The sequence below is a fragment of the Macaca thibetana genome, chromosome 5 (genome assembly GCF_024542745.1).
Source record: "Macaca thibetana thibetana isolate TM-01 chromosome 5, ASM2454274v1, whole genome shotgun sequence".
Taxonomy (NCBI): domain Eukaryota; kingdom Metazoa; phylum Chordata; class Mammalia; order Primates; family Cercopithecidae; genus Macaca; species Macaca thibetana.
The window spans coordinates 120,388,106-120,527,113 of NC_065582.1; the positions used below are offsets into that span (position 1 = coordinate 120,388,106).

Genomic DNA, 139,008 nt, shown 5'->3' on the forward strand with positions numbered 1-139,008 from the left:
TCCATAATCCCACATTACACAAATAAGAAAGACATAATGTTTCATAACTGGAAAGTTGATTGATATCATAATTAAAATTATTAAAATAACTGATGCTTTAGTAGATAAAAGTTCAACAGGGGATAATCAATGTCAAGAGTGCTACCCTTCAAAGTTCTGCTCATAAATGCAAATTTACATGGGGAAGTTCCATGAGAAATTATTCTTTGAAGGAATTGAGATAATTAAAACCTGGTAAGAATAAAAAAGAATGCATAGGCCATTGACATGTGCTATCGAAAACAATGTGACTGGCCAGAGCAGTACTTTCCAACCATTTTTGTCAATATTGCTTCAGATCTGGAGGGGGTACATTTTTTTTTCTGCTTTCTCACTAATGTCTTCAATTAAGCATCATTCATCCTTAGTCATCTCTCTTCCTACTGTCATTTGATAAAATTTTGACCTCCACCGGAAAGACCAGGTCTTGTTTTGAAAGTTGTAATGTGCACAAAGACATTACTTGCAAATCTTTGCTAATGAACAAGTCTTACTGTCACTGTATCTGACCATTGGGAAATAGTTTTTCTTTAAAAAATAAAAGATGAGGCTGGGCACGGTGGCACATGCCCAGCTACTTGGGAGGTTGAGGCAGGAGAATCACTTGAACCTGGGAGACAGAGGTTACAATGAGCTGAGATCATGCCATTTTACTCTAACCGGGGCAACACAGTGAGACTCCAGCTCAGAAAAAAAAAAAAAAAAAAAGATGAAGTTTGAAAGAAAATCAACTAAGGTCTTCCTTGAGTCAGAAAGAACAATTTAAAGAACTATTTGAGAAGTCATGTAAGTCACAGCTAAAGTCACATAAGTGCTAAAGAGGGATAATGACAGAGTATGACTTTGGCACTTCAGTGAATAATAGCTGTGGGAGCTTCTATATTGAATGAAGACACACTTTTGAGTTTCCAGAGCCTTTTGATCTCTTCTTTCCTGTCTTTATTTTTCTTTCCTTTCCTCCCTTTTATTTCTTTTTTCTTTTTCTAACAGCTTTATGGAGATATAATTCACATATCATACTGGTCACCAATTTAAAGTGTGCAACTCAATGCTTTTCAGTATATTCATAAAGTGCGATCATCCTATTTTCTAACGTTCTGTCATCCCAAATAGAACTCTCAAAATGAACAAATCAAAGAATAAGTTTTGGTTGTTAAACACATTAGAGAGTGATTGCAGGTTGAGGTACAGTGGTGACAATGACTTAATTAAGTAGCAGGGATTTGTCACTGAAGAAAAGCTATTTGGGCTGAGAGGTGAATCACAAGGAAACAATTTCAAGATGTGGGGAGAGAGCAATGAGGTGGCAGCAAGTTCTAAGAACTGGAACAAGAGTGAACTTGTTGAGTCCCTGGAGGAACTGAGGCCTGGAGGAACTGAGGCATTGGATTGCGGTGAGTCCCAGAAGGGTGGAAAATGTTAGCCGGAGAGGCAGACAAGGATACATCATGGGGTCTCTGTAGGCCATGGTGAGGTGTCACTAAATCTAAGGGTTATAGGAATCCACTGGACAATTTTAAAAGTGTGAAAAACATGATATAATTTACTTTTTCTTCGTTGAGACAGTGTCTTGTTCTGTCACCCAGGCTGCAGTGCAGGGTCATGATCTCAGCTCACTGCAGCCTCAACCTCCCATGCTCAAGCCATCCTCCCACCTCAGCCTCTCCAGTAGCTGGGACTACCAGCCTGCACCACCACACCTGGCTAATTTTTGCAGTTTTTGTAGAAATGGAGTTTTGCCATGTTGCCCATGCTAGTCTGGAACTCCTGAGCTCAAGTGATCCACCTGCCTCGCCCTCCCAAAATGCTGGGATTACAGGTGGGAGCCACTGTGCTTGGCTGATACGATATACGTTTATTAAAAAAAAATAGCCTTCCATATATTGAGTCAATCTTACTTTTGCACTCTGAAGGTATAGTACTTCTCTTCACATGTGCTGTTCTGTTCCTTACATTCACTCACTCCTTTGTTTTGCTAATAACACCTCCTTTACCTAAAACATCCTCTCTATGTCCCTTTTCCCAGCCACTAGCATTTCCATTTCTGGAAATCTTTCAGTGTGCTGCTCCATACCTTTTCCCTCCTTTAAGGACAAGTTCCTTACACAGCTATCCTCCACTGAGTTAGCAGCTCTCTTGAAATTTCCTATCCAGTTTTGTTGCTAGCTACTTTATTGCACTGGCCATGTTCTATCTTCTGTTCTATCTCTTTGCACCAATAACCTTGCTCTTCTCCCTACTTTTGCTGCCCTCTCCCATAATTCATGCTCTATAGCTTGTCATTACCAATAGCTGCAGTTTCTTCGTAATCTAAATTTTGATATCCCAACTGTTTAACTGCTACCACCCGTTTTCCCAGCTCACTTCCTTGGTACCCTGACTTCCATCTCACTGGGCCCTATAACCTGCTGATCCTCCCACTTCCTCACTGACTCCCATCACCCTCAGCTTGCACTGCTCTCCTCACTTAGCCTACATCCCATGATCCCTCATCATATTCATTCGCTGGCATACACTTTCAGACCTATAACTCTACCTGACTTCGTCCTAATCATTTAGGAAAACTCAATCCCTGATTAAATACAACTTTTGGCCTATTTTATGTTACACAAATGTGGTTGGGAAAAAAATAAAATCATTTTAAATCCAGGACCACTATCCTGAAGTTTGCCCTCAGTGACTCCTGACCATCATACTATTTAGTTACTCTTTCTCCTAATGTGAGAAATAGTCAATTATTTTATATCTTCTCTTTTCAAAGCTGCAATGCCTTCTCTGTAATCATCATTCTCAGCCAATGACATTGATTTCATTGCATAGAGAAAATATAAATAACCAGAATAGAATACACACAAGCTCTCACTAACAAATCTGCTACAGTGCTATGCTTTACTTACATCTCATTTCTGGGCCAGTGTTCTCTCCGTTTCCTCTTATCACTACACTAATATTTAGCACAATGCTTGGCTCAAAGTGGGCAATACATTCTGTTTTCTCCAGAGACCATGCGATGTCAGTGGAGGGGATATGAGATAGGGAGTGAAAAGAGAGATAGGGACTGGGTTCTAGTTTTCTCCTCCTATCATTGGTCAGAATCACTTTGAAAAGGGGAAAACAAGAATTAAGCTAATTATCTAGATAATTAGTAGGAAAAACTCTCATGTTCTCTTAATATCCAAGATGGTTTTCTCGATATTCCACCGATCTGTACAATCTTGTCTGTATGTGACCTATCACATCTTTAGGTTACTGTTGGCTAATAAGCAAGAATGAGGCTGACAGTTATCTATTTACTAGTTTGCATCTTTTTTCCCTGAGTTTTATTAAGATATAATTGACAAATAAAAAAAAAATGTTGGCTAGTAGTGGTGGCTCATGCCTGTAATCATAAGGAGGATCTCTTGAGTCCAGGAGTTTGAGACCAGCTGGGCAACACAGGGAGACCCCATCTCACAAAAAAATAAAATAAAAATAAAAAAATAATTCCCAGTCTGCAGGAACACATTTACATTTTTTAAAAAATAGCCTTTCATATATTGAATCAAACTTACTTTTGCACTCTGAAGATATAGTACTTCTCTTCACATGTGCTGTTCTATTCCTTACATTCACCCACTCCTTTGTTTTGCTAATAACACCTCCTCTACCTAAAACATCCTCTCTACGTCCCTTTTCCCACCACTAGCATTTCCATTTCTGGAAATCTTTCCGTGTGCTGCTCCATACCTTTTCCCTCCTTTAAGAACCAGTTCCTTTCACAGCTATCCTCCACCGAGTTTTTCTGTGTGCCTGTGATTCTAGCTACTTGGGAAGCTGAGCTACATCCTTTGAGCCTGGAAGTTTGAGGCTGCAGTGGGCCACGATCACCCAACTTCACTCGAGCCTGGGTGGCAGAACAAGACCCTGACTCACAAAAAAATGTATATATTTAAGGTGTTTAACATGATAATTGATATATGTATGCATTGTGAAATTACTACTACAACTAAACTAACATATCTATCACTTAACATATTTACCATTTTTCTGTGTGTACGGTGAGAACGTTTAATAGCTACATTCTTAGCAAATTTCAAATATACAATAAAGTACTATTAACTATAGTTACCATGCTGTACATTAGATTTACTGGGTTGCAGGATAGGTGAGGTGGTCCACCCCTATAATGCTAGCACTTTGGGATGCTGAGGCGTGTGGATCACCTGAGGTCAGGAGTTCGAGACCAGCCTGGCCAACATGGTAAAACCCCAACTCTACTAAAATTACAAAAATTAGCTGGGCATGGTGGTGTGTGCCTGTAATCCCAACTACTCTGCAGGCTGAGGCAGGAGAATGACTTGAACCCAGGAGGCAGAAGTTGCAGTGAGCTGAGATTACGCCATTGCACTCTAGCCTGGGCAACAAGAGCAAAACTCTATCTCAAATAAATAAATGAATAAATAAATAAATAAAAATAATAGAAATAAAATATTTACTGGGTTGCATTTTCATGTGTACATTGAACACTACCATGAGTCAGGCATATAAGAAAGATGTTTGAAGACAATGCAGTGATATACTATTTTATGCATCAATAGGATTTGGGAACAAGAAATGCAGTTTTACATGTTATTTCACCTCTTCCAGCCAATTCTGCACATCTCACATTATTGAACAGAAAATAAACAATATTTCTCCCATATTTACCTTTTAAGGTTTGGTCACAGCACCCTCACCAACTCTCTGAATAGAGGTTGCATGTGAGGTAGAAAAAGCCTGGACTGTTTCAGACAGAATTCCTTGGCACTCACAAGTTATATGGCCTGGCATCACCTACTGGAGCCTGAGTTTATTAATCTGTAAAATAGAGATGATATCTACAGTGGTACTATGAGAAAGAAAAGTTTGGAAGTACTCATTCAATGTTAGCTCTTATCAAACTTGATTAAGGAAGTGGCTGTGAGTGATTGATCTGGCTGAACAAAACTACATGGTTTGGAAAGTGTAAGCAGTTGATAGCTGCTCTGACCAAAGCAGTTGAGCCACCACATAGAAGTCACGCTTATTGTGGAGGTTCCTGACAACACTGTAATGAAGGAATTTCTATCTAGATAGTTCTCATCTCCACTTTTCTTTTATTAATCCTCACATTTTAGTGACAAAATACCTGCCACAGGGTGACTTCAGCTAAATATATGTATAAAAATATAAATAGAATTTGCATATGTCTGATAAGCTGTCTTAATTGTTGGAGTTCTTTCTGCCTGTGTTTGATACCTGTGCATAGTGTAAGCAGTCTTAGGAGGGTGATGTTAGAAAGTTGTAGGGTCCCTGAAAATGTAGGGCATGGTCCTTCACTTATGGTTGCCCTACCTTATTCCAAACACATTTGGGAGAACAAAGTGTGAGGTATAAGGATGAAGTACATACCACTCTAATTATAATGGTTATAGTAACTTTTATATATCACTTTATAGTTACAAAGATCTTTAACATATCCTGTAACAGTTGATCGACCCAACATCTATATAAAGTGTATATGGTAAATATAATTATGCCCACTTTTCAACTGAGGCAACTGAGGTTAAAACAATTTACCCCAAAACATAAAAGTAGTAATTAGTTTTGCCCACCTAAGTTTCTTGTCTTCTATAAAATAACATTTTCCTCTGTACGGTCATTATAGGTTCTAATACAGAATTCACATCACAATGACCAATGTGGCATGTGAGAAAAATACAAGCTTGAAAACAGAGAGCAGAAAATACTAAGAAATAATTTTATTATTTTCATCCAAGATCCAGGAATCTGAAAGAGCCCCAAAACTCATAAAAGTAGTGTGTAGCAGTGCAAATAGGAACTTCTAGTACTATGGGGAATAGCCATGGAGAAACGCCGCTTGCAGTGGAGTCACCCAGCAGACCACAAGGGAGAGACATGCCTGAGTTACATGACACATGTCTCAAGATAGTGAGGCCACCAAGTACCTGGGCTGTGACTCAAGGTGCAGACCAGAAAATAATTATTCCTCTTGGAGACACCTAAAACTCTTTGGAGAAAATAATCATTTGCTTACAAATAGGAGACAATAAACTATTCTATTGGATCTGTTCTCTGTTACCTGAATAGAAATTCAAGGAAAAAAAAGGACAGTAAACTCCTAAAAAGTAAATGGGCCATTTGTTCCACAGGTGCCTCTCACACAAGGGTTATGATCAAACCCTACATTGATATATGAAACTCTCTTTTCAATGGCACCTCCATTGGGTCCAATAGCAATGAAAACCTTTTATTGTTTTTTAGTTCTCATTGTATTTAACCTGGGTACTCATACAGAGATAGAAACAGGTTCACAGAAGTCTTGGATCTGGTCTAATGACACATAGCTATTGACTAGAGAAGTTTTGATTTAAAATCAGGTGTTCTGACCCCACACTCAGTGTGTTCTTCCATATTGTCTGCTCAAAACTGCTATTTATTTCCTAATGGTAGCATTTCAATAATCAGCATTGTAATTTATTAGTTGTAATAAATCAGAATTCTAATTTGTTAGTTTATCATCAAATAGAGAACCTGAATTACAAGAATTATAGTGGATTTCATTTGTATAAACTGGAAAGGGTTAACAAATTCAGGCAGCTACTCTCAAAGTAGTATTTAACTGTAATAATTATAAAAACAACATGACTTAAAAATCAAGTCATTCATATGATTTTTTCTGCCTTATCTGTAATATATTTTTATGCCTGCTAAGACATATATCTTCTATAACAAATTTCTAAAATGAGTATTTGTTTTAAAATGAAAACCTTATAATTTGCATTTTTCTTGAGGATGTCAATCTGGTACAAAACAAAATAAACAAAACACCTGTTATATTAATGAAAGTGGGCCCCTGATTTTAGATGTTGTTAGTCTGATAACCCATCAAAAATTGCCCCGCTGTACTTCCCTACTTATGAGAAACATACCTTTAAGACTGCACCAAGTGCTATATTTGAAGTGCTCATTTTCTGTCCTGTTTAGAATTAATTTCTCTTTCCTATTTCTTCATTTACTTATTTTTAAATTGATAGATAACATTGTATGGTTTTTATTGTTTACACACATGATGCCTTCCTTTGCATATATAGCCAATAGTGGAATTGATGGATCATATGGTAGGTCTATTTTTAAAAATTTTTTTGAGAAATCTTCATACTCTTTTCCATAATGGCTGTAGATACTTACATTCCCACCTTGTGTATCAGTTCCCTTTTGGTCAACCCGCTTTAAAAGAAAAAAAAATCTTTTTGACCTATTGGTTGTTTAGGAATGGCTGAAAAACCAGAGAAAATGAGGAGAAAATTAGAGGAGATAAGAAGAATAAGTGTGATACAATAACAAAGGATAAAGAGTAATATAAAAATGTAGAATACACACTGAATTAAGCAATAGAGAATCATCGGTGATCATGATAGGAAAAGGAACAGAGTAATGGGGTCATAAATCATCTATCTGTGGGTTGGAGAAAATATTGGAAGTGAGTAAATGGGACAAGTGAGTTTCAACAATTGTTTCATGAGTTTATGGATGGGGAGAGAGACAAATCATCAAGGTTTATGGAGTTGATAGAGGATTTTTGTTTTCTTGTGGATGCAACAGTTTTCAGTATACTTAAAATGGTGTAACTAAGCAGTAGATTGTCTGAGGTTGGGAGGGGAATTGGACTCACATAATATTTGAATAATCGTGGATCCTAAACTATTAGGTTCACCCACATGAAATTACCTTCCACACAGGGTCAAAAGTTGTCATATACTGACATTTTCATATGGTTCAATATAACAGACTGGGAAACTTGGACACACTATAGGCATCCACTTGAGAACATGAATGGGTGCAGGTAGGTTCGTTGGTTCAATATCAGAAAGTTGAAGGAAATATCATCTAATTCATCAATCACATGATCTCTTTGAAGTAGTAGAAAGATGAGATGGCAGGTGATGAGAACTGAAAATTTGAGGAAGCTGAATAAACTGGGTCAATGTGGAAAATAGTTTAAGGGAATGTAGTAGAAAATGGTGGGCAGAATTGAGAATTTAGATGAAGAGGCCCCTCCTCAACATTTGTGTAGCATATGCTACACAATGCTACACACATGTTACATTTCTGTAGCATTTCTCAGTGGTCTGAGCAGAGGTTAGCCATTTTTCGGATAGTTATATCTTCCCTATGTTTTAGCCAGTATGAACAATAAAAGAGATACAGGGAGAGAGAATTTAGTGGAGTTCAAGTCATAGTTAAAATTTTTGTTTAAATCATTAACCTAAGGATTGCAAGAAAAGCAAAGACGAGTGTGTGTGTGTGTGCGTGTGTGCACACACTGACAGTGGCTGCTGATGGATATAAAGAATTCAAAGATTAGAAGAGTGAATTAGTAAAAAAATAAAAATAAAAAACCTTGATGCACTGTAAGTAACTAAGATTGCTACAAAGGAAAGTTAGAAATAGTGATGAAGTCCAAAGTTGTGATTCAGATAGAGTAATTCCAAATCATCACAAAGTCCAGGATGTGCACTGAAGAGTATAATTGGAAGAGAAAATTATAGAGATAAGAAGTTCAAGGAAATAAACAACTAAGATGTTGAACACTGACCACAAAAGCACTGATGCTATCTAGAGTAAGTGTAGAAGTAGAAAAGGAAATAGAGAAGCAAGTGTCAGAGTCTCCAATAAATGGAAAGCATAACTTTGGGGTCCATAAGCACAGCAATGAGTAAAGAAAGAGGGTGGATAGGAGAATTGTATGAACCTCAACAAAACAAGGCAGTTTTACAAGGGTGTGAAGAGTAATGGTCAAAGATGGCATGGAGGAGAAACACTAAGTCTTCAATTCTGAGGTATCTGGAAGTATGGGAGAATGAGAAACCCTTAATCCAATTATCCAGGGGTATAGAGAATAGTCAGTGAAAAAATAAATTTAGAATACAGTTTATTAACCAGGAATGACAATTCAAGAATGGTAAAAGTATTTGTGCCGAAAAGAATTTATCCTAAGGGATCAATTTTGAATGTGCACAGAAATTAGCCAGAGGAATGGCCATTATTACAGATAATAATGTTTGCAGAACATTCATAAGTGCAATACTGACTTTTATGTGTGTCAATTTTACCAAGACGCAAAAATTTAAAAATAACATGTTTAAAGATTATCATAACATTTTCCTGTAAAAATACTTAACATTAGATTAATACAGACCAGTTTATGTCTTGTTAAGTCTTATTCAATAATATATATGAAGAAAAAAGAAAATCTAAATTATATATGTGTATATATGTACGTACAAATATGTTCTGATAAAACTTTCATTGCATTTTTAAACTTGGAATTGTGCTACTTCAGAGATACTAATTATTCTTATTCAGTTTTGGGACCATCTGTTTTTTCTCTCCTTTTTTTTTTTTTTTTTTTTTTTGACATATAGTCCTAGTCCTACACTAACAGTGCTAAACTTCTAGAGTACAAAATACTATCACAGAAGATGAAGGTAGTCTCTCATTTAAATGACAAATCTGGTTGCTAAATTACAATCAATAGACTCTGTTTTCTACATTTACATGTTTTCAATTGGCATAGTTCTTTTATTCTCACTATCATGAAATCAAAACTTGACTTTAATAGTCAATGTGGGAAATAACCTAAAATTTACTGATAGATGTTACTACATGAAAAGGGACTCTAATGTATTTCTGTGTAAGGCAAAGAGAAATGTAAAATTACTCAGGACCCCATTGAAGAACTTAATCTGAGGAATCTATTCCATAATTACTCATTTGTAGAAAAAGGTAATGACTAAATACTATCTATTAACTGGAATATAAATAAGGACTAAAGATTAAACACTATAAATGTATTTACATATATATACATCACTATATTTAAATACAGAGTGACTTACCAGAAAAGTAAACAAAATATTTCTGTGTAAAAAAGAGTCTTTCAAGATGCTATTGAAATCCATTTGAGTCAAGTGGAGAAGACCCAAACAACCAGGAGCAGATAAGTTGTTGGTTGAAAATTAAATGATACCAAATAAATTTGAAGAACAATTAAATGCTTCAACTAATATATATGGGCCAAGCATTCTACTAAGTGCTGAAATGTACAACAAAGAATAAAATTGTCTTTTTCACATTACTTAGAGATGACAAAAACTAATAAATAAAGATGTTTGTGTATTCCAAATGAAGAAAACCTTCTGAGAGCGATTTACACTGAAGCATTGATTATCAATGGTAAGAGTAGAGATGGCTTTTCAACAAATGCTTCCTCCACCCATACCACCACTCTTACCCCTCACATTCCTCTGAGCCACAAAACCAAAGAAAACCAAACTCAGTGTTTCAAAAAAGATATAAAGTAGTCATACTGATTTATCTGAAAGGAGAACGGGAGTGTGGAGTTTTCAAAAAGATTTAGGACCAGGAGAAGATAACTTTAAAAATCTTGAAAGGTAACAGAAATGTAGAAGCTTAAATGGGTCCTTGGACTATTGACGAGCTGTAGATCTTTTGCTTTTCCCAGATTTTTATTTCACTCTACTTTTCCTGTCTCTATTTATGTAGTTTTCATTTGTTTCTTTACATTTCTGGTATGTCTCTTTTTCCTTTAACTAGCTATACTACAGAACTGATATTCACGTAACCCTCAAAGAACTGTACGCTTTTCACTCCTATGCTCCCCCACCCTGCCCATCACCACAGTGGCAAGAATGGTGCCTGGCACATAATTGAACTTGAATAAAGGCTTGCCTATTAAAGATATTAAAGAATTAAAAAGGACTAAATTATTTTATTGGTATGACATAATCAGCTTTTTCCTTACAGAGATCATTTTAAGTAAAAACAAAAATAATAATAAATAAATAAAAATAATTGCTCCTATTACTGTCCATTTTAAAAGTAAATCTTAATGTGTCACATGTGGAAAGTGTGTTTTTTGGTTATTTGTTTTTAATAACCTAAATCTTAATTTGTGGCTTTAAGATGAGCAGGTGAAAAGAGGAACATTTTTAATGATAGTACAGAGTTAAATCTGTTAGGAGGACTGTGATCTAGAGATCCATACATTTAATTGAATTTTATATGTAGAAATATTATTAACAATGGGAAAAAAAGTGCAACTCTGGTTAAACACCACTAGAAAAGGTATCGGTAATTCCCTCATTATCTTAAGCAGTTTGTATTAATTAACCTCATATTTTTAGATGAAAAATTAACATTCAATAATGTGTAATCCAAACACTTTGGAAAGTCGAGGCAGGAGGATCTCTTGAGTCCAAGAGTTCTGGGCAAAATAGGGAGATGCCTACCTCTACAAAAAATTTAAAACTTAGCCTGGTGTGGTGGCGCATGCCCATAGTCCCAGTTACTTGGAGGCTGAGGTGATAGCATTGCTGGAGCCTGGGAGGTCAAGGCTGCAGTGAGCCACGATCATGCCACTACACTTCAGTGCTGCACTCTGGGAAGAGAGCAAGACCGTGCCTCAAATAAGTAAATTCATAAATAAAAGATTTATTTTCTATAAACTTCCTTCCAAATCTATTAACATACAAAAAATATTAAGATCCTTTGTTTGCTTTTCACTCTTTATATTCTTATGTACTAATTATTCTTATATTGCTCTTATTTTTTTATTTTAAAGGCAAATAATTTCCCAGAGTATTAAAATTTATATTTTTTGAAGTTTTAGTTATATTTATCAATTGCAGAATGAGGGTTAAAATACAATACTTCCTATTCCTTGCTCCATTCTATTCCCATAATTGATACCAGTCACCTCAGGCTCTCTTTCCTCCCTCTCTTTGTGATCATCTCATCCTTACAATAAACTTTGCAACTAAAATCCAATATGTTACTTTTCAAATCCTATATATAAAAGTATTAGTCTGGTTTCTCAAAATAAAGAGTAACATAACTTTATGTTTTCCAACAAAAAGTAAAGAGGAAAAAAAAAAGATTAGATTCCCAATTTGAATAACTTCCAAATTGTATTGGGGAAGCCACAGATATGAAACAAATGTTTCAAATATGAAATAAAACTAAACTCACCAATTCATCATACAGTTTTGAGAACGCAAACTCTTCTACGTCGTGCTACTTCATGATGTATGGTCAAATGAATAGCATCTCCGGCATTCTTTCTGACTTGTAAGCTGACTAAAGTAAGAATGCTTAAGGATTTAAAAGAAACTAGTTTAACAGGTTAGGATAAATAACCTTTAAACAACATTGAGGTGAAGAATCACTTGATTAAGTCTTTGCTGCAGGAAGTAGAATTTCCTCGTTCTAGCTAATTAAAATTAAGTGAGAAACAATATCGAAGTTTCAAACCTAAGTAACACCCTAGGGTACTTTGAGAAATTTTGTATTTGTCTTTCAAGAGGTGGCGCTCTTCATTCTGAGTCAGTACAAGTCTGGAGTCTGGTCTCCGGCCCTGACATTCACCTCTTTCAGAGGCAAGCTTTTAACACACCAGAGGTTTTCATAAAACATTCTATGACCCTTGATTCACTTTTCTTCAGGCAATGATACTTGTGCTTATGCTCTCTGACCCAGCAATTCATTTGTGTCTATTCTTAAGACGAGCTGACTTTAAGGTAGAAAAATTAAAATATATTTTGAACCAACTACTTTTTCAAAGGGCTTCGCCAGCTGATCATCGTCTGTCTGTATGCTTACAGTGTATTCGCCATTTTAATAGTGAAAACTGCGATTACTTTTGAAACAACCTAATGTATACACTATCATTGCATTCTTTGACTTACCCGAGTTTTTTGTTGTTGTTGTTCTCAATCTAGGCTTTTTCACCCCCACAGAGACTTTGTCCCTTGTTCCTATAATGTTTTTTCCCTCCTCTGTATTACAATTTTCAATTTAAAATCCCCCTCACTACAAGGTTCAAGTCATTTAGTTAGAACCTGTCTACACAGGGTCCATGGACTCTGAAAGCCTACACTCAAAGGTTAATTCCTGCAGGATTATTTCCACTAATTTCCCCAGCTCCCACACTACCTGAACAATCCTTTACCCACACTTTCCCCTCACGTAGGCTTCTAGTTTTAGTTTTGCTTATTTTCGGATTTATAGACCCATTTCTCCTGTTTGGTATGAATGATTTGAGGTTCAAAACTGTGATGTCTTCATATGCACTTATCAGCACCTCTGCAAACACTGTGGCATTCAATATTCACTGAGGCTTTCTTTTCGTCAATGTGACAATTTTTGATATTCCATTTATTTTTCAGCCTCTCTTTGATTTTGAAAAAAAGTTTTTGGTAAAACAGAAACATATCTTAATTACAATTAATAAATGAGCATATAGAAAAATGTTCCAATGATTAAGTACATAATTCTAAACCTTTATCAATTTTCTTTACTATGTAACAAATTACCATAAACTTAACCACTTAAAAACAACTGCCTCTTATTTTCCATTTCTATTCTAGATCAGAAGTCCAGCCAAACTCAACTTTGTTCTCTGTTCAGGGTCAGAAATGATAAAAGTAAGATATGTGTCCAGCTACGCTTTAATCTGGAGGCTATGGTGAAGAATTTTACTTCCTAGCTCATTCAGGCTGTTGACAGAATTCAATTCCTTGCAAAATGGACTAAGGTCCCTTTTTGCTTGGTCACTGTGAGTCAGGACTGCTCTCAGCTTCTGGAGGCTGGCCACACTCTTTGACAAATGGCTCCTTCCATCTTCAAGTCAGCAATAGTGCATATTTTGAAACTCGGAATCTCTGACTTTTCTGCTACTAGGAAGAGAAAATTATCTACTTCTAATGGTTTTCATGCTAATGTATTAGATTAGGCTCATCTGGGTAATATTCTTTTTGATTAACTCAAGGTCAACTGATTAATAACTGCTGTAGTCTGATTGTTTGTCTTCCCCTGCTCCCAAATTCATGTTGGAAATCAAATAACAAAAGTGATGTTCCTGGGAGATGGGCTTTGGGAGCTGAATAGATCATGAGGGTGGAGCCCATCATAAAAGAGGCCTTAGAAATCTGTCTTACCACATCCACCATGTGCGGATACAGTAAGAAGGTGCTGACAATCCCATTACTGGGTATATACCTAGAGGAAGAGAAAGCATTCTACCATAAAGACACATGCACACGAATGTTCACTGCAGCACTGTTCACAATAACAAAGGCATAGAATTAACCTAAATTCCTATCGATGACAGACTGGATAAAGAAAATGTGTATAGGCACCATGGAATATTACACAGCCATAGAAAAGTGAGATCATGTTTTTTGTGGGAACATGGATGGAGCTAGAGGCCATTACCCTTAGCAAACTCATTCAGGAACAGATAACCAAATACCACATGTTCTCACTTATAAGTGGGAGGTAAATGACAAGAACTTATGAACACAAAGAAGGAAACAACAGACACTGTTGAAGACTACTTGAAGGGAGCAGGTGGGAGGAGGGAGAGGAGCAGAAAAGATAACTATGGGTACTGACCTTAATACATGGGTGATGTAATAGTGTGTACATCAAACCCCTGTGACACATGTTTATCTGCCGGGTCTGACCCGCAGACTCTGGCAGAGTGACGGATGATAAAATGTACACAGACACAGGTTTTTTGCCTGGGTCTGCAGCTAGGGAACCAGGCCACTCACAGACACCGAGGAGGGTTCTCGAGGAGGGTGCTGTAAAGAGTCACAGAAGGCCGGGCGCGGTGGCTCAAGCCTGTAATCCCAGCACTTTGGGAGGCTGAGACGGGCAGATCACGAGGTCAGGAGATCAAGACCATCCTGGCTAACACAGTGAAACCCCGTCTCTACTAAAAAATACAAAAAACTAGCCGGGCGAGGTGGCGGGCGCCTGTAGTCCCAGCTACTCAGGAGGCTGACGCAGGAGAACGGCGTAAATCCGGGAGGCGGAGCTTGCAGTGAGCCGAGATCCGGCCACTGCACTCCAGCCTGGGCGACAGAGCGAGACTCCGCCTCAAAAAAAAAAAAAAAAAAAAAAAAAAAAGAGTCACAGAAGCCGCAGCCCACAAGCCGGCGCTGCGGGCATGTATTTAGTACAGATTTAATGACAAAGGCTTTGAGTTAACACAACTTGTGGATAATTAACATGGTCGCCCCCCCACCCCCAACCCCGGAGAGAGCAGTCCTGCACACGGATTATTAAAGGCCAGGTTCCAAGGCCTAAGTAAACTAACTTATCTAGATCAATTCCTTACACTTTCTTGTTATCTACCCTGAGAGAATTCAGCTGCCTTTAGCCAAATCCTCTTTTGAAACTTTTGCAAAACCTCCCAACCTTCCAAGAAGGTTTGCATCTTCTTCCCATAATTTCTCCCCCCACCACCCTGACCACCTCACCACCATGACCATCCTATGTCTATCTATGTAATAAACCTTCACATGTACCTCCAAACCTAAAATAAAAAATTTTTTAAATGAGAGTGCTGCCTATGTCTATTCACCAGACATTGAATCTGTCTGGCATCTTGATCTTGAACTCTTCAGCCTCTAAAACTGTAAGAAATAAATGTTGTATATAAACTATCCAGTTTACGGTAGGTGTTTTTATTATAGCAGCCAGAACAGACTAAGACAGTGACTTTAATCACATCTACACAATCTCTTTTGCTATGGAACATAACATAATTGTGGGCATGGTATCTCATCATATTAGGACAGAAGACTTTGGGGGACCATTTCAGAATTCTGTCTACCATAATGTGAAACAAAATATTATTTTTTATGCTTTAAACTATACATTTAAAGCATGCACACATGCTTACACACACACACACACACACACACACACACCCCTATAATTGAAAGACACCGCAAATTTCTGTTAAAAGTTAATGGAAATAAAGATAAAATTTTTCTATCTAAATTTTGGGGCTCTAGATTAAGTAACTTTGCTTTAGGAGGTGAGAAAATGAAATGAATTTGAAAAGAGGTGCAAGAGAATGAACTAGAGTGGATCAACAATGCAAGAATGCAGAAGGAAGATCAATTTAATGTTCTTCCAACATGAGACGGTAGGAATCCGAACAGAGTACAAGCCAGCAGGAATAGAAAGAAAAGATTCAAATAGAAGATAATGACAGAAAATACTGATAGAGGTGAGAAATAGGACAGAATCAAAGCTAATTTCTAGGTTCTTAGTGCTGTGGGTCAAGGGCACAGGTTCTGAAAATGGTTAGTCCATCTTTCCTACATTCCTTCTTTTCTTACTTCTTTTTCTTTCTTGATAGAAGAATGTAGAAAATGTTTATAGCTTAACTGGAAGGAAACGACAGAAAGAGTGACAGAACAAGAGAGATGGAGACAGAGAAGGAGAGAGAGAGAGACATTTAAATACTAGAGAGAGGGTAAGTGATGAACCAACATCTGGGGCAGAACAGGAGGCAGTAATAACAGAACACAGTTTCTGGTCTTTCACTGAGAGGAAAACACTTTGGTAAGACAGAACAAAAGGAGGCAAACAATAATACAAACACTAGTGTGAAAGTGAGTTATTGAGTTGCAGAATTTTGGATAATCTCTTCTGTTCTTAGCATGGTTAGCACCAAAGTGAGTGGAGAGAGCGTGGGCTAAGTACCAGTGCTGGGGTGAGTGTTGTCTTGTTGGAACAACATGTCAGAAAAATGTTTTTAAAAGAAAAAGAATAGCCAGGCGCGGTGGCTCACACCTGTAATCCCAGCACTTTGGGAGGCCGAGGCGGGCAGATCACCTGAGGTCAGGAGTTCAAGACCAGCCTGACCAACATGATGAAACCCCATCTCTACTAAAAATACAAAAATTACCTGGGCGTGGTGGCACATGCCTGTAATGCCAGCTACTCAGGAGGCTGAGGCAGGAGAATTGCTTGAATCTGGGAGGTGGAGGTTGCCGTGAGCTGAGATTGCACCACTGCACTGCAGCCAGGGTGACAGAGCAAGAACCTATCTCAAAAAAAAAGGAAAAAAAAAAAAAAAGAAAAAGAGTTATTTGGTGTCATCAATAGTAAAACTGAAACGAGATAGCCCCAATTACTAATGGTGTTAATACATATGGTTGGATTAATTTTCTCTAACTTTGCTCATTTCCACCAGGCACAGAAGAAGAGCCACTGAATTTTAAGATTGACCTAGGGCTGACAGTTTGTTGGATTGGTAGCCTGCAAGCTAAGGACTAGGAAACTGACCATTATAGTGATAGAAAACTAGTTTATGACATCTAAAATGAAGTTCCACAGGCTTGTATGAAAGTGTGGTTTTTAAGAATTAGACATACTATGATACTACGGAGACTCTGAGACATTTAATAAATCAGAACATCAGATACCTAAAGTGAAAAAGAAGTTGAAGTCATTTGAATTTATGAGCTCAAAGAATTAAGGATAGGTGTGGGTCATCTGCCTGGATTTTGAAATTGACCACAAGGAAGAGATGAGTTGGGTGGAGAGGTTTGTGTTGAGTCAGGTGCCTAGTCCCTCAGTAAATGCGGGGAGTGAGCAAGAGGCTGACCGTAATTAGGAGTGGCAATGTGTGGTATAACTAGAGGCATGAATATCAGGGAAATACATTTTTATACTAGTGTGCAGCAAAAATTATTGGAAGACTACACAAGTATTTGAAAGCTTGTAGTTGGGAGTTGGAAGAATTCTGACTTAGTATTAAAGCCAGGGAGAAGAGACAATCACTTGAGATGGCTAAAACAAAGTGATGTTTTAGATAGTGACATCCAGACTTTAGTAAGATGATGTGGAAGCTTTCTGTGGAGAGGCTGAAGGTATAGGAGCATTTTAATGAAAGGGAGCAAGGAGGACTCAGGGAAACCAGCTGGGAAAGAGGGTGCTAAAGAGATGTTAAATCAGTGGAGGAGGGAGTGGTACAGGGTAAAGGGGGAAGAACCACACACATTATTGGCAAGGAACAAAACAGGGGAAATGACAAGTGGTCACAGGGTGTTTATTGGTGCATAGAGTGGGGAAGGGCAGGATGCCATACTTATGATTCCTGATCCTGGTATTAAATTTAACTGACAACAGACTAGCCTAATGCTCTGGGCTAGGTCTCTGTGGCTTAACTATTTGATGTATCATAGACATCAAAACTGATGATTTTATAAAAATATGGTCATAAAATATATAATTTAAGGTGGAGAAATACATAATTTTATAATGCTATTATGTCAATTTGTGAAATATATGCATTCATATATACAAGAATTAGAAAATAAAAAGTAAAAATAGTTAAGTTTGTACAATTGTATGCTCTCCCCCATCAGTATGTGTCATAATGTTCCTTTAATTTTTTTCAAAAGTGGTGAACAATCCATTTTTTCTTTACTTCTTAAAAAGTAACCTTTGTTCTGAATTCCAGTTATTTTTTCTTCTATGAACCTTTTCATCAAGTAGCTGTGGTTTAGTATTTGTCTTTCCAATAGTTTCTTCTTTATTCTTAGATTCTGTTTATTTTTCCTATCCACTTTCAAATTCTCCCTTTTCTCACAGTGAATTCTAGCCTGTTCGTTTAACCTTTGAATCCACTTTTCCTAAAGATTATCAATGTAGGACAAACACTAATGGGTTTAAAAATTATCCCAAGAATTTAGGAGTCACCACATGGATCTAAATAGAAAGACATTTTTGAGGTTCAGCAGAAGGTATTTGCTTTGAATACAGACCAAGGGTAGTAATTAAAACCACTAAGATGGCAATCTTATGTGTATATGAAATTTCTCCTTCTGGAAATAATTAAAAGAGGGGCATATGAGCATCTTTTGTGGAGAGTACCGAAGTTTGGGAGTCAAAAGAGAAGGCAGATCAAATAAGATGATCTCCTTATCTCCAACGCTACGTTTTAAAATAACAGATAGGGACATAGGTTCTGACAGAGGAAGAAAATATATAAAAATATAACTCCACAGGAATTATGTGACCTAAAGAAAGTTTAATAATTCAGAATACAGACTGCTATGGCTCAGATTTTTTATCCCCACCAAAACTCATGTGGAAATTTGATCCCCAATGAAGCAATGTTGGGAGATTGGTCCTAGTGGGAGATATTTGGGTCATGGAGGCTGATTCCTCAGGAGTGGCTTGGTGGTGTTCTCTCAGTAACGAAGGAGTTCTCACTCTCGAGAAACTAGATTAGCTCTTGCAGGAATGGACTAGTTCCCAGGAGAGCAGGTTGTTAGAATGTGAGGTTCCTCCTCCTGTCTGGTATCTCTCTGTACATGTCAGCTTCCCCTTTGACTATCTACCATGTTTTGACTGAGGACAAAAACCCTCACCAGAAGTGAAGCAGATGCTGAAGTCATGCCCTTAAACGTTTCAGCATACAGAATTGTGAGCTAAATAACCTATCTTCTTTGTAGATTACCCACTCTCAAGTATCCTGTTAAAGCAACATAAAATGGACTAGGATATAGACTAAAATATTACTTTGTAAAATGCTGACCCTAAGTAGCAATTTTTTTTTTTGTATTTTCCATTGTCAGCTACATAATAGCATTAAAAATGTTCCAAGTAGATTGATGTAGAGTTCTCAGGCATGCTATACTAAAATATTAGTTAAATAAAATAAAGTTGGATTATATCTATTCTTAAAGCTATCAAGTGAACAATAATTAATTTGATTCAGCTAGTTATTTCTTTTTCCAATAAATTAATATTAAATGCACAAGTTGTATGGTATGTTTCTCATCAGAAAATGCTAAATATAATTTAAAGGAACAGCAGTATTTGCCAAATAACAAAACAACACTATAGATAAAAATGTTAACATTATGTAAAAACTTCTTTACAATCTTAACAAATGTGTGGCATTGTCTGTGCTGAAATCAGTTTACAATAATATGCTTTATACATTTTTTTTTTTTTTTTTTGAGATGGAGTCTCGCTGTGTCACCCAGGCTGGAGTGTAGTGGCGCGATCTCAGCTCACTGCAACCTCCGCCTTCTGGGTTCAAGTGAGTCTCCTGCCTCAGTCTCCTGAGTAGCTGGGCCTACAGGTGCACACCACCATGCCTGGCTAATTTTTCTATTTTTGCAGAGACGGGGTTTTGCCCTGTTGGCCAGGCTGATCTCGAACTCCTGACCTCAAACGATACACCCACCTCAGCCTCCCAAAGTGCTAGGATTACAGGCCATCTTCCTCATTTCTCATTAGTCATAGTTAAAACATTAAGGCAAAGAATATATTGAAACCTGTAAAAGAATGTTAACTGTAAGCATTTACAAAAGTGACTTAATCAAAACTTGTTTATTTTTTGCATTTTAGTGGGCTTCTATAGCTTTTTTTTAATAGAACAGAATATTCTAAAAAAGTAAAGAGTAAAACAGATATGTGTTGTTTTAATAAGGCTTGAAATCTTTTGCTGCCTTATTTTAAAATATGGTATGGATATTTTATTTATATCATATTAAGGCTTTAAATTACTTCAAAATTTTAAAAATTATAACTGTGTGGAGAGTGAGAAAAGGATGGAATTAGGTATGAATTTGGGGGGAAACTTCTCACAAAGTATTACGATCTTCCTATTTAACTAGCTTAGTAGCTTTGCCTAATTCATCTTCTGTTTCCTTAGGTATGGTTGAATATAGTTGTAAGTGGCTTGTTGTCTTAATCATAAAACTGGTTTGGTCCAGCAATATACTTTGGAGAACACCATGTAAGTTTAGCTTACTTCACTTTTTTTTTGTGTCCAATTGATGTGAGATAAGATCTTGCAATTCTTATTATTGAATTACAGAAATTAAGTATAATTTACTTACTTAGGGCTTTGAGGATTCTTGGTCTGATTTAACCTAGGTTTCTAGTTTAATATTTAAAATATTGGTGAGATTGGCAGGAATAGGGCTGAAGTAATAATGAATGGTGGTAGGAGAGGATTTGTTTTATGTTTTAAAATTGCAATTTTAATGTTAGTTGTTAGGAACATCATTAGTGATGTAGAATAAATTAGATGTATATAAAAGTACAGGTTGAGAAGAGCTATGAAAGCCATGAATGTAGGTATAATGAGGCTATTATTTTTTGTTATTTCTTGAATGATAGCTCATTTGGGTAAAAATCCTGTTAGCAGGGGCAGTTCTCCTAGGGATAGTAGAGTAACAAGGATTATAGACGTTACTAATGGTCATTTATTTCACATATAGGATAGTGATAATGTTGTGTTACTTATATTTGCATTGAATAGTATAAATAGGTTACTGTTGATATTAGGTAAATTAGTAGAATTGAGAATGACGGTGGGGATGTAAGTTAAAATTGCGATTACTCAACCTATGTGGGTAACTGATGAATAGGCTAGAATTTTTTATTGTGTTTGAGTCCTCTTGAACCTCCTAGTAGAATGAATAGTACTGCGATTGCTAACAGTATATTTTGGTCTAGTAAGGAAAAGATTTAGAACATAATAGAAATTGCGGCTAGTTTTTGTCACATAAAAAGAATCATAGCTGATGTTGGGGAAATCCCTTGTGTTACTTCTGGAATTCAGAAGTGAAAGGGGGAATTCCCAGTTTCATTGCTAAAGTTACAATAATTATTGGAGATGCTGTTTGGTTTAGCATATTTATAACTACTAGGAGAAATTAGTTTGGCAGTAGTCATTTAACTTTAGTGACTTGTAGGTCTGCAATGATCCTGCCTACTGAACCTGCATAACTCAAGTTAGAATAGAGGAGAAAAGACTGGACTGGATACTAGAGCTCCTAGATTCTCTTCCTCCACTGTCTAAAATCCACTGTATAACCTTGCAGAAATTCTCTTGGCCTTGACTTCACATCAGTCAAAAGAGGAGGCTGATGTAGATAATCTCTTAGGTCTCTCCCAGCTCTAATAGCTATGATTCTAGCTTTCAAGTTTGTTTTTCATTTTCATGATTGCATGAAGAGATTCCTTGCATACCTCCTTTGTCTGTCAAATAAATACATTAACAAAGAAATAAGTTTATTCAGTGGAAAGAGTAGATTCCTATTAAAATATTTTTGTTCTCCATATTGTTGTTGAATCATATAGATTTCACTGAGAGATGGTTAGCTATTGGCAACAATTTTGGTCTAATATTGTTCTAGCATTATAAACTAACTAGAGTTCTCATGCCACCCAAAATTCCATCAGGACTGCATGGAGATTATGAGCTGCCTTATTTATTGTCAGCTTAATGAATCTGACCTGTATTTTAAAAAGAGTCAGACAAATTATAAGTTTTTTTCTATGAAAAGATATGAATATTACTATAGGATCACCACACAGGAGGCAAAGTCTGTTTTTCTTTATGTTTTAGGGTGTTTTTTTTTTTGACCACAAATATATTTTCAAAACTCACAGAGCATAAAAATGCCAATACTGTAGAAAAATCCAAACTTCTTTACAATCTTAATGGATTTTCAGCATCATCGGAAATGATATCAGTTTATAATGATATACTTTGCACGTTTGAGCAAGTTTTGAACATTCATAGAATTTTCAACTTTATTATTCATCTCAAAAGTCTCACAATGCCAGAAGGTAGACAGCTTAAGGTCCCATTTGGAAGATGGAAAACATGAGGTAAAAAACATTACATGATTTCTACAAAACCATTCAATAAGTCAGACACCTAACTAGAAATAGGGCATATAAATTCTGTTTAAAAAAATCCACTTTTCCATTCTTAGATTTTCTTATAACCTTGTGTATTTATTTCTCTCATTTGTGCTTAAATATCATTGAACTCGATTGAATCAAGCACAGAAATATTTAAATCAGTATACACAGTTTCACAGATACTTACACACAAAAAGGTATCACAGTCTTGTTAAATATAAATAAGATTACACAAAACACATATTCATTGTTATAGAAATTACACAGAGGAAAGTGATTTTTTGGTAGACAGATTTGCTGTCCCATATCTACTAAAGGAAGTGTTTAAATTTAATATAAAATATGTTCATCATCAATCAAGCCTATCTTTAATATGCTAAACATTCTTAAAAACTTCAAATGTTTCTGTGCTATATACAAACTGTAGAAGTTTAAGTGAAGGACGTGTAAGAATTTAAATTTTTACTCTGCTTTCTCTGGTGGTATTTAGTTACACCTAGTCATTGACTCAGAAATTCGATGACATTTCGTTTTTAAAGAGGAAATGTATATAATAATCTTTTTGTGTTCATATCTTATTGACATGTGAATAATAGCTGGGAGATATTTTAGTTGTATTTCTCTCATTTACATGTATTACATATAAACACATGTACATGTAAACTAACAAAATTTTCTAACACTAGGGAAATTAATAGTCTAGATTTTTCTCTAATAATTCAGGGCAACAAATCTAATCTCACATTTGAGGTCTATAGATGAATACAGATGCATCTCTGTAGTCAGAACCATGGTGACAAATGATTGTCACATCCTATGACTACTTGTCTATAAGCAGACATAGTTCAAAGTATATTAATGAGGCATAAAAGTGATTTTGAAAAAATTCTAGTAGTTCACCGAATTTGTTTTACAATGCAATTCAAAGTACTTTGAAATCAATTACATGGCTTTAAAGAAGCAGAGATCAATTTTTTAAAAGTATAGTAAGTTTTATTGAGGAGTCTAAAACACATTATTAACGATAAATAGAAGCTAATTCATATTGAGAGACTACTGTGTGCAGACACTATTGCAAGTGTTGTACTTGTTTTAATTCATTTAATTCTCAAAACAACTATATGAGGTAGTACTACTTTTATTCCCGTTGTAGAGGTGAAAGAGTCAATGAAGAGAGATATTAAGGAACTTGAGCAAGGACACACAGCTCCTATGAGGCAGAGACAATGTTTCAGCTTGAGGAGGCTGGTTCAAAGTCGGTGCTATCACTATTGCCATCCTTAGGATTTGGGCCGTATGTAACACTTACTTGAAAAATTGAGTTCATTTATCTTAAAGCTTGCCAAGGCATTCAATTCCATATAACAAAGATTTATTTAGTTCATAGTATATGCCAGGCACTGTCGAAGTGCTTTACACAAAGCTTTACACAAATCAGCTCTGATATTCTGATAGACATCTGACCTGATACTCTGATGGACATCTGACTTATCAGAGAGCTGAAGACTTACAAAAGTACCAGTTGCCATATACTGATATAAATATTTCTAAGTAAATAATTGGATAGCTCATTCCATCAAAAATTAGCGTGCTTGTCCTGTTACTAATTATTTGAAACCAACTCTCCTAGGCTTCATCTGCTTCTTTTTATCCTCTTGTGCTCATGGAAAAACAAGAGTCTTCGTTTTGTTTTGTTTTGTTTTTTCCTTTCTGGGCCAACTACAAGTAACATATAGATGGCAAGATGCTGTTAAAGAATAAATCAGAAATGCTTCTTAACAACGCAACATGCTTCCTGAAGCTAGTGCTTGAGTGTGTAACACTGTGTTAACAGCAAGTTCAGATACATTTAAAAACTTTTAAAATGTCAACTGTTGAGGTTAGTGATAGTGCTCTGTATTATTAGATATAAGCCCAGGTTAAGAGTTCAAGTCATATTGCAAATCCCGTGCTTCTCCGTTCTTGCACACTGAAGGTCCACTTATCAGTTCTAAAATGTTGAAGCCCTGAGTCTTCAGGGAAGACTGCTCTTTTTCACTAGAAGAATCTCAGGTGCTCCCGGTATTATATGAGGTAAGATTTTGGCATTACTGGCAGCTCTTCATATCTTGTGGAAAACGATGTTCCTGTCTTCAATTGAGGGAAACCACTTATTTATCTTATTAGGAAGTATCCCAAGCAGTTTCCCTTGTGAGTAAGGAATAGGTGCTATCTGTCATTTGCTGTGTCTTCTTCCCTCATGGTAGAGAAGTTTTGATCTTACGTACATAAAGACCACCTCACGATATTAGATTTGTCTGAGTCTGAAGGGTTTCTTGACATCTAGCAAAAGCACTAATCCAAACTACATTAATTTAAACAATAGAAAATATTCAGGAGTATCAGCTCCGTGTGCCATGTGTATAACTCACGGACAATCCACACTACATACCAGTCTTTGAGGCAATCCAATCTCGATACTTAGTTACTCTGGTGTAGACCCCAGGTTTTTTGGGAAGAGCACATGATTGTCCCCAACTTACTATACCTACAATGTACCAGATGTCATGATTATCATAAACCAGAGGTCCACCAGAATCACCCTGAAATAAAAACATATTTTAAGTTGTTAACTCTACTTTAATTCAGTGGGAAGGAATTGTAATCTGATGTTCACAGAAAAAAAAAGGACATTGGTACACAGACCATAGACTATGTAATGGGTCACTCAACTGAATAAAAATTTTTGCTAGACTTTAAACGGCATTGTTTTTCTTAGGAAGGCTAACACTCATTCACAGGAAATGGTTACATTATTTCTGTTTCAGTATCCTTAGATGTTTTTTTCTTTTTTTCCTAGTTTGACCAGACCTGTTTAGCATGGTTTAGTAACTACGTATATAAAATGTTAAATGTGAGATTAGCATTTGTAAGCCTAGGTATACAATTTCAAGGATCTCTTCCAAATGCTGTATTTTATGGACCTATTCTTGGTCTTGATTGTATTTTTTGGACTTATTCTTGGTCTCCTTTTCTTTAACTCATCTACTTCTAATTAGTTTTCTTGCTAAATTTTTATAAGCTCCTTTAAATCTCTTTTGAAAAACAAAAAGAAGAACAAAGAAGATTAAGTACATAAATAAATAAGTAAATAAATATGTGGTCGTTAAAAGTGTAGTCTCAGCAGCTGAACTGCCGGTTTCAGGTCCAGCTCTATTAATTACTGGCTGTATGACCCTAGGTAAGATACTTAAGCTTTCTGTGCCTCTTCTTCACTTATTTATTTATCTGTTTCTTTAATTAACTATTTATCGAGTTCCTACTCTATCTCTGAGGCAATCTGATGTCTATTAGGGATAAAATAATGACCAAAAATGACAGGCCCCTGTGCTCATAGAGTTTGAAGTTTAGGTTAAAAAATATATATATATAAAATAAGCCTAAAAACAAACACAAAATTACTATTATGATAATTACTATGGTAACATACAACAGGGAAATTTGACTGATAAGGAAAAACAGAAAAGTTTCCCCTGATGAGTATAATTGAGCTGATATCTGAAGGAAGAAGAGCTAACCACAAGGGAATTGGGGGTTGGGTGTGTTATAGGCAGAGGGAACAGTGTGGCAAATGCTCTGTGGCATGAAGGAGCCTGGCAAATGCAAGGGTCTAAAAAAGGAAGTGGGTGGAGAAAGGAGTGTAAGAGGGGCAAATAGTGTGTGATGAATCTGGAAGGTAAGGAAAGACAAGTCCTTGTAGAGCCTTGTAGGTCTTCTTTAGAAGTTTTTGTTTGTATCTTAAGACTAAAGGTAAGCCACTGAAGTGTTCTCAGAGAGAGAGCTGACGTGATTAGCATTTCTTTAGAAATGGTTCTGGCTCTTATGCGACTAACACTTGAGAGGAGCATAAGAGTAAAAATGAGGAAATTAGCAAGACAGCTAGTGTAGTTGTCTGGTCACGGGAGGAAGGAAAGGAGCATGAAAGACAGGCAAGGAAAGGCAATGGAGAAATGGTGATGCAGAAATATTTAAGAAGGTAAAACACACTATTAAGACCGAATCATGAAGAAGTGGAAAACCTGAAGAAATGGAAAACCTGAACAGACCAATAATAAGTAAGAATATGGAATCAGTAATTAAAAAGTCTCCCACCAAAGTCAAGTCTAGGACCAGATGGCTTCACAGTTCAATTCTACCAAACATCTAAAGAAGAACTAATACCAAGCCTTCTTAAACTCTTCCAAAAAACTTAAGATGGAATACTCCCAAATTCATTTGACAAGGTGAGGATTACCTCGATACTAAAGCCAGATAAGGACACTACAAGAAAAGAAAATTATGGGTCAATATTCCTGATAAACATAGGATGTAAAAATCCCCAACAAAATACTCCTGAACCAAATTCAACTAGATTAAAAGAATCATTCACTATTATCAAGTGGGATTTATCCCTCAGATGCATGAAAGGTTCAATATATTTGAATCAATAAGTGTGATTCATTACATTAACAAAATGAAGGCTAAAAACCGTGATCAATTCAACAGATGCAGGAAAACCTTTTGACAAAAGTCAACACACTTTTGTAAGAAAAGCTATCAACATAATAGGTATATGTCAAACACAATAAAAGCCACATATTGGCTTTTATTATTAAAACCATAGTAAAATGTTTAAAGTGTTTCCTGTAAGACCAGGGACATCAAAAGGATGTCTACTTTGATTTCTTTTCAACGCAGTTCTGGAAGTTGTCACTAGAGAAATTAGGCAAGAGAAAGAAATAGAAGACACTCTAATAGAAAAGGAAAAGATGAAATTGTCTTTGTGTGTTGACAACATGGTAGAAAACCCTAAAACCAACAAAAAGCTGTTAGAAGAGAGAAACAAATTCAGTAAGTTTGCAGAATACAAAATCAATATACCAAACTCACTAGTGTCTCCATATACTAACAGTGAGCTATCTGAAAAAGAAATTAAGAAAACAATCCATTTACAATAGCAACAAAATATAAAACACTTGGGTGTAAATTTAACTGAGGAGGTGAACACTTTGTATACTGAAAACCATAAAATATTGAAGAAAGAAGTGGAAGAAAACACACAAAAATGAAAAGATATTCCATGTTTATGGATTGGAAGAATTATCACTCTTAATGTTCATTAAAATGTTAAAATTATCTTTGTTAAAATGCAATCTCTACCAAAATTCCAATGCCATTTTTCACAAAGAGAGAAAACAATCCTTAAATCCATATAGAAGCAAAAGAGAACCTTGAATAGTCAAAATAATTTTGAGCAAAAAGAACAGAGCTAGAGACATTAGACTACCTGGTTTCAAAATGTCTTATAAAGCAATTGTAATCAACATAGCATGTTACTGGCATAATAAAAGACTCATCAACTAATGGCATAGAATAGAAAGCCAGGAAAAAAAAAAAAAAAAGCCCACATATTTATGGTCAATTGATTTTTTGACAAAGATGCCAAGAATACACACTGAGGAAAAGATAGTCTATACAATAAAAGGTGCTGGGAAAATTGGTTATCTATATCAGAATAATAAAATTAGGCTGGGCGTGGTGGCTCACACCTGTAATCCCAGCACTTTGGGAGGCTGAGGCAGGTGGATCACTTAAGGTCAGGAGTTCAAGACCAGCCTAGTCAACATGGTGAAACCTCGTCTTTACTGAAAATATAAAAGTTAGCCAGGTGTGGTGGGGCGTGCCTGCAGTCCCAGCTACTCAGGAAGCTGAGACAGGAGAATAGCTTGAACCTGGAAGGCAGAGGTTGCAGTGATTCGAGATCGAGATCGTACCACTGCACTCCAGCCTGGGTGACAAAGTGAGACTCTGTCTCAAAAAAAAAAACCAAAAAAAAAAAAACTTGAAATGGATTAAAAACCTAAACTTAAGACCTGAAACTATAAAACTACTAGAAGAAAACAGAAGAAACACTCCATGACATTGGTTTGGGCAAGGATTTTTGAATATTACCTCAAAAACTCAGGCAACAAAAGCAAAAATAGGCAAATGAGATTTCATCAAACTGAAAAGCTTTTGCACAGCAAACAAACAAAACAAAACAAAAAACAATAAAGTGAAGAGACAACTCACAGAATGGGAAAACATGTTTGCAAACCATATATTTTATATTTATACATCTAAAATATATAAAGAAGTTAATAACACAATAGCAAAAAATAAAACAAAACAAAACCTAATTTTAAAAAATTGGCAAAAGACTTAGATACCTCTCAAAAGAAGACATACAAATGGCCATCACATTCATGAAAAAAAAGCTCAGCATTACAAATCATTAGGGAAATGAATTTAAACCACAAGGAGATACATCTTTACTCCTGCTAGAATGGTTTTTACAAAAAAGATGAAAGTCAAGTATTGATGAGGATGAAGAGAAAAGGGGACCCTTATACACTCTTGGTGGAAATGTAAATTAGTAGAGATATTATTGAAAACACTATGGAGGCTCCTTATAAAACTAAAACAGAACTATCATATGATCTAACAACCCCACCTCTGGGAATATATTCAAAAAATTAAAATCAGTATGTCAAAGGAATATCTGTGCTCCCATGTTCACTGCAGCATTATTCACAATAGCCAAGATTTGGGATCAACCTAAGTGTTCATCAGTGTGTGAAGAGATAAAGAAAATATGGTATATTTACAAAATAAATATTACGCAGCCATAAAAAGAACAGATTCTGTCCATTTGGGACAACATAAATGAATCTAGAGGACATTATGCTAAGTGAAATAGGCCAGGCACAGAAAGACATATACATCATTTCACCTATATGTGCAATCTAAAAAAGTTGGATTCATAAAAGTAGAGAGTAGACTGATGATTATCAGAGTCTGGGTGGGCCTAGCGGGGTGGAGAGTGAGGGAAGGGGCAGTTGCTAGTCAAAGGGTGCAAAGTTTCTGCCAGGAGGAATAAGTTTTGAGATCTACTGCAAAGCAGGGTGACTATAATCAATAATACTCTATTATAGACTTCAAAATAACTAACAGAGTAAAATTTAGATGTCTATCACAAAAAAAGTTAAGTGAGGTGATGAATATGTTAATTAGTTTTACTTAACCATTCCACATTGTATACATGTATCAAATGTCACATCGTACTCCATAGATGTAATACAATTATTATTTATCAATAAAAAATAATAGTGAAATCTGAGCTGGAAAAGTAGAAGATGGAAGAAAGGAAAGGATTAATGAACTGTGAGAAAACAGAGGAATCAATGGATAGTAGGTGTCTATGAAGTTGAAAAAAAGACTGTTTTTCATTCAGTCAGTCAACACATGTTTTCACCAGTCTATTTCAGGTGCAGTAAATAAAATAGATTAAAATATGTCTTCCTTTATGAAGCTTACATTTTAGTTAGTGGAGAAATAGGCAATAAGCTAGATAAACAAAAAAACTGCATACTGCATGGTGACAAAGCCTAAGGAGAAAAATAGAACAAAGAAAGGACACAAGCAATGTCCGTGTAGGTTGTGCATGTTGGAAATGAGAGTTGGTAGACTAGGGTATAACATAGTAAGCATATCTAGGGAAGCAGTAGTTAAAAAGCAAGGGGGGAACACTGGGGGATAGGAGTCAAAAGGAAAGATGTAAATAAGCATTTTTGGAGATGGAACAGTTTTTGATAACAAGGGCCGTAGTGTAACTCTAAGACGAAGGTCTGAGTTGGCTGAAGAGTATAGAAGATCACTGGAGAAGAGGAGGTCTAGGAACTAAAAGTCCAGCATTTAAACAGGTCAGTGTTGCTAATGCAAGGCTACTGCAGGCCTTTGCAGTAGATCTCAAGGTCTACTGTAAAGAAAACCTGTTTCAGGTGTCGCTGTCATTAAAAAATGCAACGGGCGAAGGGAAATGACTGGGAGGCTGGGAGATGAATAAGGATAATTATGATATTGCTTTTATCTCATTACATTAAATGAAATAATGTATAAAAAGTGCTTAATTTTTGGCTTAGCATATATTAAACACTCAATACAATTATTATTATTGTCATGATTATTAAATAAACTCAGTTCTTGGTGTAAGAGATGCCATTTTTTTTTCTCCTAGGTAAAATATATGCCAAACTCAGAAATAGCTAATGGCAACTTTCCCCACAAACTTTTGGCTTTACTTTAAACTTACCTTACATGCATCTATTTTTCCTTCCATGAATCCAGCACATAACATTCCTGGAGTTATCAGGCCATCATACACATCCTTTCTGTTACATACATCAGTGCTTATGGTTTCCACTCTGGCTTGCCGAAGTTTATTTTGTATAGGTCCTATTGCACAAATGGACAAACAAACAAATAAACGATATTCGTCAAATACAATTGTATCTGAGACATAAAAGACACATAAATTGTACATTTTATATTCTCAATAGCAAAAACCAAAGATTATTTTATTAACATTAGGTATCATCTTATTTTCTGTGCCATAAATGTCTACATGCAAGGAGCCATAAATATACATGTCCCAGTATTACATCACATTTGTAGATCTCTCAGGGCTATTTGGAGCCTTAAAACTACATGTGAAATACTACATATGCATGCATTCTTTTTCATGAGGAAAGGGTCCGTAGTCCTCATTAGATTCTCATAGAGGTTCATAACATTGGTCTTGTCCAACTGCCACATTTTCCGTATAAGGAAACCACGGTCCCTGGAAGTTCACTGATATTCCTAAAGCTATTCACGTAGAAACCAGGACACAGCTGCACAGATCTCTTCACCCTACTCTACTCTGTCATGTATTATTTAGGGTATCTCACAGCATGGGAAGCAAAATTAATGCCCAATATGTGCTAGTGATCTGATGACAACACAGAACGGGGCTGGATGTTAGGAGCGGATACTGCCTAGTTGAATACAGAAAATAAGTAGTTTAGGGCTCCGGGTTGAAGCTATTGGTGAATACCCCTGTGCTAGCTGTAAGAGACTTTTAAGAACCTCTCACAAAGCCAAGTTGGATATGCATGGAGCATTTGGAAAACTTTTCATATAATAAAATTCTGTCAAAAAAAAAAAAAGCAGGATTAAGATACATTAGCACTAGATGACTGGGCGCGGTGGCCCATGCCTGTAATCCCAGCACTTTGGGAGGCTGAGGCGGGCAGATCACGAGGTCAGGAGATCGAGACCATCCTGGCTAACACGGTGAAACCCCGTCTCTACTAAAAACACACACATAAAAAACATTAGCCGGGCGTGGTGGCGGGCGCCTGTAGTCCCAGCTACTCAGGAGGCTGAGGCAGGAGAATGGCATGAACCCGGGAGGCGGAGCTTGCAGTGAGCCTAGATCACGCCACTGCACTCCAGCCTGGGCGACAGCGAGACTCCATCTCAAAAAAAAAAAAAAAAAATATATATATATATATATATATATTAGCACTAGTTTTTGTTTGTTTGTTTTTTTCAGGATATCCTTGAAAGAAACTTAAGTGTCTCTCTCTCTCTTTTTTTTTTCCAGGTTCTAACTTTTACTAGTTTATTTGAAAAAAATCCTGGAAAAAGCTCTTGGATGTAACAATAAAAGGTGAATTTTTCCTTTTAATGCAGCCCTGTAACACACATTCTCAAACCTCAAGTCATCCAATATAGCTTTTGTGTTTTTTCTTATAATTCATGTGTATGAATGCATAGAGCTGCCATTTTTTAAACGAAAAAATATAGAATATCACGGTCTTTTTGGATTTCTTTTAAGGCCTTTCGGTATAGCCAAGCTGAAGTAATGCCTATGCATTGTTTTGTTATTATGGTAATAACAAGTTCTAGTTTATAGTAATATATAGCACTTAGTTGGGACTAGGAGCAATGATATACTGCTTTTTAGTAACTGATAAATAGTATGTTTTTATATATTTTAACTAGAAGTGAGGAGAAAAAAGAAACTATTTTTAATGTATATAAAACATACTCTAATAAAGTATATGCATAAAATGATATATTAGATAAGAAGAAAAATTAAAAAGAAAACAGCTTATAATATTCCTGATTAATTAGAGTTCCTAAATATAAAAACAAATGAAAGTACCTTGTCATTTAAAAAATTAGCACATTATACAACTTTTACATATCTCGGAGGAAATAAAGATCTTGTGACACTGTTCTGAGGAATCGTTACCTTTATAAAAATCGAAGGCTTAATTTTGCAAATACAACTTTCAAGCTGTATGAGCAAATTTTACTTACATGAAAGGCACAAGATAACATCACATTGAAGAACTTTATCTGTAAATTTCTTAAAGTCTAGTCACAAGTTACTGGAAACTTCATAAGGAATCAGAACTGTTTTTAACATGATATTCTGATTCATACTGAGAACTGCATACTCTTTATATCACAAATATAAATTGAAGTAAGAGTGAAGATTTAGAGAGAGAACAGTTTCTTATTTTGGATGCTACCTGCTTTATGCAGTGCTGGTTACTCAGAGCAGAAAATTAAAATTGAATTATTTTTCATTTTCTACAGCTTATCTGCTGTATTTTCAGTTTGTAAAAAAAAACGTATTCTGACATTACTGCAATTTTTGAAGAGTCAATCACTGAAAGAAATTTTAAAGTAAAGTCCTGCTCTACTAGCTTCCTACATTGGAATACAAGAATACAGGAAGTGCGTTCAACAGGAAGTTACACAGTTCTACAGTACAACCTGTCTAAAAGACTTGCAAGGGACCAACACAGTGACTTTATCTCTTCAGATCAGGCAAAAGCAGAGGCAAATGAAAAATGATCCTTAAAAAAAATAACATATTGAAAACATTCCTGTATGAAAATGAATACTTGTTTGCACTTAGATTTAGTGCTATGGAGAGGAACTGAGGCACAATGAAACTAAGTGCACAAAGGGAACATGTCTGAAATAAAACAATTTTCAATGTGACTGAAACTCTTCACCATTAGATATGACTTATGATAGGGTTGGAGAACTACTTTTTCATATTAAAGAACATTACAAACACCAGGGACTGGCCAAGCTATGTTTTATAAATAATATGTAGGGTGATATTAAAATTATATTGCAACTAAAATTCTAATTTTTAAAATCACTTATAATTTTGATTTTTCATAAAATTACTGGCTCTTTTACCAAATTAAAATTAGCTTCAAATCAATAACACCTTATTAAATTTCTGGAGGACTATTAGTTTAGCAATGATAATGTACATTTCTCAGTTTCCCAAACAAGCTCTACCAGATACACATATTTTCTTCATTTATGTCAGTATGAGATGTTCTTTCCATAGAATTTAAAGCATTTTTCAAAAAGGTTGAATATGATTCTTCAAAGAATAGCTCTTCTAATAGCGACTTGGTAGAAACAATAATGTTGTAATTGGAAATATGTTGCCTTGGATGGTAACTGTTTGCTTATTCTATTCATAATGACTCTAGCAACGCATGCCATCTATGTACTTGCTGTCCTTTTGACTCTTTCATTTCAGTCCAGTGATTGAGTTCTTATTCTCCAGAGCTGTTGAGACCTAAAGAAATCCAGCCTATCATCTCTTTACTTCTCATGCTGCGTTTGTTATATACAGACAGTATGAGTGTCACATCAGCAAGCTGAAATAGGGCCCCTTGAAAAACAAAAGTTTCCTTGTACACTGGATTTGGCTGTCCTCTGCAGATGGGTATCTTGCATTTGGACATCTCTTGATCCATGGATTTCAGCAGAGTTAACTTAATATATGTATTGGGTGGTCTATTTGCTGCCAAATTTTTGAAGTGGCTGCCTTTTATCACTTCTGCTGATAGTCTTCCAGTTGTGGCATTACAAAGCAGGCTAATGAGAATTTCTGGAACTGAGCCGTGTTCAAGAGACTGACATGAGGATGTACTTTCACTACACAACATTTCTGACATTCTCATTTGGGAGTCACGGCCAAATTTTATCTTGTGAATTGTTCCTTGTACTCTATTCTGAACCAAGATCTGGAAGCCCTCCAACATTTTCAAAACAGAACTGCTTATTAATATAGAGAAAAAGAAGCAGCATCAAGATAATACCCCAACAGCTGACAAAAATCCAACTGCCTCTGGAGATACTTTTCTAAAACAGATAAGTTCATGAACTCTACATGTTCTCTCTCCACCTTCAATTGCCATGATGTGCTCGCCATGGAACGCACCAACTGATGGCGAAATTTAAGTATTTCTTATTTCTCCTTAAAACATTCAGTTAATCTCTCTCTTTCCTTCCTTCCTTCCTTCCTCCCTCCCTCCCTCCCTTCCTTCCTTCTTTCTTTGTTTTGTTTTGAGACGGAGTCTTGCTGTGTCACCAGGCTGGAGTGCAATGGCACAGTCTCAGCTTACTGCAACCTCCACCTCCCAGGTTCAAGCAATTTTCCTGCCTCAGCCTCCCAAGTAGCTGGGACTACAGGCATCCACCACCATGCCTGGCTAATTTTTTTTTTGTATTTTTAGTAGAGAAGGAGTTTCACCATGTTGGTCAGGACGGTCTTGATCTCTTGACCTCGTGATCCCCAACTCAGCCTCCCAAAGTGTTGGTATTACAGGCGTGAGCTATCACATCTGGCCTAATCTTTCTCTTTAAAGTAGAGTGAACTAGTACCTAGAAATCTTAAGTTCTGGTATTTAATTTATACAATTACTAGACTTGATGTCTTTTAACACCCCTAGCAGGTTGGATACAGGAAAATGACACAGATTTTATTAACTAACCAAAAAAAAAGCTCAAAAGATTTACAACCCATTTTAATGTTTATGACCATCATAAATTATCATATAATGAGAAAGAATTAAAATAAAGGAAAAAGCTATCATTACATTTGTGATTTAAAGTACATGCTGATTAAAATAAAATATATGTGACTTAAAGTATATGTAACATATTCATATCCAGGAAAGACAAAATTTGTGATTACTTACTGCCTTGAACTCCCGTAGTGTTCTGTCCCTTCTTATATCACCTGATTTAGTTGTTTTTTTCCTTTTATATTAGTCTCTTTCCCTGACTTTTTTTTTTCCACTGCTCCAATTGTGGAGATTTCTTTCTTCTTTTTTTTGGAGACGGAGTTTAGCTCTGTCACCCAGGTAGGAGTGCAGTGGTCCGATCTTGGCTCATTGCAACCTCCGCCTCCCAGGCTCAAGCAATTCTCCTAACTCAGCCTCCCAAGTAGCTGGGATTACAGGTACACACCACCATGCCCAGCTAATTTTTTGTGTGTTTTAGTAGAGATGTGGTTTTCACCATGTTGGCCAGGCGTATCTGGAACTCCAGACCTCAGGTGATCCACCTGCCTCGGCCTCCCAAAGTGCTGGCATTACAGGTGTGAGCCACCACACCCGGCCACCACTGCTCCAACTGTAAACTCAAAGACAGGACCTGATTTTTACTTTTTAACCCCTAGTCCCCTGTTCTGCCCAAGCCCACACACATTGAAAAGACCATTACTTTTATTAAAAGCTTAAGAAGGATTCCTTTAGATAGCTCGTTTGATCTTAAGATATTTTTGTGCTAAGAAAATTAGGTTGAAACTACTCACCATCATCTACAATGGATCCAAATCCTGTGACGAACACACTTGTTTTAGGTGGCAACTTTATAGACGAATCTGGGAGGCAAACTCTCTGGATTGTATTTGAAAACTCAACTCCAGTAGTGAGCTGAGCCAAAGCAATGTCATTTTCATTTGTTTCTCTATGGTAATTCTCATGAAGAATAATTTTCCTCAAATTTCGTTTCACTGCGGGTGGTGTTATAGTTGTACCAAAAGTAGCAATCCATTGAGTTGGGTCTTTATTTCTGCAAAATATGAAAAAGTAATACTTGTGATGCTTGACTTAATTCTGTAAAAAAGAATGAGACTGTATTTCTTCCCAACTATCAGTTTTATGCTCCTGAAACATCCTTTTGGTGAGAAAATTTGTAGTTGATAACATAATAGGAAAACAATAGTTCTTAAAATTATTACAATTAATTATGTACAAATAATTAATAAGTATGATTAATTTCCAATTTTTAAAGTTCTTACTAGGAACTCTTCAGATTCTCTTTTTTCCCTAATTTCAACAAACTGTGTAGAAATTAATTTTGATTTATTTGGATAATAAACATACTAAGAGGTATTTTCTCTCCATGTCACATCTTCCACCCATTCTTATTTTATGACTCACTTGTTGGTTCTTATTTTACTGGGTTTTTCTGTGATCTTTGAAGTGAAGTGTAATTTGTCTGCTTTGCAAACCTTCATGTATATACAGGGTTTTTTCTCCACCCTACGCCCATATTCCTCCCTGATATACAAGGACTAAGTAATCCTAACTCAAATTCAGCTCCCATCACCCATGGATCTGGCCTGGTCAGTCCCTCTTACTAGACTTTGAGTTCTCCTTTCAAATAGATGCTTTTCTCTCCCACAAGGTTTATATCACCAGCAAATTCTACCTAATACTATCATCTCTTTACCTCCTTGTGGTCCTCCAAAGCCCAGTTCCTTCTTTTTAAAGTTATCCTCATCCTGAGTGACTGGAAATATATAGTAATTCTCTGGGTGAAGAAGAATTACTATGTTGGTGAATCATCAACCTTTAAATGTAATTTTAAAAACCTGAAAGATCAGTGTTTTCCTAAGTGCTGCACTTCTCTAAAAATGAGCAGGCAGAGGCCAGGTGCAGTGGCTCGCGCATGTAATCCCAGCACTTTGGGAGGCTGAGGAGGGTGGATCATGAGGTCTGGAGTTCAAGACCAGCCTGACCAATACGGTGAAATCCCATCTCTACTAAAAATACAAAAATTAGCCAGGCGTGATGGCATGCACCTGTAGTAGTGGCTACTCAGGAGGCTGAGGCAGGAGAATTGCTTGTTGAACCCTGGAGGTGGAGGTTGCAGTGAGCCAAGATCATGCCACTGCACCCCAGCCTGGGTGACAGAGTGAGACTCTGTCTCAAAAAAAAAAAAAGGCAGGCAGATCCCAGGGAGATGGGAGGGGTTCTGCTCTCATCTATTTTACTTCTTTACAGATTAAGATAAGATTTTATTCAAACCAGAAATCTTAGGACTGACTAAAAACTAGGCACTAGATACTAGAATTCTCAGAGATACAAAGACATAATATGACTTCAGGTCTTAAGGATTTCACAAATCAATCAGATGGAGAATAAAAATTATCCCATCCCTTTATGTACTGCCAATGAGAGAGGAAGCCTCACATGATGGGCCAATTCAACACGTTTTATGAATAAGAAAATCAAGGCCCAGAAGTTCAGTGACTTGTGCAGGTGAGTGACACTCTGCTGGTTAGTGCCAAAAGGAGATGATCCAGGTCTCTTTCCATCTTTTCAAGAGTGTCTTCCCCACCCACACTGTTACACAAAGACTGGAATCATTTTTCATAGACATAAGGGTGCTAAGATTTGTCTTAAATATGATTTTGAAAATACGTTATTTCTGCAGAAAAAATAAATTTATAAAAATTTAAAGATGTGAATAATGCAATATTGTCTTCAAAGTACCACATAGTTTTCCTTCACAACAGTATACCACATTGTGCGATTACATGAAATTATTAATATATCACTTCTAGATTGCACTCTTTTTTCTCTAGGATCATCACTTTACCCAACTCTTTTGGATTATTATTATCAGCATAAAATATGCTATTATGTGTCTCCCATATTTTAAAAAATCTTTCCTTTAACTTCACAACTGCCATCAACTGTCAAATTTGGTCTGATCCCTTTCATTTAAAAACTTCTTAAAAGTGGTTTTAAAACTTACTGCATCTAATCCTCCTTCCGTTCTCTATTGAATCCATTTCCATCCCTATCACACTAGAAAATCTTTTATCAAGGTCACCAGTAATCTCTACTTCATCAAGCTCAATGGCCAATTCCCATGTAGGTCTGTGAGTACCCAGAGCCTGCACTGGACTTGCTGAAACAAGTATTTCAATTGCCACAGCTTATATTCTTCACTAAATATTAAGTTGGAATTCTGGATTTGTTTATTTTTAATTTACATAAGGAGAGATCAATTATAAACTAAAATGGAAGACACTCTCACAAAAACAGAAGTGCAAAGATTGGAGGACTGTGTGAATATGAAAAAATTAGAAAATCTTCACAAGTGAGTGGGACTCAAATTTACCCATAAGTCATAATGTCAGTTATTTCGGGAGCTGTAAATGCACATATATAAGTGAGTCCCTTTCTCTTCTCTTGGGTGAGGAAGCAACAGATAATCAACTTAGTATCTTGGAACCATCTGGGATGTTACCCTTAGAAGGATGATAAAGCGCCTCCCAGAATCACCAAGGATAGGCTCCTTTAATAAGGTGTAGCATGCAAAAGTAGTGCCACTGGCCAGGCAAAGGGTCTCTATTTAGAGTTTTGTCTTTGAGAGTTTAAAAGGAAAAGTTTTCTGTACCATAACGGTAAAACCTCAGGGAAGAAAGGCGGTGTGTTCCTGACCTCCTTGGGCACTAGAGTGCTGTGTATGTCTGTGTACATGAAATGATACAGCTGAGTTTTAAGAGGTACAACCATGAAAGTCCAGAGAGATTTCGCTGGGCTGTACATAACCAGTCTTGAATACTGTGAGGGGAGCAAGACAAGGTAGCAGGTCTCTCCCACCTTCCACACACCTTTCTGGACCATACAGGCCTGCAGGGTTCCTAGAGAATGCAATGAGAAGAGAGAACTTCAAGAGGGATACCTATGATTCTTTTCTTATTTGTAAAGTGATGGCAATGCTGACAGTGGGAAGTTGGAGGGATTAATTAGGAAAAAAAACAAAAAACAAAAGTAGCTGACTTTCTTCTTGAGTATGTAAGACATTAAACTTGTTACAGGTGTAATAGTCTTTACACTACGATAATCTACTTATTATTTTATATAATACATGGTAGGAAAGACAGCACTAGGGTCATGAGAGAGGAAAATATATAAGAACTATAAATGACAAAACCCAAGCATCATAGATAGGGCATAGGGGAAGCTTAATCCATTTAGGGGATAGCAGGGTCTACGCTGAATGGAGCAAAGGATACACTGGCAAGACTGGACTCTTCTCATGCACTAAATCAATGGCAGATGAGGACTGTGGAAAGAAGGTTCACAGCAGCCTTGGTTAACTTACCTCCGAAAGCAGTGAGCAGCTGTGAGCAGCCATGTGTTACTGATGAGGCTGGCTCCACACTGATGGCCTGACCCTATGAGCTGGAGGCTGGCCTGCCACGGCCATTCCCCTTCCATAGCTGTTTCCCTTCCTTGGACAATTCTTTGAGTAGAAGAGGATGCTGGTAATGGCATGTTTGAAGATGTCATCCTTATTCCACAGCCTGCCACAGAAATACATGATCGTTCATATTCATAAAAAGGAGGAAAAAAGTATATTCTGATTTGCTTTGGTTGTAGATAATCCTTTGTCCCTGTTACCTTGTGAACCATTCATAGCACTCAGCCTTTGGGCTTATTAGATACAGGTCTTGCTGATCCTATTGAGATTCAGAAGAAATGTTCACTAACATTTCAAGGCATTCAGACCAGGAATTAACTTCTGTCTCTCCTTATAAAGCATATATAGATAATTCATCTAGCACCAAAAATGTATAGATCCTCTGCTATGCGTTTTAGATGTGTTTATAGCAACATACCTTTTAGATGAGAAAATTAAGTCTTGAAGAGGGAACACTGCTGGCGGTCACCCAGCTGGTAAGTGACAGAGTGGGATACAAAATTAGGAGGACCCACACCAAAACTAGTAGCAGTATCCTTATTACTGAGAGAGAGCCCAATACTAAATGTGGGTCATGATTTTCCCTTAACTAATGACTAAGGAGAATCAATTTATTGTGTTTGCAAAGCCCTGTATTTTAACAGATTCAAACAATATTGACCTTTTTGGTCTTTTAAAACTTGAAAGACTAGTTTAAAAAAAAAATTCTTCGTCCCTGGTATCAAACCTTCAATTAACTAGATTTCAAGTCAATCTTAAAAGAGACCTTAAAGTGTTACAACATTTTTAATGGGCACGTTTGTCCACAATAGACCTTAATTGTGTACCAATGCTGGAATGTGGGGTGCAGGGCAGGAAGAGGAAGAGAATTTACATAACAGATATTTCAATAAAAATGCAAGCAAATTAAAAAAAAATTAAAGCCTAAATGTTACCAGTTTAAAACACTCTCTTGAATTGTCAGATAATATTAAAAGAGCTATTTATAATGAATATTAATATAATATCTAGAATATTATGTAAGGTGTTTTTAACCACATCTCATAGGTCATATGAACTTAAAATTGTATTTGGTATAAATTTATAAATTTAAATACTAAAAATAATAAAAAGACTTACAAAAATATAAAATGAGTCTTAAAAAGCTTGGTAAATCTTACCGCTAACTTTTCTATAACTTTTTTTCATGATCTTTCACTGTGAAATAAACAGTTAATTGTGGGTTTTGGAACTTACGACTGTTGAGAAGATTCCTCATCTTTCTGCTGTCAATCGCTGGAATAAGCAAAATATGAATTAGCTGGCAGAATAATATATTCCCATTTTCATGTTACCTTGTTCAATTGGTCATTAATAGAAATGTGAAATATGTATGCTTATCCAAAGCATACATATTTCAAGAGAGCATGAGATTTTTCATAATCAAGTAATATATAAATAACTCTTTACTCTGAGTTTATTTTTGGTCCAAATTGTATAATTTACTTTAAAATTAAACCAGAGGGCATTTTATTTCCTGATTTTGCTCAGGAAAAATAAATAGAAACTAGGAAATTAGGAAATAATAAATAAGGATAAATGTCTCTGACTGCTTTCTTTGGGGGCTTCAGTATAATCTGAGGGAGCAACCTCCAATTCCCAACACAATTGGTGTTTACCAGCCTATGTGGTTTAGGCATATTCCTAATGGCCAGTCTGAAATGGTAGCTCTATGGAGCTAAATGCATCACAGATCCCTGAGGACCCAATTTCAAGGCCCTGACCTAACAGAGTAGGAATTTAGTCAGTGCAGGTTGATAACCTTGTCTCCCTGAGGATTCTCTCTTGTGAATGGCTTGGATGGTTGTGGCTCAGGCAGCAGGCACTAGAAGCATGAAGTTCTTTCACATACAACCAGTCCAGAGTCCCCAGTTACACCCAAACTTTCACTTCATTTTATGTTTCCTTTCCGTGACATCTTTTTTCCCTTCAAATTTATTCATTCATGTTCATTATAACTCAGATACATTAGATGTTTGTTGGGTGATTGGTTTTCTGTTTGTCAGTGAGAAAATGGAGAATTACAGTGATTTTATCAGGAACATTGACTTCTCCCCAGAAAGGGATGCAAGCCCCAATTCCTACTAGAGGTTTCATGGATATGTCTCTTTATTTAACAGAATACATGTGTGTGGCAGAAGAAAACATATACAGTTCATTATTGAGCATGGTCAGAGAATTTAGTTATTTTGGTATTAAAACAACTTGTATCATAAAAAATCATTGTATGTAACCAACAATGACAAAATTTTTAAATAAATTGTACAATAAGAAACTCTACAACAGTAACAACTCAGTAAACATAACATAATGTCACTTTTATAATGGATATTTTACTTTAGGATATATGATTGTGGCTTAGGGACAGTTATGTCATCAGAAATTGAGATTTCCATGTATAGAATGCTGGAAAATACTTATACTTTGGAATATAATTGATTAACAATCAAGGTGGATACTATACTCTCCATTATTTCTAATTACTTTATGAGAACATAACAATATTTGTGGGGATTCTATCTCAAAATATATTTAAAGAACTTTCCTGATTTCTAACAACAAAAGAATTAACTTTAGATAACCTGTTTCCTAAATAAATATATGGCTTTTGGGAAGGGAGAAGTCTTTTGGGTCCAAAATACAAGTCCCTCTTCCGTCTTTTTTGTATTAAATTAGAAGTAACTAAACTTGGAAATACATAACAAGAAGCAATGAATAGAGCTGGAACACCTATCACATGTGAGACGTATGCTAGTGTTTGAGGGAGGGGTAAGAAAATAAAAAGACACAGTTCCTGCCCTTGACATTTAAAATTTTATTTAAAACACGTTATTTTACTACCTTCAATTACATATTGGCATAGAAATGAGCTCGGATTCCAACTAGCTGTAAGGTAGTTTGAATTTCAGTTTCTTAATTTGAACTTCCTTTTCTTCCACTTTGGGAGGAAAACAAAACAAGAACTGTCCGATTTTGTTTCATGAGGAATAAATAAGAAACGGATGAAAAATAGTTTTAAGTTGGAAACAAGCTAGAGAACCTCTTTACGGTTCATGTCACTGGCTCTTCCTACAGGGGTAAACCTTCATAAATGTGTCTTTCTTTGATACTATAAAAAATAACCCCCAGAATTGATCTGTAAAGACCTCTGTGAATCACAATAACTGTGTCTAATTCTAGCCCCAAGGTTTGCTAATCTCATGTCACATCTTCTTTGAGTCTCAGCTTCTTTACCTGTAAAATGGTGAAAGTAATACTTACCCTTTGGAACTTTTGTAAGGACCCAATAATATATGATATGGAAAAAAGTTTAGAAACCTTATTAAAAGCCCTAGTAAAATATGAAATAAAACATGTTTTAATACTAAATTTTGCCTCACAGTGGAAATTTATTTTAGTTTTATTCCGTGCTGATATTTTATATACATATATATTTTTTATTACAAAAAATTACATATGGGTATATATGTTAATGGGTATATTTTACAAAAAATATATATGTATGTTGCTTATAAAAATTAAAGAGGATTATAAGAGGAGAGAACCACAAAAGTGGCAAATAAAAGTAAAAGACTTACGTATGAGTCTAAATGATGATTTGTTTATGGTCAAAGACAACTGTTTGGTCTTCAAACTTTGATATAAAGCCTTTTCAATTTTTTTCTTGATTTGTTCAGCACTATCAGTAGATGGGTATCGAAACATGAGCACTGTAAGAATGTCCACACCTTGTTCATCTGGACTGAAGAACAAAAAAGCAGATAAAAATGCCATTTATCTAATCATTAATGACTTTAACCTATTAGGACTCACATTAAACTTTAAAAACATAATGCATGATACATGTGCATACCAGATTTTTAAATTATCTCTAGATACAGAGATTAAAAATGAGTGTATAATAACCAGGAAGTGTTGGAAGCACTGTAGAAGAACTAAAGACAACATGCTAGAAATACTGGATAAAATACATACCTGAAAACAGTTGTTCACTGTCTCAGCTCATAGTTTAGAGGGGCTTGTGGGAGAGGATGTTTGTGAAATCATGCTTTATACATACTTAAATGGCTTGCTTTTTAAGGCAATTTTAGCAAAAGCTGTAACTAATGTCATTATTCTTTAGAAATGGTGTGGCAAGGAGGATCCTTTTGTTTACCAAACCAGTTTCCTTTGTCTCCTGAGCACAGAGGTAGATTCCATTTCCTGGACATTCCTGAGGTTTACTGAAACTTTCTAATGAATCTGGTCAATGAGATATGGAAAGAAATAATGTCCCCCACTTCCAGGTCTGGCTTCTAATAAAACCTCTCATAGCATTTTCCTGCTCTCACTCTTCCCTTGTCTGCCACCAGATGCAGAAGATCCAGTGGAGAGTTTCATTTCATAATCTTAATTGGCACCCACACCCTTGCCCCAACTTCTGATTCTTTGGACTGTACCATAAAAATGAAATAAACCTTTACTATATTAAAGCACTGACCTGTTGGGCTCTGGTGGTCTGTTAATAGATAAATGATTAAAGAAAGCAGTTATAAAAGAGAATCATTTGATAAACAGTTTAAATGTATAAATTTATATTGTGATGTACGGGGTTAGAAAGCCTCAAGAAATCTTTTGAGAATGAATTTGAGAGATAAAAGAAAAGAAGAAAGGAAGAAGAGGAGAAAGCGAAAGAAGGAGAGAAAAGTGGAAAGGAGAAAGGAAAAAAGGTAAGAAGGTATGAAAGAAAGAAGTGCAAGAGAAAAAGGAAAGACATGGGTTCCTTAATCATTTAACCATATTTATATTTACTTTATCACCAAGAAGTGAAGCAAACATATATTACAAATATATATATACACATGTTATAAGTATATATACATATATAAATATATATAATACATATGTTACAATATATATACATATATGCAAATGTATATATACATATATACATATATATGAAGAGACATATATCACTATGGAATCTAAGCTTTTTACACAACATGTAAAAACATTCAGGATGGATTCTGTAATTTTAGTCTCTGATAATAACTTCATGATTCACCAAATTAGTTTTCACCAAAACTAATTTGTTTTCACCAAAGCAAATTAGTTTTCACCAAAGCATCAAAATGAAAAGCCATTTTAAACTAACAATAATCATGCACTGTCATGAAAGAAAAACTTTACTGAGGAGAAAGTCATTGTCTGATGATGGGGTAGGCTTAAAATGAGGAAAATGAAAAAGACATTAAGTTCTACTTAGCCCCTAACTAAAGAGGCCGGGGGAAGAGGGAATGTCGGCTGTGTCATTCCGCTGTTTCTTGTATTTGTTTCCTCTTTTTCTATCCAATAACTGAGATTTTCTTGTCACAAAGCACCTTACGACTTTCTATTGTGATTGAGGAATAGGTAGGAAACCTTGGGCTGCTCAAGATTTATGAAATCTGTGTGTTGCTGTAAAGACTTGCTCAGGGCAGCTAAGCAATTAGGTTCATCAAATACCTCATCTTAACAGTATTAACTTGAAATTACAAACCAAGTTTACATACCTTAATTTGATAACATGAGATTTGATAAATCGACCGTCTACAGAAGAATGTCGAAATATCCTAGACATCTGATTTTTAAAAAATAAGTATTAGTCTTCAGAACTTAAAATTAAAATAAAAAATAATAATAATTTTAAAAAATAAGTATTAGTCTTAAGAAAAGTGTTATTCTTTGTCTTAGCCAGAGACTTAGGCAAAAAAAAAAAAAAGGTTTTCAGCTTATTCTCAGTCATGTTAATGGGTATACTGACAGTTGTAAGACTAAACCTGGGGCCTAATCTTTGTGGAACCAAATAACCACAACGAAATTGTTCAACTTTGCTAAGCCTCTGTAAAATAGGATAACAACAATATCTGCCTTATACAGTTGATTTGAGAATTAGGTGAAATTACATCACACATTTTACACCTTGTCTGGTATCTATTAAGCTATTGATGATAGTTTTAAATACTATAAAGTAAATTAAAAGTACATGCTATTTTTTAAGACAGCATCCTCATTTCTAAGAAAGCCTACCTTGTTTGCTGCACTCATCCCAAATATGTTATCTCATCAGTATTGATAGAATTTGTTGATTTCTTAAATGATTATGTCATCACTAGACCATTTGACATGACTTGAAATGACTTCTGCCATGTGACTCTGACACCCTCACTTATTAGTCATCTCTATGAGAGACAGGATTTCAAAACTGGTACTCTGCTTGGGAGTAAGTTTCACCACACTCTTATATCATCAGCATTTCATTACTTAGCTTTTCCAGTCTAAGCCATTGGAAGTTTTTCAATATTCAGGAAACTGATTTCCTAAAGGGTTCTGATTCCAGCTGGCTATTGAGACACTGCCTTTTTGTCAAAAAAGCACTGAGCTAGTTGGGTGTGGTGGCTCACACCTGTAATCCAAGCACTTTGGGAGGCCAAGGTGGAGAGACTGCTTTAAGCCAGGAGTTCCAGATGAGCCTGGGCAACATGGCAAAACTCCGTCTCTACTAAAAATACAAAAATTAGCCAGAGTCATAATCTGTTCTCAAAATAAATAATAAATAGATTTAAAAAAATTTTAAAAGCACTGGGCTGAGAGTTATAAGTCAGAATAACAAGTCGATGTAAGTTTACATAAGATCTATTTCCATGGTAAATTTTGCCCCCAATTTCTACATCTTCTCAGGAGAAGGAAAGTCTCCCTACCCACAAGATTCCTTCCTCTCCCTGACTCTTCTAATGTGGTAATAATGCCCAGTAAACTTTACCTCCTAAATGTTAAATCCACTTCCCTTGATTCAATCCCATTGCTATGGTCTCAAATCAGCTCCTTAGAAACTTGTATCTGGGCCTTTGCAGCAGCCTCCTCATGGCATGTTGATGTGGTTCTACCCTATCTTCTGTCCCCTCAGTTGTTCCCTCCGAATGCTGCAACCAGGATGATATCTTTAAAATGCAAACCTGAGTATATTAGACCCCTGCCTCAAGCTCAATATTTCCCTCAACACAATCTTACCCCTTCATTGGCCCCTACTTTGCCCCATCCCTACCTTCAAAGTCTTCTCTCTCTCTCTTCTCTCTTCTCTCTCTCTCTCTCTCTCTCTCTCTCATTTTAAGGTATTTATTTTGTAAAAGCTTATATGGTAATATCCTAGATAGGACTTGAACAGGTACTTAATATATATTCAGTGGCAAGACTAAGTACATTAAGAGAAATAAAAGAAAACTAGGTCACCAATAACAGTTTATAGGACAATAACCACTTTCCTGGAAGAAGAAAGATATTCAACCTAAGAAAGAATAGGCCGGGCGTGGTGGCTCACCCCTGTAATCCCAGCACTTTGGGAGGCCGAGGTGGACGGATCACAACGTCAGGGGGTCAAGATCATCCTGGCTAACAAGGTGAAACCAGGTCTTTACTAAAAATACAAAAATCAGCCAGGCATGGTGGCGGGCGCCTGTAGTCCCAGCTACTTGGGAGGCTGAGGCAGGAGAATGGCATGAACCTGGGAGGTGGAGCTTGTAATGAGCCGAGCTTGCACCACTGCACTCCAGTGTGGGCAACAGAGTGAGACTCCATCTCAGAAAAAAATGAAAAAAAAAGAAAAGAAAAAAGAAAGAACAAGGAACACTTACAGAAGGAAAAATCAAATTTACATACTTAGAAATCATGATATAGTTAACAGAGAAAATTTTGCTTAAGGTTATACCTCCTTTCTTGATTTGCATTAGGGTAACACAGTTTCTCAGAATAACCATGGAGACCTCACTTTTCCACCCAGTCAAGAGTAAAACCACTGTCCAAATAACATGGTCGCCTTCCATGCTTAATATAAGGCATATAATTATCATTTCAAGCTGAAGGCTGGTGATAATTTTTCTACTTTAACTATAGTCATTGAAAACTGTTACTAAAATTCCTGCTAAAAGGAGAGCAATAGCAACAGCTAAAGTCATTCCACAATAAAAAACAACTGTCTTGTCAAAACATCCCCAACAGAGGGCACTGCATATGAGGAGTTTTCTTCCATCAGTTGTATGGTCTGGTGCTCTGGTCTGACGGTATCAGGCAAAATCGCTCCATTGGTTACTTCTCTTTCTGGGATAGGTAGCTCTGTTGGGGTAGCTATGGTCTCTCTGCACCCTTTTAAACTTGCTCAAACTTGTGCCTGCTCTGCAACTCTATTCTAGTTTATTCTCAAAATGTATGCTAAATAGAAGAGGTTTTGAAAGACACGCTCAATCCAGACCAGAGTCCTATTATCCCGTTTAGCAGCAAACATCAGAGATACTCCCATGGGAAAACAAAAAAGGTTTTCCCATAACCAATGGCAGTCAAGATAGCACCAATCTTCCATTTTCCTGTGCCTCTCACGACTCTACCAAAGGTACCTGCAAGTGCATCAAGTAGATGAAGAGGAGCAAAAACAGGCATCATTTGGCTCATAAAGGGAAACAATATCTGTCAATGGTAAATACATAGGCAACCACACTCTTCAAAACTACAAGTAAAAACACTTGCTACAAGTGTACACACACTGGCACACAGGAGAACAGTAAAGTGGGGGCACCAAGCCTGCTCATGATTCCTTGTTGCCACAGCATTGCCCACTCGTACACCGGCTGCCATGCCAAAGCCAGGGGGCAACCATCTTGACTACAAAGGCCAGTTCACAGATGATGCCCTGAGCTTCCAGCTCTGTTACATTAATCAGTCCTGCAAGAAGGGTTCCAATCTCAAGTTTGTCACTCAGTATACACCATGAGCATAATTGGATAGCCGGCTGGATGTAGGAGCCCCACTCCTGGGAAAAGTCCCTAGTCCAACATCCCCAAGTATTGATAGTTTTTTTTTCCACATGTAGAGGAAAAGAAGTGCAGACAGGAAGAACCAGGAAGTGGTGTTGGCCCAGGCAGATTCTAACCCTCTAATGTCCACAGTCTACAAGCAAGAGTACATTAGGGCCCACACAGACTGCATTCCCTGTGATTCCAATGATAACTTAAGGCAAGATGATGCCCTGACTTTTGTAAATATCTCCTCTGCGGCCAGAACAGAAATGCTGCTAGAAGAGCAAGAATGAAAATCATCACATAAATTTGGGCCATCCTGGTGATATCAGGATCCCCTTAAGAGCAGGAAGATGCTGTCACTACTGAGAAAGATGGCCCAGCAAGGAAAACAGCACAGCATCAATATAAGGATTCCTCTTTGAAGTATGCTCCCCACACATTTCAGGTTCTTGCCTACAAAAGATTGAGACATTAGCTTGTCACAAGAGGAGGATAATCCAGTTTTAACTGAAATCCCAGTATCATTCACAAGTGTAACACTACCCAGCTTGACTGCCCAGATGTCCACAGAATATGAGACAGATGATGCAAATAAGAAAGACCATTAACTGTGCAAGGAACAGCAGGCTTTGAGCAAGCACTGCCAGCTCCTGCAGCCTAGCACCTTAGGTAGTGGGCGGTTCGCCGGCAGGCTCCACACCATCCTAGATGTTAGCCAGGGCTCAATGTCATTGAGGGGAGAGGGTTCTGTGGCAGCCAGGATGAGCGCATTGGGAAATGGAAGATGGAAGCAGAGATAGGAGGCTGGGCTGCCCTGCCCTGTCCTGGCCACTAACAAACCCAATGGAGGCACAGCCCTCCCAGGAAGCAGTGGATGGCCCCCTGGCCTCTGGCCGCCCCCATCCCACCCTTACTCCCACCCGCTTACCTCTTTTGTACCCCCCTCCCCTCCCTTGAGCCTGGTCCAGCTGGAGAGGGGCCAAAACCTCTTATCTAATGATTTAATTTCTCTTTCCTAATCACAGTAGGCTGGTTCACACCTCTGTGACTGTGCACATTCATTTTCCTCTTCCTACAACGTTTTTTTTTTCCCCCTGGCAAATTTCAATTACAACTTTACCTTACTTGAGAAACTCCAGTGACAATTAAGTGAGCTCTAACAAGCCCTCCTCAAAGTTGAACACTCCTTTATTTGGGCCACCTTGTCATCTTGAATATGATTTGATTATATTAATAGCAATTATCACACTGGTTTACAATAGTGTCTCTCTCACTCTAGACTGTGAACTGTGTAAGGCAGGGGGTGTGATTTATGTTTGTATATCCAATGCTCCACCCATTGTCTGGCCCATGGTGAACACACAAGCCATGTTTGATAAATAAATGAGTGCATGAATAAATGAATTAATGAATTAAGAATCAACAAGATGGTAAAGGGAAGAAGATGGTAACACATTGTTTTATCTGCAAATCGTGTTGCCAAGTCAAAGTAGAAATCTGTGGTCATCTGCAGAAAGGTGGGACCCAGGAGACCCCAGTGGTGACCTCACATGTTTGGGTCATTCCTCAGGTTTGGATCAGTTCTGGGTCATGACACTTATGATTTCACTAAGTTTCTCTGAGTTCATTTTGTTTTCATCATTTAGGAAACAGGGAGAAAAGATGACTTTTATGTCGCTAGCACTTCTGATAAACATCCTCTGAAATTCTGAACTTTGTACCTATGACACTTTGGGGAAGGATTAGGAGTCTTATTATATTAGAGTATAAGAAAATATCAAGATTCAATTCAAACTAAAATGTGATATTAACAAACTATGGTCCCCCAACACATGAACCTCTATTTTAAAAATGGCATATGCTGGTATAGTACAATACTGGTGTGACCTTTACTAAAAGCTTACAAGTATTAATTCCATACTACATGGCAGGCATTGGACTGATTCTTTTGTTTAAAATTCAAACCACCTTAGGAGGAAAAGTATCATTCTCATCAGCTCCATTTGATAGATGAGACTCAGGATATATAATCTTGTCTGAGGTGGCAAAGGAAATGGTGGCTCTGTAATATGAACCCAGGGAAGCCATCTTTAGATCTTGTGTTAAGCGCATTAAGTGACTTTGACAACCTTGAATTAATTACATATTTGAAGACAGATGTTAAAGTTGGTGGGAAACAGGCAGGTAGAAAGGTCATGGTGAAAGAAACCCTTAAAGAAGACCTCAAAGTCATCTTTTATTCCCTGAATATAAATCTCCTAAGAGATAATCTCTTCAGAGGTTGTTTCCTGCTTCTAAGTTTAACAGGAGTAGGGGAACTATTCCTCCTCAGATACCTAATCATTGTTATAACTAGTTTCTGGAAAGTTTACATTTTTCTGTTGGTAATTTTTACATTTTTCTGTTGGTAACTCAGTACTATGATGCTTGCAATATGATGCAAACTACAAAAACTAATTGTATCCTGTCCCTTTTTATAGTTCAAACCTAAGAATAGATCATTTTACTAGAGATGATTCTGTTTGAAATAAGATAGTGTGCTCGTGGTAAAATGGGGGAAAAAAACTTCACCTTAAAATCAGATACCAATTGTAGTCTTTGGTTTGAACTCCAGTATTCAAAAACAAAATAACATATTTGAAATGATACCTATGGCTCTGACTAATTAGCTTCATACCCATCCAGGTACTGTTTTTGACAAGTTTGAGCTTACATCTTTCCTTTGGTTATGAACTAAATGCAGATTAAGTCCTCAAGGAAGATCAGCAGTTACTGCATGCCAGGTAGGGAATCCCTTTTGAGGTCCACCCATGAAAATATTCAAGGAGGTTATGCAAATTTCCTGCTACTGTCAAGGAAATATGTGCCAGCAGAGCGCAAAAACACCAACAAAACTGATTCTTTTCCTCTTTCCTCTCCAGGAAAGCTTCCTGCTGACTCAAAGGGATTTTTCTTCTTCTGAACTCCTATTATGGGAATGGATGAAATCACTTACAGAGCCACAGAAGGAAACGAAGCAAAGCCAGGATCATGAGTTGGATTATCTGGAGGCCTAGGTCAATGGGGAGTTATTGCTTGCAGTCACTTATCAAGCAAATAAACTTTTTCTTCTTTCTTATGAAATTTATTTAAGAAGCTGAAATTACTTAAATGATAATGAGTTGTGAGAAAAGAATTGTAGCAGATATTTGTTCTCTATCCAAATTGCACTGAGTGGGGAGGTGTACCCATACCCCAGCTTCAAGAATTGACTGATAACAGTTCACACCTGCACTTCTGCAGAGGATTGTCCTTGTCTGACCTGAGCATCTTGTTTAGTAACATCTGGTAGGCTATGCTCCACCTTCCCTGGGCAGCTCTACTGGTGTAAAACAAACAACTCAACCCTCTATTTCTGGGAAGAATCACCTCCGTGATTAATCTAGGCTCCAGATCTCCCAGAGAAATCATGCTGAGGCTACATTTTTGAAACTACATCTTTATCTAGCTTCTTCCTTTGCCCTTTCCTGCTGTCCTCACTTCCTGATGAATTTTTTCTGAAAGATCTTGATTAATAAATTATCTAATTAAAATTTAAACAAATATTATAATTTAAATAAAATCAAAATAAGTTAGTTATAAAATAAATTATTAATGATTTATTAATAAATTAATAAATATTTTATTAATAAATTAATGAATTAATAAATTATTTAATCAAGATCACCAGTCATAAGTTCTGTGTTTTGGAATATAACCTACGTAAAAATAAACTAATCGGTACTAGATAATGCTCTGCTATGCATCTATTTCAATGTCTCTATTCTTTGGAAGTTCTGTCATCACACATCCCCAGTTTTTAGATAAGGATTTTAGCTTACAGCCAGGAAAAGATTCAATAAACTTAAATGAAAAAGTGTTTTTAAAGGTAATATCTTTTGTCTCTAAAGAAGTTTTTGTATTGCAAATGTTAATCTCTTAAAATAGAAGGAACAAAGAATGAAAAAAGAAATCTCTTTAAGATGTCCTTTTAAGAGATAATCCCTCAAGCTAGTTGTTGTAGTTTTAGAATATAAGGAGCCCAATAAAGATGGTTTCAGTGAGAAGCTATTATTAAGAAATGAAATTAGAAAGTGATGGAGTCAACATCTGTAGCCTTTTGATACTGAAAATTCTGCATAGTGGATGGGAGTCGTGAGAATTTTCCAGTCTTTATTTTGGAAATCATTTACCTATCCAACTATAATATACTATAATTATAATACTATAATTTTATTTATAGTATTATCTTTTTGGATTGTCCTGAACATTCAGTTCCAAGGTGAAGTCAATGTATCATAGAGCATATGGAAAAATTCCAGAACTCATGTTTATATTTATTTTTATCTAAAAAAAACCAGTTTTTTACAGCATTGGCTTTGAGGTGTGGAATCCTAGCGTAAGTACATTAATTACTGGATGCTCCCAAGGGGAAAATGGAAACCAGTCGGTTAGAATGATTCCTTGTCCTAGGATACGTACTTGATAAATCATTCCTGCATTCCATTTAGTTAAGTAGTGATACTTCACACATTAATTTTAAGTAATCAATATTAATTTAATCATACTAGCAATTCTCAGTGTGTAAACAATTAGTAGCTTGTTTTAATTACCAGACTAGTCATTTTTTTAACTTTGGCAAAAACGATGGAGTACTGTCAAAATATAAATTCAGTTTTTAAACAAAACAGTTCCATGCAAACTCTACACATGCATGGCTTTCATATGGCTTTTGGGCATAGAAAGATGATAGAGACAGACAATCTTCAACATTTTTGCTGAAGAACTATGATTTAAAGTATAAATTTATCATTAAAATGGATATGTTTCACTCACTTCCTCTCTTTGCCACCAGTGAAAAATAACTGAGAACTTGTTGGGGGAGTGGAAAGATGGTTGTCCAGATACAGCCAGAAAAGAACTTTCCCACTGAGAGAGACCAAAATATGGAGTAAGCCAACATATATCAAACAGATTTCTGGGACAGAAAACACTCAGAGTTGATAGAGAGGCAATGCAGACACAGAGGCTGAAGAGGAGGAAGCTGGCAACTCTATGTGGTCTTGCTGGATGTTAGGACTAGCTCCTGGCCCTGAATAGCTCCTAGAGAAGGGGTGAATGAAGTGACCGCGGGGCAATTCGCTCTTGCTGGGGATCTCTAGGATCATACCTATAAGAGATCCCACGACCCCCACAGATACTTGAATTGGCAGGGGGATCTGCCTCGAGAGTAGGCAGAGAGCTCCTGCCTGCATGGAGCCCAGAGGGTTTTGCATGTGGGGCAGCTGCAGCAAAACACAGCCATAGGAACCCATCCTCCAAGGCTCTCTCCCTTCCTCCAAATAGCTCTGACGTCTGCTGACTGCAGGGCCAGGAGACAGCAGGGCTACCTTTCTCATGAGACTAGGGTGTGTCTCTTCTGCACAGGCTGCTCTCCACTGGCCCCTTCCAAGGATGCTACCTGGCTGCTCCCACAAGAACACGCACACAGCAGAGCCTCCACTGCCCAGTACGAGTGCTTTACTGGTTTGCCTTACTGGTCCGCTCCCCCAGCAGAGCCAGTCTCCAACCCAAGAGGCCAGAAGACAAAGCTGCAGGCTCAATCTCAACCCCGTCGGGTTAGAGCACATAGTTCAGGAGTGCCAAGCCGAGATCTGTGGCTGGTGCTTGAGCAGGGGAAGAGCCCCCACTCTCAGAACACTGAGAAGACTGAGACATGGATTAATGGGCTGGTGCAGAAGCTGGTGTGCCTCCCTCTCCAGGGATAATCCAAAAAGAGTATGCCCTGTCTGACAGTCACTGCCTCTGACCAAAGAAGCACCATAGCCCCGGACACCTAACAGCCCAGTGATCTGGATACAGAAGGCTTGGGACAAAACCAGCTGGTTGGGCCAAATACTCAGGCAGCAAACAGAATGTGACTTGGTTGAGGGAGAACAAGCTGGGCAGGCCCCACAGCTGTCTGCTGGGCAAAAAAACTGTGAGCCACAAGCCCTACATAAGCTGCATACCCATGACAACACCACCCTGCCCAGAGATCCCTCACCCTTGACCAGTAGGCCAAGGCATCAACAGACCACCTTCAGATATACCGCACAACCTGCTTTGACCCCACCAAGCAGAGAGGACCAGTGAGCTTCCACAACATTGCAGGTCTCTTGGCAACCTAATCTTTGGCTTGGACTGTCACTAGTGCAGGCAGAAACACAGCCTGCCAGGGCACCTCTTGAGGCTAAGGAAATGAGGGCATGGTGCCAGTGACTAAAGGGAGCCCCCTAGGGCACAGGGATGGACCTGGTAAGAGCATCATCTCTCTTCAGTCCCACAACCACAGAGCACTGTTGCAAACACGCTGAAATACACAAGACCAGGGCAGCTAAGAGCCTATCTGCCAGCCATTACTCTTAAGCACCATCTATTGGATCACAGTCTGAACTATAACACCAACAAAATTCTCCCAGAACACATGCCTATGAAACCCATGCAAGAATCTAGCCACAAATAAAGACCCAGTACAGAACTCTGACCCTCTGAAAGCACGAAGAAATGAAGACAACAGACTATACTCAATTTATACAACAGCCAAAATCTCAAGGGAAATAAAGAATGGGGAAAAAAAAAAAAAGCCCCATTCAAATGACAGCAAATTCAAAAAGATAAAGGAACATGAGACCTCTCATATGAAAAAGAATAGGTGCAAGAACTCTGGCAATTCAAAAAGTCAGACTGTCTCCTTGCCTGCAAACAATCACTTTACCTCCCCCACAATGTTTCTGAACCAGATTGAAATGACTAAAACTACAGATATAGAATTTAGAATCTGGATAGCAAGGATACTCATTGAGATTCAGGAGAAAGTTGAAATCCAATCCCACAAGCCCAGTAATATGATCCAAGTGGTGAAAGATGACATAGCCACTTGCCGAGAAAGGACCAAACTAAATTCCTAGAATTGAAAAATTTACTACAGGAATTTTATAATACAGTTGGAAGCATTAACAACAGAATAGATCAAGATAAGGAAAGAATCTCAGAGCTCGAAGACTAGTTCTTTAAATCAACTTAAGCAAAAGTAAAGAAAAAAGAATTTTTAAAAAAGAACAAAACCTCTAAGAAATATGAGATTATGTAAAGAGACTAAAGCTATGATCCACTGTCATTCTAGATAGACAAGAAGAGACAGGAATAACTTGGAAAACATATTTAAGCATACGATCCACAAAAACTTCCCCAATCTCACTAGAGAAGTTGACATGCAAATTCAAGAAATTCAAAGAACCCCTACAAGAGGCAATATAAGACAACTATCCTCAAGGTATACAGTCATCAGATTCACCAAGGTCACTGCAAAAGAAAAAAAAAATGTAAAGGTAGCTACAGACACAGGTCAGGTCACTTACAAATGGAACCTCATCAGGCTATCTCAGCAGAAACTTTATAAGCCAGAAGAGACTGGGGACCTATTTTCAGCATGCTTAAAGAAAAGAAATTCTAACCAAGAACTTCATTCCCCGCCAAATTAAGCTTCATAAGTAAAGGAGAAATAAAATCATTTTCAGATAAACAAAAGCTAAGGGATTTCGTTGCCATTACCAGTCTTACAAGAGGTCCTTAAGAGTATGTTAAATGTCAAAATGAAGGAACAATACCAGCTACCACAGAAACACATTTAAGTACATAGCCCACAGACACCATAAAGCCACTATACAATTATCTACAAAACAATCAGCTAACAACATGACAGGAACAAAACATCATATATCAACAGTAACTTAAATGTCAATGGTCTCAATGTCCCACTTAAAAGGCATAGAGTGGCAAGGTGGATAAAAACACAAGAGTCTACAATCTGTTGCCTTCAAAAGAACCATCTCACATGTAGTGACACCCATAGGCTCAAAGTAAAGGGATGGAGAAAGATCTGTCATGCAAACAGAAAACAAAAAGGAGCAAGAATGGTAAAGAAGGAAAAAGAAGGCCATTACATAATGATAAAAGGATCAATTCAACAAAAAGACTCAGCCATCCAAAATATATATGTACCCAACATTGGAGCACTCGGATTCATAAAACAAGTTCTAGACTTACGAAGACTTGGATAGCTACACAATTAGGGTGGGAAACATCAACAGTCCCACTGATAGCATTACACAGATCATTGAGGCAGAAAACTAACAAAGAAATTGTGTACATAAACTTGACACTTGACCAACTTGACCTAACAAACATCTACAGAATAATACACCTAACAACCACAGAATACATACTCGTCTTATCTGCATGTGGAATATACTACAAGATAAATCAAATATTTGCCCACAAAGCAAGCCTCAATAAATTTTAAACAATCACAGCAAGCACACTCTCATACCACAGTGCAATAAGAATAGAAATCATTACCAAGAAGATATCTCAAAACAACACAACTACATGGAAATTAAACAACTTGCTCCTGAATTACTTTTGGGTAAACAACAAATTTAAGGCAAAAATCAAACATTTCTTTGAAATTAGGGACAATAAAGGCACAAGACATCAACATCTTTAGGATGCAGCCAAAGCAGTGTTAAGAGGAATGTCTAGAGCACTAAACACCTACATCAATAAGTTAGAAAGATCTAAAATTAGCAATCTAACAATGCACATAGAGAAACTAGAAAAACAACAACAAACCAACACTGAAGCTAGCAAAATAAAAGACAATTAAAATCAGAGCAGAATGAAACTAAATGGAGATACAAAAGTCTGTAAAAAAAGATGAACAAAATCAAATTTTTGGTTTATTGAAAGAATAAACAAGACTGATAGCTATCTAAATTAGAAAAAAAGAGAGACAATCCGTGTAAGTACAATCGGAAATGACAAAGTTGACATTACAACCAAACCCACAGAAATACAAAAGATAGTCTATTATGAACACTTATGCATGTAAATTAGAAAGTCTAGAGGAAATAGATAAATTATTGGTAACATATAACCTCCCTGACTGAACCAAGTAGAAACTGAAAACCTGAGCAGACCAATAACGAGTTCTGAAACTAAATCAGTGATAAAAAACCTACAAACCAACAAAATCCCTGGACCAGATGAATTCACAGCCAAATTCTACCAGACATACACAGAATAATGGGTACCAGCCCTACTAAAACTATTCCCAAAAAATCAGGAAGAAAGGAGTCCTCCCTAACTCATTCTACAAAGCTAGCATCATCCTGATGCCAAAATTTGACAAAGACACATGAAAAAAAGAAAATATCAGGTCAACACTCCTTATAATCATAGACGCAAAAATCCTCAACCAAATACCAGCAAACCAAATCTAACTGCACAAAAAGTTAATTTGTCACAATCAAGTAGCCTTTATTCCTGGGATGCAAGTGGCTCAACATACTCAAATCAATAAATGTGATTTGCCATATGAACAGAATTAAAAACAGAATGGTCATCCCAATAGATGCAGAAAAAGCTTTTGATAAAATCCAATATCCTTTCATGATAAAAACCCTCAACAAACTAGGCATTGAAGGAACATATGTCAAAATAATAAGATCCATCTATGACAAACCCACAGCCAATATCACACTGAATGGGCAAAAGCTGGAACCATTCCCCTTGAGAACTGGAACACAACAAGGATGCCCACCCTCTCCACTTCTATTCAACATAGTACTAGAAGTCCTACGCAGAGTAATGAGGCAACAGAAAAAAGTAAAAGGCGTCCAAATAGAAAAAGAAGTAGATAAACAATCTCTCTTCACAAATGATATGATTCTATGTATAGAAAACAAAGACTTCACAAAAAAAGCTCCCAGAATTGATAAACTTCATTAAAGTTTCAGGATACAAAAAATCAACATAAAACAATTACTAGCATTGGAAAACACCAATAATGTTGAAGCTGACAGCAAAATCAAGATGCAATCCCATCTACAATAGCCACAAAAAGAATAAAATACTTTAGAATACGTCTAATTGAAGAGGTAAATGATCTCTACAAGGAGAAATACAAAACACTGCTGAAAGAAATCAGAGACAAAACAAACGTCGTCTCATAGACATGATCATGGATTGGAAGAATCAATCCCATTAAAATGACCATACTGCCAAAAGCAATTTAGAAATTTAACACTATTTCTATCAAAGTACCAAGATCACTTTTTACAGAATTAGAAAAAAAAGAATCTGAAACTTATAGAGAACCAAAAAGGGCCCAAATCACCAAAGCAATCATAAGCAAAAAGAAAAAAGGCAGAGGCATCACATTGCATGCACTTTTAGGGAAATGATTTTCATCTTAAAGTTGTGCATCGAAACTTTCAACTGAGTGAAATATAGAATACAGGATTTTTTTCAGTATAAAATAATTCATAAATTTTACATCCCATGAACTTTTTCTTAGAAAAGGTACTTGAGGGCATATCTTACTATATCAAGAAGCAATGGATCTCACAAAAGGGTGCAGTCCTGTCCTGGTTAGGTTTACCTTTGTAAAGTGCACCTACAGCACAACTAGTTGAAACTGAGGAGGAAATATAAGGTTTTAGAAAAGAAGATTTAAAGAAATACCAAGACCTTGGAAATGTCAGATAATACAGTAAAATGGCAGAGGGGTTACACACACACGAAAGAGAGAGAAAATATATTCATACTTAATTCTGGGAACATTATTTGAACGGCATAAGAACTGTGGTAATAATTGTAAAAAATAAAAATACTATTTAAAAAGCTATGGAAAGGGAAATGCTCTTAATGCTTTTCAACATTTAGAATCAACTTATGTAAACAACAGGATAAATTGTAAATATTTTCTCACATTGTGAATAATACAGAAAGAGGATAGTATAGTGAGGGAAGAATGGGAATGTCAAAGTTCTCATCTTTTACTAAAGGAGATTAGTGTCTAAAGCTAATCATAAAGAATCATATTAACATAGTGCTCTTCCTATTTGGCCATTAATTCTTGGTTCTAGAGTAACTCTTCCAAGTTTAAAACACTACAATCCAAGCGAATAAACTGAATTTTCCTAAACAAATCTATGATCTCCATAACCATGCTTTTCATGGGACAAAAAATGGAAGACTATTCTCTTTGACTTTCTGCTATGACAGTTAAGGAGATGGCTCACCCAATATACTTAAAAAATTAGAAATAACTTGATAAATACATAAGCTATAATAAAACAAAATACGTGAGTCATAACCAGATTTAAGATTAATATCAAAAATTATAGACATACCATGTGCTTTTATATAATTTTCAAGTGCTTTCAAAATAAACAAATTGGTAAGCTGATTGTGGCAACTCTATATTCTTATGTTAAAAAAGAATAAAGAAAATGAATCGAAAAATATAAAATCAAGAATTAAAAATAGGGAAACATTTGTTTCAACCAACAATTTCTCAGGAGTTAATTAGTTGCCTACTCTAATCTACTATATACATTTGATGGTGCACACAGTACACTGAATAATTTACACATATTGAGTAATTTAATCTTTACAACTACATGACTTACATACTATATTATCTCCATTTTACAAAAGAAGAAATTGGGACTAAGTTCTTATATAACACCCACATTCAAAGTGATGCAAAAGACACATTAAAAAACATTTAAAATTTCTATTGAGCTTACCATCCTTTCAATCTGATGACTCCTTTCTATAAACTCTCTTGAAGATCTCATACCATAATTTTCTTTGTATTTGATATTTGTGACTTTAAAAGAGGCAAGGTAGTAGAAAGACTTATCATCTAAAAGGTAAAACAAGCAAAAGTCTCATGGTTAAAGGTAATAAGTTGTTTTGTCCCGTATGGCTTGCCCACATCTAATAGATAGGCTACTATAATGCATATTATTTCTACTTAGTGCAAAAATTCTTGCAGACACTTCTCAAATATTTTGTAATTTCACAACTGCTGCCGGTTAAAATGAAAAATTCTGATCCCAAAGTACTCATATAGAACACTCTGTTTATAGATATTTATGCATATCAAAATATTCATAAAATTGGACATGCAACATACAGTGGAAAGATAATAGCGAAAGCAATTGCTGAAAGTCATGTAAATGTCATCAGTTCCCTCAAGGAATTGCTAACAGGTATATCAGACATAAGCTGTATTATGAAGATACACTGAACAAGCTGTCAAATTTTTTTATGCTACTGCTAAGCTTACTGAAGTAGAAGTCCATATTTATTGTTTTCACCTTCTTTTTTTCCCATTCACTCCCTAATTCTCTGCAATCTGTTCCTACCACACCACTAAAGCTGTCTTTGTCAAGGACAACCGTTGTAATGTCTTTCATGGTTTTCGTTTGTTTGTTTTACTCCTTGATTTCCTTGTAGCCTTCATCATGTTCCCTGAAAACCTATCTTTGGTTTTATGAAGCCATCTTCTAGTTTTCTTCTTCCCTCCCGGCCACACATCTCAGTTATCTTGGTGAGCTCTTTATTTCCACCCTTCTCGTTGGCATTCAAAGATTCTATCTTTGACCTGGTCATATTAAGTACTTTTTGGTAATCTTAACTGGGATGGCCTTACCCACTAACTAATTATTGATGACTCAAATTCTTTATCTTCAGACCAAATCTTTGTCATGAGTTTCAATTCTCTATCAACTGACTTTAGGAGACTGTTTATTGCACATTAAATAGGCACCTCTAATATATTTCCAAAGTGAAATAATCATTTACTTCCTTATTTACTTAAACCTCCTCTACTTCCTATATTTTATATCTTTGTGAACAGCTCTAACATCCATATGGTTACCCATGGCTTGGTTTCATCCTGATTTCCAATATCCAATTAATTTTGCAGTCTTTAAATCCTGTAACTATAACCCATTTAATCTCTAATCTCTCTCTCTCTCTCTCTCTTTTTTTTTTTTTTTTTTTTGGAGATGGAGTCTCACTCTGTTGCCCAGGCTGGAGTGCAGTGGCACAATTCCAGCTCACTGCAACCTCCATCTCCTAGGTTCAAGTGATTCTCTTGCCTCAGCTTCCTGAGTAGCTGGGATTACAGGGGCATGCCACCACGCCCAGCTAATCTTTGTATTTTTAGTAGAGAACGAGTTCACCATGTTGGCCAGGCTGGTCTCGAACTCCTGACCTCAAGTGATCCACCAGCCTCAGCCTTCCAAATTGCTGGGAATACAGGTGTGAGCCACCATACCCGGCCAAATCTCCAATTTCTTACCGCATTTTAAACATTCATTTTAAAACATATTTTAAATGTTTAAAACATTTAAATATTCATTTAAATTTTTTTAAATGTCAAAAACAAATATTCATTTAAAAACATTTTTTAGATCATAAATGCTATATCAGAAAATCTGGAATGACCAGAAAATTATATACAAGAGAATAAAAATCTGTAACTGTAATATCTAGAAGTGATTGATGTTATAATTTTGGTTTTTATTTATTCTGTTAAAATAATTGTTTTACTTGACTGAGATAGCTTATCACCACAATTTTGTATCTTTTTTGTTCCACTTACAAAATTTATTCTAAGCATTATCTTCTTTAAAAAAGTACATTTTGTTCATTCAAAATGAGATGTCAAGAAATATGAATAAGGTGACATTTTACCACAACAGTTTACAATCTATTTTGCTATTTTGCTGACAATTTTTACTTCTTTTTTTTTTTACTGATGGATGAGTGGATGAATTAATCAATATTTACCAAGTTCCTAACATACACTAAACTCTGTCTAATTGGCTCTCACATAGATTATCTTATTAAATTTAATGAATTCAAGCTACCTCTCAAGGCACTTCTCGAAAAGATTTCACAATTAAAGTTTTATTACAAAAAAAGATTAAAATGAAGATTGATCTCAGAGTGACAGAGCTATTTTACTCATTATCATACACATATCCCTATATTGTCTTTAAGAATTTCCCTGTTAAGCAAAAGCATATTCTGGAATCACGTAGAAGTAAAAGTGATTTTAATATATACTTTAAGTGCTTTTAAAAGTGCTAAAAATATGTTATATGTGAAGCATAACTATATTAGTCACTATACTATAGCAATTATGTTAATGTTGAACTTTTGTATTAATAAATAATAATACCTTTCCTTTACTGAACTGTCATTATATGCGGAGAACATGATATTTGCCGTTTATTGAATATTACATGCTCAGCTCATTTCACCAGTGAAGAAATTCAACATTAAATAAGTTTTTATAAAAGATCAATTAGGAAGCCATTGTAGAAATCCAATTTAATAATGGCAAATATTTGTAAGAAATTACTATATACCAGGCAGTGTGTGACAACACAAAGCTAGTTTAATCATCACAACAATTTTCTGAATTAAAAATAATAGTAAACCGCTTCACATAACAGTACTGAAGCTTAGCGAAGTAGAAAAGAAGTTTGCTAAAGATCACCTAACTAATTTATGGTGAACCTGAGATTAAAACCAAGGTATGCTTGGCTCTTGGGATTTCATGGGAGAATAACATTTTATGGGAAAACAAAATCCCTACATTCCTGGAAGTGGATACACTTCTACAGAACAGGAAGACAAGTGATGCTATCTCAATGCAAAATTTACTCTTTAGGTTTTCAAGAAACCAAACTTAAAAAACAGCTTTAGATAATTCGGTTTCTGGATTTTGTTAAAACATAATTCTAAATACTAAAATCTTTAAAATATTTCATGCAAGTCTATAAAGCATATTTGTTTTTACCCCATAACAAGTGGTATAATTGATTCTAAAAAATCCTGAAAAAATGTATCTGGGACATGAAAATGCTTGTTGAAAATATAATTTACTATATAATTCCAGTAACTAAACAACAAAATAACAACAAACACAGGAAATCCTGAGACAACTGGCAAATTCAGTGTTTGAATTTTTTAAGTTAGGGTCATATTTCATGTGAATGGTAGTGAATATTATTTTCTTCATTAATCTCAAAAGAGCTTTACACAGTTATGAAGGCAGTATTATATACATACATCTTTATAAGACATAAAAATATATGTACATAATATGTGTAACACATAATATGTATTATATATAAGATTTGTGTGTGTATATGTGTGTGTATAATTTTTTCACTAGCAAAGGATATTTCTAATACATACAACTGACAATGAATATATATATCCAGAGAGAGCTATTTGAAATCAAAAAGAAAAAACAGATGACTCAATACAAAATGGGAAAACGACTTAAAAAGGCACTTCACAATAGCAGAAAATCCAAATGACCGACTGAGACATGGACAGATCCTCAACATCATTGTAGAACAGACAAATGCAAATTAAGATTACGATGATAATGCTATAACCTACACCAAATTAGCAAATATAAAAAGTTATGGCAACAGTAAATGTTGGTGAGGATATGGAGCAATGGGAACTGAGATGCAGTGCTGGTAGAAAACTGTTTGGTATTATCCATGATGATAAAAAAGCACGTGCCCTGGCCAGGAGCGGTGGCTCACTCCTGTAATCCCAGCAATTTGGGAGGCCAAGGCGGGCAGATCACGAGGTCAGGAGTTCGAGACCAGCCTCACCAACATGGTGAAACCCTGTCTGTACTAAAAACACAAAAATTATCTGGGCATAGTGGAGGGTGCCTGTAATCCCAGCTACTCAGGAGACTGAGGCAGAAGAATTGCTTGAACCTGGGAGGCAGAGGTTGCAGTGAGCCAAGACTACACCATTGCAGGACAGCCTGGGTGACAGAGCACGATTCCATTTCAAAAAAAAAAAAAAAAAAAGCATATGTCCAATGACCCAGTGATTCTGTATCTGCATAGTTCCTAGACAAACTCTTGGATGTGTGTAACAAGATCTACGTATAAAAAGATTTACAGCAGTATTGCTTTAATGACTAAAACCTGGAACAACCCAAATGTCTAAGTATTTGAATGACAAGTAAATTACGGAATATTTAAGATAATGAATATCAGTCAGTAATTTAAAAAAAAAAACAGACTAAAGCTACCTTCAACAAGGCAGATGATGCTTGCAACAATGTTGAAGAGATGCAAGTCTCAAAAAAATATGTTAAATGCTGTTATATTAATTTAATATTCAAATAGGATTTCATTTTAAGACATTTTCTTTCCCTGAGGAAATAATCAATAAGAATCCAAATGGAAATCCTGAGGATAATAAGCACACATTAATCTAAAAGTCTTTTCATCATGTCAAGTAATAAATAGAGACATGAATTCTATCAAGCATTTAATAGTCAATTAATAACACAGTAATTTTTTAAAAAATGATACTCAAGTAGCATAGAAAAATTTTATGGAGTTGTAAATATAAAACCTGAGAAGGAAAAGGTAGTTCCTAATATCCATGAGCTAAGTTTTGGTATTTCCATTGAACATCAACATCAGACAAAGCCATAATGTGACCATAATCAATGAAGACCAAAAAAAAAAAAAAAAAAAAAAAAAGACCATTCCATATTATGTCTGAACTCAGACAAAGACAAGAACACTATCTAAAACAATAAAACAAAACAAAAATGGATCATCTCCCTATTTTAGCCAATAGGAGTGATAGGAGTGACTACTGTTTCTCTACCAAATTACAGCTTTAGCCTCACTTCACTGTTAACCTTCTAAATAGGATTTAGTAAGATACTCAATCATAGCATTATTCTAGGTTTCTGACAGCAATCACATAAAATCCAGTTCAGAGAAAAGATCCAGTTCCTTCAACCCTCCCCCTGAATCACCTAAGATAAGCCAAAATCTTATAGTGCATTTGTTTAAACAATCTTTTACTATGCAGTCTGGGGTTCTCCACGGCCTATGTTCTTTTTCACCTGTATATATCTGAAGATGTATTCCTATGATCTCTGGCTGAAGGGCACTGATAAATCAACCATATTCAAAAGTCACTGATTTTATTAATTCTTATTTTAAAATTGCCCATTTTAAAAAACAGTGGATAATTGGTCAGAATTATAATACACTGAAAGCCGATCATTCGTAACTACTGAGATCTTTAGAATAAAAATAACTCCATCAAATACACTTCCATCCTGGTGATGTGACTTTTACCACTATGTCTGCTAAAATCCTTATTTCTATTGTGATTATTTCACAATTATTGATAATTTTTACTCCACCGTCTTTCAGATCTATTCATGTACAATCTGTAAAAGTAGTATTTTAGAAATAATTTGTCTCCCGTTGTTACCCTGGTTACTAGAATGTAATTTCCTTCACTGAATTCCTTCTGTTATAAAAATAGGTATGTTCGTTTTAAAAACCGCATCATCTTATGTACCTCTATATCCCATTCTACTTGTTTAACTTTTGTCATGGTCTGCCTTCTCCCCTCTTTTCCTAAATGTCCATCTGCAGTCAGGCAACTTTTCAATTATCTGCAGTCAGGAAAGTCTTGGAGATAGAACACTCAAATCCTTGGGTGTTAGCCTCTGTATTAGTTGTCTACTGCTGCTATAACAAATTACTGTAGGTTTGGTGACTTAAAACAACACAAAATTATACTCTTACAGTTCTGGAGGTCATATATTATATGTGAGTTTTACAAAGCTAAAATCAAAAAGTTGGCAGAGCTGGTTCCTTCTAGAGGTTGTAAGGGGAGAATTTATTTTTTGCCTTTTTTTAGAGTCTACCCTCATTCCTTTGCTGATGGTCCCATTTTACATCGTCCCATCCTCCTCTTGCTTTTGTTGTTCCTCCTCCTTTGACCTTCTTTCCTCCCTTTTATTAGGACCCTTGCGGTTATATTTAGGACCTATCCAAAATAACCAGGATAATATCCCATCTCAATATTATTAGTTTAATGACATCTGGAAAGGCCTTTTTGCTACATAAGGTAACATTCACAGATTCTAACAATTAGGACAGAGACATCTTTCCATGGGAATGGGGCATTATTCAGTCTATGACAACCTCTAAGATTTTTTTAACGGCTAAATGCTTTTTTCGTGATTATTTTTACTATCCCTTCATTTTATTCTTTTTTAAGCATTGGGAGTGAAAGGCATTTTAAAAACAAAACTATTTCATTACCTCCTAATCCAAAGAAAATACTAACAAAAGATAAAACTATATAGGGTAACTTGGCTTATGCTTTCATCTTATGAGAGTCTAAGGGATGGATATTATCAATCCCCCAATAATGAGGGTAGGAAGATAAACTGGGCATGTTGGACAATATTTCATTTCTTCTTCGGATCATTCAAATATAGTTTTATTGCCATGACTGATATGAGTGCCTAAAATTTTAAGTCTCAATCACCTGTGATTAAAAATGCAGAAATTGACTGGGCATGGTAGCTGATGCCTGTAATCCCAGTACTTTGGGAGACCGAGTCGAGCAGATCACCTGAGGTTGCAAGTTCGAGACCAGCCTGGACAACATGGTGAGACCCCAACTCTACTAAAAATACAAAAATTAACTGAGTGTGGTGGCAGGTGCCTATAACCCCAGCTACTCAGGAGGCTGAGGCACGAGAATTTCTTGAACCTGGGAAGTGGATGTTGCAGTGAGCCGGGATCTTGGGACTGTACTCCAGCCTGAGTGATAAGGCAAGAATCTGTCTCCAAAAAAAAAAAAAAAAAAAAAAAAAAAAAAAAAGAGGAAACTACAGAAACCAAAGAGGAAGATAAATGAATCTTAGTTGATTGTCATTTGGCTCAACTATGATACTGACTCTCCATTTTTGCATATATAATTAGGAATTAATTCTGAGCTTTTCCTTCTTCCCATAGTCATAAAAAAAGTTTTTTTTTTTTTCAAAAATGATGCTTGATCTTTAGCCCTTTAAAAGTATTTTTCAGATAACTCTTCTTATATTCTGAGTTTTTCTTGAGGCGACTCATTAATATACTGATTCTGAGAAGAGTACACTAAACTCTCAGCATATTATGTAATTTGTCTTTATGCTAAAGATGATCTTTTCATTCTTCTTTCTCTTTTTTATGTGTTTCTTTTAGATATGTCTATCAATGCAATGCTTATTACAAAGTTAACTGGGTGGAAATATGTAACACAGAGCTCAATACAGAGGCAAACTATAATTTAACATCAGTGAAAGACTGGTAATTAAAATGTTAATATCATGCAAATGTCACTTTTTATATAACAGAAAATTTCAAGATATGAAGTCATGGAGTACTTAGGCAATGGAACTATGACCTGGATACTTACCCTCAACAACAAAATGAGTAACAATACCAATTGCAATTCCTATGATTGCTACAATTGCCAATGTGAAAAGAGCTAGCCGTACTGAGTCCCAAAATTGCTGTTTTCTTTGATATTCAAGTCGTGAGAATTCAGCTTCTGAAAATTCAACAGGTCTGTGATAATAGAAAGAAAATAGAGACAATAAAAATTCATTATAGTTCAACTGTGTTTACTTACTATGTTCCTCTATGAAAATTGTTTATACTCCTAAATAACAGTGAGCAACTTAGACTTTGAAAAGAACAGTAGGTTTTACTTTGCATATCCCCCCTAAAACCCCAATCACAGAATGAGTTTTAGATAAAGTGCTGCTGATATTGACATTCAAGTGAGGATATCTTCCCACTGTATTTTATCCGGCTTATTGGCAATTTAAAACTTTGGTAGTGAAACACAAAGACTGGCTTTTAGATTTTAATATAACTACTTTTTAAGTAAACTTAACAATTTCTTAATGGCATGTTGTAAAAGTAGCAACATTACTTTTGAAGACCTGATCATGGCTCTTTTCATTTACTAGCACCTCCCAATGAAATCAAAAATGGTGAATTGCACTTAGTAAGATTCCACCACCCACGAGCATCCTTCACTTACATTTGACTCACATGACCCCACTGTGCTTTACCTCCATTACTCAAAAATATCTTACACCATTTATCTTTTTCCAACTTGAAAGTTGCTGTTTATTTACTTTACTGTCTGAATTCTTAAATAAGATTCAATATTATGATATCTTTCAAGTGAAATTTTTCTGTAAATGTCTTTATGCTTTTAACTTTACTTAATATTTATTGTGAACTTATTTTGTTAAATGAGATCATGAAAAAGTCCTTAGAATAGTAGCTACCACATTAAAATAATGTTCAGAAACTGTTCTAGATCCCTAAATGTATACAGATTTTAAGATAAACTATTTGTCTTTGGGATGCCCACACTTTAAAAGGGGAGATAGACATGGAAACAAGTAGTTATTATATAGTGTGAACTGCGCCAAAATAAATTTGTACAAGATGAGGGAACACTAAACTTTTTGAAGGGTTGTGTCAGGAGATTTTATTAATAAAGTGACATGATTACAATTTTGAGGAAAAAAAGCTCACGAGTTCAAAAAAAAAAAAAAGACAGAGAAAATAGCATGTGGGTGGTGGGGGAAGGTAGAAATGTGAAACAGCATTCATTACTAATAGGGGATAAAAATATAAATAAAACATGACATTTGTCTTCTAAGAATTTATTGTCTCAATATATGTTTGAGATTGCAAGTCTTTCACAAGACTGCAATTCTGGGAAGAGGATATGGTAGAGCTGGTGGGCTGGGAGTCTCATAATCCAAAGTAAACACCTGGAAATTTACTTTGGAGGAGGTGGAAAGTCAATAAAAAATTTTAATTAGATTGAAGAGTTCTGAAGATTTGGAAAAGTCACACAGATGTGAATGAGGATGGGGATTAGGGCAAGAGTGCAGACAGATAGACCAGTTTAGAGGTCATATTGAAGGTCCGGGAAGGAGATTATGAGGACCTGAACTGAGGCTATGGAATGGGGTGGAGAGGAAGAGATGGATTTAGCTGTAGTTCTTGAACTTCATTGAATGATTGATCATCTGTGGGACAAGAAAAGGATTAATGGCCCACTTGTTTGGATGTCCAGGTAAATGACTGTGACTCCAGGCAAGATGAGGAATATTAAAGGAGAACAGTGTTTCCAATAAAGACATCAATATAGTTAATAAAGAGCAATTTGCTGTCCTTAGACTTGGGTCTGGGTCTGAATCAAATGAAAAGTATCTGTTTTACGGTCTTTCTCTTTGACTCATTTTATTTTAGTTATATCACTAATATCTGTTTATATGATTCTAATAAAGCAAATGTTAAGGTTAGAATTATATAACCTAGAGAAAAAATGAAAAAGTTACTGTGTGCTCATGTGAAATACCATTCTTCTCACTCATAATCGAAGCCTGCACTTCTAAAATCTATGGCAATAGATAGTTTGAGTATGTAGCTTGTGAATATTATGGCTGCTGTAATTATTTTATTATTCCCATTCCTTTTCCCCCCTTAGTTTTGTGGGTTTCATTACTGTACTCTGTTCCCTTCAAGAAGCACGAAATACCAAGAATCAAATTTAATAAAATGTAAGGGGTTGATAGCCAAATATCACATCATGGTAGCACTGCATCGTTTTAAAAGGACTTTTTAAAAAATCATAGTCACATTTGATTTTAAAATAAGCTTCTTCTGCCTAGTGATTAGCTATTTTCAGTCTGACGTAACTGGAATGTTGCCTTCTGTCTAATGTGGAAGTTGAAATAAGTTTTACCAAATGCCATTTATGTGTTTTGAAGTGTAGCTGGCAGGTACAGTACGCAGACACCAGCCAAGTGCAAAGGAAGTGATGTTTACCCTAATTGTGGAAAATAAAGTCATAATAAAATAACAAAGTGTTCAGAAAATTGTTAAGAAATGTGTTGGTTAGGCTGTTGTGAAAAGCTTGTAATAAGCATAATAAATAAAACAAAATATATTCAGGGCATTCTCAATTATGCAAGAAACTTTGAGCTTTTGACTATAGTTTAGATATGTTAGATGTATAAATGGTTTAAGCTTTGAAAAAGATTATTTAGATGACATTTAAATTCCCTAATGCCTTTAAAATTCCTGTATGTTTCTCCTGATTTGTACATGACAATTTTTTGTTCATTTAAACCTGAATGAATTGGATGCTAAATGAAACCTTTCAACAGCATTTTTTTAGAAAAATAAATTTTATTGTGTATATTTAATGTATATAACATGATGTTAAGGTATACATATAAATAGTAAAAAGGTTACTATAGTGAAACAAATTCACTTATCCTTTATCTCACCTAGTAAGAATCTCACCTACATAGAATAAAATTTTATTACCTATAGTCCTCATGTTGTATATTAGATCTCCAGACTTTCCATCCTACATATCTGCTACTTTGTATCCTCTAGCTGACATCTCCCCATTTAATTGCCCCTATAACTACCATTTTGTTTTCATCTCTGTATTTTGTATTTTTTAAAAAATATTACACATCTAGAGATAATGCAATATTTTTCTCTCTGTTTCTGGCTTATGTCACTTAGCTAATATCCTCCAGGCTCATCCATGCATGGCAAATGGCAGGATCTGGTTTTTTTTCCTGGGCTCAGGAATATTCCATTGTATATATTTATCACAACTTCCTTATCCATCCGTCTGTCAATGGGTACTTAGGTTGTTTTCGTATCTCAGCTATTGTGAATAATGCTGCAATGGACATGGGAGTGCAGATATCTTTACCAGATGAAGATTTCATTTCCTTTGGGTATAAGCCCAGAAGAGAGATTGCTGGGTTGTATGGTAGCTGTATTTTTAATTTATTTAGAAACCTCCATACTGTTTTTTATGTCTGTACCAATCCACATTCTCAGCAACATTGTCCTAGGTTCCCTTTTTTCCATAGTCTGATCAACATTTGTTACCTTTTGACTTTTTGGTAATGGCCATCCTAAGGAGTGTGAGGTGGTATCTCATGTTAGTTTTAATTTACATTTTTTTGATGATTAATGATGTTGAGAACCTTTTCATACACTGTTGACCATTTTTATGTCTTCTTTAGAGAAATGTCTATTCCGGTCTTTTGAAAAATTTTTTATCAGGTTATTTTTCCCCACTGTTGGGTTGTATGAGTTGTTTATAAGCTGTAGATATTAACCCTTTATCAGATATACGGTTGCAAATATTTTTCCCAATCTGTGGGCTGTCTTTTCATTTTATCAATTGTTTCCTTTGCTGTGTAGAAGTTTTTAAGTTTAATGCTGTTCTGTTTATTTATTTTTGCTTTTGTGGGTTGAGCTTTTGGTGTGATACCCAAAAAAATCATTGCCAAGGCCAATGTCCAGGAGCTTTTACCCTATGTTCTCTTCTGAAAGTTTTGTAGTTTCTGGTCTTCTATTTAGGTCTTTTATCCAATTTTGGGTTGATTTTTTTTTTTTTTTTGTAAGGTGTAAGATAAGGTTTTAATTGCATTCTTTTGCATGTAGAAATCTTGTTTAATTTACCATACCAGTACCATTTATTGGTACCGGCACCACTTATTCAGAGACTATCCTTTCCTTATTGTGTCCTTGTGATGCCGTTGTCAAAAATTAGTTGACTACGGTCAGGCACAGTGGCTCATGCCTACAATCCCAACAGTTTGAAAGGCCAAGGTGGGTGGATCACTTGAGTCCAGGAGTTTCAGGCCAGCCTGGGCAACATGGCAAAACTCTCTCTACAAAAAAATATATTTAAAAAAATAGTCAGGTGTGGTGGCACATGCCTGTAGTCCCAGCTACTCAAGAGGCTGAGGTGGGAGGATCACCTGAGCCCGGGAGGTCAAAGGAACAGTGAGCTGTGATCACACCACTGCACTTCAGCTTGGGTGACAGAGTGAGACCCTGTTTCAAAACAAAAACATTAGTTGATCATATGTGTCTGGATTAATTTCTAAGCTCTCTACTATGTTTCACTGGCCTAAGTGTTTGTCTTTATGCCAGCAGTGGTGCTGTTTTGATTAACATAGCTTTGTAATATAATTTTAAAACAGAAAGTGTGATGTCTCAAACTTTTTCTTTCTCAGAATTATTTTGGCTATTCAAGGTCTTTTATGGCTCCATACAAACTTTGGGAGTTTTTTTTCTATTTCTATGAAGAATGCCATTGAGATTTTGATAGGGATTGTGTTAGATCTATATATTTCTTTGGCTAGTATGGACATTTTAACAATAGTAATTCTTCTGATTCAGAACATAGGATATCTTTCCATTTATTGGTATTGTCTTTATTTCTTTCATATTTTATAGTTTTGGCATACAAATCTTTCACTTCCTTGGTTAAATTTATCCTAGGTATATTACTTTTTAAATTTTTGACCACTGGAAATAGAGTTGTTTTCTTCATTTATTTTTCAATTAGGTTGTTATTTGTGTATTGAAATAATACTGATTTTGTATGTTGATTTTGTATCCTGCAACTTTATAAAATTCACTTATTAGTTCTAATAGTGTTTTGTGGCATCTTTGGGATTCATACATTTAAGATCATGTCAAAATAATTTTACTTCTTCCTTTCTGATTCAGATACCATTTATTTCTTTTCCTTATCTGACTGCTCTTGCTAGTAGTTCCAGTACTATGGTGAACAGAAGTGGCAAGAGTGGGAATTCTTGCTTTTTACAGACGTCGGTGGAAATGCATTCAGTTTTTCCCCACTGATTACAATATTGGTTGTAGGTTTTTCATAAATGGCATTTATTGAGTTGAAGAATTTCCTTTCTGATGTGGTTTGGCTGTGTCCCCATTCAAATCTCATCTTGAATTGTAGTTGTTATTATCCCTACATGTCATGGGAGGGACCTGGTGGGAGATAACTGAATCATGGGAGTGGTTACCCCGTGCTGTTCTCATGAAAGTGAGTGAGTTCTTACAAGATCTAATGGTTTTATAAGGGGCTTTTCCCTGCCTTCACGCTGCACTTCTCCTTGTCATTGCCATGCGAAGAAGGACGTGTTTGCTTCACCTTCCGCCATGATTGTAAGTTTCCTGAGGGCTCCTCAGCCCTGCAGAACTGTGAGTCAATTATACCTCTTTCCTTTATAAATTACTCAGTCTCAGGTATTTCTTCATATCAGTGTGAGAATGGACTAATACACCTTCTATTCCAAAACTGTTGAGAATTTTTATCAAGAAATAATGTTGAACTTTGTCAGAGATATTTTCTATTAAGATAATCATGAGGCTTTTATCTATCATTCTACTAATGTGATGCATCACATTGATTGATGTATGTATATTAAACCAGTCTTGCATGCTAAAGTTAAATCCCACTTGATCATGATGTATAATATTTTTGATGTGTTGCTGTATTCAATATATTTTATTGAGCATTTTTGCATCAATGTTTATCTAAGAAAGTTGCCTGTAGCTTTTTTTTTTTTTTTTTTTTTCTTGTGATGTCTTTGTCTTCTTAGGTATCAAGGTGATGCTGGCCTTGTAAAATGTGTTGGAAATCATCCCCTCTAGGTCTTTTTTTTTTTTTTTTTCAAGAGTTTGGCAAGTACTGGTATCAATTCTTCTTTAAATATTTGGCAGAATTCAGCTGTGAAGCCATCTGGTCCTGGGCTTTTCTTTGTTGGAAATTAACAACTTTTATCATACTTTGTATTACATCTATTATAAAAGATAAAATTATGTTTGTTCTTTAGTTCTTTTGAAGGTGGAAATGTTTGTTTTGCTGTATTTTCTTTCTTCATGTTAAAGTAAGATGGGAATAAAAATGAGAAATACACAACTCAAACCTAATCTTCCATGTAAGTAAATTTTTTAAAAGTTAAACAGAAAATGTCTGCATATCCTCTAAACTAGTGATGGGTTTTTATGACTGAAATAAATACAAGTTGACTGGGTTTAATTCTGGCTCTGCTACTATCAGCAAGCTAGTTAAATTCTGTACTTCAATCACCTCATCTGTAAAATGAAGAATCAAAGTCTTTCATGGCTTTGTCAGAATCCAAAATAATACAAATAATAAATACCAGTAAATAATTGGTGGATAGTCCTGTTTCTTTCAGTCCCTAAAGCAAAGGGCCTTGTTTTGTTCTGTTTTTGGTCTTTTCTTTAAATATAATTCTTCAGATGACCTGACAGTTTATAGTTAGGAACATTTCTGCATTTTCTCCAGAGCAATCTGTATAATTACTGTTAAAGTTACTCATTAATATTATTTTTCTTTAAAATTTATAAAAATAAATGTTTCTGAATTTCTTGCAAAGTGAACAAAATGATGTCTAGAAGCATAAACATAAAGAATATAAACCTGTCAATATTTACTGCCACAATTCTCTACTTTAACTGCTTTAAGGTATTAACCACTCAGCAGAATTAAAATAAAATCTACAGACTGAAGGTAACAAACACAGAATATTTAAAATAAAACTGATACACCTGTTAAAAAAAACTTGTGGGATAATGCTTTATCCATTAATAATTCAATGTGGACACCAAATAAAATGACATTGTTGTGACGTCACATTAATGTTGTAATGAGATATAAAATAACTAGCGTATTTGTCCATATCATTTAAAAAATCTATTCAAATAAACAGAACACAGTAACTAAAGCCTTTTGGTAATTTAAATAGAAATAAAACTTGAACAGTCACAGGAATGGAGTACACGTCAAAAGAGTCCAATTTAGTTCTGTGGATGGCAGTGGGATTCCCTTTGGGAGATCTGTTTCTGTGGTAGGTCTATTGGCAATACTGGAAAGCATGAGTCAGAAACACTGGCAACGGGAGACAGATAGTAAAAAGGAGGAGCTAATTGTGTTGTTGCAGCACTTAAAATGATACAGCCATCTAAGTCGTGATGACACTGGTATTTTCATGATGAGGCAAAATTTGCTTTGGACTCAATAAAAATTCCAAAGATAAGAAACACTAATCAGAGGACTGCAAAAAAATGTCCTTGGTTTTCTCAAAAGACATACGAGGGCATATTCTATAAATGTCATTATGATAAGTGACTTAAGAAGCATCAAGAACTGGCAAAGTGGGGGGAAACTGGGGTGATGGGGTGGTTACAACTATGAGTTAGTTATCAAAATTAGCTTCCTATCAGCTAGAAATGACTGGTTTGACAAAAGAGTCAATGAAGAAGAATGAAATTGTGGAGTGTGGGCAGAAATTGCATAGCACCCTGCTCCTTTATTGGAATGTGTAATAGCTCTGTACATGGGCGAAAATATTAAATCTTATTTACATAATGGAATATAATGTAAAACATATAAGACATTTAAAGAAACTGGTTATAATAATTTCATGAGTTTTCTGAAACTTTCTTTGAAAACATTTTTCAGACCTTTGAGTTCTAGATTCAGTAAAAGATCTATCTCTCTTTATAGCTGAGTTTCAAAATCATTATTACCATCTTGGAAGCACTACTCTCATGCTACAGTATCAGCAAGGTCAACTATACCTCTGATAGCAGCTACACAAGTAACAATACTTAGTCACTTAATTTCATTCATACAAATACAAGGAGAATTTATGCCGTTTTCTTATATTAGAATGGTCACATTTTCTACCTCAAGAAGACTTTATAGTTTAACTGCCAAGTATAGTATTAATAAAAATAAATTTCATTCATTCATTTAGCTCATGTTCAATTAGTACATGTTCATTGGACATCTACTATGTTCCAGACACTAATTTAGTTATATGGTTATGGCCGTACTAAGGATATAGACTGCCTTTATGTGTCCCAATGGAAAAGACAGTTTGTGCAATAAACAAATCTATACACAAATGTCAGATATCAAGTAAGAGGACAGAGAATAATGAGGGTACAGTGATGGAGGTGGTAGGATTAATGTGATCAGGGGAGATTACTCTGCAAAGGTGATATCTAACTGGAGACATTAACAAGGTGAAAGACGGAGCCATGCAACTATCTAAGGGGAAAATGATACAGCAAAAGAAATAGTCATTACAAGGGCCCTGATGTGGGAGCAGAGTTGGTGAATTTGCAGAAGAGCAGAAAGTCAGTGTGGCCAGTAGGCAGTGTGCAAGTGGAAGAGGAAAGATGATGGAATCAGAGATCATTATAGACCACATCATAACCCAGCAGGCCACAATAACAACCATTTTGGTCCCAGCACTTTAAAAGGCCCAGGCAGGCGGATCATGAGGTCAAGAGATCGAGACCATCCTGGCGAACATGGTGAAACCCCATCTCTACTAAAAATACAAAAATTAGCTGGGTGTGGTAGCACTTGCCTGTAGTCCCAGCTACTCAGGAGGCTGAGGCAGAAGAATCACTTTAACCTGAGAGGCAGAGGCTGCAGTGAACTGAGATTGTGCCACTGCACTCCAGTCTGGAGACAAAGTGAGACTCCGTCTCAAAGAAAAAAAAAAAGAATGATTTTGGAGTTTTGATCCCTGTGGATGGGACTGATCTTTTTAAAAGAATGACCCTGTGGAGAATACACTGGGTGGAAGGCAGCAACGAAGGTGTGAAAAGTGGAAGCAGAGAAACTGATTAGGGAACCCTTGAAATAGTTCTGGTCTGAGATGATGGCTGCTTGGAGTAGGATGCTAGCAACAAGGAAATCAGAACATATAACTGGATTCAGAATACATTGTGAAGTTATAGCTGACAGAATTTGCTGACGAATTGGTTGTAGAACGTGAGAGAAAGAGAAGAGTTAAGGAGGATGTCAAGGCCTTTAGTCTGTGCAGAGAAAAATGATAATCCAGTGGATATGAAACATTTGAAAGTAGTGACATCGTTCTCAAATTAATGCTTATATGGAACTCTAGTGTATAACACAGACTTACAGCAAAGATGTTCTGGGATGGAGAAGGTGTACAGAAGTCTGCCAGTATGTAATCTCCCCACAGGAAGGGACCCCTGAGATACATTTGCAAGAATTAATTGCTGAATTTCACACTGACTACAATTGCTTCAGTAAAATCCTGAAGATCCTCCACGATGGAGCCCTGGGCAGCAAGATCTGTCACCCGGTCCCTACTGATGTCTCTTGCATTCCGTTCTCCAGCCTTTACCTGCCATATACCCAATGAGCACACCTTCATTTTTCTAATGTCATCTCTATAAAATCTTTCCAACATATAAAACTCCTGGGTAGGCTTTGACGTGTAAATAAGGAACCAGCATGCCTTTTATTTCCTCTCTGTCCTCAGAAGAGATTATTGCTTCAGAAGAGGTAGAAAAGGCTGTGATCTAGAGAAGTTAGTCTTTGATAAAGGGACCTGCTTCCTCTGAGAGTAGCTGTAGTACAAATGTATTTGTAAGTATGGCGGTAGGGATTTGAAGGATTTCTTTTTTTATTTTACCCAGGACCTGACAGAATCACAGAATTTACAGTTAACTTAGAATTGTTCCACTTCATTCATCAATACTAACATCCACTTTATCAGAACCCTACCATAATGTTGTCTAGCCTATTCTTAAAACCTTTCCTTCTAACTTCCTGAGAAAGCTCCCCTCACCTTTACTTAGCCTGATGATGCTTTTTAGGCATGCATTCCCAAAGTTTGCATCTCCTACACTAACTGTATTTTCCTAAGAACATTCAAAATGGATATAATCCGTATGTCATATCTAATTCAGTCAACAAGTTCTAATTGAGCACCTACTATGTAACCTAACACTATTCTAGGCTCTGGGTATTCTCTAGTGAACAAAAGAAGGTCCGGTACTCCAGTAACAGAAATAAAATCACTTACACATTTACAGTTCTTCCTACTGATTGGCCAAACCAGAGGGTTAAATCCCCTTATTGCCTTGGTGAAAAATTAGGGTCATGCTGAGAAAGCATTTGCCACATATCTTTTATAAATTAAGAAATATGAATAGGAATTATATACCAGGTGGATATAATGATGAAGGTACAGCTCCCTAAAAATTTTATAAGTCTGCTTTTTTTGTTCAGACTTTAATGTTTAGCTTTGTTTTAAATCAACCACCTAAATAATGTGTCTCGAAATTTGAAACAAAGAGCCAATAGTTTATGTTGAATAAGTTTATATATTCAACTTAGTAACACAAAGAAAACAAGGATGAGTTGGCCAAGGGTTTAAGTGCAAAAGAGAAGTTATTTGTGAGGACTGTATAAACATCCTTTAATAACATATGACTACTATTATTCAAAAGTTTATGATCATCCTACATGACCCTCCATTGGGTTTATTTCTGTGTTTGTTTTTAACATCATTAAAACAAGAAAACACTGGGCAATTAATTTGAAGTTGGTGAAGTGAATCCATAAGATAACTGATGACATCAAGATGAGGATTTAAATATTCTATTATACTTGCTACTAAAGAAATGTAAACAACAAAACTTTAAATTAAATGCAGTACACTCTTCTATGTGCAGCATAAATATTTATGTGCTGATCAAGTATTCTCACAGCAGTAGCCTTGGGGGGAAATTCTTTTTATGTCTTACACATGTCTTAACATATTTGTATTCAACCTGAAGCATAGATACACATTAGATATTCTGTTTGGGCACAGTCCTCTCTACTTCTTGCCAAAAAGCCTTCATTTCTGGGAATACTTGTGGTTAATAACATCTCCTTAATGACATGGGTTAACTAAGGTTAATGACCTTCCTTACTACACATACATACACACAGACACACAGAATGAGACTCACATGTCAGTGGTGAGAAGCAGCAATAGAGAACAAATACAATATTTATTTTAAATGCTATTTTTAGATGCATGAAGGAAACTGTGAACCTCAGCAAAATCCACAGACTCAGACCTCTTCCTCCCCAGCATTTAGCCATGGATATGTGGCAGAGTAAAATTAAATCACCAAAACTGGACTGCCTTTAATTATGGTCTGCTCTGTGGGCAGTTAAAAGGTATAAAGTTTGTTTTGAGAGATTTAAGTTGAGAGAGAGTATAACATACTAGTTAGAAGCACAGAGTCTGGAGTCCAGCTGTTCTATTTTAAGTTCCAACTCTGACATTTATGAGCTGTATGATTTTAGGCAAGATACTGAACCTTTTTGTATCTCAGTTTTTTTCATCTGCAAAATGGGTATAATGGTATCTACTTGATACATTCCTTGTGAAAATAAAATGAGATAATATATTTAACATGTCAAAAGTGCTATAAATATTATTGCTATTATTAAAATGCTATCTGCTCACTGATTTTTATTTTAAAACACTAAATGCGTAGGAATAATCAAATCCAAATGTCTTTGTTCTTCTTCAGTATGACCACTTTATTTCTGTTCTCACTTTAGTGAAATGTTTTTCTGCTTTCTTGACTTTCCAGTCTTTAAAAATAAAATTCCAAGGATGGGAATGGACAGTACAACTCTTTAACCATTCTTCAAAACCGTGGTACTAAGTCCTTTCAAAATAAACAAGGCCATGATAAATTTCAATCTCATTTTCTTTCATGCCTTATTTGGACTGAAGTCCACCAATTAGAGACTGTTTTTATACAAATTCCATATAGCATTAAGCATGATGATGTAACATAACTAAATCTCAGTATTGTTCCCTTTTCTATGTGACTTGTCTAGTCTACTCTTCCCAGTTGGACCTTATGCATCTACTTTCACAATCTTCACCCATCTCAGTTTTATATTTCCAAAATGATTCTTTCTCATGCACTGAATCTCTTAATAAACAGTCCTTCCAAAACTTTTGACTACTCCTATGACAACTCAGACATCTTTGCCTACTGTATTTAAAAAAAAAAAAAAGCCATGAAACAGATGCCCCAATACTTGTAGACAGCAGCTGATTCTACCACTTACTAACTATATATGCTCTTTATATCCTTCAGTTTCTTCACCTGAAAAATGGTGATAATGGCCTTAAATTTCTGGACTGTAGTGAGGTTTAGGGATAATAAATTAAGTGCTTAGCACAACGTCTGACAGGTAATAGGCTATGAAAGGAAACTATTACAATTATTATTATTCGTCAACTTGAAACTATAATTATTTCAATGAAACTCTCCAAATGCCATCTTGAGGGGGAAATGAAATTTGTGTTATTTCAATATTTATCTGCCAGCATGGTGGTGGGCAGTTGATACATTTTATCTCAAATTTACCCAATTCTTTTTAGTAGTTATTTAATAGCCTCATTTAATGATTAGTTAAGGCCTAGAGAGACTAATTTAGGCAAGGTAAATTTGGTAAGCAATGGAACTAAGATTTTGACTTAGTACTATGATTCCCAATTCTCAATTATTTCTGTACTCTATAAATCTTCCTTTGATATTTAACCCATAGATAACTAAAACCAATGATTTGGCTAAGTTCTATCTCATTATGTGCTTACTTAATTATCACAATGGAGTCTTAGCCCTTCTTCCTATTTCCACATTTCTCTGCAGCAATCCATCAGATGCTCTGTGATTTCAAATATTTTGGAAAGCCTTTGATACTGTCTCTTCTGCTCAAATGTCTTCTTCTACCTACTGTCTACTGAATCAAGCCCACACTCCATAGCATGAACTCATACCTTTTCAATCAAGCATTTATTATTTTCACTGGCGTTTCAAGTTCAGTGAGTCTAGCTTCCCTACTGAACTTTCTTGAGCCTTTGAACATGCCCCCACACTTAACTGATCCTGCTCAAGCTGTGCCCCCCCCCCATTGGCACTGTTTTTTTCCTACCTCCCTACACTCAAATCCTATTCACTCTTCAAGATCCAGCTTAACTGTTACATCTCCATGGACCCTTTCTGAATCCCTACTTAAAAGTGATGTCATTTTACTAATGCCAAACCTATTTGGGGCTAATATTTTTCTGTTATTTGTTGTGCTCTCTCTGTTAAGCTTATGTTCCTATAGTGCCCAATACTTTTCCAACCTTAAATTAATAATAAAAATATAATTTGATTGAGCCCAAGAATTACAGTACAGCCTATGTAGTGAGACTCCTGCCTCTAAAAAATACTACTAATAATACATCAATAAATAATCAAATATTATTTGTATTGATTCTAATATCATTTTTACCCAGCTAGACAGTAAACTCCATAGAGTATGAATAGTACCTATTTTGCTTGTTGCTGTAACTCCAGTGTCTAGCAGAGTACCTGAGCCTTAGTGGTGTTTAATAAACATTGTTGAGTTAGTAATATAGACATTGCAATCTACAATATTCTTTTATGTTAATAATTATACCTTCTCTTAGTTTACAGTTTCCTAAAGGGCAGAATATATAGCATTCTCCTCTATATCTTTTCCAGAGTTCCTAAATATGTGATTAAAAATATTAATAAATCTTCCCTCTGCAAAATTTGCTCCATAGAAAGTAAAATTCTAAAATATTTATTTTTCTAATATTATACAAATATTGACCTAGGTGACTTTTATAGAACACTCCACCCAACAACAATATAATATGCATTCGCTTATACTGCATATGCAAAATTCATCAAAAAAGGGCATAATCTGGTTCATAAACATGCCTCAACAAATTAAAACAAATTAAATCTTACAAAGTATGTTATTTGATTATAGAAAAATTAAATCGTCCCACAAAGGGTGATTCTGGTGATGTCTCAGATAGAAATAAGAAACATGTTATTGGACAATGGAGAAAAGGCTATTCTTGTAATAAAGTGGCAAAGAATTTGGCTGAATTGTTTTTGTGTCCTAGTGTTTTGTGGAAGGTAGAACCTGAGTGATGAAATTGGATATTGGCCAAGAAAATATCTATGTGAATTACTGAAGATATGGCTTGGCTTTTCTTGACTGCCTACTGTAAAATGAAAAATGTAAAGAAAACAAAATGCAATACCCATGAAGTGCAGTAAAGTGAATCACAACAAAAAGAAGTATGTCTGTTTTAATATCACACAAAATCAACTTTAAATCAAGGGTTTTGCCAAGAACTAAAGAAAGATGATAATTATATAAAGGGGTCAATTCATCAACATAACAAATGTTAAAACAATCCGTAAATGTGTATGCGACTAACCACAGAGCTGCAAAGTACTTGAAGCAAATACTGTTATAATGAAGAGGAAAAGTACACAAATCCACATTACAGTTTAAGACATCAACGCTCTTCTCTCACTATCTGATAAAGTAGACAAAAATTGATAAAGAAATGTATCTATTAGCAACATTATCAATCAGCTTGACCTAGTTGATATTTATAGAACACTCCACCCAACAACAACATAATACACATTATCTCCCACTGCATATACAAAATTAATTAAAAAAAGAGCACAATTTGGTTCATAAACACACCTCAACAAATTTTAAAAAATAAATCTTTTAAAGTATGTTCTTCGATTTTAAAAGAATTGAACCACAAGTTGATAACAGAAAGATATCTGGAAAATCCCCAAATATTATGAAATTAAACAACAAGCTTCTAAATGACCTAGGAATTAAAAAGAAGTACAAAAAACTTAAAAATATTTTGTTTTAAATGAAAACATAAAAAAATTGGTGAGATGCACATAAGGCAATAATTGGGGGAAATTTATAGATTAAAATTCTTAATTAGAAAATAAGAAAATGGCCGGGCACGGTGGCTCACGCCTGTAATCCCAGCACTTTGAGAGGCCGAGGCGGGCGAATCACGAGGTCAGGAGATCGAGACCATCCTGGCTAACACGGTGAAACCCCGTCTGTACTAAAAAAAATACAAAAAATTAGCCGGGCATGGTGGCGGGCGCCTGTAGTCCCAGCTACTCGGGAGGCTGAGGGAGGAGAACGGCGGGAACCCGGGAGGTGGAGCTTGCAGTGAGCCGAGATGGCGCCACTGCACTCTAGCCTGGGCGACAGAGGGAGACTCCGTCTCAAAAAAAAAAAAAAAAAAAAAAAAAGAAAAAAAAGAAAAGAAAAAGAAAATAAGAAAACAATAATCAGCCCTACCTTAAGACACTGGGAAAAAGCTGATCAAAGTAAACCAAATAAAAGCAGAAAAAAGGAAATAATAAAGAAACTAATGAAATTGAAAACAGTAGAGAAGTCAATAGAAACAAGTCAGTTCATTATAAAGATATATAAAAATTGGTAAGCCCCATAGAATTATTCAGAAAAAAGAAGGCACAAATTTGTAACACTAGGAATGAGAAGGAAGATATTACCACAGAACTATTAAACATAAAAGAATGATAAATAAATGCTATGAGTAACATGCCAATAAATTTGCTCATGTAGTAAAATGGATAAATCTTTTTGAAATACAAAAACTTTCAAAGCTCATTCAGGAAGATACAAATGTCTGAAAAGTACATATCTAAAAATAATAACATCAATTTAAACAGATTTTGCCAGAAAATAACAGATTCTGCCAGAAAATAGAAAAAAAAGAAATGCTTCCAAATTTTTATAATGAATCCAGCATATCCTGATAACAAAACCAAAGACATTATTTTTAAAAATCAGACAAGTTAGAATTTCCTAAAGGGAACTGGAAAAAAAAATCAGACGAAAACCCCTCAAAACAAGAAGTAAAAATCTTTAAAAAATGGAATTCAAGAGTACCTAAAACCGATATTATATAAAAACAAGTGAGGTTTATCTTAGAACTACAAAGTTAGCTCAAAATTTGGAAACCAATCAGTATAACTCATAGTATTTACAGACCAAAAAACAAAACAGAAACAAAAACACTCCTATAGGATCATCTCAATGTATTCAGAGAAAGCATCTGAAAAAAACTTAACCTTAATTCATTATTAAAAGAAGAAGAAGAAAGAAGAAGAAGAAGAAAGAAGAAGAGGAAGAGGAAGAAGAAAAAGAAGGAGAAGGAGAAGGAGAAGGAGAAGAAGAGAGCTTTCAACAAGCTAGGGATAGAAGAAAAGTTTCCCAAGTATATAAAGCTCTTCTAAGGAAATCCTATAGCTAATGTATACAGTGGCGAGACTGAATGCTTTCTTTTAAAGCTCGGAACAGAGCAAGGATGTCTGCTCTTATTACTCCTATTTGTATTGGAAGTCCTAGCCACTGCAATAAAGCAAAAAATTGCTTTTATTAACATACTATAAAGAAAATCCTTGAGAATCTGCCATAAAGAGACTAATATGTATGTTTGCAAAAATTACAGAGTGAAGGTCATACATAAAAATCAAACTATTTCCATATATAAGCATTGAACAAATAGGTACTGAAATTGTAAAAGCAGTAACATATACAATAGCACTGAAAACTATGAAATAATTATCTGTGAATCTAACAAAATTTGTAAAATATTTAAATGGAAAAAATTTAAAGCATTTATGAAAAATCAAATAAAACCTTAAAAATTGATAAAGATATATTATGCTTAATTAGAAAAGTTAATCTTGTTAATTTGACAATTCTTTATAAGTTTAACTATATATTCTCAGCAAGAATCAACTATCAATCACAAAATGTGAGTCCTTTAGCTTTTTATTCTCAAAATTATTTTGGCTTTTCTAGGTCATTTGTTCTTAAATAACAACTTTAGAATTGTTTCTTTCTTTCTCAAAAAAAAAAAAAAATCCTACAGTTATAAAACTTAGAAAATAGAGAAGAAAATATTTTTGTCCTTGAAGTAGAAAATATTTGGTAGATAGGAAATACACACCTATTAGAATGGCTAAAGTTTTTGTTTTTTTCCTAAGGGAAAATAACTAGAATATTCATATGTTGGTGTTGGGAAGGCAAAATGGTACCTCCACTTTAGAAACTGGTTTGGGAGAAATGAAGTTAAACATTAAAAAATGCACAGATAAACGGAAGGACATTCCATGTTCATAGATTGAAAAAACGAGTATTATTAAAATGCCCATACTACCCAAAGCAATCTACAGATTCAATGCAATCCCGTGAAAATCTCAATGGCGTTTTTCATAGAAAAGAAAAAAAAAAAGTCCTAAAATTCATCTGGACTCACAAAAGACCCCAAATAGGCAACGCAATTTTGAACAAGAATAACAATGCTAGAGGTACCACACTCCCTGATTTCACAGTATACTACAAAGCTATAGTAATCAAAACAATATGGTATTGGCATAAAATCAGACATATAGACCAACGCAACAGAAGAAGGAACCCAGAAATAAACTGATGCATCTATGCCAACTGATATTTTCCAAGGGTACCAAGAATACACAGTGGATAAAAGATAGTGTCCTCAATAAAGAGTATTAGGGAAACTAAACATCCACATGTAGAAAAATAAAATTGGGCCCTATTTCACTCCATTCATAAAAATAAACTTGAAATGGATTGAAAACTTAAATATAAAACTGAAACATTCAAATTCTTAGAAGAAAATATAGGGACCAAGCTTCTAAATATTAGACATGGCAATGATTTATTGGATATGACACGACAACAAAAGCAAAGGCAGCAAAAGCAAAAACAGACAAGGGGATTACATTAAACTAAAAAGCTTCTGCACAGTCAAGGAATCAATTAAAAAATTAAAAGGTGGTCTACAAAATGGGAGAAAATATTTGCAAACCACGTACCTGATAAAAAGTTAATATCCAAAGTTTATAAGGAACTCCAAAAACTCAATAGCAAAAGACCAAGTAATCTAGTTTAAAAATGGTCAAATGACCTGAATAGACATTCCATCAAAGAAGACATACAAATGGACAACAGGTTTATGAGAAGGTGAACAACATTCCTAATCATCAGGAAAATTCAAGTCAAAACAACAATGAAATATCACCTCACGTCTGTTAGGATGGTTGTTAGGTTGAATAGAAAGTTGGGTGTCTCCACTGAGAAACCCTTTGGGCTAGGGTTGGCTCCAAGTTCTCAACTGTCAGCTCACTGAATTATAAAAATAACTATTAATTACCACTGATTCTTCGGCAAAATCCCCTTAAAACACATTCCTACATATATTTCACACCCAGGTAGTTAGTCTCAATCATGATAATTCCATCTCTGTGGCTAAGGGCTGTTCAAAAATGGACATGCAATTCAACTCTAGCCAGTGATATGTGAGGGACAGTTGGGAAATTGTTGAGAAAGACTTCTTTTCTTCTAAAATAAGACAAACTGAGAGATAACTCCTTATTGTTTTCTCTGAATATTGTTGTGTCCTGATGTGACACCTGAGACTGCTATAACTCTATGAGAAGCAAGCGATAAGAGAAACTAACCTGAGGAGAATGTGGACTCACAAAGAATACCAAAGTAGAAACACAGAAATAACCAGGGTCTCATATCACACATTTGAGGGGTTGGATCAAATATCACTGAGAACAGCCCAGCTTTTGGTATTACTAGTATATTAAATAATAATTTTTCCTATTGTTAACACCAACCAGCGTGGGGCTGAAGTTTTAATTAATTGCAATTGAAAACACCCAAATGAATACACATACTTAAACATTAATTCCCATAGCTTCAAGAATCTTCCAAAAATATGGAAGGCTTTTTATCTGAAACTTCAAGAAAGGTTTTAATTCAAACTCTATTATAACACAAGTTTTGATAGTTCAAACAAGGACTTTTCTATTACATGTATACCAAAACATTTTTTAAAAAATACTATAACCCACCAAAGAGAGACACTTCCTGTATATTTTATGCAATTTAAAGCACCTATTACATATGCTTGGTATACTAATTACAATATATTTCTAGCAATTCTTTGAAAACAAGTCTTTAGTCATATGCTTGGTAAGTAATTCTGAGATTTCTTAATTCATTCAAAAAATACTTACTGAAATTTTTTGCTGGCTGAAGGTGAAATGGTTAATCATAGATACTCAAGGAGTTTATAGGCTGGGGGAAATACAAATATTAAAAAATGTATATGTAAACCATTAACATAATAAAAAATGGTAACAGAAATGAAAGGTGCTCTTATATGTCTATAACAAGGAAATCTTATCTAGAGTAAGGGGTCAGGGAAGGTTTTTCTGAGAACATTTAAATGAATACCTGAAGGATCATCTAATTAGGGTGAAAGTAAAAGGATGAGTTGCACATCTCACACTTTAAATCAAAAGCTAGAAATAATTAAGCTTAATGAAAAAGTCACGTTGAAAGGTAAGACAGGCTGAAAGCTAGGCCTCTTGTACCAAACAGCCAAGTTATGCAAAGAAACAGTTTTGAGTAAATTAAAAGTGTTATTTCAGTGAATAAACAAATGATAAGAAAGTAGAACAGACTTATTACTGATACGGAGTAAGTTTTGTGGGCTAGATAGAAGCTCAAACCAGCCACATATAACATGTGTTAAGGTCAAAGTCTAATCCAAAGCAAGGCCCTAACTCTAATTCTTTCATTCTATAAAGGATGAGAGAGGTGAGGAAGCTGCAGACAAAAATTCTGAAGCAAGCAGAAGTTAGTTCATGAGACTTAAGGAAAGAAACCATTTTCATAACATAAGAGTGCAAGGCAAAGCAGTAAGTGTTGATGTAGAATCTTCAGCAAGTTATCCAGAAGGTTACTTAAGATACCTGATAAAGGTGGGTGAACTAAATAATAGACTTTCAATGTAGGCAACTTTCATAGCTAGAGGGGAAAAGTCAATGCCTAGCTTCAAATACAGGCTGACTCTCTTGTTAGGAGCTAATACAGCTGGTGACTTGAGGTTGAAGCCGACACTCATTTCCATTCCAAAAATTCTAGGGCCCTTAAAAATTATGCTAAATCCACTTTGCCTGTGCTCTATAGACGGAACAACAAAGCCTGATGACAGAACATCTGTTTACAGCATGGTTTACCAAATATTTTAAGCCCACTGTTGCTCCAAAAAAAGAGAGATTCCTTTCAAAATATTACTGATCATAGACGATGCATATCTGGTCATCCCAGAGCTCTGAAGATCAATGTTGTTTTCATGCCTGCTAACAGCAGTCTATTCTGCAGCCCATGGATCAAGGGGAATTATGACTTTCAAGTATTGTTATTTAAGAAATAAATTGATAAGACTATAGCTCTCATAGTAGTAACTGAAAGCCTTCTGGGAAGGATTTACTATTCTAGATGCCACTAAGAACATCTGTGATTCATGGAGGGAAGGTGAAAATATCAAAATTAACAGGAATTTGGAAGAAATTGATTCCAACCCTCATGGATAATTTTGAGGGGTTCAAAACTTTAGTGGAGGAAGTAACTGCAGATGTAATGGATAAAGCAAGATAACTAGATTTAGAAGTGGAACCTGAAGACATGACTCAAATGCTGCAATCTCATGATAAAACTTGAACAGATGAAGAGTTGCTTCTTATGGATGAACAAAGAAAGTGGTTTTTTGAGATAGAAACTATTCCTGGTGAAATGTTGTGAACACTGTTGATATGAAAAGAAAGGATTTAGAATAATATGTATGCTTAGTTGATAAAGCAGTGGCAGAATTTCAGAGGACTGACTCCAGCTTTGAAAAAATGTTCTACTCTAAGCAAAATGCTATCAAACAGCATCACATGCTACAGAGAAATCTTTACTGAAAGAAAGAGTCAATTGATGAAACAAGTTTCATTGTCTTATTTTAAGAAATTGTCACAGCACATCAACTTTCAGCAATCACCACCATGACTAGTTAGCAGCCATGAATACTAAGGCAAGATCCTCACCTGCATAATAAAGATTACAACTCACTGAAGGCTCCAATGATTGTTAGCATTTCTTTCATCAATAAAGTATTTTTCATTAAGGTATGTGCTTCTTTTAGATATAATGTTTTTGCACATTTAATAGACCACAGTATAGTATAAACATAACTTTTACATGCACTGGGATATGTAAAAAATTTGTAGCACTCACTATTGTGATATTTATTGCAGTGGTCTGGAACAGAAACTGCAATATCTTCAGGGTGTGCATGTATTAAGTCTCACCTCCCCTTCTATATGCTCCACACCAGTTGGCTGGATCCATACTTCTTAGGTCTATTCTTTTTTTTTGCTCTATGAGATATCTCAATGGCCTCTCAATTAATTGTGTTTTTTAAAACTCAATTTCAATTGTTTCAACCAAAATAATTTTAACCACCCACATCTAAGAGCCCGTAAAATGTTTCTTGAGGAATCAAATTCTGTTACTTGTGACTGAGTATGGGAAAACATCTAAGGAGACAAAAGCAGAATTAAAATTGTGACTGAAAAAGAACGGGTGGATCACGAGGTCAGGAGATCAAGACCATCCTGGCTAACACGGTGAAATCCCGTCTCTACTAAAAATACAAAAAAAAAAAAAATTAGCTGGGTTTGGTGGTGGGCGCCTGTAGTCCCAGCTACACGGGAGACTGAGGTGGGAGAATGGCATGAACCCGGGAGGCGGAGCTTGCAGTGAGCCGAGATCATGCCACTGCACTCCAGCCTGGGCGACAGAGCCAGACTCCATCTCAAAAAAATAAAATTAAATTAAAAATTAAAAAAAAAAGAATTCATAAATTGTCCAGTACACTCTCTTCTGAAAAATATGTTATATTACTTGTTGATGTTGAATATTTTTGGTATGCTATTCCTAGAAATAATTCAATATTTTGTTTCCTATTCAAAGTTATATTAATGATAATACATTTCAATTTATAATAAACACCAGTTTTATTTTATCTTTTATATATATATATCATGGAGGCTAAACATAATGTGCTATGGCTATGCAGTTTCTGGCAAAATAAGTAGCTAAATACATAAAAATAAATTTTAAAACACAGTTGTTTTCAATAAGCAGCCAGTGTTCTTCACTTAACTTCCTGTATGATTGATTTAAATATTTGTATTTCAGTGGTATTTTGCAATCCAGTTCAGGGGGAGGAGCTATGATTAAGATATAATTGTCCTAGAGAGATGTGATCAGCAATGTTCACAGCTAATATAATCTGCATATTAAATAAACAAAATTAACATGTCCCAGAATTTGCCTGTCACATTTCTAAAGGGCCATGTGTGAAAGAGGTAATGAGTACATTAGAGTGCTGCATACGAAGACCTTTGAGAGCTTCTCATTCTTGGAATGCTCCCCTCTAATGCCAAGTGGCCTTATCATTGCCCAATTAACTCAAAAAACAACCCAAATGCTATTTCCTAAGATTTATAATTTTTAAATAACCACTTTTTTTTATTTTTGAAGATTTGAGTATGTATTAAGTGATACATTAAGACCTAATTGTTATTATAAAGTCACCTAATTCTCAAGATGTTTTAAAAGATATACGATATAGTATAGGATAACACAGAATAATTACATTTTAACTGTTGAGCTTTAAACGAAAAATACCTTACAAACCGTGTGTATAGTTAAAACAATGTAAGTATTAAGCTTTGTCTGTGTAAGAATACCTAAAATTCTATTATTGAATTTCATATGATAGACCTTACTTTTATTTCCATAAGTAGATCAATAGAAATTTACTTCTCTATTTGCATGAAAATCCATTAATTTATTATAGTACTGTATCTGGCTACAGATAAAATACTGAAAAATAATTACAGCCAGAAAAAAAAAAGCTTATTTCATGGCTGTATGAACGATAATACCAATATTTCATTAAGTATACAGAGGGATTTGGAATCTAGCTTTCATGTATTTTCTCCTAAGCAGTTAAACATTATTAATGAAAAAATAGTTTTCTCAATATTAGCATATGAATCAAAGAAAATGCAATTCTAATAGGTAGATTCCATTCTAAATAATGTTTATGTCATTTATTCTAATGCACAGATAACACATAATTCAAGCAGATAAACCACTACCAGGCATCTATCTAGAACAACTCCTAATACATGCCTGTTGAATGAAAAACTTCATCTTACTTAACATTTACTAAATTACTTCCAGTTCCAGCCTGGGTGACACAGCGCGAGACTCCGTCTCAAAAAAAAAAAAAAAAAAAAAAAAAATTACTTCCAGAAAGGCAATCATGAATATAGAACACTTTATTTTTATTAGTTTAGACATATGCACATTAATGCTGCCTGAATTCCTAATCCACTTTAAAAAAATGTTTTTGAGGGAATGTTAGAATGACGCTTTAGTCTGTACTCTGACTTACCATTTTCAGAAATACCTACTTCAGTTTGTTCAAGTTGGGTAGTGAGATAAGAACATAGTCACAGTTGCCTTTACTATGTTCCTTGATAATGAACTGCAAGTCTATCTTAGCCATTCAGATTTCCAGATAATGCCCTAAGAGAGTCAGGGTAAATAAATCCCCACAATACAAAAGAAGAGAGCAGCTAATAATCCATTATCTTCTGTGTTGCCACAGTTTCATTATAAGTAATGTTTCACGTTCTTCTAAAAGCTGTTGTCAGTAGGAGAAATATGGTAGCTAAGCAGCTAAATGAATTAAAATGAGAAGAAATTAATGATTTTGGCAGTTTTTAAGAAGTAGTACACACTGACTAAAGTCTTGCTGCTCTTATTAGATCAAAAAGTAAAGAACACAAGAGCAGTCCTAAGCAAGAATTAGTTGCCCAAAAAAATAAATCATGAAAGTCAAGAAATCTAAGTCTATATCATCTAAAGAGGATACATTTCTTGAGTTAACTTTACTGAAAAAGATTCTGCCCATTCTGTGAAAAAGTGAAGGTGCTTGTCTCAACCATTTTTACCTGATAATATCCCAAGAGCCCAACCACAACATCCCATGAGTTAATAATTTTTAAAGTGATATGATATACAAGCTATGAAACAAAATAAATTGATCTTTCCTTTACCCAGCAGAAATCATGGCCAAGTACCATCCAAAGTAACTGAAGTTTGAGATTGGAAATTAAAGTATAATCTGGGCCTACTAACCACCACAAAGCAAGATGATTACGGAAGAATGAATGATAAAAGGGAGGGGAAGGTAGGCAGTAGGGCCACAGTAGGACAGGAAATGTCTCACTGATTTGCTAGAGAGGAGAGGTAGATGACACTGTTGACGTGGTTTCAAGGTGGTGTCTATGCTAATATGGCAAACTCAATCCTTAACAAGCCTCTACAATCTATTCAAGTCTATACATATGACTGAAATAATGAATTTAAAGATAGCAGTATCATAAATAACTTATATTGAATCTATTGTTAAAAACCTTTATCAAGATCAGGTATGGTGGCTTATGCCTGTAATCCTAGCACTTTGGGAGGCTGAGGCAGGTAGATCACCTGAGGTCAGGAGTTCGAGACCAGCGTGGCCAATATGGCGAAACTCCGTCTCTACTAAAAATACAAAAATTAGCCAGGAGTGATAGTGCACGCCTGTAATCCCAGTTACTCAGGAGTCTAAAGCAGGAGAATCACTTGAACCCGAGTGACGAAGGTTGCAATGAGCTGAGACTGTACCACGGCATTTCAGCCTGGGCGACAGGGTGAGACTTCATCTAAAAAAAAAAAAACTTTATCAAGATAAAGCTGTAGGGGCCAAGGGCATGGTGCCTCATACCTATAATCCCAGCACTTCTGAGCTCAGGAGATCGAGAAAAACCCCATCTCCACCAAAAATACAAAAAATTAGCTGTGCGTGGTGGTGTGCACCTGTGGTCCCAGCTACTCCGGAAGCTGAAGTGGGAGGATTATTGTTTGAGCCTGGGAGGCAGAGGTTGCAATGAGCAGCGATCATGACAGAGCAAAACTCGGGCAACTGAGTGGAAACTGCAGTCTTACAGAAAAAGATGAAGCTGTAGGTTATTTTAGTTTGTATTGATTCATTGATTCTCTTGTTATTTGACATCAGTGTAATACACTAAAGGCCTCATTCATTTGGGGTCCTTCTGCCTGTTCAGGTTTATTTGCCTAATTATAAAAACAAGCAGTGCAAAGCAAATACCACAGTCTGTCGGTGGGCATAAGAGTAGTAGATGTAAGAGTTAAGGCAAGTTTTTTGGTACCTTGTAAATCAAACGATTAACTAGATTTTGTTTTTTTCTTTTTGCTTACAATAGTATCTAGACACACCCTACACTCTGTTTTGCACTGAGTTGTTTGGTTTTTTTTTCTATTTTCAGAAGTGAATGCTTGCCAGCTTGCTTTTATCTTATCTTACCTGTTGGAATGTGTCTTCAAAGTAGTTTGACATTCTAAGTATCTAAACCAGCTTTTGTTTTTTTTTTTTACCTAGTACAAAAGACTTTTCAATCCTTGATACTTAGTTTGAAAATCATGAATTCTGAATGCTGCATTGATCATTCCATATATTATATTCTACAAAAAATAAAATAAGACCAGGAAAAGACTCCATAAACTTGAACCATATGAAATTGCCTGTATTCAATGGTTTTTTTAACCTACAAATGGGGCAATTTCATATGGTTCCCACTTGTAGATTATACTAAATATTTTTATAGCTATATTTTAAATTATTTTTATTTTATATAAAGTACTGAATATGTGGGCTGCTCCCATCAACTAATAATAATGCTATATAAATTGTTGAATTCTTCAGAATACTCTACATTCAAATTTTAAGCAGTAATCAATTAATTATAAAATTTTCTAACTTTGCAAAAAAATTAAAGACAAGTCAATAATACATTTTAAATAATGACCAACTACAGAAAATTACTTAAGAGTCAAAGTTTAGTCATATATGATACTGGAAGAAAATATAATACACAGAATCTGAAACAGCACATGCAAATATCTCTGATTTGTCTTTGAATTGAGTTTAACACCTGGATTTTGAATATGAATGTTCCTTGAATTGAGTTTTGAACCTGGATTTTGAATATGACTGTTCTTTGAATTTAGTTTTGAATCTGGATTTTGAATATAAATGTTCCTGAAATGCTAAGTTGACAATGCTTCATAATAAATATTGAACCCTTATAATGCTTGTATGATCCAAGCATATAAAAAGTTTCTTGCTATTTGTCCCTAAATATCCATTCACTACCCTAACACACCCAGTCCCACACTCCAAAGACACAATATCCTTTTTTAAAGACTACTGCAAATAACTGCTTAAAGCAACACAGACTTATCTTCTTGGTCAAGATCTGGTTTCCATGCTGTCTTCCTACATTTGTTTTATAGAGTTAAGAGGTCCTACTTAGATCTTCCCAAGACTTCTTTAAGTGCAATGGGAAGCTATGTCAGTATTTAATGTTTTCAAAATGAATTTCAGAAATTTAGCTTTCATTTTCCAGCAGATAAACAAAAATAGGCAGTAAAATGTTACATAAACTGGAGATCTACTTTCTAAAAAGCTAGCCATTAAAGAAATAAAGTGAATTAGCAACCTTTTTTGGAAAAAGTACAAAATGTTTACCTTATACTTGTCAAAGTCATAATTCATATATATTTGCTTATTTATCGTGTTTCCTCCTCTTCCTCCTACGGTGTTATAAACACCATAAAAGTAGAGATTCTGTTTATTTTATTCATATATGTGTGTATGTGTGTATTTGTTTATATGCATCTTATATGTGTATACACACACAGGATATATATACACAACACATATGTCTACATATAACATATGTAGATATATACATATGTGTATAATGTGCTACTAGTATACTATAAGCTAAATTAAGTATTTGTTGTATCAATGAATAAATGAAACTTTAAAATCTAGTCTATAAGTATCTATCTGATGTTTTTATCTCTTCAACAATAAATCTCTATCAGCACCACAACTTAAGTTTACTTAAAGTACACTCTCTCTAATTTTCAGCTTTGTACTTACTTTCTGAATTACTGAATCTCAAATTATCTCACAGGCCTTCTTTAAGAAGATACGTAAGCTATGTGCATACATAGACACATAATAAACAGTAAACCTTGAAATTTTCATTTACTCCTAACCTTTCCTCTTTCCTCAGTATCTGTTCTTTGGTTTTAGCCATATGTAATCATAAGTCAATGTACAAATGTTGAGAGTTTACAGTGTGACAGGCAATGTGTTTGGCACTAACAAAAAAGGGATGGAGCCCTCTGTTTAAGCAGAGACATATAAATGAAAACAAATTAGCATACAAATAGAGGAGTGCCAACAGAAGTATACACAATGCGTTACATATGTTTGAAGACAGGGCAGCTGTACTTCAGGAACAATTAAGATGTGAAGGTAGGAGAAAAATTTCACAGCAACTTTGTTATATCTTGAAGGAAGACCATGGGGTCTCACTAAATGTCAGGAAGAACATTCATTTTAGGCAGAGGAAACAACAAATACATAGGCAGTCTCTCTGCCACACCCTTCATTTAGTTCTGCAAAAAGTGACAATAGCACCACCAAGCTGCCCTGGTATACTCCAATGGTTCTAAATTGCATTATCATTTTTTCCTCTTGCTTAAATCAACTTTTATTTTGTAGTATGGAAATTTAACCTGGTGCAAAAGGCCCTTCATAGTCAGAATGATCACTTCAGCTTTATCTAACAACTTCCAACATCTGTTTGTGAATGTATCTCAAGTCTCATGACCCTTGCAAGGGCTATGTTCTCTCAACTCAGAATACCATCTTTCTCCTACTACTAATTCTGCTTGCTTTCAAAAACTAAACACAGTTATTACGTATTCAAAGAAGCTTTTATGAAATTGAATGTGCACCCCTATAGCAGCATGTCAGTATTTGTTTTTTCCCATTGATCACAATGTGCCATCAGAATGTGGCTTATTGATTTGCCTCATCACAAAGATAAGCATCTCTCTTATCTCTGCCTCACTTGCAGAGGGCACCAAACACAGGGACCCGTGAAAAACACTTAAATAACCTACAATGTGGGATAATTTAAACAGTTCTCTAGTGCCTTAAGAATGCTAATATGTTCTCCATATTAACTAGCTATTAACTCTTTGAAATCATAGAATTAAGCATTCAAAAAGACTCCAGGGCTATCTAACGCAGTGTTTTAAAAAATATTTTTGACCATAACCCACAGTTAGAAATCTTCAACATCATGGCCTGGTGCACATACTCATATATCTGAATCTGAATCTGAATCATATATCCATAATATAATATTTATACGAATACTTAAGATATAGAAAAAAATAACAAAATTAATACAAATCTTATTTTATTACAGTTTAAATATACCAACAACAAATGAATAATACCAAAATAAACCAAAGAATAAACCAATAAACCAAAAATTGCTTTTAGCTATCCACAAATATTACTTCAAGGCCCATTAATGGTGACAATCCCTCCCCTCATTCATTTACTTATAAACCTTCCCCACATTTCACAGATAAATGTGAGGTCTTGAGAAGTACCAGACAAGTGAGTCCAAAGTTGGATCTTGAACACATCTAAATGCTGGTACTCTTTCTACTTCACCAAAATGAGAAAGACAGGGCTTTTGCTAAGAAGCTATAGTCTATCTGACTAATTCATTCTTTGAGACTAGATCCCTTGGGCAAAATACCTTTACTAATGAATTCAATAAACCCACTGTCTAAGCTTCTTATCTTTATACACAATCTATATTTTTTGACAGAATATTTGTTTTAAAAGCAGATCTGATTTGAAATCTAATTTAGCAAGAATATTTTAAAGCCTCAGAATAATAAATGTTTGAGATGATGAATACGCTAATTGCTCTGATCTGATTACTATGTATTACAGGTATTGAAATAGCACTATACTGTAGCCCATAAATATGTAGAATTATTATATGTCAACTTAAAAATAAAACAAAAAAATCCTCAGAACTCTAATAAACTCTGGATCAAAGCTGATGAGGCTTCAATATAGAAATTTCATGTTGTAATGATATTTTCAGGGTGGAAAAGTGAGTGTTTAGAGATGATGCCATAAGTTGGGAAGAGGAGAACCAGGCTGATAGAAAACACATACTGAAGAATTCTGAAATAACTTAAAATAAGAGAACTTCAAAATGTTTGCTAATTTTTTACAGAAATTTTGAGCATATCATATTTATATGAATGATAGTTAAATATAAAAGTTTTTCTACTGTAAAATTTATCTTATTCTGTCTTTATCTTGATAAATAAGAAATATTCTTTGTTGTATTTAGTAAGAAGTACAGATAATATGCTATATTATGCTATCATGACGGGGTCTATATGGGAGATTTATGCATGAAATGGACAATCTTCCTCAGGCTCATGCTGTCATTTGAAAGTAAATTAGGAAGGGCAGGAACACTCATCATTTAAGAGTGCCAGAGCCTACAGGCTTTAAGTATTTAGGTTAATTGAAGACAAAATCAAATGACTGAACGATTAAAATTATCACAAAATCATGATTAAGTTGGAAACATCAGTCAGTGCAGAACACGTAGGAAATCTGTGTCTGTAGAAAGATCAAGAACCTTTTTAAGAAACAAGGCTAGACTTAGCACAGTTTGAATGAAATCCTTCATCAAATACCAATTATTCCTTTTGAAGTCTATAAAACTATAGCCTGAATATTACCTAACATAAATATATAATACAAATTTATTTACCTTAAATTCAATAATTGATCTATTATTTTGGAGTTCAATTATGACACAGAGTCTAGATTTTGTTAATTTGATAACTTTTTACATATGAGTATTTTAATTGTAATCATTTCACTCATGATATATACAATAACCTCACTGCTATCATACTTTCTATTAGAGTTAAACAAATAAAAATTTTAATGGACTCTCCTCTTAAATTTGTATTTAATTTTCCCAGAATATACTTCAATAAGCAACATATGATAAAAATGTATATTATGCTATGGAACATGGAAAAGTAACTAAATGGGCTATATTAAACACTTTATTCTTTGAAGTATAGGTTTTTCTAAATGTTTTAAATATTAATATAGTTAACTTATTACCTCATATCACTTCCATTTCTTTTATTTAGAAACAAAAAAACACCACACTGGCCTCTGTTGTTCAAAAAAATTCTGATATTTAAAAACAACAACAATAGAACTTTAGTATAAATACAATAACACACATTAAAACTCTAATGTTTAAATCAATCTCCACCAGCCAACATTTGTACTACCTGTCTCAGGAATTGTAAACCTCTGTCCCCACTGATAACCTTTACTGAGAAAAGCTGAATACTTACGCGTACATCATGAACCCAGGACTAGGGCAGCTTCTATTCAGTCACCATCTGATCTGTATCAGCAGGTTAGGACTGGGAGGCTGCAAAATAATGACAGTCACTGGCAACAAGAAAGGAAACAAGTTTGACAGGTTTACTGAGTGAAGTATGCAGTCTTCTAGCCTGATAAGAACAAGAACATGATCAATTTTGTGCCAGCTGGCTCCACACAGGGAAGTAATTGTCAGTATCCGCATAGAGAAGCTCCAAGTAGTAGAGGGCTCAGAATGTGCAACTTGTGATGATTCAGAAGACCACACTTTTCCAGTTGGGGAAGTATGATAAGCATTGAGGTGTGGCCCCAGTTTGCTTTCCAAAAAAAAAAAAAACCAACAAAACAAAGCACACTAGAGCACACTGATAGCACTTATTTGTTCATTAGAAATGTTCTGTCTCTTCCCTTTGAGGGAATAACAAGGTGTAGTGGAGCGGAGAAGACCTACGTTATGAACCAGGGCACCTGTCTCAGCCATTATTCAGCTTATTGGGACTTACTTTCCTCCTGAGAAAAATGGCAGGACTGTATTAGCTTTTCTTAATACTGTCCATTTTAGCTCTAAATATAATAAAATGTATTGAAACAATTCATTTACCCAAAAGGAAGGTAAATAACAAAAGCAAAAATGTATTTTCTTCTTTCTTATTATTAGGAATAACTTTGTCCATCTTAGTGGTATGAATTCCCCAGTATTTACAAACCATCCTTTTAAATACTTTCATGTATCGGTAGATAATTCAGTATAAATACATGAACTTCTTATAAAGATTAGAAAAGTTACAAAATAGAAATTACAATTTTAAGAGCTACTAAGGCTCAGAGTCAAAAGATATTAAAGAAAAATTATAAATTTGTATTTTCATTGTATGGAATATCTTCATCTAAAATGCTAAAAATGCAAGGTGCATCTAATTGTAACACCTTCATTATAATGCTCTCCAAAGGTATTAAAAGGACAATAGGAGAAAAAGAGAGGAATAAAAAATACACAAAACAACCTGAAAACAACACGATGACTTAAACAAAAGCAGACATATCAATGATAGCCTTGAATGTAAATAAATAAATTAAATTTTCAAAGATACAGACAACAGATAAAAAACCATGACCCAAATACATGCTGCTTATAAGAAACACACTCTACCTCTGACAAACCGATAAAGTGCTAAATCCAGGGAGAGGATTTAGCAATTTTAAATATATATGTGCCCAACACTGGAGCACCCATATTCATAAAGTGGGATTTATCCAAGGGATGCAAGAATGGTTTAAAACACATAAATCAATAAATATAATATATCACATCAACAGAAAATAAACAGATTCATCACATCAACAGAAGAACAAAAACCAAAACCATATTATCAGTCTCAATAGACACAGTAAAAGCATTTGATACCATTCAACACCCATTCATGATAAAAGCGCTCAACAAACTAGGCTTAAAAGGAACATACCTCAAAATAATAAAGGCCATATATGACAAGCTGACAGCTAACATTATATTGAATGGAAAAAAAGTTGAAAGTCTTTCCTCTGAGAACTCAAATAAGACAAGAGGGTCCACTTTTACTGCTCCTATTCAGCACAGTAATGGAAGTCCTAGCCAGAGCAATCAGAAAAAAGAAAGAAAGAAAAGATATTCAAATTGGAAAAGAGGAAGTCAAATTGTCCCTCATTGCAGATGACGTGATCTTATATTTAGAAAAAACAAAAGTCTTTACCAAAAAACTCTTAGATTTGACATGCAAATTCAATGAAGTTGCAGGATACAAAGTCAACATACCAAAATCAGAAGTGTTTCTATACAACAATAATGAAAGAGCCAAAAAAGAAAAGAAGAACACAATCCAATTTACAATAACTACAAGAAAATAGAATACATAGAAATAAATTTAACTGAGGAATGGAAAGATCTTTATAAGAAAAACTACAAAATACTGATGAGAGAACTCAAAGAGGACACAAACCGAAAGACATTCTATTCTCACAGACTGGAAGAATTAATATCTTTAAAATGACCATACTGCCTAAAGCAAGCTACAGATTCAATATGATCTCTATCAAAATACTAACATCATTTTTCCACAGAAATAGAAAAAAAGAATCCTAAAATGTTATGGAACAAATAAGAGCCTGAATAGACAAAGCAATCCTGAATATAAAGAGCAAACTAGAGGAATGACACAACCTGACATCAAAACATATTACAAGGCTATATTAACCAAAATAGCATAACGTTGGTATGAAAACAGACACGCCAATGGAACAGAATAGAGCACACAGAAATAAAACCACATATTTAGAGCCAATTGATTTTCAAAAATGGTGCCAAGAACATACACTGGTGAAAGGTCACCCTCTTCAATAAATGGTGCTGGAAAAATTAGATATCCATATGCAAAAGAATAACTGGACGCCATCCTTCACCATATACAAAAATTAACTCATAATGGATTAAAGACTTAAACATAAAACCCAAAACTATAAAACTACCAAAAGAAAACATTGGGAAAACATTTTGTGACATCGATCTGGAAAAAAACTTTATGGGTAAGACCTTAAAAGCATTGAGAACTAAAACAGAAATAGACACCTGGGAATATATTAGATTAAAAAGCCTCTGTACTGCAAAGGAAACCATCATTACAGTGAGGAGGCAACCTGTTAAATGGGACAAAATATGTGCAAAATATTCATCTGACAAGAGACTAATATGCAGAATTCACAAGGAACTCGAACAACTGAACAACAACAAATAAGCACATTGAAAAGTGGGCAAAGGCAGGAGTTCAAGACCAGCTTGGGCAGCATAGTGATACCCCATCTCTACAAAAAATAAAATAAAGTAAAAGTTAGCTGGGTGTGGTAGCACATGCCTGTAGTCACAGCTACTTGGGGGTCTGAGGCAATGGGGTTGTCTCAGCCCAGGAGTTTGAGGTTACAGTGAGCTTTGATTGTGCCACTGCACTCCAGCCTGGGTGACAGAGTGAGATCCTGTCTCTAAGAAAAACAAAAACAGTAACCAAAAAAAGAAAAAAAAAATGGAGCAAAGGATATGAACAGGTAATTCTCAAAAGAAGATATATGGGCTGGGTGTGGTGGCTCACACCTGTAATCCCAGTACTTTGGGAGGCTGAGGCAGGTGGATGATGAGGTCAGGAGTTCGAGACCAGCCTGGCTCTGTCACTACTAAAAACACAAAAATTAGCCAGGCATAATGGCGGGCATCTATAATCCCAGCTACTTGGGAGGCTGAGGCAGTAGAATCACTTGAAACCAGAAGGCGGAGGTTTCAGTGAGCCAAGATCATGCCACTACACTCCAGCTTGGAAAACAAGAGCAAAACTCCATGAGAGAGATAGAGAGAGAGAAAGAGAGAGAGAGAAAGAGAGAAAGAAAGAGAGAGAGAGAGAAAGAAAGGAAGGAAAGAAGAAAGAAAGAAAGAAAGAAAGAAAGAAAGAAAGAAAGAAAGAAAGAAAGAAAGAAAGGAAGGAAGGAAGGAAGGAAGGAAGGAAGGAAGGAAGGAAGGAAGGAAGGAAGGAAGGAGAGAGAGAGAGAGAGAGAAAGAAAGAAAGAAAGAAAGAAAGAAAGAAAGAAAGAAAGAAAGAAAGAAAGAAAGAAAGAAAGAAAGAAAGAAAGAAAGAAAGAGAAAGAAAGAAGAAAGAAAAAGAAAGAAAGAAAGAAAGAAAGAAAGAAAGAAAGAAAGAAAGAAAGAAAGAAAGAAAGAAAAAGAAAATATATAAAAGGCAAACAGGTATATTTAAAAATCCTCAACATTGCTAAGCATCCGGGAAATGCAAATAAAAATCACACTGAGATGTCATCTTACCCCAGTTAGAATGGCTGTTATTTAAAAATAAAGAAATAACAGATGCTAGAGAGGATACGGAGAAAATGGAACTCTTATACACTGGGAGTGGGAATGTAAGTTAGTATAACCACTATGGAATACAGTATGAAAAGTTCTCAAAAAACTAAAAGTAGAACTGCCATACAACCCAATAATCCCACTACTAGGTGTCTATACAAAAGAAAATAAGTGTATCAAAAGAACACCTGCACTTGCATGTTTATTGCAGCACTATTCACAACGGTAAAGGTATTGAGTCAAGCTAAGTGTTCATGAACAGACAAATGGATAAAGAAAATGTGGCATATATAAGCAATGGAATACTATTAGGTCATAAAAAAGAATAGTTATATCATTTGCAGCAACATGGAAGGAACTGGAGGTCACTGTGTTAAATTAAATAAGCCAGGAGGAGAAAGACAAATTCCACATGTTCCCACACAGATAGAGAATAAAGTGATAGATACCCACGGGTGTGAAGGGAGTGAGTGTAAGAAGGGCCAATGAAGAGAGGTTGGTGAATGGGTACAAACTTAGATAGAAGAAATGAATTATAATATTCGATAGTAGACTAGGGCAACTATAGTTGTCAACAACATATTGTATATTTCAAGGTAGCTAGAAGACTTGAAACGTTACCAACACATAGAAATGATAATACTCAAGTTGATGGATATTCCCAAATACCTTGATGTAATCATTACACGTTCTATGCATGTAGAAAGCACTCATATGTATCGCATAAATATGTAAAATATTATTTATCTACAAAAAGCAGGGTAACAGTTTGTGTGTGGGAGGGGTGAGGAAGGTACATGGGAATTCCTTGAACCTTCTGTTCAATTTCATGATAAACTTAAAATCACTCTGAAAGAATACAATATATTAAAAACAAAAATGTGATAAATGATTAAAACATTGAACTATTAGGTCCTAGTTCATGTAGCATATGAAGATTTTAAAAAGAGTGATCTTCATACAGCTTTACAAGCCTTCATAAAACAAATTCTGAGGGTTGACAGGCATTAGTAATTTATACTATAAAAGTGAAATTACTACACATGAATTTTCTTTCATTAGCATTCAGCACCCTTAGTTAGACACATATTGCCACATGTGGGCCAATACCACACTGTGTTTTTTTATTGTTGTTGTTTTTTGGTTTTTGGTTTTTTTTCGAGACAGATTCTCGCTCTGTCACCCAGGCTGGAGTGCAGTGGCATGGTCTTGCCTCACTGCTACCTCTGCCTTCTGGGTTCAAGCGATTCTCCTGCCTCAGTCCTTCCAGTAGCTGGGATTACAGGTGGGCACCACCACACCGAGCTAATTTTTGTATCTTTAGTAGAGATGGGGTTTCACCTTATTGGCCAGACTGGTCACGAATTCCTGACCTCAAGTGATCCGCTGGCCTCGGCTTCCCAAAGTTCTGGGATTACAGGTATGAGCCACCACGCCCAGCCCACACTGGTTTCTATTGCTGCACTGTTGAATGATTTATTATCAGTCAAAAGACAATGCATGTTTGATGCAATACATCAATAAGGAAAAGTCAATGATAAAATGACATTACACCAGGATGTCAAGGGGAGAGTTAAGATACTGCCAAATTGATCATGTTTCTTCAAAATCAAAGAATTTTTTTTTAAAACCCCAACATTTAGAATAGGCTTTCTAAAAGGATTCTGTGCCCTTCCCTATAATTTTTGACTTTAAAATAAATTAATTAAATGTTTAACTTAATAAATGAGTCATCAGCAAATAATTTAATTTATACCTACTAATAACCTAAAGGTTGGCCTTAAGTTTTGCCTTGTACTTGTGATGCAATCAATGTACTATTTTTTCCACTGAAGAAAGAACATAAGGGAATTTAGTGCAGAATCACACCTTTCCATGTACGAGCAATCAGATCCAAAAGATGAGCATCCAGAAGATGCAATCTTGGAAAGAAGAGGCCACCTTTAACAGCGACAGAGAGTCCCAGGAGTTAGAATGAATGAATCATAGGCCTGAGGAAAGGCAGACCAAATTGGGTGGCCTTTATTATGAGAATTGATATGATTTGTCTCAAAAAACTAAGACAATAAAAATTGGAGAAACTCATGATAAAATCTATTCATTTCTATGAATCACTTCCATTTGCTCATTAAATTCTGGAACTGAGAGAAACAATATATGTGCATTTTAACTCAAAAAGTGTGTCTTGGAACACATCAATGTTCAAGTCAATAATTTTTCATCAGATCTTGTTTATTTTAGAAAACTTTATTTTTAAGCAAAACATATATTTTACACCTAAGAGAAAAAGGTCACATTTGAATTATCAATATATAACTTAATTACTTCATTATAACCATATTCAAAGGTATACATACTCTACTATCACTCAAAGGTCAAGTGTGAAATGGTGTCCTTGCTGATAAGTATGTGTAATAGTACCTAAAACAATTTTATCAGTTTTAAACAGTACAGTGAAACTGCAGGAATTTACTTAACACAGCATTCTTTGGTCTCTTCATAGTTTTGGGGGTTTCTATTTTCCAATAGATTTCTAGCTGAACTCCATCATTTGTTTCTTTCTCCTTCCAACACACATTCATGCTCGCTAAAGACTGTAATTACCCATAAAAAGCATTTTCATCATATGACTATTTTTAAAAAATCTTTTGGCTCTCTGTTTTCTACCTCATCAAGAATATACTTAACCTTCAAAATTTTCTAAGAATTAAATCTATCCCAACTTCATTTCTCATAATAGGTCACATTATGAACTTTAAGTCTAACTAAGCTTTGTCATTTTTAAAACATGTAATTCTCATTCTAACTTTGTAATTTATCTTCTATTATCACAGCCTCCTTCCCATTGGAGTATTCTCTGCATTCTTTTCTCTCACTTAAATATGACACTTTGAAAAAGCTCAGTCTAATTACCACCTCCTTAACGAAATCTCTGTGAGATTAGGACAGCAGTTTAAAGTGCAGTTCCTGTATATAGACTGCTTGGACTCAAATGTTTGTTCTGCTAAGAACTTTTTGACTTTGGTTAAATCACTTTTTCTGTGCCTCCATTTCTTCATCTGCAAAAGAAAGATGAAAGTAGCATTTATCTTTTAGAATAGTTCTGAGTAGTAAATGAAATAATGAATGTAGATGAATTGGAATGCTAATAAATCACTAAATAAATATTACATCATTATCAACAATGACAACAGTTTAGTAGTAGTAGCATACTATTCCATTAACTCTTAGCCTGTACTCTATAAGTGATAGATTTCTTGGAACACTATGTAAGAAATCACTTAATAAGTCAGGCACAGTGACTCATGCCTGTAATCCCAGCACTTTAGGAGGCCGAGGTGGGTGGATCACGAGGTCAGGAGTTCAAGACCATCCTGGTCAAGATGGTGAAACCCTGTCTCTACTGAAAATACAAAAATTAGCCGGGCATGTTGGTGGGCGCTTGTAATCCCAGCTACTCGGGAAGCTGAGACAGAGAATTGCTTGAACCCGGGAGGTGGAGTCTGCAGTAAACCGAGATCGCGCCACTGCACTCCAGCCTGGGCAACAGAGTGGGAGTCCATCTCAAAAAGAAAAAGAAAAAGAAAAAAAAAGAAAAAGGAATCACTTAATAAGTATTACATCATCGTCAACAACAACAACAGTTTAGTGACAGTAGCATACTATTCCATAAATCTTAGCCTCTCCTCTATAAGTGATAGATTTCCATCACTTATAATCCATGACATACAATTTAGCCCTTAATTATATGTGGGTTTGTGTTATTTGCTATTATCATATGTATTACTCTAGTTTTGTCTCTTCAAGTACATTAAAAATCCTAAAGACTCTAAAAACTCAATCTTTTGTTTCTTAGATGTCTTCCAGTGTCGGCTATTGGAACTTTCATTGCTGTTACAAAGCAATGACAAACCAAAGCTGGAGTCCAGTGTTAACAGAAGCAATCTATTCTGCAGATAGGAAATAAGCGAGTACATTATCTATGAAGAATTTTAAAACAAAGTTGGTGTGGTTATTATGATGATCACCTCTCACCAACAATTTTCAACAACATCACTGATAAAATATACCTCCTTGCTGGGGGTAGAGACTACTACCCACTGACACCCTACCCCCACTCTTCCTCCTAAATCACTGCTCTAACATTACCCTTCCAGGAATTAGATTTTTTCCTGGTCAATATTGGGGTTTCTGACACTTCTGAGTGCAGCATTATTTTTCAAAATTTTTACTATGTTCCACAGTAAAAATATATTTTAAATTACAGCACAGTACACACATAGATACACATACATGTTTCACAGGAGTCATGTGACTGCTAAAAGGTCATGGCACTGATTTTGAAAAAAAATATTGCTTTAATTTGATCCTTAGCAATCCAAATTAGAGCTACCAAGAATCTTTTCTAAAATGAATTTAGGTAGTTTCCCTGGGGTCCTGTGAACTAGATATATTTCAACACTGAAACAAACTAGACTTCTGATACTGAGGGGTAAGAAACAGAAATAAAAGAGTTAACTTATTTTCTTGGGCCCTGTATACTAATAGGCATAAACAAGAGATAACTGTATACCAAAGCTAATCCCCAGGCTCAGGGGTGAGTATGACGGACTCCCCAACTTTGCTCTTTGGAATTTTTATTCCCAAGTGTGGCCCTAACCATCTCTCAATTTCTCCTCCATTTCTATTCCTCATCTAAAATATGCTTATTACTCTTACTGAATTCTAGCCAAATTTGTATTCCATTCCAAATTCACAGAACACTGAAGCTCATCAATGTCCATGCCTTTCTAGACCATGTGTTTTGTTTCATTCATCTCCAGTGAGCGTACTAACTCATTAGTTATCTCTCTCACTATCTATCCATAAATCAAGTACCTGTCACTGGAGAAATTACTTTATGCCCGTAATTCATGAATGAAACCAGTCATGATGTAATATTGGCTGGTCAGGATTTCATCATGAAAGCTATAGTTAGAAGCCTAATTAACAGTAAGATGAGAAGTTTAGGCTTAATGACACATTTCAAATATTATAAATTACTCCTTCTTACCTACTCTTTGGTTTAGGAAAGAGAAAAGTTGTAAACAGAGACTTAATCATTATTATACAATTTCCAGAAGTGTATTTAAACAATGAAAATTTTATCGAAAAGCCCTTGGTAAATATTGAAAAGAGGATGATGTATTCTTAGTTCTACACGAATGGCCATACAGTTACTTCACATCAACTACAAAGATGACCTAAATCTGTTTCAGTAGGGATTGTAGGGATTCATCATAGATTAATATACATACTTTCATTGACTAGCTAGTGTTAATATGGGCTTTTATTTCCTCTAAGCTACGGTTTCTCTAATTGTTAAAAATTAAGGTTATAAATACTATCAACAGTTCTCTCTATGCTCATGATAATATAATATAGCAGGAAATTATACAAGAACATTTAACACCTTGCAGGTAAAAACACTATTTGCAAAAATGTGATTTTCTACATAGAAATTCCAAGCTAATTAAGAGGAAAACTGAACTAACAAAGAATTTGACAGTAACTTAATACAAAAAATAAATATACCAAATTAAGTAACTTTATAAGCCAACTGTAAATAATTTAAAAATCATTTCATTCACAAGACCAAAAATCATACAATATAATAATAACCTTTTAAAATGTGGAGAACTCATGTAAAAAAAAGTTATATACATTTTTAAAATTTAACTTAAATTTATTTTATGTTCTGGGATACATGAGCAGGATGTGCAGGTTTCTTACACAGGTAAACGTGTGCCATGGTGGTTTGCTGCATCTATCAACCCATCACCTAGGTATTAAGTCCCACATGCATTAGCTATTTATCCTGATGCTCTCACTCCCCCTACGCTCCCTGACAAGCTCCAGTGTGTGTTTTTCACCTTCACATGTCCATGTGTTCTCATTGTTCAGTTCCCACTTATAAGTGAGAACATGTGGTATTTGGTTTTCTGTTCCTGTGTTAGTTTGCTGAGGATAATGGCTTCCAGCTCCATCCACGTCCCTAAAAATGACATAATCTCATTCTTTTTTATACTTACATAGTATTCCGTGTTGTATATGTACCACATTTTCTTTATCCACTCTATCGATGGGCATTGGTGTTGACTCCATGTCTTTGCTATTGTGAATAGTGCTCCAATGAACATATGCATGCATGAATCTTTGTAATAGAATGATTTATATCCCTTTGGGCATATGCCCAGTAATGGGATTGCAGGGTCAAATGGTATTTCTGGTTCTAGGTCTTTGAGGAATCGCCACACTGTGTTCCACAATGGTTGAGCTAATTTACATTCCTACCAATAGGATAAAAGTGTTCCTATTTCTCCACAGCCTTGCCAGCATCTGTGGTTTCTTGACTTTTTAATAATTGCCATTCTGACTGGCATGAGATGCTGTTTCATTGTGGTTTGGATTTGCATTTCTCTAATGATCAGTGAGGTTGAGCTTTATTTCATATATTTCTTGGGCATGTAAATGTCTTTTTTTGAGAAGTATCTACTCATGTCCTTTGCCCAATTTTTAATGAGATCGTTTGTATTTTTCTTGCAAATTTGTTTCAGTTTCTCATAGACTCTGGATATTAGACCTTTGTCAGGTGGATAGATTGAAAAAATTTTCTCCCATTCTGTAGGCTGTCTGTTAAATCTGATGATAGTTTATTTTGCCGTGCAGAAGCTCTTTAGTTTAATTACATCCCATTTGTCAATTTTTGCTTTTATTGTAATTGCTTTGACATTTTCATCATGAAATCTTTGCCAGTGCCTATGTCCTGAATGGTATTGCCTAAATTTTCTTCTACATTTTTTATAGTTTTGGGTTTTACATTTAAGTGTTTAATCTATCTTGAGTAAATTTTTGTATAAGGTGTAAGGAAGGGGTCCAGTTTCAATTTTCCACATATGGCTAGCCAGTTCTCCCAGCACCATTTATTAAATACGGAATCCTTTCCCCATTGCTTGTTTTTTGTCAGGTCTGTCAAAGATCAGACGGTTGCATATGTGCGGTCTTATTTCTGAGTTCTCTATTCTGTTCCATTGGTCTATGTGTCTGTTTTTGTACCAGTACCATGCTGTTTTGGTTACTGCAGCCTTCTAGTATCGTTTGGAGTCAGGTAGTATGATGTTTCCAGTTTTATTCTTTTTGTTTAGGATTGCCTTGGCTATGGGGCTGTTTTCTGATTCCATATGAATTTTACAGTAATTTTTTCTAATTCTGTGAAGAATATCAATGGTAGTTTAATGGGAATAACATTGAATTTATAAATTACTTTGGGTAGTATGGCCATTTTTACAATATTGATTCTTCCTATCCATGAGCATGGAATGTTTTCCCATTTGTTTGTGTCCTCTCTGATTTCCTTGGAGAGTGGTTTGTAGTTCTTGAAGAGTTCCTTCACTTCCCTTGTTAGCTGTATTCCTAGGCATTTTATTCTCTTTGTAGCAATTGTGAATGGTAGTTCATGCATGATTTGGCTCTGCTCGCCTACTGCTGGTGTACAGGAATGCTTGTGATTTTTGCACGTTGATTTTGTATCCTGAGACTTTGCCGAAGTTGCTTATCAGCTTAAGGAGCTTTTGGGCTGAGATGATGGGGTTCTCAAGACATAGGATCATGTTATCTGCAAACAAGATAATTTGACTTCCTCTCTCCCTATGTGAATAACCTTTACTTCCCTCTCTTGCCTCATTGCCTTGGCCAGAATTACCAACACTATGTTGAATAGAAGTGGTGAGAGAGAGAATCCTTGTTTTGTGCCAGTTTTCAAGGGGACCGCTTCCAGGTTTTGCCCATTCAATATGATATTGGCTGTGGGTTTGTTATAAATGGTTCTTATTATTTTGAGGCATGTTCCATCAATACCTAGTTTATTGAGAGTTTTTAACAGGAAGGGATGTTGAATTTTATCAAAGGCTTTTTGTGTGTCTATTGAGATAATCATGTGGTTTTGGTCATTAGTTCTGTTTATGGGATGAACTAAATTGATCTGCATACGTTGGACCAGCATTGTATCCCAGGGATGAAGCTGACTTAATTGTGGTATATAAGCTTTTTGATGGGCTGCTGGATTTGTTTTGATAGTATTTTATTGAGGACTTTTTCATCAATGCTCATCAGGGATATTGTCCTGAAATTTTCGTTTTTGGCTGTATCTCTACTGGGTTTCAATATCAGGATGATGCTGGCCTCATAAAGTGAGTTAGAGAGCAGTGTCTCCTTTTCAATTGTTTGGAACAGTTTCAGAAGAAATGGTGCCAGCTCTTCTTTGTATCTCTGGAAGAATTCAGCTGTAAATCTGTCTGGTCCTGGGCTTTTTTTGGTTGGTAGGTTATTTATTACTGCTTCAATTTCAGAACTCGTTATAAGTCTATTCAGGGATTCAACTTCTTCCTGGTTCAGTCATGGGAGGGTGTATGTGTTCCCGGAATTCAATCATTTCTTCTAGATTTTCTAGTTTATTTGCATAGAGGTGTTTATAATATTCTCTGATGGTTGTTTGTATATCTGTGGGGTCAGTGGTCATATCCCCTTTACCATTTTTTATTGCATCTATTTGATTCTTCTCTCTTTTCTTATTTATTAGTCTAGCTCCTGGTCTATCTATTTTACCAATTTTTTCAAAAAAAAAAAAAAAGCACCTCCTGAATTCACTGATTTTTTTAAAGGGTTTTTTTGTCTCTGTCTCCTTCAGTTCTGCTCTGATCTTGGTTATTTCCTGTCTTCTGCTAGCTTTTAGGTTTGTTTGCTCTAGTTTCTCTAGTTCTTTTGGTTGTGATGTTAGGGTGTTGATCTGAGACATTTCTAGCGTTGTGATGTGGGTATTTCATGCTATAAATGTCCCTTTTAACACTGCTTTCCCTGCGTCCCAGAGATCCTGGTATGATCTCTTTGTTCTCACTGGTTTTAAAGAACTTCCTGATTTCTGCTTTAATTTCATTATTTACCCAGGAGTCATTTGGGAGCAGATTGTTCAATTTTCATGTAGTTGTATAGTTCTGAGTGAGTTTCTTAATCCTGAGTTCCAATTTGATTGTGCTGTGTTCCAAGAGACTGCTTGTTATGAGTTCAGTTATTTTGCATTTGCTGAGGATTGTTTTACTCCCAATTATGTGATCAGTTTTAGAGTAAGTGCCATGTGGTGCCAAAAAAAACGTATATTCTATTTTTCTGGGTGGAGAGTTCTGTAGATATCTGTCAGGTCCACTTGATTGAGAGCTGAGTTCAAGTCCTGAATATTCTTGTTAACTTTCTGTCTCAATAATTTGTCTAATATTGACAGTGGGGTGTTATAGTCTCCCACTATTATGAGAATCTAAGTCTCTTTGTAGATCTCTAAGAGTTTGTTTTATGAATGTGGGTGTTCTTGTAATAAGTGAACATATATTTAGGATAGTTAGCTCTTCTTGCTGAATTGATTTCTTTACCATTATGTAATGCCCTTCTTTGTCTTTTTTCATCTTTGTTGGTTTAAAGTCTGTTTTGTCAGAAACTAGGATTGCAACCCCTGTTTTATATGATTTCCGTTTGCCTGGAAAATTTTCCTCTATCCCTGTATTTTGAGCCTATGTCTCCTGCACATGAGATGGGTCTCTTGAATCGAGCACACCAATGGCTTTTGACTTTTTATCCAGCTTGCCATTCTGCATCTCTTAATTGGGGCATTTAACCCATTTACATTTAAGGTTAATATTATTATGTGTGAATCTGATCCAGTCATCATGATGCTAGCTCATTATTTTGCAGACTTGTTGATATAGTTATTTCATTTTGTCATTGGTCTTTGTACTTAATAAGTATCCTTATTAAGGATATAAGTGTGTTTTTGCAGTGGCTAGTAACATTTTTTCCTTTCTATATTTATTGCTTCCTTCAGGAGCTCTGGTGGTGACAAATTCCCTCAGCATTTGCTCAGCATCTGAAAAATACCTTATTTCCCCTTCACTTATGAAGCTTAGTTTGGCTGGATATAAAATTCTGGATTAGAAATTATTTTCTTTAAGAATGTTGAATATTGGTCCCCAATCTCTTCTGGCTTCTATGGTTTCTGCTGAGAGGCCCACTGTTAGTCTAATGGGCTTTCCTTTGTGGGTTACCTGGCCTTTGTCTCTGGTTGCCCTTAACATTTTCATTTCAACCTTGGAGAATCTGATGACTATGTTTCTTACTGGGGTTCTCTGGATTTCTTGAATTTGAATGTTGGCCTGTCTTGTTAGGTTGGAGAAGTTCTCATGGATGATATCCTGAAGTATGTTTTCCAACTTGGTTACATTATCCCCATTTTAGGTATAGGTTCAGTCACAGGTTCAGTCTTTTTACATAATCTCACAGTTCTCAAAGGCTTTGTTTCTTTTCATTCTTTTTTCTCTAATCTTGTCTGCCTGTCTTATTTCAGCAAGATAGTCTTCAAGCTCTAAAATTCTTTCCTCGCTTGATGTATTTGGTTACTGATACTTGTGTTGCATTGTGAAGTTCTCATGTTGTGTTTTTCAGCTCCATCAGGTCATTTATATTCCTCTCTAAACTGGTTATTCTGGTTAGCAGCTCCTGTAGTGTTTTATCATGATTCTTAGCGACTTTGCATTGGGTTAGAACATGCTCCTTTAGCTCAGTGAAGTTCGTTATTACCCACCTTCTGAAGTCTACTTCTGTCAATTCATCCACCTCATGCTCTGCCCAGATCTATGCCTTTGCTGGAGAGGTGTTGCAATCAAGTGGGGGAGAAGAGGCACTCTGGCTTTTTGAGTTTTTGGCATTTTTTTCATTGATCCTTTCTTATCTTGTGAGTTTATCTAACTTCAATCTTTGAGGTTGCTGAACTTTGGATGGAGTTTACATGGGACTTTTTCTTGATGCTGCTGTTGTTGTTGCTTTCTGTTTGTTTTTCTTTTAATCCTGAGGCCTATCTCTGTAGGGCTGCTGCAGTTTGCTGGGGGTCCACTCCAGAAACTATTTGCCTGGGTCCCTCCTACACCTGGATTGTCACCAGTGGAGGTTGCAAAACAGCAAAGATGGCTGCCTACTCCTTCCTCTGGGATCTCTGTCCCAGAGGGGCACCAGCCTGATGCCAGCAGAAATACTCCTGTATAAGGTGTCTGGCAACCCCTGTTGGAGGGGGCTGTTACCCAGTCAGGAGGCATGGGATCTGGTACCCACTTAATGAAGCACTCTGGCTGCCCCTTGGCAGAGGGGGTGTGCTGTGCTGGGGGGAGTCCCACTTGTCTGGACTGCCCAGATTCCCCAGAGCCAGCAGAGAGAAAGACTAAGTCTGCTGATCCACGGAGACCATGGACACCACTCTCCCCAGGGGCTCAGTCCCAGGGAGATCAGAGTTCTGTCCCTAAACCCCTAGCTGGAGTTGCAGGGAGTTCCTGCAGGGAGGCCCCATCCAGTAAGGAGGGATAGGTCAGGGTCTGGCCTAAAGAGAAAGTCTGGCCACCATCTGCCACAGCCACTGTGCTGTGTTGTGGAGAATTCCTCCTGGGCCCAAACCATCCAGTCTCCCTGCAGTGGGATAATTTAGGAATCAGAGAGATCGAGGGGTTGAGGAGGATACTTATTATTTATTATTTAGGTGCACCAGCCCAGTCAGATTAACATCCAAAAAGACTGAGTTCCAAACATAGAGTCTGGTTACCTTTTAAGCATTTTGTGGGGCAGGGGGAGATCTGTGCAGGGGGAAGCATATTACAGAAGCAAGAAACAAAGACAATTATTCAACTGAGACATGCGTTACATCATTTCTTATTTTTCAAGGAAAAACATGTTTTACAACTTGAGATTATCTGTCTAGTGACCTTGCAGCTGCACAGCTAGAGAAACAGAGTCTTCATGATGCCTTGGAAGGGGAGAGACAAGGCTCACCAGCCACAGAAAAACAGGCAGTTAATTTTTAATGGACTTTGGCTCTTTCTCTTCCTCTGGGATAATTGGGTTTTCTTACATACAGCTGAGTTTTTGCTTAGACATTCTTTAATTTCTTTTAACTCCTGTTTCATCCCCAGCACTGGCAGGGGGAAAAACCACAGACTGGAGCTGCAGTGATGGCAGCTGCTCCTACCACTGGGAGCTCAGTCATCTTAGGCAGCAGGCAGCCGCAGTGATGGTGGCCTCCCCTCCCTCTGGGAGTTCAGGTGTCTTAGGCAGCAGGCAAAAAGAGTGAAGATGGCTGCCCCTTTCCCTGGGGAACTCCATAGTTTTAGGTGGTCTCCAGTTGAGTGGCCGCTGAGAATCTGCACAGTTTTGTGCTTGGGACCCAAAGCCTCAGTGGTATGGGCTCAAAAGAGGAATCTCCTGATCTGCAGGTTACACAGATCCATGGAAAGAGCATGGTTTCCCGGGCAGGGTAGCACGATCACTCACTGCCTCCTTTGACTGGGTATGGGAGCTCCCCTTGCCCCATGTGGCTCGCAGGTGGGCCGTCACACCACCCTGCTTTTCCTTGCTCTCTGTGGGTCATGCCAAATTCCTAGAGTCCCAGTGAGAGAACCTGGATACCTCAGTAGTTGGTGCAGGATTCACTCACCATTTTCATTCTTCTCGGTGGGAACCTCTGACCACAGCTGTTCCTAGTCAGCCATCTTGGCCTCTCCCCCAATAGCATGCATTTTAAAGATACTACAAAGATATGCAGAAAAATATTACAAAAAAAAAATATTTTTACAATACAAAATGTGATTTTTATATATAAACACTGGCAATATAAAATTGTTTAAAAAGTGTAACAGTTTTAAGTATGAAATTTCATATTAGGTATCAGGATGTGGAAGAGTAGAGAAGGGAACAAGTAGAGGTTTTCAGCAGGATAGAGAAAAAAACGGGTGGCAAACAGTAAAACAAATAAAAGAAAGAAAGTGAGAAGAGAACATAGGAAATTCTGGGGATTACAATATTAAAATGTTCCTTTAGGTATAAATTTTAGAATATTCTCTGGTCATGGCTCTTCAAATTTTTTTTATCTATGATCTCGCAGAGGCTGCAGTTTAAATGGCAGCAAGAGAGGGGCAGAACACAATTGTCAAATAGAAGGCTCCACTGATTGTCACCCAACAAGGACACCAAGTTAACAACCATCTACACCAAAAAAATAACCTTCATAAGAACCAAAAATCAGGTGACTATTCATAGTACCTGGTTTTAACTTCGTATCACTGAAAGAAGCACTAGAAGAAGGCAGACAAGACAGTCTTGAATCACGGATGCCATCCCTCCCCCATCCACTGGCAGCAGTGGATTCTATTTTTACTTGCCTCTCCACCCCCTGGAGTTCCACTTCAAGTGGGAGCATGAGTAAATGTGCATCTAACCTCCTTTCCCCAAGTCTTTTTCATTCTCTTCATAATTTACCCAATAAGAAAAGTTCTTTTTTTTTTTTCTCCAGCATGGACCTACCTTATCATAACTTTCTTCCCTGAGGCAGTAATCCTCAGAATTTAGTTTTAAATAAGGAAGGAATATCCTTTCTACACTATGGAAGGAATGTTAACAATCTTGTCCTGGCTTGGCTCTAAAAATGATCATTGGAGCTAGCAGGATTTAGAAAATACTTTTTTTTTTTTTTCATGACAAAGCTTAGCTTTCAAATTATGGCTTTCCCTCAACTACAAATAAATTTTACTTTGGATTTCAAAAGTTTTAGCATTCTCTTACAAAATATTTATTGTAAAATTCCTAACCCAAGGCAAATGGATATACTCGGCATGATGGGGGGTTGTTCATGCATGAAAAAATGCAAAAGAGAAAAGCACAATGATGTAATTTTTAAAATATTACCTTATTACATATACTTGTCATCCTTTATTTCCCACAATACTGTACTTTTCATAAAGAACATAATGAATGGAATCTTCTGACAGTAATACTATCTCCCATTTTTCCTTAAGTATGGAACCCACTATTCTAGTCACTCATTTTCTTTTCTTTTTTTTTAAATTTTCCCTACTCCATGTAGAACTTCAGCTGAACATCTCCCCTTTTGACTTGTGTGAATTTAGGCTTCCATATTTAACTGTGGTTTATCCTTTAACATATCAGTATAGTTATAGGGAACTTCCAGTTAAGAAATTTATAGGAAGTAGAGTATCCCAGTATAAAGATCTTGCATTCTGGAACTCTCAGGATTTTTTCTTAAATCATTAACTCTCCTTTGCTTTTCTCTCTTAAAAGCAATAACGTAGAATACATTATTAGATTTATAAAAATATATACCCATTCAAAACCATGTACATAGAAAGTGTCTTTAAACAATTACAGTATGAGATGTGGATCATAATATGAATGTGTTTAATGTGTGTCTTTGTTAGGCTACAGGTAACAATAGGATAAGAAAACAAAGCAAGGTTGACATTTATAATACCTTTGGGTTTTTCCCTAACTAGGATCTCAAGTTTCTTGGGTGTGTTTTTTAAGGAGTTCTCTTGTGTTGAAATTGTCTATGACTTACAGTCCAATCAAAAATAGCTAAAGGGCACATTGTTCCTCTCATTTTTTCACAGAACAACTATGATATACATATTCAAATCATGAGGAAAGTTGAAATTCATAGATGCAATGGTATCTTTACTTATATACAAAGATATTTTAATGATTTTCAACCTTAAATTTCCAATTATGAAAGCATAGCAATCGAGATAAAAACCACTGATTTTCTATCATGTGCCATATGCCTCATCATATCATGTTTAATCCACATTAGAGCACTTGAGGTATTACTATCCCCCTTTAACATATGAAGGAATCAATACTCAGAGAGGTTAATGACCACATTCCAAGTCACACAGCTTGTAAGGAGTAGGGCCAAGATTTTAGCTTGCAGAGATTGACTTTTTCTACTACACTACGTCAGCTATTAATCTAAGGGAAAATGTTGATATATGTCGGTCTCTTCTCTGTACTAAAATTTTCTGCATGCCTGCTCTCCAAAATTTAAGCAAAGGCTGTGAATTAACAGTAACTGCCAATATCTCTCACCTCTTTCTCTAATTCCACAAATGTAAGGGCTGTTGAATCCCAGACAATGGATATGAGGCCTCTTAGGATCTATATGACTGACTTCCTGACAGAGTTAACTCATTCTTGGCCTCACTACCTTTTTCTGAAAGGTGATTTTTAAAAATTCAAATGACTCTCTTGTCTGAAAAGAGGTGATATCACAGAGAGATGGGATTAAGAAAGAGTCAGAGTAGAAGCCCAAATGTCAAATATCTATTGAGCAACCTAAAAGGAAATACAACCAAGATAAATAGACAGCAGGAGCCAGACACAATCCCTGATACCTCCAAAAAGCTAAGCCCTCAGCTAAAAAGAAACCAAAGAAAATAGTAAGCAAAGAAGCAAGCAGCAGAAGAATGGATGATTCAGCTAAGGCTAATTTATCTCTAAAAAAAAAAAAGTCCTTTGTCACTATAAGAACTGATACCAGAGCATTTTCACAAAGACTACCTGTGATTCAACACAGCAAAGGAAGGACCATGACTCATGACTCACACAGTGACTGGAAAGACACATCCCAGATATGAGGGGACAAGAACAGGATATGTTACTCTGATTCAAACTATTTTACCTTACCCCCTTAGTATAATTTTTTAGTTCTGCTGTCTCACTCCCTTAAAAAAAAATGTTATAGACAACAGGAATGGAGACAGTGAGTCATTATGACAGCAAGAAGGAGGATGTGTTAGAGAAAAGAGAAGATATGTTCCTGCATGTGTGGCTGTGTGTGTGTGTGCATGTGTGTAATAGAACAAGAACTTGGGAGGGGAGCAAAAATTACATGCTTGAGTGTTTTAAGCATTTTGTTTTGTAGAGGAGTACTGAGATATCAATGTCTAAATCTATGGCATTGTTTATGGTAATGGTTTCATGGGTGTATACTTATCTTCAAACTCATCAAGATGCATACATTAAATACATACAGCTTTTTTGTATGTCAATTCCTTTATTTGTTATATATAGATCAGGCTAGAAATAGGGACAGGGGAAATTGGCATTAATCTGCCAACAGAGATAAAAAGTAGAGTCACCAGCTACAATACAAGATGCCCAACTGAATTTGAATTTCAGATAAAAATAAATTTTGTAGTGTATGGTGCGTGCAATAGTTTACATACTCCTACACCCCAGAACTGTACTGCTCAGGTCTTAAGGTTGCCACTTATTTTCTAGGACAAGCAATATTTAGGACATATTTATTCTAAAAATCATTGTTTACTAAAATTCAAATTTAACTGGGTGCCTTGTATTTTTATTATAAAATCTGGCAACTTTATTCCAAAGTACATGATTGATCGATGCATATATTTTTCTAAATTTTTATTATCATGCGTCTCAGCGTGTGTGTTTGTATGAGTATGTGTCCATGTGTATGGGGGTGATGGGGGTGGAAGAGAGACTGAGAGACAGACAGAGAGAGAAAATTTAGATGACTTTGGATGAGGGATAACAAATATATTCTTCACATTACTAAAATACTTTTATTGTATTAGTATATACAAAATTTAGAAAACAAATAAGAATACAAAGTTATAACATTCATAATTCCATCACCTGGAGATAATCACTGTTAAAATTTTGGGTTTTCTTAACTCTTTATTCCTCATATCCACAAATACAAAACTGTTATGAAATGTTAGGAGCTACATAAATACTAACATTTATTGCAGACTTAATATATGCCAGGCAATGTATTAAGAGCTTTATGTGGATTAATTCATTATAATCTCAATGAGAATCCCCTATTCTTGTCTCTACTGTTTTACCAATGAGAGAACAATGAATAAGACACAAAGAAATTAAGCAACATTCCCAAAATTACTCAGTAAATAAGTGTCCCAGCTGGGATTCAAATCTGAGCAGTAGTGCTCTGGAGTGTGGGCTGAAAGACCATGCCCAAGCTATAATTCAGAGACTGAACTTTATTTGGAGCCATTGACTCATTCATTCATTCATTCATTCATTCATTATAACATTTAACCTACTAACAATGTCAAAACCACAGACCTCTGTTTTTTGTTTTTTGTTTTTTGTTTTTTTGGCTTTGGAGCTAGGAACAAGATATTTCCCATAGAAAAATTAAGCTACTTCTTCAATAGAATGAATAAGTCATTAGCAGTTCCTGTGACTGATTGGAAGTTTAAGAAAACTTTTAGAAGTGAATTTTTCGATATGGCAGAGCATCACAACTGAATTAGCTATATTTGGATTTTTCAGCTCTGCTGTTTACTAGTTACATAACATTGTGGATGTGATATTTCAACCTTAATTTGCAAATTTTTTGATAGAGAAAGTAAGAATACTTACCCCAGGGATAGCTTCAGGAGAGTGCAATTTGTGTAGTCTTATAGAGCACCACCCACTAGAATGGCCCTTGCTAGATTTAAAGTTTTATTCTTGCCATCTTTAAATTCTTAACAATTTTATATTTGAACGTGCATTTGAGTAGAGGCAACATAATAGGCAAGAAAGAAGGAAGAGGCAACCCCCGTAAAGAGACAGAGGGTGGGGACCTCCAACCCAAAAGAGGAAACGCCAAGTGTGGCAGAAAACAGTCAGTTATATGAGGAGGCAATGTCTGATTTGCATAGGACCCAGGGGATTGGTTTGACCAGCTATGTCATTCAAGTAGCAGTGGCAAAAAAACTGGCCCTCCAAGCCTGGCCTTTTAATATGCAAATACAGGGCGCCATGATGTTCTACACACGTGGGGATATGTGGGGGCAGCCATATTGCCAGGCACAGGTGGGGACCTGAAGAATTGGCCGGAATCGCCATGTTTGGGTGGACCCAGCTTCTAATGGCGGGCCTTTGCATATGGAAGCTTGCTGGCCCAGCCCTGGCTTTTCTGTTATACAAGAAAATTTTCTGGAACTGCTTTAAAAATAAATAAATAAAATAACTTCCCAAAGATTCCTTGTCCTATCTGCCTAAAATAATATCTTAATAACTCCTATAACAATTAGAATAGCATTAAATCTGTAAATTGCTTTGAGCAGTATGGCCATTTTAACAATATTGATTCCTCCTATCCATGAGCATGGAATGTTTTTTATTGTTTGTGTTATCTCTGACTTTTTTCAGCCATGTTTTGTAATTCCCATTGCAGAGATCTTTTACCTCCTTGATAAGCTGTATTCTTTGGTATTTTATACTTTTTGTGGCTATTGTAAATGAAATTATATTTGTGATTTGGCTCTGAGCTTGGATATTATTGGTGTATAGAAATGCCAACTTTTTTTTTTTTTTTTTTTTTTTTTTTTTTTTTTTTTTTGAGACGGAGTCTCGCTCTGTCGCCCAGGCTGGAGTGCAATGGCGCAATCTCGGCTCACTGCAAGCTCCGCCTCCCGGGTTCACGCCATTCTCCGGCCTCAGCCTCCCGAGTAGCTGGGACTACAGGCGCCCGCCACTGCGCCCGGCTAATTTTTTTCTATTTTTAGTAGAGACGGGGTTTCACCATGGTCTCGATCTCCTGACCTTGTGATCCGCCCGCCTCGGCCTTCCAAAGTGCTGGGATTACAGGCGTGAGCCACCGCGGCCGGCCAGAAATGCCAACTTTTCTACATTGATTTTGTATCCTCAAACTTTACTGAAGTCATTTTTCACTTCTAGATGCCTTCTGGTAGAGACTATAGGATTTTCTAGGTACAGAGTCATACTTTCTGCAAACAGAGATAGTTTGACTTCCGATTTGGATGCCTTTTATTTCCTTCTCTTCCCTAATTGCTCGGCATAGGACTTTCAGTACTATGTTGAATAGGAGTGACAAGAGTGAATTTACCTGTCTTATTCAAATTCTCAAGAGAAATGCTTCCAGTTCTTGCCCATTCAATATGATGTTGGCTGTCGGTTTGTCATAGATGGCTCTTACTTTTAGGTACCTTTGATGCCTAATTTGTTGAGGATTTTTAACAGGAAAAGACACTTAATTTTGTCAGAGACTTTTTCTGTGTCTATTGGATGATTGTGTCATTTTATTATTAATTCTGTTTATGTAGCAAATGACATTTATTGATTTGCATATGTTAAACCAACCTTGCATCCCAGAAATAAAGCCCATCTCAATATAGTGAATTCACTTTTTGATGTGTTGCTGGATTCAGTTTGCTGGTATTTTGTTGACAATTTTTGCTGTTATGTTCTCAGAGATATTGGCCTAAAGTTATCATTTTTCATTGTATCTCTTAGCACTTAGTTTATTTACAATTAGGGTCAATATTGTCATTGTACTATTAGCTGATTGTTATGTAGATTTGATTGTATAGTTGCTTTGTAATGTCTATGAGGTATGTGCTTAAGTGTGTTTTTTATGGTGGCAGGTATCATTCTTGAATTTCCATTTTTAGTGCTCCCTGTAGGCACCTTCGTAAGACGGACCTTATGTATCTGGTAATAAATTCACTAAGCCTTTGTGTGAATAGGATTTCATTTCTCCTTCTCTTCTGAACTTTAGTTCAGCAGGGTATGAAATTCTCAGTTGGAATTTCTTTTACTAAAGGATAATGAAGTTTGGCCCCCAATCTCTTCTGGCTTGTATGGTTTCTGCTGAAAGGTCTATTGTTAAGCCCAATAACATTCCCTTTTCAAGTGACCTACTCTTTCTCTCTAGCTGCCTTTAATATTTTTTTCTTTCATGTTGACCTTAAAGAATATAATGACTGTGTGTCGTGGGAATGGTCATCTTGCATTAGTATCTCACAAGAGTTCTCTGAATATCCTGAATTTGCATGTTGACCTCCCTAGTGAGACTGGGAAAATTTTCATGGACTATATGCTCAAATATGTTTTCTAAGTTGCCTGATGTCTCTCTCCTCTTTCTGGCATATCAACAATTCGTGGGTTTGGTCTCTTTACAAAATCTCTTTTTTTCAGAGGTTTTGTTCAGTTCTAAAAAATCTTTTTCTTTATTTTTGTCTCCCCGTGTTGCTTCGAAGTGGTGATCTTTAAGTTCTGAGATATTTTCTCAGCTTGGTCTATTCTGCTGTTAGTGATTCCACATTCTGAAATTCCTATAGTGAATTTTTACTTCCAGAAGTTCATTTGGGTTCTTTCCTAAAATCGTTATGCTGTCTTTCAACTCTTGGATTATTTTAATGTTTTTCCTTGGATTGTGTTTCAACCTTCTCTTGTATCTCAATGAGCTTCCTTGCCATCCTGATTCTGAATTCTATGTCTGATATCTCAACCATTTCAATCTGATTAGGATCCATTGCTAGGGAGCTACTGTGATCATTTGGAGATAAGAAGACATTCTGGATTTTAGAGGTACCAGAGTTCTTGTGCTCTTTCTTTCTCATCTGTGAAGGCTGAGGTTCCTTTTTCCTTTGAAGTTGTTGTGCTCTGGATGGGACTTTTTGTTTTTAAAGATCTTTATTGCCCTTGAGGTTTTAATAGCAGTGCCAGTTGGATATAGTTGAATATCTTCATTTCTGGATGCTTTTAAGGGGAAGGCTCAGCTCTGCACTCATGGGCTGTGGTCCCTTGAGGTCAAGCCTTGGCTGGGCTGGAGGGGCTGAGGTGCTCTCAGAGAGCTGAGAACAGCACTCCACAGGGGATGGTGGGGAGCACCAGAAGCAGAAGGTACCCCTTCCTTAGGAATTGTTCAGGGCCTGGAACATGTCCTAGTGCTCAACAACCCTATGAAGGGTTCTCAGCTTCCTCTTCATTCAGTCTGGCATCTTAGTCAACTCTAACTTCTCTCAGTGTATTCTCTCAGATGGTCTTTTCAGAATATTCCAATTTACTCAATATTCTGGTCTGTCTGGGTTGGAGAAGTTCTTCCTAACTATCTCTAGTTGGCTATCTTAGCGTTCTCCCTCATGATCACATTTAATGGAAAATAACACTATTTTCATATGAGGCTTTAGATGAACCAATTATTAAGGAGAAATAATTTCAAATTTAATTTTTTTATTGTACAGGTACTTTAAATTATATACAAATCACGAGGCCTCTTTCATTTTCTTATATTATTTCCATAAGTTTCAGGAGATGTCAGAAGAAACATTAAAACGCCACTGTGTAAATATATATGTAAAATTGATTTCAGACTAACAGAAAACTGATTTATATGAAGAGTTATATGTTTTTAGAAAAGTTTTTCTGTAAAAATTATCAGCTGTAGATGTACTGAAACTTAAGTTTTGAAATACTTTATCATTAATTTATCCCAATGTTGTCAGAGTCTAAAAAACACACTTAACAGTTCCAGTATTAGTTGTCATAAAAGTTGTATTTAAATTTTGACCCAGGGGTGAATTAGGTGAGGGAGTCTTATCTCAGCCCCTCATCACAGAACACTGCTGCCAACTGAGCCAAAATACAAAAGACCTATCCAGTAGGTGGCACTTGAAAGTGTTAGCCATCTAAGTGCTGGCTAACGCTCTCAGGCGCCACCTATTGGATCACAGCCCAAAATACACCATCAAAATATTCTTGCCATTATACAGAACCTGTGGAAACTAAGGCAAAGGCTCCCTGCCTCCAGCACCCTATCCCAGCTAATGCACGTGCACCCTGCTGCGATACTGTGGCTACTGGCACACATGAGCGAACATGGATTCAACTCCCACTGCCATGAGAAGCACTTTGGCCAGCACCTCCCATCAGAGTGTTGTGGCCAGCAGCCCAGGAATGTCTCAGCCCCTCCAGCACAGCAAGTTCCAAATATTTAGGAGCCAGAGAACAAAGTAAAGGGGGCTGGGTACCAGAGTCCCAGAGTTAGAATATGCAGCCCAGGAGTGCTGACTCGAGCAGCTGGCACCCTAAAATCTTCCAAGAATCAAAGTCAGTCTATAGAACCCACTTTATACCATAATCAAAACCCCAAGGGCATAAAAGAAGATAAAAGCAAAAGGAAATCAACTTCAAAGATTGATGGAATATCACCCCACATAGATGAAAAAGAACCAGCACAAGAATGCTAGCAACTCAAAAAGCCAAAGTGTCCTCTTATCTCCAAATGACTGCACTAGTTCCCCAGCAATGCTTCTTAACTAAGTTGAAATGGCTACAATCTCAGACATATGACTTAAAATATGGATAGCAATGAAGATCATTAAGATGGAAGAGAAAATGAAAACCTAATCCAAGGAATCTGAAGAAACAGTACCTACTACAAGGCAACAGTAACCAAAACAGCAGGGTACTGGTACAAAAACAGACATATAGACCAATGAAACAGAATGCAGAGCCCTGAAATAAAGTGGTACACCTGCAACCACCTGATAATCACCAAAGTCAACAAAAACAAGCAATAAGGAAAAGACCTGCTATTCAATAAATGGTGCTGGTATAACTGGCTAGTCACATCCAGAAGATTGAAACTTGACCCTTTTTTTATGCCATACACACAAATTTACTCGAGATGGATTAAAGACTTAACTGTAAAACCTGAAATTATGAAAATCCTTGAAAGAAAACCTAGGAAAACCATTCTGGACATAGGCCATGGCAAATATTTCACGACAAAGATGCCAAAAGCAACTGCAACAATAGCAAAAATTGACAAATTGGACCTAATTAAACTAAAGAGTTTCTGCACAGCAAAAGAAACTACCAATAGAGTAAACAGATAACCCACAGAATAGGAGAAAATATTTGCAATCTATGCATCTGAAAAAGGTCTTATATCCAGAATCATAAGGAATTTAAATTTACAAGCAACACCATTAAAAAGTGGGCAAAGTACATGAACAGACACTTTTCAAAAGACATACATGTGACCAGCAGGCATATGAAAAAACATTCAACATCACTAATCGTTAGAGAAATGCAAATCAAAACCACAATGGGATACCAGCTCATATCAATCAGAATGGCTTTTTTTTTTAAGTCAAAAAATAACATTGGCAAGGTTGCAGAAAAAGGAAACATTTATACACTGCTAGTGGGAATGTAAATTAGTTCAGCTATTATGAAAAGCAGTTTTGTGATTTCTCAAAGAACTTAAAATTACCATTCAACCCAGCAATCCCAGTATTGGGAATATACCCCCAAAGAATATAAATCCTTCTACTAGAAAGACACATTTACTTGCATTACTTGCATGTTCATCACAGCACTATTCACAATAGCAAAGACATGAAATCAATGTAGATGCCTATTAGTGGTAATCTGGATACAGAAAATGTGGTACATATACACTGTGGAATACTATACAGCCATAAAAAAGAATTAGGTCATGTCTTTTGCAGCAGCATGGATGCAGCTGGAAGTCATTATCCTAAGCAAACTAAGGCAAGTACAGAAAACCAAATACCATATGTTCTCACTTGTAAATGGGAGCTAAATATTGAGTACACATGGACACAAAGAAAGGAACAACAGACACAGGAGCCTACTTGAGGGTGCAGGGTGGGAGGAAGGGGAGGATCAAAAAAACTACCTATCAGGTAGTATGCATATCATCTAAGTGAGGAAATAATCTGTACACCAAACCCCCATGACATGCACTTTACTTATATAAGAAACTTGCTGCCTTGTGTGGTGGCTCATACCTGTAATCCCAGCACTTTGGGAGGCCAAGGCAGATGGATTACAAGGTCAGGAGATCAAGACCATCCTGGCCAACATGGTGAAACCCCGTCTCTACTAAAAATACAAAAATTAGCCGGGTGTGGTGGTGTGCACCTGTAGTCTCAGCTACTCAGGAGGCTGAGCCACAGAATAGCTTAAAACTGGGAGGTAGAGGTGGCAGTAAGCCGAGATCATGCCATTGCACTCCAGCCTGGGTGACAGAGCGAGACTTCATCTCAAAAAAAAAAAAAAAAAAAAAAAAAAAAAGAAAGAAAGAAAGAAACTTGCACATGTATCCCTGAAACTAATAGTTAAACAATAAAATAAAATAATGGAATTGGAACACACACAACAAAAACAAAATAAAATACATTTTGAAAAAGCAACCAAGCTTTCTGTAATCAATAGATTAGACTTGGAGACATCAGTATGAAATCATCATACTCACCAGTATAAACTCAGCTTAATACAGACACAGATTGTTACCATGGCCAAATCTGGAACAATTTGAACAATAAAATTAGTGAACTAGTATTGGATTTTAATCTAAACTATAAATTAAGTATCCAAGAGTCCACAGTGGTACAAATACATGATTGAATAAATAAATGAGAGAGAAGAGACAAATATCCCATGCAGAAAAATTCCAAATAATTTATGTAGATATTCCACCCTCAATGAGGTGGGTCATAACTCCCCACTCATTACATGTCATCTCTAAACGGTGATTTCCTTCCAAACAGTACAAATGGAAAGTGGGGAAATGTAACTTTATGGTGGAGAATCCTGACAAACACTACCTAAGCTAGATGATCAAAGTAATATCAACAGAGATAAGTTATACTGATAGTATAAACCACTGATACGATATGATTAAAATGACACTTTACCTCTGTGATCTTCTCCCAAAAACCCATGACTCCAAATCCAATTATGTGAATAACATCAGAGAAATCCTAATTGAGGAGCATTCTATAAAATACTTGGCAAGTATTTCTCAAAACTGTTAAGATCATCAAAAGCAAAGGAAATCTGAGAAACTATTATAGCTAAAAGGATCCTAAGGAGACATGATGGCTAAATGTAATGTAGTATCCTAAATGGGATCCTGGCACAGAAAGGGGCCATTAAATAAAAACTAAGGAAATATGAATTCAGTATGGGTTTTCATAATAATCATGTACCAATATCAGTTCATTAATTGTAACGAATGTACCATACTTTGGATGGCAGCAACAGGGGAAACTGTGAAATATATAGAAACTTTCCCTACCATCTTAACTTTTTTGTAAATCTAAAACTGTTCTAAAATGAAAAGTTCATCTTTATAAAAAGTAAAAAAACAAACTGTGATCTTACCAAGAGCAACTGGCATTAATTTCAATTATATTAACTGAAGTTTAAAAAGAATAAATTTTGATAAACTAACAAATGAGTTTCCAGAAAAGCAGGAAAAAAATTTATGAGAAATCAAGATTACACATTATAAAGTATTATTTCTTTTATGATCTAAAATTAGAACACCAAAAATTGTATTTTTGCAATTTATTAGTTTATATTGTTATCCACATACCATTTTCATCCCTATTATGTTTTATAGGTGATAAAATATTTTTGAAGTTAAAAGTTTAAGGAGCATTGCATTTTCATTTTTCACTACCACTTGAAAATTATTACTTAGCACCCAGTCAGTTGCAGAGATGTATGCCTATAGTCCGAGCTTCTTAGAAGCTGAGGTGATAGGATTCTTGAGCCCAAGAGTTGAAGTCTAGCCTGGGCAACATAAAAAGAACCTGTCCCTTTACTATAATAATAAATAGATAAATAAGATAATCAATGTTATGCTTACCTCACCACCACACAGGAAAGTGCTTAAAAATGCTATTATTAGTGAGCTACAGTTAGTAACCAGTTATTAATTCTCAAGAAGAATTATTCTTCATAGAATGTTTTTAACACCTCAGTTGAACTTTTAACTACTTCATCCAAAATCACTTTATATCGAACTGGTGTTACATAGCTGATGGAAGAGATCTGCATACATATTTGCATGTGAAATTAAATATCTGAGAAAAAATGAGTGAAGAGGTAGGATTTAAGAGTAGTTTCTGATTTGAATTTGCTGATTTCCTATTACTGCACTGGGCATTTTTTAATACTTCACTTCCTTAATTATTACAAATGCTGTGAAGTATGCACTTTATTCCCATTAAACTGGAGAGCAAACTGAGATCAGGGAGCGTGAATCAACTTCTCAGCTCACAAGGTCACAATATGAGTAACAGGATTGAGATTGAAACCCAGTTTTTATTAATTCCAAGTAGTTTTCATTACCTCACAGTGCCTCTTATCACAGTGCAGGCAGGTACTATTTATTTGCTTTGTCAAAATTTCCTCACTTTGGTGAATACTGTAAAATGGCTGGATACCTCTAAAGAGCTTATTGTAAACTCAAGAACTTGTTTTAAACAGGTCAGAATTAAGAATGATTCATTCTCATGTATCTTTTACAAGCTCAACTTCCAGAAATAGTTCTTTTTTACAACCACAATCCATTATCATGATCTCACTCTTTCAGCTCTATAGGGTTACTGGCTAAACCTAGTTTTGGAATTACTTGGATTCTAGATTGTAGTTTTCTCTAGAATGCTCCTAATGATACTTCAGAAGACTGTCTGGCATCTACCACAGTAGATTATACCATAGAAAAGGGCTTTCAGACTTTGTTGGAGGAAAGTTTGTTAACGTTTTCACATTGGGGTCATGTTTTCACATTGGGGTCATGTTTTCATGGTACTACACCTGCTCGGCCAGCAGTTCCATTGAGCTGCCTGTTCCCAGTCCCTCCTAGGGTTCTCAAACAAAATCTGACAGCATATTGCCTCACTGTTTACACTGCATTTCTTGTTTCCCACGTGAGGTTCTTCTATTGCCTCTGAGACACTGTGGAGGTACACTGATTTGCCCAGTTTTGTTTGTGACGTTGCAAACTATACATGGACAGTGGCAAGTGTCACTGACTTGCTTCCACTCACTAGCTTACTTCATGCAGTGTGGCTGGCACTGTGGATGTTGTCACTGCTGTTTTGTGATCTTGCTTCCTCATAGCTGCTAGAGGGCCAGGTGGTACAACCTAAAAGTGTATCACAGTTGATGTGTCATGGGATGAATTTTTTCCAGTGGTAGATACAAGAAGGTGAATTCTTCTCTCTTCCTGTCCTTAGACAGATCATTCAGAAACACAGTGGCTCATATAGACTCTCCAAAGATATCCCACTAGCTTGATATAAAACTCTAGCCCAATTGATAATGTACCTCTTGCATTTGCTTTCCATCTCCATCCCTTCTTTCTCCATTGATCTCTTTCCCTCAGTTCTTCTTCCCTAGAATTGCATATCCCTAGAAATGCCTTGGGCTCTATCTTCCAAAAACAAATCCAGACTAAAAACAATTTGCCATCCTATGATCTCTACCATTATTCAATAGTTAATAAAACCATTTAGGGGTTTATTTATAATTGTTTGATTGAGAGACGAAAGAGGAACAGAAGAGAGAACCTTATTTGCCAGGCTCCAAGAAGGTAGAGGAGGTTGCCCCACTTGGAGAACTGTGCTAAATTTCCTGACTCCAACTTCTATACTTCGTAGGTAACAGATGGCATGGTGGGTGGACGGGAGTTACACACGCAACTATTCAAATCACTAGCACTGAAAATATCTTGATTGCAAGAGGTGATGCTTAGGAATTTTTAGAGACACACATGTCAGAAGTAATTCTGATGTAGCAACAGCAGAATATATAAACAGGTTATCCCACAGGTAATTGTTTGCTTGCGCACTATTGGGATTTATATTGATGCATAGTATGCATTCTTTACCAAATATCCAGAGCAAATGTGCTAATGTATTGTGTTTAAAGAATTGCAGCCGGATTTGGGGAAAGAAAGGAACACAACAGGACCACTATTTCCACTCCTCTCAAGGGAAGAGAATGAAGTGAAAACAACTCTATCTAATTTGGGGGCTATGAATATTTGTCCTACAATCAGTGGCAATCTAACCGATTTGGTTCTGCAGATGTCAGAATAAAGGGCAAGGAACCCAATAAACATGACAATGTGACACTGACAGTAAAAATAGAGATGTCTTCAGACAGAACACTATATAGTGAATACTTTAGGTCACATTAATGTCTTATGAAATGTTAAATATATCTTTTGTTGACCTAATGAACATATGAAACAGATTTTGTTTTGATTACATATTAAGTAATCTCATGACGTGTTCTTTTGTGGAGGTTGAGGTTGTACGAGTTCAAAATGTGTTGGTAGTGGATGAGTAGGCATCCAAGTGGCAACACGCACTACCTAATTTAAAATAATACATTAGAGGTTTAACTCGATTGGGGTTACAGGAAGCTTTGGTTAATGTCTTACCATTTGAGCAATGAAATGCATATTTATGTCTTCTACTTGTATCTCAAAAGCAATGTTCTTTAATATGTTTAAGTTGCAGCCTTTTAGAAAAAAGACTTTCATTTCCCTCTTAGGTATCTGATTGTAATTGGGCCAATTCTATGGCATTTCATTTATGAACAAGAAGTTCTTATTTCAGGCAAAGACTATGATGACTATAAGGAAGAAGAAAAGAGTCTTCTGATGCTATTTTAATTTGAATTCTTTACTGAGAAGATGAAAAGGGCTACATATAACCTAATTAATTTGCCTTGTACTATGCATTTGAAACTACTATTTTGTGAACCTGTTTATTTATTTAGCAAATATTTACTGAAGGTTCACCATGTGTAGGCAGTGTTCTAGATGCTGGAGTGACGACGGTGATACAACAAAGCCCTTGCCTTCATGGTCATTTATATTTAAAGAGAAGAGACAGGTAGTAAACAAGTAGATACATAATACAACGTCGGGTTGCCTTTAGGACTGTGAAGGAAACTGAAACAGAATAAGGGACTGGAGAGTGAAAAGAACTTGGAGACTACATTAGATAGTAAAGCCAGAGAAAACCTCTCTGAAGATGTAAGATTCAAGTAGAGACCTGAAGAAGATAAAAACGGATAAAAATCAAAATATTGCAGGGTGTGGTGGTGCACGTCTTTAATCCCAGCACTTTGGGAGGCTGAGGCAGGCAGATCCCTTGAACCCAGGAGTTTGAAACCAGGCTGGTCAACATAGTGAATCCTCATGTCTACAAAAAATACAAAAATTAGCCAGGCATGGTGGTGCATACCTGTGGTCCCAACTACTTGGGAAGCTGAGGTGAGGATCACTTGACCCGGGAGGCAGAAATTACAGTGAGCTGAGATCATGCCACTGAACTCCAGCCTGGCAGACAGTGTGAGACTCTATCTCAAAGAAAAAAAATCAAAATATCTATTTATTCATTGGCTCTTTTAAATGAATTTGTATTTTAAGAATTGCAACCCCTCTTCATATTTGGAAGTGGTATGTAATATACATTCAGTTTAAGGCATGGGTTGGCGTACTAACGGATTTGAGGATTTCTTGTGATAACTCCACAACCCACTACTGCCCCTAGGGAACTGCTCCTTTAGATCCATCCCATGTGCCCAATCTATCCCTATTCTCTTTAATGGGCATTTATTTCCTAGTGCTTCCACTTGCGCCATGCTCAACCCTTTGACTATTATTCCCCTCACCTGAAATGCCAGCCTTTTCTCAACTGTCTACCGATTCAAATTCTCCCTTCCCATCAAATTCTTTCTTCTGTAATAATAGAGCACTACTTTTTTAAACATTTACTATGTGCTAGGCGCTATGCAAAATGCTTTATGTTTATTATATTTATGTACAAATATAGGTAGCAACTATTGTGATTCCTACTTTGCAGACAAGGACATGGAAACTTGGGGAGTTTAAGAAACCTGTTTAAGTTCATATAGCTTGGCAATGTCAGGGAATGCCTACAATTTTTCTTTACTTTTTGATGGAAAATTGATTTTAAAAAAATTATTTTATCAAAGTGTATTTTCTGTACCCACTAATCAACCTCTCTTCATCTCTCCCTTTCCTTTTACCCTTCCCTGGTAAAGACCAATTTACTCTATCTTCATGAGATCTACTTTTTCAGTTCCCACATATGAGTGACAGAACAAGTGATACTTGTCTTTCTATGTTTGTGATGGTCACATTTTAAATTATTATTCTAGTGTGCCTTCCTAGACCATTCTAGTACAACTATTCTATCTTGGTATGATCTTGCCCTAGAATGTTTATCATCAGAATTGCTGATTAAAAGAAAACCACATTAGGAAATTTCACTAAAAATTACACAAATAAGAGCTATACAAATGCTGGTTCATTTTAATAATTTTTATTAGCCAAAATCAAATGAACAGCCTCAAGAGTGAGGAGATCCCTGTTCTCAGTGGTGTTCAAGCAAAGAAAGAGTGATTCTCTCAACTGGGTGAGAAGTTGGATTTAGTGACCTCACATGTAGAAATCTATGATTTGGATATCTATGCTTTTGCAGCAAGATTCCATAAAAAGAAGAGGTGGGTGAGTCATAAGCATCCTAGAGGTGTTCATAAATATAATATGCTTACAAAAAAGTTAAGTAGAATTTTTATGACCTGGTAGTATTTTTGAATTGTTTACAAGACTATATTACATACAAGCACTAATGTCTCTTTGTAATTAATCCCTATGTCAGTATTTCAGTTAGTATTTTCCTCTGTGGTATAAAACGCTCAGGAGCCCTTCAGATAAGATGTCCCAGGAAAGTATTTTATTAGTCCAGAGCTAATATTTAGTCAGAGAAAATATGACAGAACCAAGAAGAAAAAGCTACTTTTAGAGGTGAAGGGTTTTTTTATTCCTTCAGTTTTACTTTTAAAGAAGAGATAATCTGAAAATCTTATTTTTGAAATCCAGAAAAAGTCTTTAAGCAATAAAATTTTTGAAAAGTGCTTTTTATTAGCATTCACTGAGAAGAATTTCACTCATTCATGTGTTTTATTGTTCCTTAACAAACCTTATCCTGGCAAATATTATTAGAAGACAATACTTTTACTGAAGCCCATCATTGGACAAAACCTTAAGATTTGTATAAATCTTTAAATATTTTTAACATATAAACCTGAGCTCTTCCAGTGCAGTTCTCACGAGGAAGTGGATATAAGTAGTGCATAGCACAAATGAACAAGTATATAAGTATAAAGAGCCCCAACTAGTACTGTCAGTGTACCACTTGATTCAGCATATTAAGCTTCTACTGTGTTCAGTAGGCTGTTTGTCTCATAATTTTATAAAAATGGCACAGAGAAAAGAGACATCGACACATTATTTTAAACAGACTCTGGTTAGCGTTTGATATGGCTTGGGTGTCCTGACTCAAAACTTCTCTGGAATTTCCACGTGTTGTGGGAGGGACCAGGAGGAGGTAATTTAATCGTAGTACTATCAGTGTGCCACTTGATTAAGAATATTAAGATTCTGCTGTGTTCAGTAGGCTGTATGTCTCCTAACTTTATAAAAATGGCACAGACGACTTACAAAGAGACTTAGACTTCTATACAATAAAAATGGGAGACTTTAACACCCCACTGTCAACATTAGACAGATCAACGAGACAGAAAGTTAACAAGGATATTCAGGAATTGAACTCAACTCTGCACCAACCAGACCTAATAGACATCTACAGAACTCTCCACCCCAAATCAACAAACTCTACATTCTTCTCAGCACCACAACGCACTTATTCCAAAATTGACCACATAGTTGGAAGTAAAGCACTCCTCAGCAAATGTAAAGGAACAGAAATTATAACAAACTGTCTCTCAGACCACAGTGCAATCAAACTAGAACTCAGGACTAAGAAACTCAATCAAAACTGCTCAACTACATGGAAACTGAACAACCTGCTCCTGAATGACTACTGGGTACATAATGAAATGAAGGCAGAAATAAAGATGTTCTTTGAAACCAATGAGAACAAAGATACAACATACCAGAATCTCTGGGACACATTTAAAGCAGTGTGTAGAGGGAAATTTATAGCACTAATTGCCCACAAGAGAAAGCAGGAAAGATCTAAAATTGACACCCTAATATCACAATTAAAAGAACTAGAAGGCCGGGCGCGGTGGCTCAAGCCTGTAATCCCAGCACTTTGGGAGGCCGAGGCGGGCGGATCACAAGGTCAGGAGATCGAGACCACAGTGAAACCCCGTCTCTACTAAAAATACAAAAAATTAGCCGGGCGCGGTGGCGGGCGCCTGTAGTCCCAGCTACTCAGGAGGCTGAGGCAGGAGAATGGCGTGAACCCAGGAGGCGGAGCTTGCAGTGAGCCGAGATCGCGCCACTGCACTCCAGCCTGGGCAACAGCGTGAGACTCCGTCTCAAAAAAAATAAATAAATAAATAAAAGAACTAGAGAAGCAAGAGCAAACACATTCAAAAGCTAGCAGAAGGCAAAAAATAACTAAGATCAGAGCAGAAGTGAAGGAGATAGAGACAGAAAAAACCCTCCAAAAAATCAATGAATCCAGGAGTTGGTTTTTTTGAAAAGATCAACAAAATTGATAGACCGCTAGCAAGACTAATAAAGAAAAAAAGAGAGAAGAATCAAATAGACGCAAAAAAAAATGATAAAGGAGATATCATCACCGACCCCACAGAAATACAAACTACCATCAGAGAATACTATAAACACCTCTATGCAAATAAACTAGAAAACCTAGAAGAAATGGATAATTTCCTGGACACTTACACTCTCCCAAGACTAAACCAGGAAGAAGTTGAATCCCAGAATAGACCAATAGCAGGCTCTGAAATTGAGGCAATAATTAATAGCCTACCAATCAAAATAAGTCCAGGACCAGATGGATTCACAGCCAAATTTTACCAGAGATACAAGGAGGAGCTGGTACCATTCCTTCTAAAACTATTCCAATCAATAGAAAAAGGGGGAATCTTCCCTAACTCATTTTATGAGGCCAACATCATCCTGATACCAAAGCCTGGCAGAGACAAAACAAAAAAAAGAGAATTTTAGACCAATATTCCTGATGAATATCGATGCAAAAATTCTCAATAAAATACTGGCAAACTGAATCCGGCAGCACATCAAAAAGCTTATCCACCATGATCAAGTGGGCTTCATCCCTGGGATGCAAGACTGCTTCAACAGACGGATATCAATAAATGTAATCCAGCATATAAACAGAACCAAAGACAAAAACCACATGATTATCTCAATAGATGCAGAAAAAGCCTTTGACAAAATTCAACAGCCCTTCATGCTAAAAACCCTCAATAAATTCGGTATTGATGGAATGTATCTCAAAATAATAAGAGCTATTTATGACAAACCCACAGCCAATATCATACTGAATGGGCAAAAACTGGAAAAATTCCCTTTGAAAACTGGCACAAGACAGGGATGCCCCCTCTCACCACTCCTATTCAACATAGTGTTGGAAGTTCTGGCTAGGGCAATCAGGCAAGAGAAAGAAATCAAGGGTATTCAGTTAGGAAAAGAAGAAGTCAAATTGTCCCTGTTTGCAGATGACATGATTGTATATTTAGAAAATCCCATTGTCTCAGCCCAAAATCTCCTTAAGCTGATAAGCAACTTCAGCAAAGTCTCAGGATACAAAATCAATGTGCAAAAATCACAAGCATTCTTATACATCAGTAACAGACTAACAGAGAGCCAAATCACGAATGAACTCCCATTCACAATAGCTTCAAAGAGAATAAAATACCTAGAAGTCCAACTTACAAGGGATGTGAAGGACCTCTTCAAGGAAAACTACAAACCACTGCTCAGTGAAATAAAAGAGGACACAAACAAATGGAAGAACATACCATGCTCATGGATAGGAAGAACCAATATTGTGAAAATGGCCATACTGCCCAAGGTAATTTAAAGATTCAATGCCATCCCCATTAAGCTACCAATGACTTTCTTCACAGAATTGGAAAAAAAACTGCTTTAAAGTTCATATGGAACCAAAAAAGAGCCTGCATTGCCAAGACAATCCTAAGAAAAAAGAACAAAGCTGGAGGCATCACACTACCTGACTTCAAACTATACTACAAGGCTACAGTAACCAAAACAGCATGGTACTGGTACCAAAACAGAGATATAGACCAATGGAACAGAACAGAGCCCTCAGAAATAATACCACACATTTACAGCCATCTGATCTTTGACAAACCTGACAAAAACAAGACATGGGGAAAGGATTCCCTATTTAATAAATGGTGCTGGGAAAATTGGCTAGCCATAAGTAGAAAGCTGAAACTGGATCCTTTCCTTACTCCTTATACGAAAAATAATTCAAGATGGATTAGAGACTTAAATGTTAGACCTAAAACCATAAAAATCCTAGAAGAAAACCTAGGTAATACCATTCAGGACATAAGCATGGGCAAGAACTTCATGTCTAAAACACCAAAAGTAACGGCAACAAAAACCAAAATTGACAAATGGGATCTAATTAAACTAAAGAGCTTCTGCACAGCAAAAGAAACTACCATCAGAGTAAACAGGCAACCTACAGAATGGGAGAAAAATTTTGCAATCTACTCATCTGACAAAGGGCTAATATCCAGAACCTATAAAGAACTCAAACAAATTTACAAGAAAAAAACAAACAACCCCATCAAAAAGTGGGCAAAGGATATGAACAGACACTTCTCAAAAGAAGACATTCATACAGCCAACAGACACATGAAAAAATGCTCATCATCACTCGCCATCAGAGAAATGCGAATCAAAACCACAATGAGATACCATCTCACACCAGTTAGAATGGCAATCATTAAAAAGTCAGGAAACAACAGGTGCTGGAGAGGATGTGGAGAAATAGGAACACTTTTACACTGTTGGTGGGACTGTAAACTAGTTCAACCATTGTGGAAAACAGTGTGGCAATTCCTCAAGGATCTAGAACTAGATGTACCATTTGACCCAGCCATCCCATTACTGGGCATATACCCAAAGGATTATAAATCATGCTGCTATAAAGACACATGCACATGTATGTTTATTGCGGCACTATTCACAAAAGCAAAGACTTGGAATCAACCCAAATGTCCATCAGTGACAGACTGGATTAAGAAAATGTGGCACATATACACCATGGAATACTCTGCAGCCATAAAAAAGGATGAGTTTGTGTCCTTTGTAGGGACATGGATGAAGCTGGAAACCATCATTCTCAGCAAACTATCGCAAGAACAGAAAACCAAACACCTCATGTTCTCACCCATAGTTGGGAGCTGAACAATGAGATCACTTGGACACGGGAAGGAGAACATCACACAGCGGGGCCTATTGTGGGGAGTGGGGAGGGGGGAGGGATAGCATTAGGAGATATACCTAATGTAATGGGTGTTAATGGGTGCAGCACACTAACATGGCACATGTATACATATGTAACGAACCTGCACATTGTGCACATGTACCCTAGAACTTAAGTATAGTAATAATAATTTTAAAAATGGCACAGAGAAAAGAGACATAGGCACATTATTTTAAACGACTCTGACTAGTGTTTGACATGGTTTGGCTGTGTCCACACCCAAATCTCATCCGGAATTTCCATGTGTTATGGGAGGGACTGGGTAGAAGGCAACTGAATCATAGGGGCAGTTCTTTCCCATGCTGTTCTCATGATAGCAAATAAGTATCATGAGATCTGATGGTTTTTAAAAGGGGAGTTTCCCTGCACAATCTCTCTTTGCCTGCTGCCATCCAGGTAAGACGTGACTTGCTCCTCCTTGCCTTCCTCCATCATTATGAGGCTTCCCCAGCCACATGGAACTTTAAGTCCAATTAAGCCTTTTTCTTTTGTAAACTGCCCAATGCAGGGTATGTCTTTATCAGCAGCATGAAAACAGACTAATACAGTAAATCAGCATCTGTAGAGTGGGGCGTTGCTGAAAAGATACCCAAAAATGTGGAAGCAACTTTGGAACTGGGTAACAGGCAGAGGTTGGAACAGTTTGGAGGGCTCAGAAGAAGACAGGAAAATGTGGAAAAATTTGGAACTCCCCAGAGACTTGTTGAGTGACTTTTACCAAAATGCTGATGACACGGACAATGAAATCCAGGTGGAGGTGGTCTCAGATGGAGATGAGGAACTTCTTGGGAACTGGAGCAAAGGTGACCCTTGTTATGTTTTGGCAAAGAGACTAGCAGCATCTTGCCCCTGCCCTAGAGATTTGTGAAACTTTGGGAGGCCAAGGTGGGTGGATCACTTGAGGTCAGGAGTTTGAGAACAGACTAGTCAACATGGTGAAACCCCACCTCTACTAAAAATACAAAAAAATTAGCCAGGCATTGTGACAGGCACCTGTATTCCCAGCTACTAGGGAGGCTGAGGTAGGCAAATTGCTTGAACCCAGGAGGCAGAGGTTGCAGTGAGCCAAGATTGCACCAGTGCACTCCAGCCTGAGCAACAAGAGTGAAACTCCATCTCACAAAAAAAAAAAAGAAAAGAAAAGAAACTTTGAACTGGAGAGAGATGATGACTTAGGGTATCTGGTGGAAGAAACTTCTAAGCCTCAAAGCAATCAAGAGGTGGCTTGGGTGCTGTTAAAGAAATTCAGTTTTATAAGAGAGGCAAAGCATAAAAGTTCAGAAAATGTTCAGGCTAACAATGTGACAGAAAAGAAAAATCCCATCTTCTGAGGAGAAATTCAAGCCGGCTGAAAAAATCTGTATAAGTAATGAGGAGCTGAATGTTAATCTTCAAAATAATGGGGAAAATGTCTCTAGGGCATGTCAGAGGTCTTCTCAGCAGCCCTTCCCATCACAGGTCCAGAGGCCTAGAAGAAAAAAGTGGTTTTGTGGGCCAGGCCCAAGGTCCCCATGCTGTGTGCAACCTAGAGACTTGGTGCCCTGCATCCCAGCCACTCTAGCAGTGGCTGAAAGAGGGCAATGAAGAGCTCGGCTGTGGCTTCAGAGGGTGCAAGCCTCAAGCCTTGGCAGCTGCCATGTGGTGTTGAGCCTGCAAGTACACACAAGTCAAGGATTGGAGTTTGGGAACCTTGGCCTAGATGTCAGAGAATGCATGGAAATGCCTGGATGTCCAGGCAGAAGTTTACTGCAGGGGTAGGGCTCTCATGGAGAACCTCTGCTAGGGCAGGACAGAAGGGAAATGAGGGGTTGGAACTCCCAC

The 139,008-nt window shown here is 36.0% G+C and overlaps 2 protein-coding genes across 2 annotated transcripts; both read right to left on the reverse strand.

Moving 5' to 3' along the window:
* Positions 1-22,875: 22,875 nt before the first annotated feature.
* On the reverse strand, positions 22,876-98,474 carry LOC126955162 (transmembrane protease serine 11F). Its single transcript, XM_050791450.1, has 10 exons — positions 98,394-98,474; positions 67,878-68,029; positions 60,341-60,459; positions 45,411-45,478; positions 43,458-43,621; positions 41,077-41,115; positions 39,742-39,943; positions 36,149-36,408; positions 30,773-30,915; positions 22,876-25,205 (listed from the first exon to the last, which is right to left on the reverse strand). Exons 1-10 carry the CDS (start codon positions 98,402-98,404, stop codon positions 25,047-25,049), a joined length of 1,317 nt encoding a protein of 438 aa, XP_050647407.1. The 5' UTR covers positions 98,405-98,474; the 3' UTR covers positions 22,876-25,046.
* On the reverse strand, positions 34,101-34,592 carry LOC126955152 (putative synaptotagmin-14-like protein). The gene has a single exon (XM_050791439.1). The coding sequence runs from the start codon at positions 34,590-34,592 to the stop codon at positions 34,101-34,103; it is 492 nt and encodes a 163-aa protein (XP_050647396.1).
* Positions 98,475-139,008: the final 40,534 nt, after the last annotated feature.

Excerpts from the sequence above, each read along its gene's own strand:
- LOC126955152 (XM_050791439.1), bottom strand. The coding sequence starts at position 34,592 with ATGTTGGAGGGCTTCCAGATCTTGGTTCAGAATAGAGTACAAGGAACA.
- LOC126955162 (XM_050791450.1), bottom strand. Across the intron at positions 60,460-67,877 it reads TACTCATTTTGTTGTTGAGG|ATGATAAGTCTTTCTACTAC; the intron begins GTAAGTATCCAG and ends TTTACCTTTTAG. Across the intron at positions 45,479-60,340 it reads GTCATCAGATTGAAAGGATG|ATGTCTAGGATATTTCGACA; the intron begins GTAAGCTCAATA and ends TTTAAAAATCAG.